This window comes from Phocoena phocoena, chromosome 21, assembly GCF_963924675.1.
Source record: "Phocoena phocoena chromosome 21, mPhoPho1.1, whole genome shotgun sequence".
NCBI classification, from domain to species: domain Eukaryota; kingdom Metazoa; phylum Chordata; class Mammalia; order Artiodactyla; family Phocoenidae; genus Phocoena; species Phocoena phocoena.
This window is the reverse complement of record NC_089239.1, coordinates 23,306,760-23,450,938: the sequence shown is the minus strand read 5'-3', so window position 1 is coordinate 23,450,938 and position 144,179 is coordinate 23,306,760. Positions and strand designations below refer to the sequence as shown.

The following is a 144,179-nucleotide window of genomic DNA, read 5'->3' as shown; positions in this document are numbered from 1 at the left end:
AAAAATGCTTATATCATAGTTATTTACACAAGTTTTAAACACATGATCATTATAATGGCATTATTGAAGGTATATTTTAACACCAAAGTTTTAAAACACAGATAATTCTGTTAATAAGCCGAAACATAGCAAAATGTTGCTGGGAATATGGTGTGCTGATATCATCATCATAAAGCACAAAATAAATTCTGGTAATATTATTAGAATTATTATAGCTCTGACTAACACATAAAAATAAAAATCATTCTATTAGAAATTAAATGATAGTAATACTATTGACATTCACTTTTACAGCTATCATTATAAACTTCAAAGATAAAAAATAAATCCGTCACCAGGAAACATATAATGATGATTGAACCTAATTGTTGAGAAGCCTGTAGTTGCATTTTGCTGAATAGCATGTCAGTTCTTGGAATAAAGTTTTAAACAGCAACTGGAAGAACAGCTTTAAGTTAAAAATGTTTTATTTTTAGAGTTGTCATGGTGTAGAAGTTATTCTCACATAGCTAAGTTGCTGGAAAGAGTCCAAGTTTTGTGAAAGTTTTTCATTAAGTGTTTCATGTTGTCCCTGCTTTACACCCAAACAATTGCAAACTCTTCATAAGCTGTTGTAATACTGGTTTAGCTGATAAATTAAGAAAATCCCCCTTCTTTGAAATCCTAAGCCACAAAACATGTGTTACATTGCTAATAAGGAGGAGTGGACAGAGATGGGCCACCCAAAGATTCTCCTATTCCTGCATCATCTGCAAGGAGAAAACAGCAATTTAATTGTAATTCTTGCTTATCCGGGTAAACAGTTACCACCAATACAAGGTACCCAACTGCACAGAGATGGAGCCTAGAGCAGCCGGAGGTGGTACATAAAAGCACAGGTACTCCAGGAAACTGGGGGAGGGGCAGGACAATAATTAATAGCTGTCAGGTGTGGTTTGCAGGATGTAGGATGTGGCTGGTGGGCTAGAGGAAGAGAATTAGAAGAAATGATGCTCATCCAAGGTTTTTTTTTTTTTTTTTTTTTTTGCGGTACGCGGGCCTCTCACTGTTGTGGCCTCTCCCGTTGCGGAGCACAGGCTCCGGACGCGCAGGCTCAGCGGCCATGGCTCACGGTAGTCGCTGCGCGGCATGTGGGATCTTCCCGGACCGGGGCACGGACCCGTGTCCCCTGCATTGGCAGGCGGGCTCTCAACCACTGCGCCACCAGGGAAGCCCTAGCTTTAATTTTTAAATAGTTTTAATTAATTTTGATTTTACTTTAATTAATTTTTAAAAGCTTTAATTTTAAAAAAAGCTTTTAGTTTCTTATTGTGGAGATATATATGTATATATATAACAAAATATACCATTTTAACCATTCTTAAGTGTAGAATTCAGTGGCATTAAGTACATTCACATTGTTGTACACTCATTACCATCATCCATCTCAAGAGTGTTTTCATCTTCCCAAACTGAAACTCTGCACCCATTAAACAACCCTCTGTTACCCTCTCCACTCCCACCCCAGCCCCTTGCAACCACCACTGTACTGTCTGCCTCTGTGAATTTGACTATTCTAAGTACCTCATGTAAGTGTAATTGTACAATATTTGTCCTTTTGTGTCAGACTTCTTCATTTAGCATAATGCCGAGGTTCACCCATATTATAGACATGTCAGAATTTCCTTACTTTCTAAGGCTAAATAATATTCCACTGCATGCATATATCACATTTTATTTGTCCATTCATCTGTCACTGGACGCTTGGGTGCTTCCACCTTTAGGTTATTGGGAATAACGCCGCTATGAACATGATTTACAAATATCTGTTTAAGTCCCTGCTTTCAGTTCCTTTGGGTAAATATCCAGAAGTGGAATTGTTGGCTCATATGGTAATTCTACGTTTCTTTTTTCTTTGTCTTTTCTTTTTTCTTTTTTTTTTCAGGAACTGCTGTATCATTTTCCACAATAGCTGCACCATTTTACATCTGTAACAGCAATGCATGTGTTCTAATTTCACCACATCCTTGCCAACACTTGTTATTTTCTGGGTTTTGTTTGTTTTAATAATAGCTATCCCAATGGGTATAAAGTGTTGTCTCATTATGATTTTGACTTGCGTTTCCCTAAGAGCTACTGATGCTAAGCATCTTTTCATGTGCTTCTTGGCCAGTTGCGTACCTTCTTTGGAGAAATAGCTATTCAAGTTCTTTACCTATTTTATTTAATTAATTTATTTATTTATGTTTGGCTGCGTTGGGTCTTCGTTGCTACGCACGGGACTTCTCTAGTTGCGGAGAGCAGGGGCTGCTCTTCATTTCGGTGCATGGGCTTCTCATTGTGGTGGCCTCTCCCGCTGCGGAGCACAGGCTGTAAGCACGTGGGCTTCAGTAGTTGTGACACGCAGGCTCAGTAGCTGTGGCTCACGGGCTTAGTTGCTCCGCGGCATGTGGGATCTTTCCGGACCAGGGCTCGAACCTGTGCCCCCTGCATTGGCAGGCGGATTCCCAACTACTGCACCACCAGGGAAGCCCCTTTACCCATTTTTAAATTGTTTTTGTTGTTGTTACAGTCATTGAGTTGTAGGAGTTCTTTAAGTATTCTGGATATTAATCTCTTATCAGATATATGATTCACAAATAATTTCTCCCATTCCATGGGTTCCCTTTTCACTGTTGATAGTGTCCTTTGATGCACAAAAGTTTTTGATTTTGATGAAATCCAATTTACCTATTTTTGTTTTGTTACCTGTGCTTTTGGTGTCAGAAAATTTTTAGTTTTTAATTTAAAAACATCATGTCTCCTGCCTCATAGTTACCACTGGACCAGGTCTTTTTTTGCTAGGATTCTGTCGGAGGTAAATGCATTTTGAAGTAGAGAACATAGATAATTGCATACTTGGAATGGAAAACTAAGGTAATTATGTTCCAGATGCAAACAGAGAGGGTTCACCAATCCATCCTGGAAGTCTTTTGTCAGAATTGCCTAAATAGTGCAGGGGTGGAGTTTAGGACACAAGGCCTCTGGGGACCAAGCAGACAAGGCGTGGAGATGAGCTGGAGATAAGACAGAATGAAATAAGAATATGAAGAAGCCCTTTGTTTAGAAGATTGGGAAGCGGGCAGCTTCACTTTGCTGAGGGATACAAGGTGTTAATCACACTCTGGTGGAAGACCCCTGCTTATTCTAACACAGAGAGAAGGGTTTGACCTCTTCCCGAAATTCAGTTGTATTAAGGTGTGAACCCCCAGTGATATTGTAGGCTCATTTTAGACTATAGGACAATGGATTGCCATTACTCATTTCAGCCTGCTCTCCTAAGAAATTCAAACTTACATTCAACTTGGTTTACCCTTTGCTTTCTAGAAGAAGTTGCTCTGGGTGTGAAAGTTCAAGGCAAAAGTTCATACCTTCCTACCAACTCAGGAGATCCGACAGAAGTCTTGCCCTCTGAGGGGCCCAGTCCAGAGCAAGGCCTAGTCCTTGGGCTGAATCAGCTGAATATCCTCCTGGATATATCCTTTCCCTTCCTCAAGACATTGACTCCGAATAGACACTCAAAGATAGATCTCCCCTCAGGGTCTGTCTGGTCCCTTCACTGCTTATCCTCCCGTCACTTCTGCTGAGACCAGACTACCCCATCCCTCTGCTGACTCTGGAGAATTGAAAGCTACTCCCATGGTACATAGACTTCTTGCTACTTCACAAACACACAACCTCACCTGGGACGGGATGCAGCAGGAAAGTTAACGGTGGTCATTGCTTGCCTCTTAGGGTCTCTAGACAGTTTGACCATTGCCTTCCAGGACTTTATTACCTTGCAGTCTCCTGGGCCAATCAGAAATATTTCCCCTGAGGACAGGGTAATCAGCCCTGCGTGACCTACTTACTAGTTAAGTCTCCAACCTGATCAAAGGGCCTTCTGCTCAGACACCTCCTGCTCATTATTTAGAGCACAGACCTGTGTCCACTCGAGAAAGCCTGGAACCAGGAGAAAGGTGACTTCACGATCAGAGGACGCCACACTCCGTGTGATCAGCAGGTAGCAGTGATCCTGCCACATGGGCTGAAGTAGTGGCAATGGGGACACTTTGGGGATGGGGGGAGGGCCTTGGTATGAGAAGCATTTATCAGGGTGTTTAAGTGATATCAGGGAAAACTTGTAATGGGAAACTACTAAAATCAATTTATTGTAGAGCATCTGTGACTATGATTTCTCTTGGAGAACTTGGTGCCAGCCTAGTGAAACATCTAGATTTCTGGTTGGAAGTTGCCACCAAATTTCCATAAATTATCCATGCACATCTTTTAGAAAGTGTTCAAAGCAAAATCTCTGACCTCCTGTCTTCTCCTGACCCCAATGTCCTGATACCATGTCTCTCCTGCCTGTGTCTCTCTGATAGTTTGCCCAGAAAAACTCAATTCGTGTCCCATTTCTATTTTAATCAGAGTCAAACCCTCTGGAGGGAAGGCAATAACTGAGCAGCTATTAGAAGTGGGGAATAGTATGAGGTTAGCCTGTTGGTGTAATGAAAAACAAACAACAAAAGATAATAATAACATTACCTGCAAGGGAGTTCACCAGGAACTTTTGCTGCTACTTACAGTATTTTTAGGAGGAAAAAAGAAATAAATATGGTGCTAGAAAACCTCAGATATTTAAGTGATTTTTGCCAAAGTCACACTGTCAAAAACAAATTAAGCAGTTTGATATTAGATATTTTTTGGAAGAACGTGGAGAATGAACAAACCAGCAAAGAAAGAAATTGTTCATGGAAATTAAGTCTCCTGACTTCCAGATCAGATTCAGCTAAAAATACTCTTACTTTTATATATGCCTCATCTTCATGTCACAATCTTGATGCACCTGGAGTTTGCACACACTAATTGCTGTACCATGCTGTATGCAGGTGTATGATTCATTCATCTTTGAAAATCTTATTTACTTTTTCAAGTCAATTAGTTTCTCTGAAACATGTTGCTGCCTAATAGTCAACAGTTCAGCATCATTTTTTTTTTTTTTTTTGCTTCAAGAAATAGCAGAGAAAATGACAGTAGCAGTTTAAGGTGGGTTTTATTTCTCCATATGTAAATATATATATTGTTTGATCAAAAAATGTATTAGTATTCAGGTGAAGATTATAGCGATCTTTTTGAACATCTGTTTTATCTTGACTAGTTTTAAATTCAGGAGCAGCAATTTCATCGCAATTCAACTTGTTTCTGTTTTATTATATCATACTACGCTAATCTTAAAGACCCCTAATAGCTTTCATTCAATTTAGACCAGAATATCACAAATCTCTAGACTGAGTAGTATAATGCCCACTATTCAAATAAAAGCAAGTTATTGTAATATAATGACACCTCCAAATGCTAAAAGCAGACCCATGGATATTAAGTTGAGGTAGAGAGACCAGTATTCCTACTTATTGTTTTAGGGCAGAAATATCCCAGTTACGCTGATTGCAAAGTAAAATGGAAACCATATGGTGGAGAGGGACTTGGGAACCACACAGACTGGATTATAATTCCAGCCCTTACACATAGAAACTGCACGACTTTGGGTAGATTATGAACTCCCCCAGAATTTGAATTTCCTCACCTGCAAAATGGTGATAAACATCTACACATTATGATTGATGTGGCATAAAAGAAAACTAACACAAATGCCATGGGCAGTGCCTGGTCCTTAGAGCAGGTGGCATTCAACAAAGATTAGTCCCCTTCCCACCGTTTCTTTGCCTGCACTACAACATTGGAAATATACAGCTATAAAAAGTTGTCTTGGAAGAGACTGAATTGGAAACTTGTGTTATGAAAAACAGGATTGCAAGGGTGTCAGTTCTGAGGCATGAGGATTTGTGAGCATATACTTGGAGCTTTATGCCTGCAAGATACTTGTAGAGCTTTTATAGCTTTAAGAGAACAGTCTGGATGCCATCTTCTTCCTCTACCATAGAACTTCCTATCCTTTTCTGAGATTTGTGGACAGTACCTTGTACACCTTTAAAATAATGCAATTCTTTCCCTATTATCTGGACTATTCTAATAGTTACAAAACAGTATTTCACCAGCAGAGGCTACTACAGTTTATATAAAGGTTACAAACTGAAACTTCCTCTAAGATTATGCAATGAATTTTGGGGGGAAAGGGAGGAAATACTTTAAAATTTTATAAAATAAAAAATGATGATTACTTGTTGCATATGTCTATCATACTATATTATATTTATATACATATTTGTTTCCTATTTTACTTATTTATTTTAAAATATTTATTTATTTGGGTGCACTGGGTCTTAGTTGTGGCATGCGGGATCTTCATTGCCTTGTGCAGAATCTTCATTGTGCCATCTTCGTTGTGGCACGTGGGATCTTTTAGTTGCGGCATGCAGGTTCTCAGTTGCAGTATGTGGGATCTAGTTCCCTGACCAGGTATCGAACCCGGACCCCCTACATTGGGAGCGTGGAGTCTTAGCCACAGGACCACCAGGGAAGTCCCCTGTTTCCTATTTTAGTGTGTAAGTTCCTTGAGGGCAGAGGCTGTCATAAGTGCATGTCATAAGTGTGTCATAAGTGTCATGGTGCCTTGCTAAGCACAGAGTACACAGTAGGTGCTCAATAAACACTTTAAAAAATGTACTTAAGAATAAATCTTGGTAGACATAAAAATACATGAGTACAATCTATTGACATGGCCAGGCTCACAAAATTCGATTTCCAGCTGTCAAAATCTTCCCCATCTTTCAAGGCCCAGCCCAGAAGCAAAGGAACTTCTTCCCAGACTCTTCCCTAATCCTTCCACAACACCGAGAGGTAATATTCCTCACTTTTGCATTCTCATAGCGCTTCATACCTCTTCTTTTTGAACACCTGCCACTTTATGCCTCGTGTTATAATCTGTTCAATGACTTAGGTATAAATTATTATTAACTCCTGACTATCCATTATTGCATCATCCTCAAATGCCTCAGAGTCCTCACCAAATGCATGTTGAATTCACCCCTTATTCAGCAGCTAACCTCTGAAATCCTAAAGTTAAAAAACAAAGTTTTAAAGTAGCTTCAGAACCCCTTTGGAAATACGTATATTCATAACAAGATGAATATAGGAAAATACTGAACTTCATGTAATAGAAGGATACTACCTGGATTTGCATCTGGGCTCCATCATTTATTTGCTGCTGGATCATGGTCAAGTTACGTAGCCTCTCTGTGCCTCAGTTCCTTCATCTGTAAAATGGGGATGATAATAATACCTAACACTTATGGTTGGAGACAGTATAGGCAGAGGTCTTTGAGGAGAGCTTGTCACATAGTGAGCGCTCAGTCATTGTCATCTACTATTTAATCATCACCATCATCGTCATCATCACCATCATCGACTCAGAGAAAGATTCCTACTTTATATTCAGCTTCTCAAAAGAATACCAGATATTGGTGATGTGAAAGGAAATGACATTGATATGATGTTTTAAAATTCTATTGTGGTAAGAAAACTTAACATGAGATGTACCCTCTTAACAGATGTTTAAGTTCACAGTACAGTATTGTCGTCTATAGCACAGTGATATACAGTAGATTTCTAGAACTTACATCATTTTGCATAACTGAAACAGTGCCTGTTGATTAGCTGTGGCTCATTTCCCCATCCCTGCAGCCCCTGGCAACTACCATTCTGCTCTCTGCTTGTGTGAGTCTGTTTAAAATACCTCAAATAAGTGGATCATGTAGTATTTGTCCTTCTGTAACTGGCTTATTTCCCTTAGCATAATGTCTTCAAGGTTCATCCATGTTGTCACATATTACAGGCTTTCCCTGTTTTTAAAGGCTAGAGGTATATCCATTATATGGATATAGCATATTTTTCTTTATCCATTCATCTGTTGATAGGTATAACAGGTATTTAGTTTGTTTCCAAATCTTGACCATTGTGGATAGTGCTGTAAGGAACATGGTAGGGTCAATATGTTGTCAAGATCCTGATTTAAATTCTTTTGGATAAATACTCAGAAGTGGGATTGCTGAATCACATGGGAGCTCTGTTTTTAATTTTTTGAGGAACTTCCATACTGTTTTCCATAGTGGCTGCACCATTTTGCATTCCCTCCAACTTTGTACAAGGGTTCCAGTTTCTCCACACCCTCACCAACACTTGCTATCTTTTCCTTTTTTAATAGTAGCCATCTTAACAGGCGTGAGGTGATGTCTCATTGTGGTTTTGACTTGCATTTCCCTGATGATTAGTGTGTTAAACATCTTTTCCTATACCTGTTGGCCATGTGTATGTCCTTTTTGGAGAAATGTCTATTCTGGTCTTTGCCCATTTTTGACCAGATTATTTGTTTTTTTGCTATTGCATTGTATGTGTTCCTTATATATTTTGGAAATTAACCACTCTCTGATATATGGATTGCAGATATTTTCTCTATGTTGTAGGGTGCCTTCTCACTCAGTTTTTATTTTCTGTGCTTGTCAGAACCTTTTAACCTGACGTAGTCCCATTTATTTATTTTTGCTTTTGTTGCCTATGCTTTTGGTGTGATATCCAAGAAATCACTGCCAAGACCAATGTTCTGAAGATTGTCCCCTATGTCTTCTTCTAGGAGTTTTACAGTTTCAGGTCTTACATTTAAGTCTTTTATCCACTTTGAGTTGATTTTTGAATATCGTGTAACACATGGGTCCGGCTTCTGATATGTATTTTTACATTGATAAATTGGTGCTTTACTTTGCCATTCAGTTTCTGCAGTCCCCACTTCAACCTCACAGTCCACCTTTCTTTTGTCTTCTAAAATTTCTTCTCTTCTTGTAAGGTTCATCTTTGCCTGGACAAGGCCCAGTTCCCTCTGCTTTGCTTCCCGCATTGCTTACTGACCCAGATCTGCACCGCTCCCGATGCCCTCCTGCCCCGCCTGCAGCCAGCACTGAGTCAACAAGCAAAATCTCACATGTAATATTCTGAGATTCAACCCTCAGGTAATAATTCTCCTGCATTTAGTCCTTCATATCCTTTGGTTCACAGAGACATTGAGTCTAGTGCCTTGAAATGGCTGACCTAAATAATATCCCTAGATTTTTGAAGATAATATAAAGTTTATTTTAGTAACAACCGTGAGTCATCACAGAAGCTAATGAACTTGGGAATTCTATATAAAATCATCCAAGCATATAAAGCCTATTTTCCAAGGTTCCTTTTTCTCAGTTCAAGGCCACAAAAATTGGAACGTGATAGAACTTGACTCCTACATTTGCCATATGTCTAAATAATATGAGGTATAAATGAAGCCAGCAAAGTGTTAAATAAAACATGCTCTGTTCTCCTACCTTGACAAATATACCACAGTAATGACCTATAAAGGCCAAGGTTGAAGTTAGAATTCTCAGACTCCTTGGTGGTCTGTACAGGAATGTGGTAGCAGAGGGAAAGCTGGCCCCAACCCTGGGCCAATCACCTTCCCCTTCACCCGAGCCCTGTTCTCACATGAGGGGCCTTGCATCCCCTGTGTGGACTTCCTAAGCCCCATTCAAGCTCCATCCACACATCCTCACCCCATTCAGACAGCAGCACTTTGGGTACCATTTGGCTAAGCAGCCTGCCTTTGAAGATAGAAGAAACATGCGGGCTCACAGCCATTTGAGGAGGGTCCTCAGTATGCAGTCTGTTCCAGAAGAGAGGGCACAAGCTCTGGGTGGGAAGCGGTGCAGTGCGGGGAAGGCCGGAGAGGCACGTTCTAAAGCACAAGGTCTAGGCAGGGGCCTTCTTGCCCAAATCAACTGCTCAGTCAACAGTGGTACATCATGGGCTCTCAGCCCTTTCATTTCAGTCTCAGCCACAGTGAACCGTTCCATGGAAGCACAGACTTTCCTTGTGCTGTCAGCATCTTACCTCAAGCTCAAGCTCAAGCCAGACTTTCTGCCCCAAGGTCATCTCCAACACACACAAATGCAGCCCGGAAATACCAGGAAGTTCACAGCCTAGGAGGAAACCTCAACTAGTCCAGGTCAGAAGCAGGTGGGCAAAGCTTTCCATTTTTTTCGGGCGGACAATTCTGAACAGCTTTCCCTGGGCTTCTTTTGAGATCCCAGTGGAAACAAGCCCACCGCTCACAGCAGCAACCTCAGCAGCCCACCCTGGTCTCAGCTTTTCCTCCTTCCCTGTCTCACTCTCTTGCTTCCTGGTATCACCACCCAAATAAACCACCCACACCCCTCAGGCTCTGCTTTGGGGGTACTCAGAGGAATAAAGGGACAAATCCAGAAAACAGAAGGACCAGCGCCTTCCAAGAACAATCACATCATCGACACAATCTCACTGGTGACCTTTACCAACGATCATGTGAGCACGTTTCCTAAGGAGAAAGTGTCCTCGACATTTATATTACAACCTAAACTCTTACTAAAGAGGTCTTTTGTTTGGTTTTATTTTTCTTGTGGGGGCGGCCCCTTTGCTCTTTCCTCTACCTCAGTGTCTAAATTCCTCATGTGACGCCTCACTTTCCGGGTTAAAATTTCCCTGAATTGACTGTGGCCCGTTGGGAGACAGGATGGAAGGAGTTGCTTATGGAAAATGAACAAGAAGGGGGAGCAGACCAAAGGCGAAAAGCTGCGACTAATTTTGACATCAAAGATGCCAATGAGGGGCTTCCCTGGTGGCGCAGTGGTTGAGAGTCTGCCTGCCGATGCAGGGGATGCGGGTTCGTGCCCCGGTCCGGGAGGATCCCACATGCCGCGGAGCGGCTTGGCCCGTGAGCCATGGCCGCTGAGCCTGCGTGTCCGGAGCCTGGACTCCGCAACGGGAGAGGCCACAACAGTGAGAGGCCCGCATACCGCAAAAAAAAAAAAAAAGATGCCAATGAACATGACAAAGTGCAAACAGCACTTTTTACAGCTGACCATCATGCTGAAGACTGTGGACTCCAGATTTTCCTGGACAGTCCCATTTCAAATTTTTGACATGAGATTTGGAAACACATTCCTCTTGTCAGACCATTGTCCAGATTTAAGCTTCAGAAAATAGGGTCCCAGACCATCCACGGCCGTGGCCAGGCGAGGGGCTGCTTGCTGTCGCCTGGGTACCTTGTGTAAATCCGGGGCCTCCTATGGGGCACATAGCATCCAGGTCCTGGGTGCCCATGAGAAGGGGCTCTTTGACAAGGCCAGTCAACACCTCTTCTTGCACAGCCTGGCCCGGTTAGGTGTGCGCCACTGCAGAAAGCCCCTCTGGGCCGGGTTATTACCAGCCTCTAGAACCACCTTATTCTGCACCAGCTTTTATTAATGGCTCTGAGTGGAGAACCCTTTGCCCAGACTTTGGCCCCCGTGGGAGGGAGCCTGCTACCTGGGGCTGGCTTGCCTTGACTCTTTGACAGCTTACTTCTGTTTAATTTCCGGCAATTTTTTGAGTTGGAGCAGGCAGAGGATTAAAAGAGAAAAGCAAATTAAAAAAAAGAAAAAGAAAAAGAAAATAGGGTCACCATGCAATAGGAGGCTTAGTTAGGGTCATGGGGTTCTTCTTCCTCACAGCCTGATTCTGCCCTGAGGCCTTCAGCCACTCCTGACCTGAAGGTGAACCTGATCACCTCCTATTTCCATCCACATTTCAAAACCAAAAATGGGGTGGGTGGCAGAGAGAAGATCAACCTGGGAAACCAGTCGTCTTAGAGCTGGAAGCAACCTTTGACTAATCCCTCACTTAAAACATGAGATTCTGTCATCGGATTATAGTCTAAGATAATGTATTGGAGTTTTCTATAGATTTGGAAAAAAGAATCCTAAAACCTGAAATGGTTGCACATTGCTATTTAATAACGTTTTCTACAAGCAAGGGGCTATTTTGTACAGACTGGTGTGGAGGGATCCTGCAAGGTGTAACCGGAGGGAATTGATTTCATTACCTGTGCTGCCCCCTAGTGGTGAAGGTAAAAAGGCACACCCAAGGACAGGACACAGGCATTAGGGCCTCCAGGAAACAGACATTTACAGACATGAGAATAGACAATTACCCATCATTAGAAACAATGCCACAATAACCTAGGTTTTGTCCTCCTCTTCAGAAATTAGAATAGCATCCATATGATTATGAATAAACACCTTTTATGTACAAGCACTGGAAAATCACATTTTAACCTTCAACCCAAGACCATGGAAAGATGTTTTAAATATTCCAAGTATTATTCAGCAAACATTTATCGAAATGAGCCATGAGCCTGGCACTGTTCTAGGCTCTTGGGATAAAAAGGTGAATAATACAGAGCCTTTGACAAAAAGAACTCACAGTTCTTGCCCCGGAATGAACAATCAACAAATCATTACACAGTGTGATGTGCGTGATAATAGACAGTATAATGATATTTTTCATATTTTCCATCTAAACAATAGCAATTCAACAAAATGAAAATGGAGGAGTACAGGGATACTCTCTTCCCTCTCCTAATATCTGAAATAAACCTTCCATATCTGCCGCTCCAGGCTCCTCTTTTAAGATGCAAACACCCAAGAAGGCTGATGTCCTTGTCAAAGCCTGAAGTCAGCCTGAGGTCACAAGATGCAACTTTCAACAGATAATTTTCCTCATATTCCATAAACTTTTAAATGTAGTCTTTGAAGACAAAACAAAACAAGAAACCACCACCAAAAAAAAAAAAAACCCACTTGCCTACTAGTCACATTTTAAAAAACACCTATTAACTTTACCACTTTATTATTTTTCCAGTATCAGTGTAGAAGCAACAAATTGTATTTTTACAATAATATTATTAAAAGCATCAAACACGAGAGATATCAGAGAAGAAAAACTAACTTGCTAGATATAGGATTGCCAGAACAAAACAATGGAAAGGGAAAACTTTTAAAACAGGCCAAATTACAAATTAAATAGAAAATAGTTGGAAGTGTGGTAATGAAGCAAACAGAAAAAACTTAGCAAGCAGTATTGGGAAAAGAAAATAGTGTCCAGAGCTCTGGGTGTCTTTGTCATCAAAATGGAAGATGGAAAAGAGGCAATATGCATTGATCCAACTGTGTTAACAAATTTCAGTAAAAAGCAAATTGAGGGACTTCCCTGGTGGCGCAGCTGTTAAGAAACCGCCAGCCAATTCAGGGGACATGGGTTCGAGCCCTGGTCTGGGAGGATCCCACATGCCCAGGAACAAATAAGCCTGTGCGCCACAACTACTGAGCCTGCGTCTAGAGCCCACGTGCCTAGAGCCCAAGCTCTGCAACAGGAGAAGCCACCGCAATGAGAAGCCCGCGCACCTCAACGAAGAGTAGCCCCACTCGCCACAACTAGAGAAAGCCCATGTGCAGCAACGAAGACCCAACGCAGCCATAAATAAATAAATAATTTTTTTTAAGTAAAAAAAAAAAAAAAAAGTAAATTGAAATATATTCATCCTCAGTAGGTAAACAAAAGGAATAATGCTTTAGATTTGGGCAAATTTGGTTAAAAAGATGGAAGCAATTTTGAACCATTTAAAAAGAAAGAATCAGGCCAAAATTTAGGATTAATTTAATTGGGATTTTTTTTTTTTTTTTTTTTTTTTTGCGGTACGCGGGCCTCTCACTGTTGTGGCCTCTCCCGTTGTGGAGCACAGGTTCCGGATGAGCAGGCTCAGCGGCCACGGTTCACGGGCCCAGCCGCTCCGCGGCATGTGGGATCTTCCCGGACCGGGGCACGAACCCGTGTCCCCTGCATCGGCAGGCGGACTCTCAACCACTGCGCCACCAGGGAAGCCCCTTTAATTGGGATTTAATTAGTAATTTAGGGGGAAATGTTACCTAAACAAGTGATAACCAAGGAATGACAGACACATTCTAAAATATCAAAAGCTAACAATGTCTTCATGTCGGTGTCTCTGAGAAAGGACTAAAAATGATAGTTTTCACTTTTAAAGAAGGTTGAATGAAGTTGGATCACAGAATCTACCTCCCTCAATACCTAATGATATAAATCACCCCAAAAGAAACAGCATAATTGCCTTGGAGTAACCAACATGGAAAAGGGTATAATGCCAGGCTATAAACTTCAGAAGGAGATGTTGGTTAATGATAGAGAAAAAAATTTTTGACAAGGCTCTGCCAGGTGTCAAACCTACTCTCATCAACAAAATGAGTCCAGAGCCATTGGACAGCACAGGTGCAGAGTCTAGGACCACAAAACCATAAGGACTTCCAAGAATGTTCACTGTTGTCTCAAAATGAAAAAAAAAAAAAAGAAATGAAAATTAATAAAAATTTCATTGCTGTATTATTAAAATCCCTTCAAATATTTTTATAGGAAAATTATATGTAATGTGAAATATGTGATCCTTTTAACATGTTTGATACAGTAAAGAACAAGAGTGTCTCCAAAATTGAAGACCTGCCATAATTTCTAAGAGGCCCTGCTACTATTTTCTGTATTGAGAAGAAGGGAACTGAGGGAATAGCTTTTTCTAGTCATGGAGTGAAAAAAAATTGTTCTAAAGGTCAGCATTGACTTCACTTTTGCTTCAGTTATTTTTTTCTGTTAAATTCAAACAAAATATGACAACTCAAAAAGAATTTTTTAAATCTTGCTGGATAGGCTCCACAGGAGAGTGGAAATGACAGAAAATTAAAAACTTAAGAACAGTGACTAGAAATTACCCAACCTGAAAAACAGAGAGAAAATATTTTGGGGAAAAAAAAAAAATGAACAGAGCCTCAGGGACCTGTGGAACAATAGCAAAAGTTATACTACTTGTGTCATTGGAGTCCCAGAAGGAGAGAGAAAGAATGGGGAACTGAAAAAAACATTTGAAGAAATAATGACTGAAAGATGTAAACCTGTTGATTCACAGAACTGAATGAAATCCAAATCAAAGAAATCCATGCTAAGACACATTGTAATCAAACATCTGAAAACTAAAGACAAAGAAAAAAATCTAAATGCAATCAGAGAAAAATGACACATTTCCTATAGGGGAACGGCAATTCAAATAACAGCAGATTACTCATCTGAAACCATGAACCATGGAGGTTGGCAGGAAGTGGCACAACATTTTTCAAGTAATAAAAGAAAGGAGGAGGTGATGTGAATTCTGTGTGCAGAGAAACCGTCCTCAGGAAGGAAAAAGAAATAGACATCCTTAGATGAAAGAAAACTAAGACAATGTGTCACCAGCAGATGTACCCTTAAAGAATGGTGAAATGCAGTTCTCCAGATAGAAAATGATAACAGAAGAAGGCCTGGGATTTCAGAAAGAATGAAAAAAAAAAACAGCAAGGGAATGGGTAAAAATATGGGTAAATATAGTCAGCTATCCTTCTCATGAGTTTCTGAGATCATATTTGATGGTTGAAGCAAAAATTAAAACAGCATCTATTTGGTGCTCAATATATGTAAAAGAAACACTTAAAAGAATTATGTTCTAAAAGTAGGGGGTTAAAAGGACCTAAATGGAAGTAAGTTTTCAATACTTCACTTGCAGTTAAACATCAAAATCAATAGATTGTGATGTCATGTATGTAATACCTAGAGCAACCACAAAGAAAGGTATACAAAGCAATATGCTCAAAAAAAGTGCAAATTAAACAAGATGGAATCCTAAAAAAAAGAGGCCAGGCACCCCACAAAAAAAACAAGAAAAGAGAAATAGGAAACAAACAGAAAACAAATAATAAAGTAGCAGACTTCAGCTCCAACATTTCAATAATTGCTTTAAAGGGAAACGGTCTACACATACTAATTAAAGGGCAGAGGTTAGTAGATGTTTTAAAAATTAATTAATTAATTAATTAAGTTTTGGCTGTGCTGGGTCTTCGTTGATGTGCGAGGGCTTTCTCCAGTTGTGGTGAGCGGGGGCCGTTCCTCATCACGGTGTGCAGGCCTCTCACTGTCGCGGCCTCTCCCGTTGCGGAGCACAAGCTCCGGACGCACAGGCTCAGTAGTTGTGGCTCACAGGCCCAGTTGCTCCACGGCATGTGGGATCCTCCCAGACCAGGGCACGAATCCGTGTCCCCCGCATTGGCAGGCAGATTCCCAACCACTGCGCCACCAGGGAAGCCCCAGAATAGATTTTTAAAAAGAAAAGAAAGTGTAATCCAACTACGTGCTGTCTACAAGAAACTCACTTCAAACACAATGACATAGGTAATTTGAAAGTAAAAGGATAAAAATAGATTTGTCAAGCTAACATGAAAAATAGTGAAAGCAAGAGTAGTGGTATATTGATAACAGAAAAAAATTAAATAGACTTCCCTGGTGGTGCAGTGGTTAAGAATCCGCCTGCCAATGCTGGGGACACGGGTTTGAGCCCTGGTCTGGGAAGATCCCACATGCCACGGAGCAACTAAGCCCGTGTACCACAACCACTGAGCCTGTGCTCTAGAGCCCGCAGGCCACAACTACTGAGCCCACGAGCCACAACTACTGAAGCCCGCGTGCCTAGAGCCTGTGCTCCGCAACAAGAGAAGCCACCACAATGAGAAGCCTGCACACCGCAACAAAGACTAGCCCCCACTTGCCGCAACGAGAGAAAAGCCCGCGCACAGCAATAAGGACCCAACGCAGCCAAAAATAAATAAATAAAATAAATTTATTTAAAAAAAAATTTAAAGAGGGTTATTATATAATGATTTTAAAAAATCCACCAAGAAGACATAGAGACACTAAATGTGTATGTACCAAACAATAGAGCTTTAAAATTCAATTAAGTGTAAAACTTTTAATCAAAATTAGCATTATAGTGTTACCATTTATTCAGAATTACTTTAGTCTATCCACCCTTCCATCATCTATCTTTCAGTCTTCCTGTTTATCCGTCTATGAGCCCAGAGGGTGAACGGCATGTATTTTCCTCTATTAACGATGGTGGTTTGTAGGCTGTGGGGTTGGGAATGGCTCTTTACCATCTTCTTCGTCCTTGCTATGATCATTGATTTTTTATTAGATGAGCACTTTTTAGAAAAGTAAAGTCATAGAAATAAGCAACTAAATTAAAGTAAAATAATATATAAATTAATTTGTTCAGTGTTTAAACTTTTTATTGGCACTCTGTTAGATTCAAATTAGATTTTGGAATAGTATCTCACAGAAGGCAGATGTGCTCAACTTATGTTAACTCTGCCTTTGCCTGTGGTTTAATTTAAGCAATTTGCTTTTGTAAAGGGACACAGATCCAACCTATTTTAAATATATGTAAATGCTTATTTATTTAATTAAAATGAGATAGTGTCAAGCACTCATTTGAATAACGCAGAGCATCTTGATCTGTGTTCTGGGGGACCGTGTGTTATATGTGTGTGGAGATTACTGATGCTCTCAGCCATCAGGGAGGCCTCAGTTTGGCCTGGGGCCCTGAGCATTTATCTTAGGCCACAAGCATTGTTGTCCGTTAACCCCTATCTGCTATAGGAATGTTATTTTCTGTGCATGCTATGATTTTAAAAAAAGGAGCTGGGCGATTTATCACACCCTAATGCATAAGTCATGTTGGTCAATGAAGGTGAAGCTTCTTCTGAATTAACAAGAAACCTCACTAATATTTATGCCAATTTAAATATAATTAAACAGAGCAACTGATTATTAAGTAAAACAACCCATTTGAATTGCAGAATTGTAAGGTTGTAGGTTACATTTCACAGATCATAGCAATAATCTAAGTCTATCATTAAGACAAGAGCCAAGAACATCCAAGACATTATTAAACAGGAAAGAGAAGAAATTTACCCTGCCCAACATCCGAACTTTTATGAAGCTACAGCAATTAAGACAGTGTGGTATTTCTACAAAGATAAACAAACTGACCAGTGAAACTGGCCCATGAAGGAGAATACAGAACTCCCAGTCCTCACATATTTAATCTTTGATATATTATATAGATGGCATGGCAGATCAGCAAGGAAAGGAGGGATTTTTCAATAAGCACAACTAGAAAAAAATTGTTATTGGTATAGGGAAAAAATAAAATTATAGCCCTAACTCCCTCTATATACAAAAACTAATTCCAGAGGATCATTCTTTTTTTTTTTTAACATCTTCATTGGAGTATAACTGCTTACGATGTTGTGTTAGTTGCTGCTGTATAACAAAGTGAATCAGCCATATGTATACATATATTCCCATATCTCCTCCCTCTTGTGTCTCCCTCCCAATCCTACCCCTTTAGGTGGACACAAAGCACCGAGCTGACTCCCTGTGCTATGCGGCTGCTTCCCACTAGCTATCTATTTTACATTTGATAGTGTATATATGTCCATGCCACTCTTTCACTTCATCCCAGCTTGCCCTTCCCCCTCCCCGTGTCCTCAAGTCCATTCTCTACGTCTGTGTCTTTATTCCTGTCCTGCTCCTAGCTTCTTCAGAACCTTTTTTTTTTTTTTTTAGATTCCATATATATGTGTTAGCATACGGTATTCGTTTTTCTCTTTCTGACTTACTTCACTCTGTGTGACAGTCTCTAGGTCCATCCACAGAGGATCATTCTTAAATGTCAGAAGCAAAATGTTAAAATGTTTAGTAGAAAGTAGAAGCAAGTGAGATGCAAAAACGTGTTTAACTATTAAAGGAGATTAAAATTTTGGACTATAGCAAAATTAAGAAATTCTTTCATCAAACGGTGAAAAGAGAAACTATAAAATGGAAAAAGATATTTGCAGCACATAAAACCTACAAAGCATTAACATATCAGCACAGTTTAAGGAGCTCTTACAAATTAATGAAAAACAACAATAGAAAATTGGCAAAAGACCTTAATAGGAGTTTCACAGAGAGGAAACATCCAGCCAATAAACACATAAAAAATGGCTCAATCTCAGTAATTAGGAAAATGAACAATGAGACGTTTTGCGTCTATTCTATTGGCAAATATTAAGAAGTTTGACAATACCAAATATGGAGAGATTGTGGATCAAATATGAAGAGAAAGCTATTTATTATTTGGTCAGAGTTTAAATTAGAACCACCACTTTGGAAAACAATTTGGATTATCTCATGAAGTTGAGCATTCTCATACTTTATGACAGAAAAATTCCTCTAAGTATAAGCTGTAGGGAAACTTGCCCATGTGTACTGGAAGACAAAAAAAAAAACAAAAAAAACCCTCACATAGTGCCATTCATAATAGCAAAAAGCTGGAAATAAACCAAATGTTCATTCATAAGAGAATGGGTAAATTAACAGGAGAATGGATATAAGTTATACATTTAAAAAAGAAAAACAACCAAGCAATACGTTGCTTAAGCAATCATATATATGCGATAAAACATTTTTTTGAAAGCCCAGGAATCATAAGCGTAAATTCAGGGCAGTGGTTACCCCTGGGCTGGAGGGTATGAAGCAAGGAGAAGAACAGGGGTAGAGCAGATGTTAGGCCAGAGTTCTTGTTCTTGGGTTGCGTGGTGGGTTCACAGGTGATCACTGGTTTATTCAAATGCACTCAAATATATTTACATAGAGGCCCAGGAACAGTCAAGGATGACATAGGAACCAAGATGTGCCATGAACCAAGGATTATGATTAATCCATTTTGTGTACTTTAAGTCATTTTAAAAACAGAGAAAAGTAAACCAACAGAAAAGAATTTTTAACAAATGGAATATTGGGCTTCTTGTCATTTTCTTATTCTACAATTCTTCATTACCTCTTTAGCAATGTTTTATTTTAAATTTGATTCCTTGTAAGATTTCTTACCTTTGGTTCTTCAGATTTCTTTTCCAACTCTATTCTTAAATATATAGTGTTCACTATTTGTTAGTATCCAGGTGAGAAAATTCAGAATATGTACTTTTATTTTTAAAAATATTTATTTATTTACTTGGCTGTGCTGGGTCTTAGTTGCAGCATGCGGGATCTTTTAGTTGTGGCATGCGGGATCTTTAGCTGCAGCGTGTGAACTGCAGCTTGTGGGATCTAGTTCCCTGACCAGGGATCAAACCCGCTGCATTGGGAGTGCAGAGTCTTAGCCACTGGGCCACCAGGGAAGTCCCCAGAATATGTGCTTTTAAAGGTTCAGTTCCTGCAACATGTTCTAAGTCTTCATGTTTCATGAAAACTATTATTCCTTTCCAATTATAACTGTCATCTAGAACTCAGTGGCACTATACCTACTCTACAAGTGTCTGGGTGGATTTTTAAAGTAGCCTAAGGTAGGATTAAATGCTAGTTTCTAACAGTACAGATCCATCAATGGCCTAGCACGCCAATCTTCAGTTGCTAATTATCTCTGTTTTTTTCCACTGAGTTGGAAAGGGAAAGTACAAACTCTGTGAAGTTAGACTAGTTGTGTTACCCGTAACATTTGGAGGGCTTTGTTCTTTCAGCCTTTTGCTGTTCAACTGTCACACGCAGCATCTTAGGTGAAAAGGTCCTCTTGTATGGGGATTTTCCCATAGTGCCTTGTGATGCATGAGTGCAGACCCTGCATTTAGAAGCATTTAAGTATGTTGTATATCAGTGTGACAATTAAAGGAACAAATTGTTATTGTATGTTTAGTTCCTGAAGATAAGACCACAGTGACAGTAATGAGGTCAAGACATGGTATCCAGAGAGGGTGAGACTTGGTCTTTAAGAGTGAATTCCCTTTACCTCTCTGCCATGATTCATTGACCAGAAAGTTTAGATGGAGCAATGCAGCAAATAACAAATATCCTGGTGTGTCCTCACTATCGTGCTGATACACTGCTGATACATGTGATGGTCACTAGACCTGTCTTCCTGTTGACAACAGGTAGGTTGAAGAAAATGTCTCCTTGGGGATTTTCTTGAGTCTTTAAATTGTATCAGAATGAACTTACTTAGAGCTCAGGAAGCTTGGAACACAGGTTGAATTTTAGTCTTTGGCAGATCTAGGTGAGAGTAACGGGCCTGTCCTTTGTCCTTGTAGCCTCAGGTCACCCTTGGGAAAACACCATGATGCCATTACTGATTTTGAACTTGATGGAGAGTGGGTTGCTAACCCCTGTGTCTAGGGAGAAAAAGAGACATTAATGCCAAGAGTTATGAAATGAGTGGGGCTGACATCTGCTTATTATGGGAGGTAGGGGTTTAAGATATAAGAACTTAGGATTTGACAGCCATATTCGTTCGTGGGGCTTGATAAAACCCTGTCCAGTGACCTTTAGGCAATGTGAAAACTGATTAACCCAAATGTGAAACCAGTGTTATTTCACGATCATCCAGAACAACTGGTAGAGCTCTCTTACTTGTGAATGAAATATCACACCTCAGAGGTATTGTTATAATCCAACACAGCACCATTCAGCTCACGTCTATTCTTCCAGAAGTGCCTGAAATACCCAAAATCCTACAAATTAACATTTCATGTGGTGAGAGTGCCTGTCTTTTTTAAGCTATAGATTTCATGTTTATAAGAGCTACGAGCAGGGCCAGTTTTTGGAGGTTTTTAAAATTTATTTACTTTTGGTTGCGTTGGGTCTTCATTGTTGCACAGGGGCTTTCTCTAGTTGCGACGAGTGGGGGCTACTCTTCGTTGTGGTGCATGGGCTACTCTTCGTTGTGGTGTGCGGGCTTCTCATTGCTGTGGCTTCTCTTGTTTTGGAGCCCGGGCTCTAGGTGCACGGGCTTCATTAGTTGTGACATGCGGGCTCAGTAGTTGTGGCTCACGGGCTCTAGAGTGCAGGCTCAGTAGTTGCGGCGCACAGGCTTAGTTGCTCCGTGGCATGTGGGATCTTCCCGGACCAGTGCTCAAACCTGTGTCCTCTGCCTTGGCAGGCAGATTCTTAACCACTGCACCACCAGGGAAGTCCAGGGCCAGTTTTTTTGTTTTTTGGTTTTTTTTTGGCGGTACGCGGGCCTGTCACTGCTGTGGCCTCTCCCGTTGCAGAGGCCAGGCTCCGGACGCGCAGGCTCAGCGGCCATGGGTCACGGGCCCAGCCGCTCCGCGGCATGTGGGATCTTCCCGGACCGGGGCACGAACCCGTGTTCCCTGCATCGGCAGGCGGACTCTCAACCACTGTGCCACCAGGGAAGCCCCAGGGCCAGTTTTAACACAGATTATGGCAAGTTTATTTTTCAAAATGCAATTTTGATATTTTACTATTCCTGTTGGGTAGAGGAGGCATTGTTGATGTGTAGGGCTTTACAAAATGTTTACACCATCCCATAAAAAGCCCACTCACTCTTAATGGACAAGGTGTTTCAAATGTTGGAATACAGTCTTTTAAAACTTGCTGAATAAGTATTTGAATGTGAGCTGCTTCTACCCATCCTGAAAAGATACTAGAGCATATATCTATAAGGATAACATTTTATTTACTGGAGCATATATCTATAAGTATAACATTTTATTTGAATAGATCATCTGAATAATTACAAATATCCTTCCAGGAGAAGGATGAGCTACCTCCTTTGTCTTTAAGGTTTTTCTCTTGCTGTAAGCTTGAAAAATAGGGCAGTTCTGACAGTCCTGGTGAGCTCCACTGGCAAAACTGTAGAGCATGTTACTCACATCTAATTATTCACAGAACCCCTTCTTTGTTCCTGTGTGCCAAGCTGTGAGTTAAATTAGTGGGAGATGGAAGTAATTTTTTGGCAGTACCAAGTGGCCATCGAGGGAGTGCCAAAGATAATTTGGGTACAAAGTCACCCTAACAGATTCCTAAGTATTTTCCCCCACTGAATTTAGTGTTGTCAGAGAAGACTGGTCATTTTTTTAAATCCAGGGTCCAATCTGGGGACAAGGAAGAGCAATGACTTGTGTTAGCGACCTAGCAATTTAATCGTCACAGAGGTGGTCATAGAAGGGCCATTTGGACATCTCACCTCCTGCGTAACTGAGACACCCTTGTGGTTTTATAACCATCATTACCTCGAAGCATAGCCAGTGCCATTGAAAATGTTAACACTTTTTTTTTTAAGAGGAAACAGTACTCACTTGAGGAAGAAGAGGTTCTGCTGCCTGGGTGCCCTTGGTGTTCAGCTGGGTGTGGAGCGAGGTCGTTTCCTGTCGTGTTGGCTTGAGCGGGCTGGTTATTGTCTAAAAGTTTTCTGTCTTCCTAGGCTGCCCCTTTCTTTGGAAGCTTTTTTTTTTTTTTTTTTTTGGTTTGCACCCACTGCCCTTTCTGTGTTGCCAGCTTCTCTGTTATTCAATCCAGGATGCATGAGACAATAAGAAAACTCAGGGAACTCACTGCCACATCACTCCCTGGGTTCTAAGGTCATTTCCCCATCTCCCTCCTCCTCTCCCCTTTCAGAGTTTTCTATATTTGCTTTATAACATCCAGGCTTTCTAGCAGAACGAATAAGAAGAGTGAATTGACTCCACCTTGGTCTCTCCAGTATCTTTATATCAGTTAAATAGGAATTCCATTGGAATTGAGACACAGCATAAATTTCGGAGGCCTCTAGGGATGCACAGAGTACACTTCATCAGAGTTTTCTCCAGTAGAAACCCTGCACCTGGGTCATTTTTAAAAAATCAACTTTTGGGAATTCCCTGGTGGTCCAGTGGTTAGGATTCCTTGCTTTCACTGCTGAAGGAGCAGGTTTGATCCCTGGTCGGGGAACTAAGATCCCACAAGCCGCATGGCGCAGCCAAAAGAAAAAAAAAATCAACTTTTGGTTGGTTTAATATTTAATAATGAATATTTTATATACAATTGAATGCACTTAAGACTGCACTTTGATGTGTTTTGACAAATATATACACCCATGTAGGCATCACCACCATCAAGATATCGAATATTCTCATTACCTCCTAAAATCTTCCTTCTGCCCCTTTGCAGTTTCTAGAGTCCTAATCTCTTCCCCAGGCAAGTACTAATATGATTTTTCTCACTGAGAGCTTGGTTTTTTGCCTGTTCTCATCCCTTATTTAAGTGGAATCTTATAGTATGTACTCTTGTCTGGCTTCTTTCACTCAGCCAAGATGCCTCTAAGATTCAACCACGTTGTGTATATTGGTAGTTTGTTACTTTTTACTGGTGATGACTATTCCATGGTACAACTATACCTCAGTTTGTGTATCCATTCACCTCTTGATGGACATTTGTGTTGTTTCCATTTTGGGCCCTTATGAATAAAGGTGCTATGAACATTCACGTACAAGTCTTTTGGTGGACATGCATCTCTATTTCTCTTGAATAAACACCTAGAAGTGGAACGAGCGGCTCATATAATAAGTGGATACTTAACTTTTAAGAAAGTGCCAAGCTGATTTCACAAGTGGCTGTCCAAGTTTGCATTACCAACAGTGGGGTATGAGAATCTGATGACTTCACATCACATCCTTGGGCTCTGGCCGGGGTCCCTGCCTCCAACATTAATGAGGATCCCTCCAAGCCAGTATGGTTTCGGTGCAACGCTCAGCCGATGGCACTTCTTAGTAAAGCTAGTCCGTGCCCACTCCCCACGGCCCCCCATCTTAGCTCTTTAAATTCCCTGCACTGGAGTGCTGGGTTAGGACAGACTCTGGGATCTTCTCTTGCACAGACCCAGAACCACTCTTCCCATTTGACTTTTGACCCCGACAGGTCTTTCTCAAATCTAACCCCACATTTTTTTCAGCACAGGGGAATGCTTTCTTTTTTTTTTTAAACATCTTTATTGGAGTATAATTGCTTTACAGTGGTGTGTTAGTTTCTGCTTTATAACAAAGTGAATCAGCTATACGTATACATATGTCTATGTCCCCATTATCTCCTCCCTCTTGTGTCTCCCTCCCACCCTCCCCATCCTACCCGGGGATCCTTCTTTAAGGGAAAACTAATACTGCCAGGTGTTGTTAAGAAGCTCAGCCTGAAAGAGATGTAAAAATCTTCTGGAGGGGTACTAGAGACTGGTAAACCAATCAGGTTTCAGTGATCTGGATAGGAGGTAATGAACAAGATAACTTTGTAGCTGTTTTAATCCCAATAGACCTGGAGCCTATTAATATTAATACAAAATTCTTTTCATTGAAAATGAGGGAAAAAAGACTTTATGCAAAAGAAATATTCCTCAATTAATTCCAATAATTCAGTTTCAATTAATTTGAAAATAACTTTTACCATCTCTTTCTCTTTATAGTGGTAGTCATCAGGACATTAAATTTTATTTGGAAAATCCCTCAACCCACCCCACACTGGCTAGTATTTTTTCCATTTTCTGGTGGTCACCTACTCATTAGACCACCTACTAGGAATCCTACTCAATTGATACGTCTCTCCTTAAACAGCAGGGACATTTTGGTCATGACATCACTGCAAGAGGCCCAGAGAAGGGGGCCAGGTGCATTTAGTCCTGTATGGGCCTTAGTTTCCCCATATTTAGATTGAGAGTATTTTAAAAAGTAGATCTCAGGCCACGTGACCTGAATTCTTGTGAATGTACATTACAGCCTCAAGAAGTCTGCAGAACAGGATGGAAGGTGTCTGAGATGGTAAGAGATGCTTCCTCCAGGGCAAAACATTTCCTAAAAGGACAATTTTCTTTCAGGGTGTGGTATCCGGAATTTTTTTGCTGTAATTCTGTAGAATACGTTAATCTAGCAAGAAGAAAAATCACCTGGTGAACTTCCAGCTGAATCAAAGCTGATTCATAAAGTGTCTACCAAGTGTTACTCACCTCCGTGCGCAGCCCTCAGCCCTCACTTGGAGCTGGGCATGACCAGGCAGGCACAGTGGGTAGAATTCTCAGATGCCCCCCCAATTCCTGCCTGCTGGTGTCCATGCCCTGTATGATTCTCACCCCTTGAGTGCAGGCGAGACCTGGGAATATGGTGGGATTTCACTCCTGTCATAGGTTAGGTTACGTGGCAGAAGTGAAGGGATTTTGCAGATGTAACTGTCTCCAACTGGTTGCCTGTGAATAATCAAAAGGGAGATGATCCTGGCTGAGCCTGACCTGAGCAAGTGAACACCTCAGAAGGGGGCCTGGGCCTTCTCTGGAGGGAGGAGATATTTGAAGTGAGAGATCCTCCTGCTGGCCTAAAAGCAAACAACATGTCATGAACCGCCTGTAAAGGGGCCCTCGAGGCAAGGACCCGAGGGAGGCTCGTAGTTGCTGAGGGTGATGTCCGGCTGACAGTCAGCCAGAAAACAGCCATAAGGAACTGAGTTCTACCAATAACTTTAATGAGCCTGGAAATGGTTTCTTCCTGAGTCAAACCTCCAGATGAGAACACAGCCCACGGGCACCTTGATTTCAGCTTGGTTGGCCCCTGACCTGAGGGCTCCACTGTGCCTGGACTCCAGACCACAAAACCTGTGCGAGAATAAACGTGTTGTTTTAAGATGCTGAGTGTGTGGTAAATGGTTTTGCATCAGTAGAAAATGAAAGCAGCAGGGACCAATCCATATTCACATTCTTGCAGCTTTCTGCAGAAGCTGCTTGCACCTTGAATTCACAGCACTAGCACAGCCGCCTTGCACGTACATACGTGCTGTGAATCCAACCTATTATGAGCTCTAGGAATCTGAGGGAAGCCATGGACGATCCCTTAGGAAATACATGAGCCTTGATGTAGGACAGAACCGATTGCTTGTGAAGTCCTAAGCCGTGTGTTATATATGCATCCTCTCTAATCTTCCCAACCACACTGCAAGGATGATGTTATGGTTTTAATTATTTTATGAATAAGAAAACTGAGGTTCACGGAGGTGAACGAAAATGCCAAGGTCATGTAGTAAACGAGCAGAGACATCAGGCTTCGTGACTGGACCTTGCTGATCCCAAAGCCAGGGAACTTTCAATTTCACAATGGCTCCTTCCTGTTTCTCACCTCCACTTTGTTTTTGAGTTCCTAAAAGCCACATCATCATTCGGCTTCCCAGTTGCCCAACTCTGTGGCATGCTCACACAGTCACTCCTTGCTTGGAGCGATGCCTGGAGCCCAGACTCTCCTTGTGGGTCTTCTTGCTCATGTATGTTTGCTGCTACCCACACACAACACCATGGACAGGTGCTCCCGACTTCATTCCGCCAGCTATAGGAGCTGCTGCTGTTTTGCTTTCTGGATCCTAAGGTGACAGATGGGTGAAAGAAGAATGGAGTTGGATAGAAAATCGAAAAGGAAAGCAAAAAAGAAAATTATGGTGTGTTAAAAGCATTGCCAAGAGACTTCAAAATGTTTTAGTTAAGAAAACCAGTGTATACATCACAGGATAGGGGCCTGCCCATTTTCAACCAAATTTGACTCCAACTCTGTAGTGTGCCAGCTCTATCCTGAGGCTTGTTTACCCTCCTTTAAGGTGGCTTCTTTAAGTGATGCACTAAAGTATAGTTGTGGGTCATCTTGAGGGCAGGTTCTGGAAAAGTGAGTCTCTGCCATGTGTTCACATTGTTCATAACGATCTGTTCTTCTGCTCTCTCCTCCAGCTACTCCCCCCCACCCCCACCAAGAAAAGATCCTTTCTGATCGTCTGTCACTTTGACCAACTCTCCATACACATGCTGATGCAGTATCTCACAAGGACAAAGCTCTGAGGATCAGGTGTAAGGTGTTTTCCCAATCTGTTTTACAGACACACGCTCCCTTCTAGATTCCAGGTGCATGCTTTGGCTTGTGTTTTCATTCAGTGTCCTTTAAAGAAGTGAGTAATCGGGGGATTGTAGAAAGAACAACGACTTGGGAAGCAGAAATGCCTAGATTCATGTTCAGGCACTACCAACCACAGGCTGTGTGACCTTAGGCCAGTTGTTTAACCTCTGAGCTTTCAATTACAAATTTTCAACTTCAGTTAGCAAATTGAGATGATAATGCTACTTCCTAAGATTCTTGTGAGAATTAAGGGAGATACTGTTTGTGAAGAGCTTGGCATAGAGAAATTGCATAAGGGTAGCTACTATCATAAGCACATGTGGCAAAATCTGCATCCTCACTTCCTTTCACCCTGTCACAACTTCCTGTTCCCGCACTGTCGATTTGGCTGTGAGACGCAAGGCCTTCATGGCCCCAAGGAGACTTGTTGCATTAAGTTCTTGTGTTTTGATGTTTACCAGCTGAAGGCCAGGTGTGACGGACAGAGAAGGCTGATCTGCCTCTTCCCTCTCCGTCCTCCCCGCCACCAGGTGAAAATCCTCCAAGCTGGGGAAGGGAGGAGACCTGGTTAGGAGAGAGCCGGGGTGAGTCCATGCTGAGGGCCTCACAGAAGGAGCCCTGCTGTGCAGCCCCTTAGATTTGGGGTTCTGCAACTTAGAACAGACTGGCACCCCATTTCCTTCTTGGATCCCTGAAGGAGAAGCTCCCGCCGCGCCCGCTGCATCATGGTAGCTGTAGAATAAGGCATAAGCGGTAGAAAGGGCTTAAGTAGGTGGGCTGGGGGCAGCCTCCCAGACACCCTGCTTGTCCCACCAGGGCTCAGGAAACAGCTCAATAACCTTCCTCTGTGCTCTGAGATGCAGCTGACTTTGATGGGTGAAGGGCAGCAGGAGAATATGCCGGCCTGGAAATACCTCTTCGGCATAGGATTCATTTGAGAAACTACAGACACAGGAGAAGCTCTGGAAACAAAGGAGAAGTTACTCTTTTGCAAGAGAAATGTACATTTACAAAGGAAATTTCCACTTGTAGGGTTATCTCCCTCTCCGTACCAGGAAGGGAAGGAAAACCCTTAATCACAAGGGACCTAACAACGGAGGAGGTACAGACTGAAATCTGTGTGACAAACCTTGCCCTTGTTTACCTTGCTCTTCCTGGCAACCGTCCCCATAACTGAGCTCCCCTCTCTTTTCTTTCTTTTGTCTTTAGTGAAGAGGTTATTCAAGCCAGTGGTTTAGGTCATGTTGGGGAGTTACTCAGTTTTGCTGGGTGTCTCCCATGTACACACAGGTTCACAAACTTCTGTTCGTTTATTGTCTTGTGAATCTGTCTTTTATTACAGGGACCTCAGCCAAGAACTCAGAAGGGTAGAGGGAAAATTATTTTTCCTCCCCAACAAGGGCCTCGTGACTGGGGATGAGAGGACGCAGAGTGGCCGCAGAGTACATTGTGAGAGCAGAAACCCCACGGGAACGCTGGTGTCCTGATGGATGCCGGGGGGGGGGGGGGGGGGGGGGGGGGAGGGGAGGAGGACAGCCACACAGAACGACATTCATCTCAGCAGGACCCACGGGGCACCTGTGACACTGGAAGACCAGATACCTCCAACCTCCTCCTCCCTGCGTGTCATGATGCTTCACAAACTCGCAGGCAGGGCGTGAGCCCCAAGTTGGATGGTTTAACTCTGAGTGGATTGGGTTTGCTCTAAACCGATGAGTTCTCCACTACCAAGCAGAACTGAGGTTCAAGTAACTTGACATATTAACAGAGTGATAAAGACAGTTCGCGTATCCAGTGACCCCACCCATGTCACAGATCTAAGCCTAAATCAGCCTGCTTTTACCAGAAACTCCTGCCAAGGAAACCTGACATACACAACTCACAATCCTCCAACTCAGCTTTAGCTAGTTTACCTTACCCTAGAAAACAGGACCTGCCAGTTTTGTAAGGAAATCCCCACCCTCCTACCCAGTCGTGCTGTTTCCACGTGGCCTCTTCTCTCTGTAAACTCCTTCTTGGCCAAAATCCCTCCGGAAGTGGGTTCCACTGCTTGTGAGACGCTGTGCTCCCCAAATCCTTGAATAAGGGACTTCAAACTCATTACTAACTCGTTTTCGTTTTGTCATTAAATGAGAAAGTTGTGAGGGGAAGCAGAATATGCCACCCCAAAGTAGCCACTTTGACGTGGATGTTTTGGCCTGAAGGCAATGAAGACCCAGCAGTCTCTGGAAAAGCTTTTTGCCTCTCCCTTAACTGCCTAAAGGAATTTAGATAAAGGGCTTGTTGCAGGAAAAGAGCTATTACTAGAGAGAACTTTTAAATCAGAAAGACTTATCTGCAAGGCAAGGCAAACATTTGTTTACCAGACATTTTTTTCTTCTCCTCTTCCTGTGATTTGTCTTCCTGCCCTTTGAAGCCCAGACCCCTACCCCTTCTTCTTGGCTCAAGAAGGATGGTATGTAAGCCTCACTTAGAATAGAAGGGGCGCAAAGTTGAGAGCTCTAAGTACAGCTAAGTCAAGAAAGTAGTTTCCCTAGTTCTACTGGCATTTCCAACAACAGCAAACTGATGGATACGTAGAATAACCTGCCATGGTTCTCTAGAGCTTTAATCTGTCAAGACAACTTTTCCATCGTTATCTTTTTAAAAATTCTCATGTCACTACTACTGGAAGGAAGATATTATTGCCCTCATTTTAGAGAAAGAGAAACTGGAGTTCAGACTGGGGAAGAGGCAGCTAGCGAGCGGATTCCAGAGCTGGTACTACCCAAACTACACGAAACCAACCCAGTGGAGGAAGTGGGCACGTGGGAGGTGAAGCAGGGCGGGGGGGGGGGGGGGGGGGGGGGGGGGAATTCTGAACTGAAATGAACTGTGACTGTATTTAGTGAAAAACATTTCTTAGTCATAGTTTACCTGTAAGTTTCACATGCTGAAAAAAATGAGTTGCCCCACAAACTTAAGACCTTCAAAGACAGTGCAGGTGTCAACTAGGAATTTCCCAGAATTGATGTGATTTAAAATTATGCTCCTGTCCATCTAAGCAAGTTGATATCAGTGCAGTGGTTTGAAGGGACTTTTACATCAGGGCTTGAACACAGAGTAGATGCCCTTAAGGCTCACAGATAAACTTTCCCAATAAGCTTCCATCAGTGACTTGATGACTTTCAAGAAGAAAACTGTAAAGAGAATCCCTAACACTTTTAGTGGTTAACTTTAAGGATGTGAATGTATTATAGTGGCTCTGAGTCTAGCTTATCTTTTTTATGTTTTCCTTGGATAAACCAAACCACTGTTTTGGTTCAACTATTTCAACCTATTAATTCTGCTCTATGCTTGAGGGCATGTGAGGAGATGAGAGAACCCAGCGGGTAAATCAGGTTCTAATTTTGTCCCATTTTGTACTTACATGAGAAATTCAAATGAAATATAAAGGATATTTGATTGCTTTGAATATCAGAGAGATATACCCAAAAAGTTCATATTAAATTTCTCACATTAAAGGTTTTTTGAAAAAAATTTGTTTAGAAGGTACCAAGGGTACCTTCAACAGGGATTAACTGAAACGAAAATAGGCAAATGGAATCTGTCCTTAATGGACAGACTTTTAATATTTAGATCATTTAATTTTGTATCAGCCTGGGTTGGGTCAAGGGTGTGATGATAAATCAGACCAGAGCTGATACACACAAGCCAGACAAATCTGATTTGTTCGCAGTGCAAGGTCCCAAGCTGACTCCCCTCCACCCACAGTGGCCTCCTCAATGCTCCTTAAACCTGCCAGGAAGAAATGAGCCTTTGGAAATATTTCAGTAAAATCAGTGAATTAGCTTTCAATACATTGGCCAAACATGCTTCCCTCTTGGGAAACTGTATATGAGGCTGTTAGGTCCCTGAGCTGACATTTAAGTCACCTAAAACCAAAGCGTAAGGTGTAGATCAGACATTGGCCTCTTAGCTCAAACATGCTACTTAATAGCTTTTGCACCAACTTTAAATCTGGAAAAACATTTTCTTGAAAGGGAGATGCTTGCTTTTTCTGAACATCCCTAAGCATGTCAGTTCCTCAGTTCTTTCAATTATCAACGTAGCAGACGGTAGAGATTCTGTGCACAAAAATTCTTTGATGGATATTTCTTGGTCTGCCTCATCATGTGATAATTTATTACAATCATATTGCAAAGGATAAGGATGGAACAACTAGAGAGTGAACTAAGAAACGAATGTGAATAGTCGTTTGCTCCTTGAGCTATAAAAAGCTGATGCTGAGTATTACTTTAGGCTCAAGTTCTAATATCAAGAGTGTTACGATTTCTCAGCTAATACCTACAGAGGTTGAAGCAAAGAAGAAAATAAACAAGCTAAACAAAATCCTGCAACATGGCTATGGACAGCCATGGCATCCCTCCCAGCCCTACCCCCGTATGGAACCACGTTCTCATTCCTAAAAGTTTTGTGCCATCCCCATCCCCCCTTGATTTGATTCCATTTTTGAAGCCAGGTAATTAATAATACATTGACACGGTTCCAAAAAGTCAAAACGATATAGAAAAGTCAACACAAAAGAAATTTCACTTCCATCCCTGTTCCCATCCACCATTTACATTTATATTAGTGCCCTTTATCCTCCTGGTGTTGCTTTATGCATATTCTTATGCTCTCCCCGCCCCCTAGACCTTTTTTACACAAATTACAGCATACTGTCTATGGCATTCTGTGTTTCGTCCTTTCCCACCTGATCATACATGCTGGAGACCTTTATCAGTTCAAGAGGGTCCTCCTCGTTCTGTTTTACAGCAAGTCGTGTTCCACTGTGTGGATGTATCAGTGTATCTAACCTATCGTTTTTACAGCTGGGTTGCTGTATTAAAACAATGCTGAGGTGAATCATTGCGTATATACTTTTGTACATGTACGGGTGTATGGGCAGTTTGAGCTCCAAGACCTGAGATTGCTACTTCAAGAGTAAATAATTGGATAGGTATTGCCGGATTCTCCTCCACACGTGGTTGTGCGGTCCCACCAACGGGGGATTCATTTCCCCACAGCTCAGCCAACAGAATGTTGTCAAATGAGGTCTTTTGTCCGTCTGCTAGATGACAGATGATACCTTAGTTTAATCTGAATTTCTCTTGTGATGATTAAGATTTTCATCTGAGGTGTAAGGGACATTTGGTGTTTTTCTATGAACTGTCTGTTCATGGCTCTTAGTCCACTTTTCTATTGGGTTCTTGGCCTTGGTATTTTTCTTTTTAATATTTAAGACTTCTTTATTTAGCAGAGATTAGAATGGGCTCTACTATCAACGTACTACAGAACTATAGCTTTAAAAGTCTTAAGGGAGTTATTCATGTCACCCTCTACTCCTTGGAAACAGCAATCCCCTAGTCCCAATTAGAGAATTTTATTAGTTTTCTGACTTAAAAGTAATGTACATTCACTATAAAATACTGGAAGAAATGTAAACCACTCATGTTTGCACTTTCTCATATTTCTTTTCTAAGTACATAAAACACAAAGGGGACTTCTTCCCCTGTCACAGCTCCTCTCCCAGAGCTGACCATCTGGGGACATCACAGGTGTTTTTCCAACCCTCCCCCACCCCCAGTTCTTCCCCCCACCCTCTATTCGCCCTACTAAAAATTTATGGGTTGAAATGATTCATTTCAGCAATACCCTTTATACTCTGCTACTCCCCATTCCTCCAAGCAAGGAAACAAACAAAAATATGGTCATATTTAGGGGCTGTGATCTCTGCAAACTTCGTATCCTTCCTGGCATCATGGTAACTTTAGAAATGGTCTTCTGAGAGGGACCTGGGAGAAAAGGAAGGCTGCTTATCCTATTCGGTAATTTGCCACCATCTCAAAGTATTTGATTAAAGGGTCCTGTTGCATCTTCTCTGGCCCTTCCAAATCAAGCACTTGGTTAAAAATATTTTAATTTCAGTGAGTAGCACATCAGAAATAACAACAAACACTTGAATGTGATGGTAATTTTAAGTTAAAATTTATATTTGGAAATAAAAATTCATAATAACAAATTTTTAATAAAATTGTCACATAGGGGTTTCCCTGGTGGCACAGTGGTTGAGAGTCCGCCTGCCGATGCAGGGGACGCAGGTTCGTGCCCTGGTCCGGGAGGATCCCACATGCCGTGGAGCGGCTGGGCCTGTAAGCCATGGCCGCTGAGCCTGCGTGTCCGGAGCCTGTGCCCCACAACGGAAGAGGCCACAACACTGAGAGGCCCGCGTACCGCAAAAAAAAAAAAAAAAAAAAAAAAAAAATTGTCACACAGGAACACACTTTAAGATACTTCATTGACTTCGAAAAAATTACAGACATAGCCAAAACAAAAAGCTTTCATTTATAAACGTGAGTTCCTTTCTTTCAGCAAAAGAAGGCTCACAGGAAATGTCAGACTGAAAAGCAGCAGGATACAGCAATGCAGGGACAGCTCAACATCTCCTGAGCTAGGAGGCTCCTAGCCTGCTGTCCACGGCTCAGGGCTGTGCTGCTTCTCCTCTCTGGCCTTCAGTTTCCCTGGGCACCAAAGGAGGGAAGACTGAATGACTGCTAACGTCCTGCATGCCATGGTCCTTTCATTTCAGAGAACCGTATATGATCACAACAGTATCATTCTCCTTTGATTATAAATGTCAACAAAATACAACTTAACATGCTCAAAAATTTTACTACAAAGAGTGCTATGATTTTTCCCATCCTTGGCAAAGGATGGTTGAGGGCCCAGATTATTGGGCCACACTCACCGCTTATTTTGGAAAATGAGGAAATGCTAATGAAATTGCTTTTATGGGCTGACATTCATGGATGGCAGAAAGGGACATTCCAGAAGGAGTCCAGGATTTGCTCTTCGGGAGTACTTCAGCTCCCAAAGCTTGGTGGCCAAGTGCACACGTGGCCACACCCATGTCTGCGTGCCGTCTGTCAAGGTCACTAAGCACTTGTTATCGTTGAAGGGGAATGAGAGACCTCAGGATTTTCCCCCAACAACACTCCGAGCGTCTTGTAAATCATATTCATATTCATACACTTAAGCATTAATTTACATACTTAATTTCTGACAGGCTGACAACTGCAGCCCTTCTCCCCCTCGGTGTAAAGTGAGAAGTGAATTGTTATTCAGTGTATCCAGTACAGTGGTAATGGTGCTAGCTGTATTTTATATAATGTGCTATCTGCAGAAAGGCAGATAAGAATTTAATATCCAATTAAAAGCTGTCATTGAAAAAATTGAAAAAAAAAAAGTGCTACAACTTTTATTATGACTCTCACCATCTTTTGAAAATTTCCATTTCAGAAGTTTGATTTGGTTCACTTTCTTGGAGCTTCTTGCCTTGGGAGCATCCTCCATGTACACCTCCATGTACATGAAGAAACTAGCCAGCATTCCTTTTCCTGAAGCCGTAGTCTATGGCTCTGCCTTCATGACATAGGATGCGCTGTGTCCCTGTTCAGGCTCAAGCCATCTTCTAATTACAAGTGCCCGGCTGATTGATTTACTGTTTCTTCCTCACACCTCACTGTGTATTCTGTAAGTTGTATTTTAGTATGTTCCTATAGAATTTCTTCAGTTCATGCTGCTATCAGTGTGATCAAGGTTTGAGGTTTTGCATAAGAGCCCTTCAGATACTCTGTGGGAATGCGAGGCCCAGCAGCTGGTGGGAAGAGTTGCATTTCAGCACCTTATAGTCCTAACTCTGTCTCCCTCTATTAATGTTGCATTTAACCTGAGAGAGTCAACTTAGTTTTCTTGCATATTCTCAAGTAAAACATTTAGTTCCTTTTTCAATACTAAACATGATTTTTTCTTTTTTTTTAAACAACAAGGACATGCTCGGGACAGACATCACAACACCATGTGCTCAGATGGGTGATGTAAAAATACTATTGTCTTGTCTCCAAATACTAATTCTAAGATCAAGGTCTTCAAGCATTTGACCATGCACATGGACCACCAAGTTCGAGGATACATTATTCCACATCATCATGTCTATAGTTTGACAAAAACCAGAACATGTTCTCTGAAACAAGAGCATTGTCAATATCACTGAAACACATTACAGCAATGTTTAAATTCTTCCATAATTCCTTGAAAATCTGTAGCATAGCATAATCACTAAAACTTGCTAATTATGAGAGCTGTTAATTTACAATCATTTCCTCTCATAATGACTGTACCATTATCCATTTTTATTTATTCTTAATTAAATTCAATTTCAACTACCTGATTGTGTTTGAGGTAGCTTCATAGTAGTTTTATTGCTATGAAAGTGACATGTTTCCATGTATCACCTGGGGGATTAGATTAGATTTAAATGAGAGAGGAAAATATAGTTTATCAGTCACACCGTTTCCTCACTTGGCATACAGATTAAAAAAAAAAAATCATCCGTTTCTTCAGTGATTAAAAATACAGTTCTTTTGTGAGCATAGACACAATACAAGGAATCTGTTTCTTTGCATGAAAAGTAGAATCATTGGAAAAGGACTCGAATTCTATTGCTACCTTTCGGTTAACCCGAGTGAGAATATGCATAAGCTCAAGCTTGTGAGCGTACTGTTTCAGCATTGCACAAAGTGACTGGATGAACCAGGATCCGTCCTTTGAATTTCGCCAGGAATAGTAACCTACAAGGCAAAATGTAACCAAAGTATCATGGATAGCCAATGTTAGCTGCTTTAATAAATTACGACATAATCATGAAGGTAAAAACAAGCATAAGCATCCATAGGTATTATTAGCCATAAAAATAAACAAACAAATAATAAATAAATGACACCTTTGATTCCGGGGGAAAACAAAACAAAAACCAAATGGGTGCTTTATGTATACCTCTGCTTCGACAAGGAAAAGAGTTGTGGACTAACTTCACCACTGAGTTACTGAGAATTTTACTTCCTGGGCTTCCCTTCCAATAGGGAAGAAAAGGGTAACGTGCAGAAGATGCAAAAGCAAAGAAATGAAAAGGATCATTATAAGTAGCATCGTGTTGCAATCAGATTATTGGCTTATCCAAGAAATAACCTGCTTACGTACGCACACACATTTGAGTGGCCTAAATTTTGTCTACAGGGCATCTGAATAGAGTATAATAAACACATTATAGTATATTCAAAAGTCCAAAAAGGGGAAATAGTGTATTTGTTGTTCTTTTCCCAGATCAGCTATTGGATCCATTCCTTTTTTTCAGCTGTGCCGCACGGCTTGTGAGACCTTAGTTCCCCGACCAGGGATCGAACCCAGGCCCGTGGCAGTGAAAGCACTGAGTCCTAACCACTGGACTGCTGGGGAATTCCCTGGATCCATTGCTTTTAATTTGAAAGTACTTTATCTGGAAAGATGCCTGGGGGTTAAAAGAAGTCACATTGACTATATTTTAAAAGGTAATACTGTTTAAAAATACATTTGCCCTATATTTCCAAACTTTGTGACACCCTTAGTTGTATAAGTAAACAGTTGTATGATCAATAAATATTTATTTATATGATGACACGTATAATACAACCACAAAAAAGTGGAGGTTGATAACCTATTCATAAATCATTTTTAACTCTATTTTCCCTCATTCCATTTCTACCTGCGGATATGCTATTCAGGCTTATCCTTTCAATTTCCTATCTTCCAAAGAATTCCTGGAAAACACAGTTCTCCCCTATTCCAGGAAGTGGGCAAAGCTCTGACTTGTCCTATGTTTTAATACAGTTTCCATGTGGTATCAAGTTCATGAATGACACTATGTAAGTATGCTTTCCTATAGATGCATATTTTCTAGCCCAACTTTGCTAAAGACAACTTTTTGAGACTTGTCTGTGGTTAAGGTACCCTAAAATACAGACAAGTTGGCTTTTTAAAAAAAAATTTATTTATTTACTTATTTTGGCTGAGTTGGGTCTTCGTTGCTACGTGCAGGCTTTCTCTAGTTGCAGCGAGCGGGGGCTACTCTTTGCCGTGGTGCGCAGGCTTCTCACTGCGGTGGCCTCTCCTGCCGCGGAGCACGGGCTCTAGGCGTGCAGGCTTCAATAGTTGTGGCACGTGGGCTCAGTAGTTATGGCTCACGGGCTCTAGAGCACAGGCTCAGCAGTTGTTGCGCACGGGCCTAGCTGCTCTGCGGCATGTGGGATCTTCCCGGACCAGGGCTCGAACCCGTGTCCCCTGCATTGGCAGGCGGACTCCCAACCACTGCACCACCAGGGGAGCCCCAAGTTGGCTTTTTATGAATATCAAAATCATGACAGCCTTTGGAACACACTCTTCATTGTTTAAAATCTACATATAACATTCAGTATTAGTACGTTTCTTACCAGGTGCTGTAGAATATGCATACAAGAAGTCCGCCTCAACTGGTATTTTCTGACAGGCCATGTCATCCTCAGCACCACTGTCTGTCTCAATACCACAGTCCAGTTCTGTGCCTCGGCAAGCCTAGAGGTTAGAAAATAAACATTTATTTAAAGAGTTAAAAAAAAGAAACTAAACATTTATTTAAAAAAATATGTGTGTACATGTACAACTGTTATTTCTAAGAAATGCAAAGGCTCTGTAAAAATTGATGTTAATTATGCAGAATCCTTTTGCTAGAAGTCTAAAATTAAAATTTATCCTCTATCTCCTAAGTGGTAGTTTAAATAAACAAAATACTAACAATAGTTCAGTAGCTTCAGGGAAAAAAATAAATTTTTTTGATAATCCGCAATTGAGTAAATTAATCCCTAATGAATCCTCAATAACCAGGTTGCTCAGTTATATATTACCTGAATAACAAAAAGTTTAGGTTTGCCAGTTAGGCTTATACAACAGTCCCCTCTGAAGAAACCTGTTAATTTTTTCAGATCGACAGGTCCATTTGTTCCAAAAATTTTTCCTTCCTCGCCATGGCTTAGAAGCACGCAAATAAAACTGCTCCTTTTGCTATGATCTTCTTTAGAAACTGGGAAAACGTTCACAAACAAGAAAAACCATCAGAAAACCAATGCAATTTTATTCAACCATTTCATATGCACTGTATGGGAATAAGATGAAGAAACCTGAGAACAGAACTAAGAGATCATGTAAACCCAACTTAGGGCAGAGCAACACACCTCAAACCACTCTAGTGAGTTGGTATGAATAACTTGTTTTACTGACATAAAATATATAGAGTAAAAAAAAAAAAAAAAAAAAAAATATATATATATATATATATATATATATATAGAGAGAGAGAGAGAGAGAGAGAGAGAGAGAGAGAGAGAGTAGGATTGTGTAGTTTAGTTCCACAGTTCTCATGCTTTACTTTTATATGTGTATAATTACAGCTACATTGTAACATAAATTGGACAACGAAGATCATTCTTTTCATTATTTCTTACCACTGTACATTAATTCCAAAATTTCTTCACATGTAAGATCATTTTTATTCCTAACTTCATATTTCAAGTTCGTGAAGGTTTCCCAGAGGTTTGCTGCATCTACGTCTGTACCAGACCGACATGCCATCCCTTGAACAGAAAAAGTTACTTTTAGTTGCATTAAAAAAAAAAAATTTGACTTAACCTGGTGGTGCAGTGGTTAAGAATCCGCCTGCTAATGCAGGGGATACGGGTTTGAGCCCTGGTCTGGGAAGATCCCACATGTCACGGAGCAACTAAGTCTGTGCACCACAACTACTGAGCCTGCACTCTAGAGCCCGCGAGCCGCAACTACTGAGCCCACATGCTGCAACTACTGAAGCCCGCGTGCCTAGAGCCCGTGCTCCTCAACATGAGAAGCCACAGCAATGAGAAGCCCGTGCACCACAACTAGAGTAAGCTCGTGTGCAGCGATGAAGACCCAGTGCAGCCAAAAATAAAAAATATATAAAAATAAATTTTAAAAAGACCCATAAATTGCTTTGAAATGAACTATTCAGTGATTCACACAATCTACAGTAAACTCTTCCTTGCAAATGCTAAGAAAATTCAATATTCTGATCGTGGTGACACAAAGTCTCTTTCATTTCTTAGCATATAAGACACTTCATAACATAAACTGTTATAGTGTTACAGTCACAAAGACGTCTTTCACAGCTGCTTAGATAGTGAAAAACAAACTTAAATGCCTAACAAGAGAGGTTTGGTTAAATAAATTAAAAGTCATTTCTATAATGGGATACTATACTGCCACTGAAATTTTGTAGACAAAATTTTGCCATGGGAAAATGGTCACTTAAAAAAAAAAGCATAGGATCCTACTTTAAAGAAAAAATTATAAGTATATACACACACACACACATACATATTGTATATACACAAACACACATATACCACCACACACACATATGTATCAATACACACCTCACAAACTCAGAGGAACTATTTCTTTGATTTCAAGTTCCCAACAATTCTAAGATACATTAGTACTTTTCATAACACCTTTTCAGGAAAAACCCCACAAACCACTAGCCACTTTAGCACTGTTCATCAGCTATTCTGCTCTGCGTGGTCTCCATTAAGCCTTCTAACCACCATGAGACCGTTATCATGACTGGCTTCATTTGCACAGATGTGGGAGCACAGAGGAGTCCAGGAACTTGAACAAAGTACTGAAGCTGGTGAGCGGACTGTACCCAGGAGTCCTGGGCTTTCCTCATGCCTTTACAGCGCCTTCCACATACACGTACGGATTGACTGAACAGTGAATTCAGATTTAAAAATCCTAAAGTGCTGCAGGGGGAGGGCACACACTGAGTAAACTTAACACATATGCATAGAAAAAAGACTAGATGTTTCTAGCTCCAAATTATTGTTGATTATCTGAGTAGTGTGATTAGGTGTGATTTCAATTTTTCTTTTGCTAATCTGTAATTTCTGAAATGTATATTATGGCCATATATTATTTTTATAAAATTAAAGTAAGCTCATCAAGGTTTTGACATTGGAAAGGCTGGGGACACCATGCAGCTGTGTGACAAGGTGACTGAACTCTGGTCCTGGTTTGTGAGCCACTTAGTAGTTGAACAAAAAATACCAGGCTGTCAGAGGTGGCTGTGAGAACCTGATCTTCAAATTTCAAAGCAGAAAAGGGGCTCACTCTAAGGCTAAAGCCAGACTACAGGCCTAAGTATTTTTGGGGGGAGAGTAGAACAATTTTCCCCCTCCCCCTTTAAAGATAAGTAAGTACTCGGGATGTACTAGAGATACAACATACAATGTGATAAACATAATTAACACTGTTGTATGTTATATATGAAAGTTGTTAAGAGAGGAAATCCTAAGAGTTCTCATCACAAGGAAAAAAGCTTTTTTCTAGTTCTTTAATGTTGTATCTATTGGAGTTGATGGACGTTCACTAAACTTATTGTGATAATCATTTCATGATCTATGGAAATCGAATCATTATGCTGTACACCTTAAACTTATCAGTGCTGTGTGTAAATTATATCTCAATAAAACTGGACAGAAAAAAAACTCCAATAAGTTCAACAATGTAAAATTCTATGGGACAAGGGCATTATAACTAGCAACGTGAGGCAGAATACCCAACGGTTGAAGGTTGTATCTCAACTTAGAGCCGAAAGCAATATAAATGGTGCCATTCAGGTTTAGACACTCATTTTCAACTACTTTTTCCTCACTCCTTATAATGAATCTAACATCAAATCCAGCTTATCTTTCCAGTGTAATCTGGCTTCTTTCCCTTTTCACCAGCACTCTGGTAGATAGCCTCCTAAACTGAATCAGCAGATTCTAGTTTCTTTAACTAAAATTAATTCTAATACAATTAATATGCAAATTCAAAGAATTATCAGAGCACCAATTTAAAAATGAAAAATGAAGAAACAGCCAAAGTGTTCATTCATATGGTAAATTATGCAAGTCAAGTGAACATTATATTTAGGGAATGGGATATTATATAATCATTAAAATAACGGATATGAAAATTATACAGCAACACAAAAAACGCTTATATTACATTAAATGGAACAAGCAAAATACAATATTGCTTACTATTATGGATAAAATTAAGCTTTGAAAGAAACTGTCAAGGAAAAAATATCAAGTAATACAGTAAGATGTTAAATAGCTTTTTAGGATCGTGAGGGATTTTATTTTTTACATTCTCTTAAAAACAACCTCTGAAAGTATTATTAGATTCAAGCCATACATAGTATAGAGACTGAGAACGGGATCTGGTGATCAGGCTATGGTGAACCTAACAGCAACTTCTACAGAGCTGCTGAGGTAGAAACAGAGAAAACAGAATCAAAGGAATGGAAAGAAGTGAAGATGGCAAGTTTAAAGTACGTGTTTTTAAGATTTAGGGAAGGAGACAAAAATCAGATCAAAGCTTAAGAGGCAGCAGGGTAAAAGAAAGGTCTCTTTAAGGTTGGGGAGTCTGTTTTCTTTTCAGGGGAAGAAGAGAAAGTCAACAGAATGAATGAAGGCACAGGTGAAGTGGCACAGAAAGTGGATTCAGAGCACCAACGCTGAGTCCCAGTTCTGCTACTAAATCATCTGTGGGACTCTGTGCAAGGATTTTTAACCTTTCGGCATCTAATGGTGGTTAGTTTTCAGGAGTGCTCTAAGAATTAAACAAGACAATTTCTGTGAGTGCCTTGCACAGTTCCTGGAATGGAAAAATACTTCTACTTACTATTTGTTGAGATCCTTCCATTAACATGAAAGAGGGAGCAGGAAGATAAAGAAGCAAGGGTTACACAGAAGTCAGGGCAGAAGAGATAAACATACAGATAGAAGAGGGAGAGATATCGATGATGGGTAGAAGATTAAGAGTTCATGTTGAATTGTAGGACCCATAGGGTCCTGCTCTATCTCTACTTCATGGCTATTCTGTGTCATTAGTTTACTAAATAATAACATCAATTCTGTTTTTTATACTACACCAAATATAAATGGTACAAATACTTGTAAAGGATTAAAAACTATCTTATGATACATACCAGTACTTTCATGAAAGTTCTTATTATTAATTATTATACATAAACCCCTTTCAGGATAATCCATTTTGTAACTATAGTCCAAGGATATTCCAGAGTCCATTGATTTGCTTCCATGTAAGATCTTTCTGTTTGGAAATCAAACAACAGTTTACAAAGAGAGAAGTGACCAATGCTGCTGTTCACATTGACACAACTTCTCTAACACATAGGAACAGTTAACATTTGTTGAATATAATATGCCAGGTTGTGTGCAACAGGCTTTCCCTCACTAAAATTTCACAAAAACCCATTTCACAGATGAGGAAGTGACCACTATGAGGCTGATGGTTATGCAGATACAGTGTCAGACCCAAGGCTGAAAGCATCTGTTGAACTTCAGAGTTCAGACTTTTAATCTCTGTATTTTGCTTTCCTCTAAATTTTATTAAAATTTCATCAAATTCATTTTATACTTAAATTTTTTTAAACTTTCTAAAATATTTTATCCTTCAAGGTAAGAGTGAAATCATAAAAATTACCCTGAAATGATAGGGAAACCAACAAAAGGCAACTATGACTCAAAACACAATATTTATCACAATTCCTAAATTGTTCCTTAAACCCTGTGCACTGAACAAACTAATAATTTATTGCTACATAGAATCACTGTTGTAAATAACTGAAAATACTTGTCTAAAGGTCACTTATCCAAAAACCTGTTATCTAGACCAGGGTCAATAAACTTTTTCTCAAAGCGCCAAATATTAAGTATTTTAGGCTGGCTGGCTGCCTGTACAGACTCTGTTGCAGCCCACTCCATCCAGCTGGTGGAAGTCGTCCAGGACAATATGTAAACGAATGGGTGTGGCTATGCTTCAATAAAACTGGACCGAAACAGTCTGCAAACCTGATCCTTGACCTGGACCAGGAATCAGGAAACAACAGCAAAAAACTGATACCTAACGTCCATGTACCCACACACTCAACCTGGGAGTATTTCACATTATATGCAATTCTAAAAATACTGTTGGAAAAGGATAGTAAATTACTACATTTTAAAATAGTAAATTATGTTCTGTATGATAGGAAAAGGTAGGAAAATGTGTAAATCAGTTTAAAAGGGTTTAAAAAAAGGCAAGAAACCTCTAAAATGAGACTGCCTTTCAAAAGGTTAATTTCTAGGCAAATTCCTTTGCTAAACAAATATTGCAAAAATCTTTATTGGTAACCTGTTAATAGCTCTGCTATAACAGTATTGTTTAGTACTAAAATTAGTTTATAATTCCCTGGGTGGTTCAGAATAATAATACTGGACCCCAGAAATAAACTTTTAGAATTAAATATACCACAAGAGATCCCAAATGGATAATAACAGACATGAATTAAGAGTGTTTGAGTTCTATCTTTTCCCTTTCTCCATCTGCTGGTTATTGGAAGCATTAATGAGCAGAATATTCCAAAAAGGAAGATGGAGACAAAGGGTAAAAGATCATCTATAACCAGGCAATTCTTCCCCAGACTGAGAACTGGCATTTTATTTTAGCCTTAAAACTCACAAATAAACAGGAGGCCAAAAAACTCCCCCAAACACGAACCTCTCATCCTGCACAGAGATTCGGAGGGTGCCTCTGCCTCTCCTGGGTCATCCTTCTGCTACTAAGGCAGGGTTTCTGACAACACGTCAGGCACCCTCCCACCTCCCCACAGTTCCGTGAAAGTTTTATTTTAAGGAGGAGATTCAGAGAGGATAAGTTAACATGTGTATAGCCATGCAGCTGTCACAGGAGGTAGGAAGTCATCTGGGCCTCTCTGGCTTGAAAGCCCATATTCTTTCTGCTTCCTCAAACTTTGCTGTACTACATACACCCATCTTTCTCTGCTTGTATGAGATTCCATTTAAATACTCACGTCCCTGAAGTTTTAATGGATTTTGAATCCACTGAATTTTCATTGTTCTCCATGGATACTTTTATTAACTAGAATATAAAGAAAATGATGTTAATCAGAATCAGTCATTATAAGATCACTGCATTAATTATTCCAATGATTATGTCTCTAAATAAACACTATACGAATATTTTCATATTAGCAGTACCATCACTCTTCCAGCTTCACCTCTACTGTTCAAGGCTTCTGTGAGTCAAACCTGAGAACAATCCTTTGTAAAGGTATGTATAAGGTCGCCCATTTCTCTCTCTCGTTTTTAATTGAGCTATGAAGTACACATAGTGCACAGATAGGAAGTGTGCAGCCTGATACATTTTCACATTTGGATACCCCACCAGATCAAGATACACACGGCAACTTGTTTCTATTACAACAGATCTGGTCATTGGTAAGAACTCTGCCTTCCAACTCAATGCAGTTAAAACAAAAACCAAAAACGGTATACCTCACATAACACTATTCTACGATGCTTAGATTCCCAAGAGATTCAGCACCAGGAAGTTCCAAACCTCCACATAATCTTTACTCTTAAACTAGACATGAAAATCCCACTTTCTCATTTAAGGTGGTGGACTGGCTTTAGGAAACCTGGAAGTAAAAACTAAAGTTCCTGCTTTATTCTTCTGTCAGACAATTCTGTTTACCTCCCACAGTGAGTGAGTCCTAATCAAGGCAGCTCTCACTTATGGCGCATTTATTATACAGCAGGTACTGTGCTAGGCATCTTATCTTTTATTTTCCCAACAATCTGAAAAGTCAGGAAACCCAACTCCTAGTGATTAGGTAGCTTTGTCCACAGACGCAAAGCTTAGTGATGGAGGCCCCCTTCTTCCCACTCTTCCCTACTGCCTCTGAAGAAGCCAGTTCCTTACTACCTGTCTGGAGTTCTACCATGTCTTCTCTAGCTTCCCCAAAGCAAAGGTACTTCTATGGCAATCTGCCTCCCTAAATAAAGAATACAGAAAAACAAGGACAAAAAATTTTTCTCCAGCCTCTAGAAGTCCTGCCTATCTCAAAAATTCCAATCAAAATAGAACTTTTAACCTAACTCCCACGCTAAAATCAGAAATCTTAAAAGAATACACACCCCGTCAACAGGACTCACTCAACCACAAAAGCATTTACAGAAAGTCCTAGGCTCCCTCCCCCTTTTTAAATTTAAATTTTTAAAACTGTGATAAAATATACATAAAATCTATCATTTTAACCATTTTTAAGTGTACAGTTCAGTGACATTAAGGACAGTCACGGTGTTGTATAAACATCACCACCATCCATTTCCAGAACTTTTTTATCTTCCCACACCTCCCCATTACCAAAGTCCCCCCTTTTAAGGTCTCTTGAAAATTAAGGAGACATCTCTTCTCTTCTCCAAAGCTCAGTTCCTTCCTCCTCTGTCCCTAAGTACGGTGTGCACCTATCGTGGGGGAAGATGGAGAAAAAAATATGGAGAGGAAGTGTCACCATTTTGGAACCACCGAAGCGGGTAGCGTTTCACCTTCTCTCAAAGTCAGTCTTTGCTGTGCATTTCTACAAAAGCTCTTTGCTTTTCTATCATCTTACTTCCTGCAGTTTTTCTAGAAAACTAAGGCAGGATGCTGTGTACAACTGGGATGAACCATCTTGCAGTCAATAAGCAAATACTTCGTGAGCACGTTCTTTGTGCCAGGTGCCATTCTAGGCTCTAGGACAGAGTGGAAGACAAAACAAAATTCCTACCTTCAAGAAACTTTCATTCTAGAGAGGAAGAATAATTACAGATAATAAGATTTCAGATACTGATAGGGGCTATGAAGAAAACAAAATAGGGTAGAGTAATAGAGAGACTGGTAGTGTGAGCTACTTTAGCTGAGGAGGCTGGGAAAGCCATCTCTGAGGTGACATTGACAGAAAGAGCTAAATGACATAGAGGCCACCTAGAGAGGCTGCCTTGCTGGGGAAACGTCCAGCAAGTACAAAGGCCCTGAAAGAGTTTCGTGTATTCAAGGTGCAGAAAAGAAAACCAGTTCGATTAGTGCATGGAAAAGGAAGGGAAGGAGTGAAGGGAATTGAAGTGGGAAAGGCAAGATCATATAGGGCCTCAGGAGCCAAGAGGAGCTTTGATTCTATCCTTGTTGCAAGAAGGAGAAACCATTGGAGTGCTTGAAGCAGAGGAGGGACAGCATGCTTTAAAAAGATCACTCTGGGGCTTCCCTGGTGGCGCAGTGGTTGAGAGTCCGCCTGCCGGATCCCACATGCCGCGGAGCGGCTGGGCCCGTGAGCCATGGCCGCTGAGCCTGCGCGTCCGGAGCCTGTGCTCCGCGACGGGAGAAGCCGCAACAGTGAGAGGCCCGCATACCGAAAAAAAAAAAAAAAAAAATCACTCTGTCTGCTGAGTGGAGAATCCACTGCGGAAGCACAGAGGCCAGTGAGAAGCCCTCTGGAATAGTCCCGGAAAGAGATGATAAAGTGTGGACTATAGTTAAATAGTGGATATAGGTAATTAAGAGTCTGCAACTTGGGGAGAGAGCAGGGCTGGAGATATACTGGGGCACTCTGATGATTGATTAGAGGGTTACTGGAGGAAGTGGAGCCAGCAGGAGACTAAAAAGAAGTGAGTGAAACGGGAAATCAGGTAGCTGGGGTGTACCAAAATATGCAGAAGCCTTCCAAAGAGTGTTTGATCATTTCAGATCTTGCTAAGAGGTCATTTCAGATGAGGACAGAGACCATTAGCTTTGGCAAGGAAGTAATGGGCATAGTGGGGATTGTCAGGAAAAACTGTCCCAGACTTGGAAATGGGTGAAGAAATTACTGGATGTTATTTCAGGGTGGTACTAGGCATTGGCTAGAGAAAGCTTGGGGATTATCCGATTTTACAGGGTGTCTTTTTTTTCCATTTTAAGACTTTATTATTTTTAAAAAAAATTTTTTTGGAGTATAGTTGATTTACAATATTATGTTAGTTTCAAGTGTACAGCAAAGTGAATCAGTTATACATATACATATATCCATTCTTTTTTAGATTCTTTTCCCATATAGGCCATTACAGAGTATTGAATAGAGTTCCCTGTGCTATACAGTAGGTCCTTACTAGTTGTCTCTATATAGTAGTATATATATGTCAATCCCAATCTCCTATTTATCCCTCCCCTAACCCATAACCATAAGTTTGTTTTCTATACCTGTGACTCTATTTCTGATTTGTAGATAAGTTCATTTGTATAGGGTGTCCTCTTTTCACTGACCTTCTCCTGACTAGACTATTTTACAACTTTGTAGGAAGTTAAGCCACAAAAAAAGGAAGCCATGCAGATGATTCTTATTGATAGCAATGAAAACAAGTTTTGTCTTGTAATGATGTAATGGATTTGCAACTTGTAGAAAAGATGACCCTCCCAAATTACACTTTATTGCCTTATAGGGTATTAACTAGTTTTGCTTCTATTAGCAAATTCATTTCATTATACCCAACCATTTACATCTATGTTTATTGTTCAAAGTCTCCTTTGAACTGGTCTTAACAACGGACTGGTTCTATTATCAATTAATTGAATAAAATGTTTGACATATTTTATATTCACACAACTGTCAAGTTTCATACTTTTTGAAAAGTATACTTTAAAAGGATCAATGTTGCTGCAATGGGTTGAGGAGAAAATGGGAAAAGAAAAATGAGTAAAGACAACAAAAGTGAGTCAACATAGTTTTACCGTGAAGGGGCAAGGAGAGGGGATGGTAGCTGAAAGGGGACCAGGGGTAGAGGACATTTCTTGTTTGGCTTGGTTTTAAAGATGAGCCTTTTAAAGCATGATTTTATGCAGATGAGAATGATCCATAGAAAGTGAGAAATTAATAAGGCAAGAGGAGAAAAAGAGTGAAGTTCTTGGAGGGATGAGGGGGGTCTGTGAATCTAGCTCACATATGGGGAAGTATTAGCCTCAGATAAGAACAAGTGAGGGCTCATCCACTATAATAACGCAAGGAAGACAAATTATTTGGGCACAACGTATGAAGACTGGTGAACTGGATGCAAGGAGGATGAGGCACTTCTCACGTGATGGCACCCATTTTCTCTCTGTTTAGAAGAGACAACTTTGAGACAAAAATCCCCAAATGTCTTAACTATACCTTCATGAGTACTTATGCGTGCATTTTACCAAGTAATACAAAAACTCATCATGCATACGTCTAGCAAAGCTGTGTGAGACAGGCATTCCCAGACATGAATAGAAGGGACATAAATTGGTATCACCTCCCGAAACATGTCCCTCCCACACTCCTCAATAAAAGGCTTGACATCTGTTCTAGGAAACTTACACTTCTAAGAATGCAGCCTAAGGAAATAACTCTAGGGATAAGGGAGAGGAGGGAAGGGGAAGGATATGTATTACTCATCAAAATATTGAAAATCTGTGCAGAGAAATAGTGAAGTCATGGTGTATCCAATACACTGGTTCTACAGTATCTTTACATTTTAACTAACTGTTTATTAACAGTGGCTATCTCTGCGTGATGGGACCACTGGCAACTTAATTACTCCTTAATATTTTTCATATTTTCTATTTTTCTATAATGTCTACTTTTTTTAAGTTAGGAAACTGTAGTAAACATTATTTTATAAAATAATATCCTCCAACAATGGTAGACTATACCAACCAGTATTGTGTTAGCCAGTTTCAACTCTCAGCCCTGTTTCAAGAGCGATAAAAATAGTGGTACTTTACTACTATGAAAGCAGCAACCCTTCCTTGACTGCTGTGTACCACGTCCCAGTCTCTCTCTCTTTCTCTTCTTCTTTTGTATGTATAATAAACACATAATAGGCACATAGAAATCTCAAACTTCCTTCAACCATAAATACGGAGGCCAACTTGCCCCAACACAAGTCAAAATAATTATCCATCCATGGTTGAAAAACAAAGTTGTTAATTTGACTAATTGAGAGAACAATATAGGTTGGCTAACAATTCTGGAAATGCAGGCAGATACATAATAAATGGTTTATTGGCATTATATTATAATCCATGAGAAAATAGTGTTATTTATGTTTCAAGACTTTCTGGCCAGCCTGTGGAAAATCTGGAGTGAAAACACAGTGGGATGGGAAAAAAGACAATAAAATTTCTGAAGGTGAACCCAGAGCTCCTGCCAGTGTCTTTCTGGTCCCAGAGTTTTGCCTCAAATTGGCGCTTTGAATGAGTCTGCCAAATGCAGGGTGCACGGTAGCTGTTCAGGAACCCCGAAAGGCTGCTATGTTCCCACCAATGATCAAGGGCATAAGACGTCTTACCAAACACTTCTGCAACAGCGCAGTGATTCTTGGACTGAAATATTAACTTCTAACAATCTTTTATTTCTTGCCAACAATAAAGCTGTGGGACAAAGCGATTCTATCCTTATGACCGGTAATAGAAAGTTTAGATTTACATAGTGGCAAGCTTTCCAGAATTTTAAAATACAGTTCACTCTTGAACAACTCAGGTTTGAACTGTACAGGTCCACTTACACATGGATTTTTTTTTTTTTTAAACGTGGATTTTTAAAAGTAGCAAATACTATATCACTACACCATCTGAGGTTAGCTGAATCCATGGATACAGAACCATGGCTATGGAGTGCCAACTAAAAATTATACACTCGGATTTTCGACTATAGGGAGGGTCCCCTAACCCCTCCTTGCTCAAGAGTCAACTGCATTTGGCTTCTTGGTTCATACCAAGGTTAAGATGTAACCTAGGGCTTCCCTGGTGGCACAGTGGTTAAGAATCCGCCTGCCAAGGCAGGGGACACGGGTTCGCGCCCTGGTCCGGGAAGATCCCACATGCCGCCGAGCAACGAAGCCCGTGTGCCACAACTACTGAGCCGGCGCTCTAGAGCCCGCGAGCCACAACTACTGAAGCCTGCGTACCTAGAGCCCGTGCTCTGCAAGAAGAGAAGCCACCGCAATGAGAAGCCCCCGCTCGCCACAACTAGAGAAAGCCCGTGCGCAGCAACAAAGACCCAACACAGCCAAAAAAAAAAAAAAAAAAGATGTAACCTAAATATAAGGTGACTTTCTTTTTTTTTTTTTTTTTTTTTTTTTAAATTTATTTATTTATTTAGGCTGTGTTGGGTCTTCATTTCTGTGTGAGGGCTTTCTCTAGTTGCGGCGAGTGGGGGCCACTCTTCATCGCGGTGCGTGGGCCTCTCATTGTCGTGGCCTCTCGTGTTGCAGAACACAAGCTCCAGACGCGCAGGCTCAGTAGCTGTGGCTCACGGGTCCAGTTGCTCCGCGGCATGTGGGATCCTCCCAGACCAGGGCTTGAACCCATGTCCCCTACATTGGTAGGCAGATTCTCAACCACTGCGCCACCAGGGAAGCCCCTAAGGTGACTTTCAAGTAGTCATTTCCTTTTCATACATTTAATCAACGTTCTTTAACCAAATCATTCTTTTTTTTTTTTTTTTTTGCGGTACATGGGCCTCTCACTGGTGTGGCCTCTCGTGTTGTGGAACACAGGCTCCGGACGCGCAGGCTAAGCGGCCATGGCTCACGGGCCCAGCCGCTCCGCGGCATGTGGGATCTTCCCAGACCGGGGCACGAACCCGTGTCCCCTGCATCGGCAGGCGGACTCTCAACCACTGCGCCACCAGGGAGGCCCTAAGCAAATCATTCTTAAAAGTTAAAAACGATTCAGCTTGATTAGCCTTAATACAAGTAATTGTAATTAATAATTTCCAATATTAGACATCAAATAGACAGTTTTGTTTCAGTAAGGTACTTGATGGCTGAAAGAAAAAAAAAATCTGAATTTTTTAAGACTAGTATTTAAAACAGTTTCTATCTGATAAGGATTTCTCAGGAACAAATACTATGACGTATTTTGTTCCCTTTTTTTTTATATTTTTTTAACCAATGATGACGACTTTATGAAGTCATGTGGCAGGGTCAACAAACAAACTCACACTTTTACATAAACAAGAAATAAGCCCCTTCCTTTAAAGTCTTTCACAGAATTGCACCTGATCCACCATGCCAGAATTAATCTCTTCCACCTATATATTTACTTAGCATGTAATTAGAACCCTTCTTGTATTTTCATTTTATCCTGTTTTGGATTTTTTTTTTAATTAATTAATTTATTTATTTTTGGCTGCACTGGGTCTTCGTTGCTGTGCACGGGCTTTCTCTAGTTGCAGTGAGCAGGGGCTACTCTTCATTGCAGTGCATGGGCTTCTCATTGCGGTGGCTTCTCTTCTTGCGGAGCACGGGCTCTAGGCCCTTGGACTTCAGTAGTTGTGGTGCACGGGCCTAGCTGCTCCGTGACATGTGGGATCTTCCCGGACCAGGGCTCGAACCCGTGTCCCTTGCACTGGCAGACGGATTCTTAACTACTGTGCCACCAGGGAAGTCCTGGATTGCTTTTTATGTGTATTTGTTACTCTCATAACACCATGACATAGTGATGGTTTTTCGTCTCTCAATTCCACCAGTAAGCAAGTAGCATGCTATATTCTGGTCCCACTGGATTTTTTGAACGGTTTAAAAATAATTTTCTCTCAGGGTCTTCACACTTGCTATTCCCACTACCTGGAATACTAGTCTCACCGATATATTATGTTATATAATATTATATAAGATAATATGATTTATTTCACTCGGGTCTCTATTGAAAGGTCACCTCTCCCAGATGTCTTCCCTCATCCTATTTCACTTTCTTTACTCTGCTGATATGCAATCAACAAGGATCCTGGAGCAGAAATCTTGAGGAATTGCTGAGACAGAAAGTAGGAAATATCAGGGAAAGATTCCTGAGGTGACGGGAATGATTTTGGGAAATTGAGCTGAGAGAACATTAGAAGTGGAATAGAAGTGGGTAGAAGTGGAAGGAAGGAGAATTTTAGGGTCATCTCTTGGTGAGCTGCATTTGGAGCAGTTGAGGGATTGTCCCTTTCTTTTCTTATGGTTGGCTGAATAGTGAGTAGTCAGAGTATTTCCCCGCAGGTTTTAAGGAATAAAAGTGTACTTGAAACCTGGTAAACAGAGTACCCACATTAGCAAATAACACAAACTGGAGTTTGGCATCCAACTTGTTTGCCAAACCCAACCGATTTGGCACCTAAACTCCGAAGATAAGTCCAGCCATCCCAGTGCCCCATCACAAGCAACACAGGCAGACAGAAAAAGGGAATAACCAAGAAATCATTAACTGTTCAAGCAAAACTGACACCATGAAAGAGACACCAAACTCAACAAAAATATTAAAACAAACAGAAAAAGAAGTAATTATGAGTTTTTCTGAGCCTACTGTGTGTAATTTATAAACTAGAAACACTGGAAATCAGCGAGAAGGCAGATAATGACTAGAACAAAAAAGTCATTGCTCAGTTTTGGGTTTCAAGAGAGATTTAAATTCCAAACTGAGACAATGGTTTGAAAGCCAAACACATTTGACTTTAGTTGAAAGAAAAGGTTGTCTGCTGCCAGTGTCCCTGTCCTCACGGTGAGACACAGCCACCCCCCGCCCCTGCAGGAGACCCTCCACCACTAGCAGGTAGGTCTGGCTCAGTCTCCTATGGGGTCACTGCTCCTTCCCCTGGGTCCCGATGCGCACACTACTTTGTGTCTGCCCTTCAAGAGCGGAGTCTCTGTTTCACCCAGTCCTGTCAGTTGACCTTCATTTACTACGGAAAATTTATATAATGATAAAATCCTCACTGCATCAGACTTGCTCACATTTGCTTTCTGCTTGTCACCATCTGCTTTTCCCACGTGAAAGCACCAAATCCACACGCTTGGGAGCAGAGCTTTGGTTCCTGCAGAACTTACTTAAGAGTGACACTCAGCATTACCTCACCTCCATGAGCTAATGCCTGGCTGAATATAAGTTATTCTGGACATGGTGATCTCATCTCAGAAGGATAAAAAAAATTGTCCCCCAAGGGAAAAAAATGCCCTATATGATGACGAGAGTTTAAGTTCTTAGAACACTTTCATTTGACAAGCCACAAATAGGAAAATATACAATAGGGCTTAAAAAATATATTGTGTGTGTGTGTGTGTGTGTGTGTGTGTGTGTGTGTGTGTATATGATGAATTACTACTCGGCCAGAAAAAAGAATGAAATTTTGAATAAATCCATAGAAACAGAAAGTAAATTAGTGGTTGCCTAAGTTTAGGGGTTTGGATAGAAATTGGGGATGATTGCTGATGGTTATGAGGTTTCTTGGGGTGATAAAAATGTTCTAAAATTGATTGTGGTGATGGATACATTACTCTGTGAATACACTAAAAACCACTGAATTCTATAGTTTAAATTGATAAACTGTATAGTATGTAAACTATGTCTTAATAAAGCTATTTAAAAAGTAAAAAAAAAAAATAATAAAAATAACAAATATATTGTAGCACCGCAATGGACTTAACGCTAATTGTTTCTTACTGTACTGAGTATGTAATTCTTTCCATCAATTCAGGATGCTGATGATAATAAATTTCTAGACATATATTGGGTCCCAGAGAAGTTCTAAGTAGATCAATTGACATTAGATGGCAACCTGGAACCTGGGTCTTAGAATCAGGTCTCTGAGTTCCTAGATCTCTTTAATACTCGCCACTGAAGCTACAACAGTCAGATTTTTCAAAAGTTAAAAAATGTTGTCAGTAGAAATTTACTGTCACTCTAAAATACATAAGCATTTCAGGCTGTGTTTTCCTAAAGTGAAAAGTTGCAATGATTTCCCAGTTTTTTATTGTGGTTAGCCAACTAAAGGGACCGTTGCATAATGCGACAATGAAGTTAAGCAGAATAAATTATCCACAGAGTTCAAAGAGAGGAATAAAAATTAATTTTTAAAATTGAAATTTCTATATGAAGTTACAAAGTATCAACATTTTAGGAAAAATAACCAACAACAACCTGTTATTAAAAATGGCTTGAGGGACGGAGGGAGACGCAAGAGGGAAGAGATATGGGAACATATGTGTACGTATAGCTGATTCACTTTGTTATAAAGCAGAAACTTAACACACCATTGTAAAGCAATTATACTCCAATAAAGATGTTAAAAAAAAAAAATGGCTTGAGGACTTCCCTGGTGGTGCGGTGGTTAAGAATCTGCCTGCCAGTGCAGGGGACAGAGAGAGGTTCGAGCCCTGGTCTGGGAAGATCCCACATGCCGAGGAGCAACTAAGCCCACGAGCCACAACTACTGAAGCCCGCGCACCTACAGCCTGTGCTCTGCAACAAGAGAAGCCACTGCAATGAGAAGCCCGCGCACCACAACAAAGAGTAGCCCCACTCGCCGCAACTAGGGAAAGCCTGCGCGCAGCAACAAAGACCCAACGCAGCCACAAATAATACATAAATTTATTTTTTTTAAAAAATGGCTTGAAAGTTGTGCCTATGGTAGAAATTTCAAAATGAGATATTAAATTAGGATAACCAGTTTAAGTTATTCCTACTTAGTTAACCTGTCACCCATCAGTGGGTTGTCCTTGGTGCCTGTCCTATAAGGAAACTGAGGTAAGGTCTAAAACCTGGTCTTTGCCCTACCAAACGGGTTTTAAATCTCAAAATGAGACATAGGAACCAACATCACTCACTTCTGAATCATCTCCACAAATACGAGTATCTTCAAAAAAATTATAAGTAAAAATTTACCAAAACAGGTAGCCAAAGAAAAGCCCCAAAATCATAACACGATATGTGATTTGAGCGTTGTGTAATAACAGGTCCTCTTACTGTTGGCTAATAGGGGCTAGACTCTGAGCTAAAAGGTCCATTTATCTATGCATGTATTCATTATTTACGTGTTTCTAGTTAGTTCTTCCAACGATGTTTCGAGGCATAATGAGATTTCCATTTTATAGTTCAGTTGACTGAGGCTGAAAGCAGTTAAGTAACTTTTTTTTTGTTTGTTTTTTTTTCCTGGTTCGCGGGCCTCTCACTGTTGCGGCCTCTCCCGTTGCGGAGCACAGGCTCCGGACGCGCAGGCTCAGCGGCCATGGCTCACGGGCCCAGCCGCTTCGCGGCATGTGGGATGTTCCCGGACCCGGGCACGAACCCGTGTCCCTTGCATCGGCAGACGGACTCTCAACCACTGCGCCACCAGGGAAGCCCCAGTTAAGTAACTTTTAAATGGCAGAGCCTGGATTCAAACTCAGATCTGTCAGCTTCCCACACCTCTACATGGCTTAGTTCTACATAGGAGGGGTAATGCTATCAATAATTTCAAGAAAGGAAACAAAAATCCACAACCTAGAAACACTAAGATGAGAGAGGAAGCATACATAAACATGATAGAAACTGACTGCAAGGACAGTGAAATAGTATAAAGTGCACTCATTCCAACTCATGAAGAAACCAGGAATGATGTTTATGGTGTTTTGGGTGCCACTGGGTAATTTACTTCTAAAAGTAAAATTACTCACAAAATATGAATAATTTTCATATTAAGCATTTAGGATGTCATTCAGACACTTTTTTCCTATGTCTCTATTTGCCTCTAAAGGAGAGGTGAAGACTTTTCACTACGACTTGTGGGGAGATTATTCAGCCCTCCCTCAGTATCTATGGAAGATTGGTTCTAGGACACCCGCCTCCCTCCTCCTTCCAGGGATACCAAAATCTGCAGATGCTCAAGTCCTTTATGTACAACGGTGTAGGAGAATCGGCCCTCCATATCTGGTTAAGAACCTACAGACAAGGAGGGTGGCCCATACTTTGGCCAAAGAACTTGATAAACATCAGGATTATATTTATTACCAATTAGAGAGGACGAAGTCTCAAAAGCAGTCATGTTTCCAGATTTGGTAAGTGAAACAGAAAGAAGAAAATACTTTTTTCACAACAGTTTGGATAAGAGGAGATTTCTGCTGTGACGTACTAGAGGTTTTATTGAAATAATTTCCCATCTGGTCCCTGCAATTGCTTTGGGAAGAGTCACCAAACTGGATATTGTCATTGGGCCTGGTAAAAGTCAGACTTTTAATATTTATTTTGTAATAAAGGAGGAATCTCACACATGGCAAGTAAAATTAAATACAGAAGAAACTTAAGTAAGTTCAGTTGTGCCACACAAACAAAACCATTCTTTCTTTTTCTCTGGCAAGGACCACACCACCAGGAAGACACAGACAGGAGGGCTTCCCCACTACTCAAAAGCCACAAGCCAGAAAGGACACAATGCTTACTAAGTGCAAGGGGCCTGTTTCCCTCACCTACCTGAAGTCTTGTCCTAAGATGGTATCTCTGGAGGGGCAGAAGGAGAAATGCGAAAGTCCTTGCAGACTTAAATATTGTGTTATGAAATAAATGTAGAATGAAGGATCTTGGAGGCCTTTTATAAAAATTACAGATAACCTGTAAGGCCTCCTCCCTCCCACTGAGAATCACTCCTCTAGAAGTGATTCAGTTTTACAACCACCTGCCAGAGAAGGTCTGAAACTGCGAAAAGCCAGGGTCAGTGGTATTTATTTGTTATTTGTACCATAACAATTGACTGAACACCGACTGTGTGCAGAGTCGTAAACCCTGAGTGTTTGAAGTAGTGGAGACCAAGATCCTACCCCAATGTGTGACTCGCACCAGAGCTCACTGTATTCAAAAGTGGCTCAACAAGACAGATGGCCAGTGTTCAGTACAAAATAGATAACTTTATTTTACTCTACCCTAATGCAGAAACTCTGTAAGCAACTTGAAGATCAAAATAGGCAGAGAATTAACATTACTTAAGAGATTTACAAGGCACTGTCACAGACATTATCTCATTTTATCCCTATAATAACCCTGCGAGGTATGTATATTACTCCTGCCTAATTTATGGATGAAATAGGAAGTATTGCCCTTGGGATGTGGCCTCGGGTCCTATGACAGCAGAGTACCTATCCCCCTCCATTACATTTGTATTTGTTAAATGTGTACACCAGTATCTAACAGTCTAAGAATTCCACATCTTTTTTTAGATCCAACACCAGTGCTTCCCATCTTTGAGGCAGAGCCTAAAGAACTATCTGATACTGGGCACCAGAACTGACCTAATGCCATTCATGAAACTAAAGACTGCTTTCCAGCATCAGAAAGGGGATGAACCAATAGGAGATTGTGTTAAATTGGATTTGAAAGCAAAACAGAAAAGAAGCATTATAATTGCCTCTCTCAGATGTCAGTCTCTTAAAATCGCAGGAGGGGGCTTCCCCAGTGGCGCAGTGGTTGGGAGTCCGCCTGCCGATGCAGGGGACACGGGTTCGTGCCCCGGTCCGGGAAGATCCCACATGCTGCGGAGCGGCTGGGCCCGTGAGCCATGGCCGCTTAGCCTGCGCGTCCGGAGCCTGTGCTCCGCAACGGGAGAGGCCACAACAGTGAGAGGCCCGCGTACCGCAAAAAAAATAAATAAATAAAAAATAAAAGAAATAATAATTTAAAAAAATCGCAGGAGGTAAGACTTCTTTTTCAGGATAGCAAATCAAATCTGATGTAATTGGATACAATGTTTCACTTCTTTCTTACTGGGAACAGGTTTTATTGCTACACTCCAATAAACTGTTCATTCCTTCATTCATTAAAACACATTCTGGGCTTCCCTGGTGGCGCAGTGGTTGGGAGTCCGCCTGCCGGTGCAGGGGACACGGGTTCGTGCCCCGGTCCGGGAGGGTCCCGCATGCCGCGGAGCGGCTGGGCCCGTGGGCCATGGCCGCTGGGCCTGCGCGTCCGGAGCCTGTGCTCCGCGGTGGGAGGGGCCGCGGCAGTGGGAGGCCCGCGTACCGCAAAAAAAAAAAAAAAAAAAAAAAACACATTCTAACTTTCAAAAGCCTTCACTGCAAAAGAGCAAAGCAAAACCATCAGGTTGGGATAGGGATGATTTAAGCTTTGTATTTCATTCTTAGGCATCACGTACCCACAATACATTCAAAGCGGCTGAGCGCATTTTGCCACAGGCTGGTCTATGCAGCTTGCTTAGCACCTCCTAATAAGATCCTGCATAAACACATTGTTGCAGCAACTCTGCATTTCAACTCTACCATTCCTTTCTAGTCCGCATCATTTAATTATAATTTGCTAAGCAACCTTAAAATAGGATTTTTTTTCTACATAGGGCGTAATTATTAAAAAGCATAATACTGTAGTATTGGCATTCATTTGTGCCAGGCCCCAAATATGGGGAAAGACAATACGGAACAAGATAACGAGAAAAACACAGTTCCTTGTGGAATTTGCTTAGGAGCTAATAGGGGAGAGTGTAAAAATAAGCAACTGCAAAGGATATGACACTTTCCTCTTAGGATGAGACGGATGCCAAAGGAACACATAATAGCTAGACTTAACCTTGAAATGTTTAATGAGAACAGAAACATAAATAGGAGTTCCTCAAGCAAGTGTGCGGTGTTGGGAAGAGAGAGGGAACGCAAGAGTGTTCCAGGCAGAGAACAGTTAGTATTAAGCTCAGCATGGCTCTGCAGAAAGTGAAACGGTGCCATAATGAAAGATTAGGCAGGGGAAGGGGACCAAGGAGCCAGCCTATGCTTGGCTTTGTTAACCGTGTTAAGGGACTGGGTTATCCTATGACCACAGGAACAGCTTTCTGGATTTTTATTCTGTAAAGATCCCTCAGCCTGTGCTATAAAGAATGGACTGGAGAGGGGCCAGAGGGGTCTCCTGTAGCCAGGTGAGAGCTTAGGGTGGCTTAAATCTGAGATGGAGAGAAGGGGGCCAGATCCAGTGGATATTTAGGAGGGCCAGGAGGCTTGGCTGCTAACTGGAGGAGCCAGGAGAGGAAGCTGATAAGGTTGGTTCCCAGTTTCTTGGCTTGGGAGCCACTTATTGAGAACTGGGAAAGAGACAGCTGCCTTGGGAAGTAAGGCTTGAGAGCACACCCACTGAAAACAGGAGTGACTAAGGCACTCTTATTCAACCTGGGCTGAGGGGATTTCAAAGCCTAAGGGATTTGGGCCATGGATACATAGTCACCCGCAGGAGCTAGAAGGATGTATGGAGGCCTTCAGGTCTGAAAGTGAATAGGAGTTTAATACTTGAAACTACCTCTTTGGAAAGCGGAGTCACCCGTCAACCTCATAATATCTAGACAAAGAAGGCAGCAGAGACCAAATCCTCACCAGCAATGGGAGGATAAGCCCTGAGGGCCAGAGCCCTTAGGAAAGCACCAGCCCGCCTCCTGCCCTCAGGTCATCTTTTCTCCGCGCCCAGCCTCCTCACCACCTTCCCGATTAAAATTTCAGCCTTCGATCCCCGCTGCCTCCCGCTCCCGGGTCCGACCTCCTACCCCCCGGCCTCAGCGCCTCCGCCTGGGCCTCCCGCGCCTCTCCTACCCCGGCTCAGCGACCCGTGTCAAGCCTCCTGCTACCAGGCTTCAGCGACCCGACCCGGGTCTCCCGACAACCCCCATTCTCGGCCCGGCCACCTGTCCCCCGGGCTCGGCGTCTCCGGCTGGGTCTCCGCTCCCCAGCCTCCCGCTGTCCGCCCTCCACATCCCACGCGGGTCTCCCACCACCCCCGGCCCAGCCTCTCGATCCTCGGTCCGGCCTCCCGTCCCCCAGGCTCGGCGTCTCCAGCCGGATCTCTGCTCCGCGGCCCGGCCTCCCGTCCCCAGGCCAGGTCTCTCGATCTCCGGGCTTCAGGGCTCGTCCCCGCCCCCGTTGTCGCGCCAAAACAAAGGATCCGCCGCCCGGACCAGGTCAGTCTCCTCCGTCTCCCCGGGGCAGCTGCAGGCCGATGCAGGCCCCCGGGTCAGGCGCTGAGCTTGGGAGAGTGGAGGGAACCAGCCCAGGACCTATGGCGCCAAAGCGAGAAGCGTCGAGGGCATATCTCACCTCTCAGTCCCCACGCCGCTGCCACCGACTCGCTCTGCTGGGATCGGTTCCTGCTCTGCTTCCGCCGCAGCCGCGCTCAGAGGTAGGCGCCCGAACAGGCCCCGCCCACTCTGGCCCCACTCCGGCCCCTCCCCTCAGCTCTGCGAGCTCCGCGCCGCGCCGACACGTCAGTCAGGCCCCGGCTCCCTCTGCCCGAGAACACCGCCCCCTCACAGGCCCCGCCCCGCCCGAGAACACCGCTCCGCCCGAGAACACCACCCCTTCACGGGTCCCGCCGCGCCTGAGAACGCCGCTCAGCCCGAGAGCACCGCCCACTCACGGGTCCCGGGAGCTCCTGGCTTCCAGGCACGCTTCCGGGCCATTCTAGGCCCTTCCTGGTCTCCGCTCCCTTTCAGTCCCCGTCCTGCCCCAGAACGCTGTCGTCTCACTGGCCCGCGCTCTCCCCACTTCCCGCCCCGGCCCCGCCTCCGCGCCAGGTTTGAAGACTCGGTCCCGCCACAGTGGGCGGCTTGTGTGTCCTGCCAGCCGCAGAGGACCCACGGCTTCCCGCCCACGACGAGCGTCTCTGGAGGTAAATGGAGGGAAACCCGAAGGCCTCGCCGGGCCCCGGGGGCAGGGAGAAGGGAGTCACGGGCAGGCCCTGCGGGAGGAAGGAGAGCGGGTCGCGGCCTGCCGGTAGTCCCCGCTTCCCCTCGGGCGACCGGAGGCCTTCCCTTAGGTCACCTCGAATTCCCTGTCCCGAAACCAAAAGCTTTAACCGCCCAGCTGGGCCTCCGCCTGTCTTGGGTCACGAACTCTTTTCAGACTCTGAGGCGTTTTCGCAGAAGAATGTACCAACCCAATTGAGCACGAAATTCTCCATCAAATTTCAAGAGGTTCAGGACATTCTGACAAGTCAGGGGCCCCAGGTGAGGAACTCGCCCACTTCCAGCACTTTTGTTTACTTGGATATAAATGAGGGCGCCGTTTTGTTCACAGATATACATCGTTCTGAGTATGGCTACCGTTCCTTGAGTGCTTATCTGTGTTCTCACATTGTGGCAATGCATTTTTTTTCTTTCAGCAGCCCCTGCAGGTAGGAATTCCTGTTTCCACCTGGGCTTAATTAAAAAGGCTAAGTAGTTTGCTCTTGTTAAGGGTTACAGGAGTTAAACTCAGATCCTAGGAATAAAACCTAGGCCTTTATCCCTGCCAAGTTGAGAGAGGACCAGTGTTTGGCAGTCCTTTTTCTGCTGCAGTAAAACTGAAGAATAGGACCCACTCCCAGCCTGCACGGTGGTTGGCATGCAGTTATTTGTAAGGCAGGCACTAGTGTACTAGTTTTTTTTAACCAGTCCTGTTACCCCGTAGTGATGCACAAACCCCTTCCTGTGCTAAACTTTCTTACCAAAATTATGCTCTAGTTAAAGCAGTGGCAGCAGCAGCGGTTTTCTGTTTTTTTTGTGTGTAAATGACACTTATTAGTTTGGAGAAACTTTAATTATAGTAAAATAGCTGGCTAGAAGCAATGTTGGAAGTTTCTTTCTACAGAGGTGTCTCAGGTGGCAGAACCTGATCTGGGCCTGGGAGGGGAAGACTTCAGGAAGGGTGAGTGGGGCATTCCAGGGGAGGGAAACTTGCAGGAGGGCTCCGGGAGTGGGCCAGGTGCAGGCAGTGGTCATCATCATTCATTTGGTGAGAAGGCTGAACAAGAAGAAGTCGAATGGGTAAGTGGTTGAGGGCCAGATTCTGGAGAGTTTGGACTTCTCGAGGTAAACTTTAGCGTGCATTAAGTGATGCTCTGAATCATTAATGAGTGTCCCTAGGAAAAGCTATGAAAATGGTCTTTTTAAAAATTTATTGGCGTATAGTTGATTTACAGTGCTAATGAGTTCGTTTCAGGTGTAGAGCAGAGTGATTCAGTTACGCATATATTCATTCTTTTTCAGATTCTCATATAGGTTATCACAGAGTATTGAGTAGAGGTCCCTGTGCTGTACAGTAGGCCCTTGTTGGTTATCCGTCTCGTAGATAGTAGTGTGTGTGTGTTCATCCCAAGCTCTTGATTTACAACCCCCCCCCGCCCCTGTTTCCTCTTTGGTAACCATCAGTTTGTTTTCAATATCTGGAAGTCTGTTTTTGTTTTGTAAACAAGTTCATTTGTATCATTTTTTAAAAAAATTAGATTCCACATATGAATGATATCATATGATATGTCTTTCTCTGTCTGACTTCACGTAGTATGATAATCTCTAGGTCCATCCATGTTGCTGCAAATGGCATTTTGTTCTTTTTTTACGGCTGAGTAATATTCCATTGTATATGTGTACCACATGTCTTCATCCGTTCCTCTGTCGATGGACATTTAGGTTGCTTCCGTGTCTTGGCTGTTGAAAATGGTCTTAAGGGTGATTAGTCTGGCAGAATTAGGCTCTTTGGATGGGAGATTCTGTGGGGATGGTAGAAAGGTGGAACTGGAAAAAACAGTGTTCCACTGGATGTTTTCTTCCTTATAGGAGACTTTTGGGAAATTTAAATATGAGTTACTCTGTTCAAGCATAGACAGGCAAGGTGACTGAAGTAGGAAAAGAAGAAAAAGTCAATTAGTATATTTAATAATTTTGTAAGGTGTTATTCATCTGGGAAGTAAACTATTATTACTGTAAATGAAGTTTAATCACATACTTTATTATGAATACTTTAGCAGTGGGAGAAATAGTATAAATGTATTACAAGAGGCCATAAAGGGAATTATATTAAGAAAACATTGCCAAATACCAGAACATTACTAAATATTAGAACTGGAACATATATGCAGAAAATACAAGATACTGTTGAATCTATTCTCAGGGCAGAGGGAGAAGTTAGAGTTGGGGAATAGGAATTGACTTGTGATTAGACAAGAAAAGAAACTAGGAGAACTGGGCTAGAGAGAGCCATGCGAGGCAGGCTTCATCTGTCCCTAGAAACCAGTACTCGTGAACCATGGGCCGCATGGTCCAGCTGCTCCTGGGGACCAGGCCGTCAAGTGTCACCGATGAACAAGTGTAGGCATAAACCTCTGGAAACCAGGACTGCTTAGGTCGGCTGAGTCATCTCTTCACCCTCACTCTCCCTTCTCCCACTATAGTTACTCTGAAAAGACTAAGCCAACCTTTTTTCTTTTTTCTAGCCTGACTACCTTTAGTTTTGAAACTGGTATCAAAAATGGTTAAACAATCATTCCCGTGCGATGCTAAGAAATAAGTAATAGAGCTCTTAAGCCTGCTATTTTAAAATACAATAAATACTTTTCTTTAGGTCTTAGAAACTGTTACAAAAGTAGTTATGGTCCCTGTGTGAAAAGGGGTTTTCATGTGTAATTATATGTATATAAAAAAAGACAGCACTGTTTCCCCACCAGCATTTCTGAAATGGTGATATGTTCTCCCGGGGGGTAGGCATGAGGAATATGATAGTCCAAAACGAGAATGCCAGATGCCTTCCTGTTCTCCATTTCCTTTGCTTTTAATATTCAACCCTGCTGCTTGAAGAGTCTAAGCCCCAGTTGTCTTTCAGCCCAGCTGTTAAAATTTTAAAACTGTGTAAATAACAAGGGGGCATAACATATTTTGAGCTTCTCTTTTTTTCTGTTGACATGCGTGGTTTCCTCAGTCCAGTAAGTGTTAAACTGGTTTTCCATTGTGACTCTGACTTTCATATATGATATACTCCTATGGTCATACCAATATTTTTACAAAACCAGAAAAAATTTTCCCGATGTCATTGTAACTAAGTGTGAACATCCACATGGTTACTTCTAGTCAGTTATTTGCTAGATACTAGGGTCATAATTCACCTCTGATCGCATTATGTGTTTATTTTCTTCGTTAAGTAATTGGTGGGCTTTATTAAAAGTCAGTTTCTTAGAAGAAAGTTTCTCAGTTAGGTTTCTAAATGGAGGGGATTTTTATCTGTGTGTGAAGCAGATTAAATAAACTAATACTCAGAATCTATTTAGCAATAAGGAGCCCTGTCACATATATTGAAAAATTAACACAGTTGTATTAAAAATTGCCCCATCTCTTCAATCCAAAGAAATTGTATTCCTTTCCTAGGCAAATCTGTTATGAAATTTATGTTGATAGCTTTAGAATTTTATTTCTGTTTCTTGGCTTGTAATTTATAATATCCATGTGGATTAAGTGTAATTCTGAGAGTATAATCTTAAGTCTGTTATGGTTGAAGTCAGATTTGAAATCTGGATAATATGCCTTTTTTTCTAACAATGCATTAGGATATTCCTACTCTCTCTTAATCTTTTTGGGTGATTCTGTTTTTCTTTCCAGGGAATATTTCATTTGCCAGTGAGTTTATGTTGCAAAGTTTTCTGCTAAAATTCAAGAGCATATTTATCAATGCAAGTACTAGATAGGCATTGACAAAGGTAAATAGGGATTTTACCTTCAAATGCTTTAGTGTATGATATTATGTCACTTAAAACCTAATATATCTGTTTTCTACACACATAAATTACAACATAGATGATTTTAGTGAAGAAGGAAACTATTAGTTATTTCTGTGTAAAACCCAGGCCAAAACTTGCTGCTTTAAAAACAACAAATTAATTTTTTCTTAGAGTTCTGTGGGTTGCCTGGGTAGTTTGCTGGATCTCTCACCTGAACTCACTCAGGCTTACTCAAGCATTGAATTCAGATGATGGCTGGATGATCCAAAGTGGCTTAACTCATGTATCTGGTAATTGGTGCTTGCTATCAGCTGGGGTACCTTGGTTCTCCAGATGACCTTTTATCCTCTGTGAGGCTAGAGTTATAGCATGATGATCTCAGAGCAGGACTCCATGATAGGCAAATCTAATGCAAAAGCACTGATTAAACCTCTGCTTGCTTCACATTTGTCGATGTGACATTGGCAAGTCACATGGCCAAGAGTCTGTATGGGAGTGGGCTTAGATGGCATCTCTTTTTTTTTTTTTTTTTTCAGTATGTGGGCCTCTCACTGTTGTGGCCTCTCCCGTTGCGGAGCACAGGCTCCAGACGCGCAGACTCAGCGGCCATGGCTCACGGGCCCAGCCACTCCTCGGCATGTGGGATCTTCTCGGACCGGGGCACGAACCCGCGTCCCCTGCATCGGCAGGCGGACTCTCAACCACTGTGCCACCAGGGAAACCCCCCCTTTTTTTTTTTTTTAGATGGCATCTCTTGATGGCAGGAATGCCAGAGAATTTGTCCCCTTTTTTTCTCTATACTGGAAGCTTCTCCCCCCTCTTCTAAAAACTTATCCTTTTTCCTTTGTAAGTAAACCGTAATCCCAAATTGGAAAGGTATTGCCTGGTCCCCTTACTTTGGCATGGCTAACATGGAAGCATTGTTTGCATGTATCATTAGGAAACAGGGGTTAAAATGTAAACATTTCAATTGACTAATCACAAAAGTAGTCATTAAGTTAACAGATTAACGTTTATTCTTTTTTTTTAAGTCATGCTTATGATTACCACACATCCCAAACCAAAACTAGCCAGTATTGTAATTCCCACTCCTACACTGGTTATCCTCCCAACTAATAGTTGTTTGAGTAGAAAAGAAGAGCAATGGGAAGGAAAAAGAGGAAAAGGGAGCTAACAACTGGACAGTGGTGCCTAGAAATGAATTCTACACTAAGAAATAATAGCACTGGAATGATGCCCACCATCTGGGTGAGGTACATGGCACTTGATGCAACAAAATGATTATAATAAAAACCATAGTGATGCAAAAAACTCATATTTACATGAGGCATTGGAATTTGCAAAACATTTTCATGTCTTATGACATGTATCCTCAAGATAACTACATAAAAATGTTGATTCCCACTTTGCAGCTGATTACAATTTAGGGAGCTTCATTAACCTGTTCAAAACTGTAGCACTATTAGATGGAGGAGCCGGGATCTAAAGATTTCTGATAACCAGCCCTGTCCTTGTTTAACAACAAAACTTCATGCAAAACATAAACTATAAAGCAAAGAAATAAGCAGAAATGAGCTTTGAAGTTTTACCGAACAAAATATATTTTAAACAAAGAAACTGGCATTCATGTTTGTTTGTTTTAGTAGTAATTCACAGAGATCCTACCTGGGATAGGATTTAGTCTCCCCATACTTCTACCAATGAAGAGAAAATGGGAAGCAAGGCTGAAGCAAATTGAAGAACGAGCATCCCATTATGAGAGGGAACCATTGTCCTTGGTATACAGACCAAGATTGTCTAAGCCAGAAGAACCACCATCCATTTGGAAACTATTTCATCGGCAAACTCAAGCTTTTAATTTTGTTAAAAGTTGTAAAGAGGTAATTTTTCTCATCTTTTTTTTAGGGCTACTATACCTTAAGATTTCCAAAAAAAATCTGTTGTTTGTCTTCATTTCAGTCCACGTATTTTACCAGAAGAATTTAATTGCGATCTTTTTGTACTATTTAGGAAAGATATCCATGAATCATTAATCATTTACTTTATATTAATAATGAAAAAAATGACATATCTAGTGCCAAATAGTTTAAAAAATTTGTAATGACATAGAAATGAAGCTATGCTTAGAGGAGAAGTGACTGTATTCATGGACTGAAAAATAATAGAATGAGTGTAAGAGTTAAACTAAAATAATACCCACAGAAATATCAGGAAATGAGTAAGTAGAGTGAGATTTTTTTTTTTTTTGGTCTGCGTTGGGTCTTTGTTGCTGCGCGCGGGCTTTCTCTAGTTGTGGTGAGCGGGGGCTCCTCTTCATTGCGGAGCACAGGCTCTAGGCGTGCGGGCTTCAGTAGTTGTGGCTTTCGGGTCCTAGAGCACAGGCTCAGTAGTTGTGGTGCACGGGCTTAGTTGCTCCGCGGCATGTGGGATCTTCCTGGACCAGGGCTTGAACCAGTGTCCCCTGCATTGGCAGGCAGATTCCTAACCACTGCGCCACCAGGGAAGCCCGGAGTGTGAGATTTTAAGGATGAAATTAGGGATTGGAAATTTGAATTTAAACAATCGCAAATGAAAATGTCTCAAATGTCATTTGAGTTAATGAGCCCTAAAACTTAAATCATAGTACCAAGGCACACATGTTTTTATCTTTCTACTGTCCCTTTTGTGCTTTGGAGTAGTAGAGTGGATTTATCATAATTTCCAACACATTAGGAAAGTGGGAGGAAGAAGTGCTTGCTATATGCTAGCCTCACAAAGGGAATGGTTCTCAAAAATAAACAAGCAGGTGTGTATTGCACATCTTTTTTTGTTGGGCACTGTGGGGAATATAAAGAAATATAACGAAAAGATGCATCTATCCAACATAAATCCAGCATAAATACATTGTGATTCTGAAAATTGATATGTATAGAAACTCAAAATGCTATAAGTTTTTAAGGAGGAGGACCTTCTTTCCCTGGTAAACAGAAGCTCACTCATATCTCATCAGAATAGTTTAGGAAATAGAAGAAAAGCCTTTTGTGTGCATTTTGTGTAACCCTAATTCAGGTATCAGAAATTAAAATACAGATTCGCTTAATCTTGACTTTAAAAAAAATATAGCTGTATGATTGCTGGATTTACCAGTCATCAGTTTATAAAATTTATCTCGAGAAGATTTTTAATAGGATCGGATAACTTAGTCTTTTTATGATTTCTCTCATGAAAATGGAAGTTTAGTTCCTTTATAGGCTCAACAGCTACCTCTAGCTAAGTGGAAACAAAAGAACTTGTGTATTCCTTTTCTATGAAACAATAATTTATAGTTACTTGTTCTGCATTTTAAAACTTTCCTTAAGCTTTTAAGATTTACATACAAATATATTTTTTAAAATGGTTCTCATGTATTTTTATATACTCTAGGAAATTTATTAACTTTAGTCCAAATTATTTACAATAATGTTCAGGTAGTTTTAAAAAAATAAGTTCTTTTTCATAAACTGGCAGATAAAACTATAATAGGAAGTAAAACGACTGACTGAAAAATGATTTTTCTTTCTTTGTTTTAGTCTGGATGTTCTAATTGTTTCTGCCTTGAACATTTATTACCTGAGTGACTAAATATAAATAAATACAAATAACTAGATTTTGATTGGCATAGATTTGGTGATTAATTTTCTTGTTTTCAATAATACAAATGTTCCAGTTTTTGAAAATTTGAATGATAAAATCTTTATGAACATTTAATAGCTACAGTTGATTTTAAATTTGCATTTTACTAATTTTTTGAATATTATTTTTGGTTTTGTAAAGGACGTTCATGTATTTGCTTTGGAATACAAAGTGGGCGATGGACAACGTATTTACCTCGTAACAACGTATACTCAACTTTGGTTTTACTATAAATCCCGGTAAGTAGCTTTTAAAGCACAACACATTAACTTACATTTCCTTCATCTGGAAATGCTTGTGAAATTAAATCAGGCTGCCTTGGCTTTCATAGTTCTCAGTCACGCAGTTAGTTACTACTTTACTATTAGAATTGAATTCTGGAGTTTCCTTGTGATAGCAACACTGAATTATCTCACCAGGTGCTAGGAGAGAGAAATTGTGTGTGTTTTGAATTTCTGTACCACGTGATGACACAATTCCCACCATCACTTTTCTTTGTTCAAATTACTGTAAACCTTTTATTTGTATATGATGGCACTAAGCAGTTTATCATTTACTAATCAAGTCAGCATTTCTTCTTAATAACCCATCTTAAAGTCATACCTCTTGATACCAGTGAGAATGAAACTGCACGTGTGAGCACTGAAAGCTCATTGAAGTCAGGTGATTCAGAGTGTATGTAACCAGTTTTTAAAATATTCCTAATGAAAATATGGAACTTAAAAATTCTCATTAAAAAATTCATGGAATCCCAAGAATATGTGATTGTGGGATCACAGTTTGAGAAAGTTCTTAAACAAAATTTGCTTCATGGTGATACCAAAAACAAATTTAGAAGTGTTACCTGATATCAAAAGTATCTGTGAATAAATAGCAGTATGAAGTTGGCTATATTTTCCAGTTAAATAATGTTACAGAAAATGATTGTTAGATCTTGCTTGATGGAAACTCTTGAGACTGTGTTCTGTAAACCTGTGGTAAGCAGTTGTTCACTTTATCTTGTCTTCATTATGTCATAGTTATCTGTCATTACGTCACAGTTAATATACTATCTTGAGATACAAGAGCAACTTCTGTGATTTAAAAGGTATGAGATAAAAACCTAACAATCTTGAATTATTCAATTCAGAAGAAATCTCTTACACTGCTATGAAGTCATTCCTGAAAATGCTGTGTGCAAGCTTTATTTTGATTTGGAATTTAACAGACTTGCCAATCCAGGAGCTGATGGGAAAAAGATGGTTGCCTTACTCATTGAGGTAAATTACAGACTCAGGTTTTTCTCCTTATATCTACCTGTATGTCTTTTCATTCACTCATTCAGTCATTAAATGAATCCAACCTATGTAATATATAGGTTCTGTGTTTCTCCTCCTTTTTCTTGTTACTCTTCCTTTTGACTTCATTTCTTAATGCCACTTCTCTGAGTAAACTTCTGGAAAGGAGGAAGGTTCAGTTTATGTCCATATATTTTGTAATATTGCTGTATCAAAAAAAACTGAGAGGACTTCCTGGTGGCGAAGTGGTTAAGAATCCGCCTGCTAATGCAGGGGACACAGGTTCAATCCCTGGTCCGGGAAGATCCCACATGCCGCGGAGCAACTAAGCCTGTGCGCCACAGCTACTGAGCCTGCGCTCTAGAGCCCATGCGCTGCAAATACTGAAGCCCGTGTGCCTAGAGCCCGTGCTCCACAACAAGAGAAGCCACTGCAATGAGAAGCCCGTGCACCGCAACAAAGAGTAGCCCTGCTCGCCACAACTAGAGAAAGCCCGCACACAGCAACGTAGACCCAATGCAGCCAAAAATAAATACATTAAAAAAACCCAAAAAAACTGAGAAAGGTGGCAGTTTGGGAATTTTCTGTTTCTTAATTATATATTCTTTTGCATTACAAATAGTTGACTCTGGTGAAGGTTAGGTGAAGTAATTTTTACTGAAAAATTGAGTACTAAGATAATCTTCAAGAAAATTTTGATAAAAATAGTATCAGAAGTTTCGAGCTGGCAGAAATTTTGGAAACTCTTCTGTCTTACATTATCATAAATGAGGAAGCTAAAGCCTAGAGAGACTTAATTCCAACTCCAGGTCCAACAACTAGTTACTGGCAAATCCTGGTCTAGAACTACAATTATCATTTCTCTTTGTTTTTCACAAAGAGAAAAAGCGTAGTTCTAGTATATATTTTTGATTTAGCAGTGTCAACCCATATTCCTTTTATTATTTAGTAATAAAAGGAATATGGACTTGTGCAACTAAGCTCTATTAGGTTTGTTTATAAAATCTTTTAAGATTGTATTAAGGTGTACTAAAATTATATTGACTATTATTTGGACTCAAAGTAGGTATTAACATTAACTATTTTTTGTTTTAGATGTTAGCTGTAGATGACTCATTTTGTAATGTTAAAAATACATCCAAATTAGAATGTTTTTGATTAAAAATATCTGCTGATTTTGTCGGATCTCTACATGTTTTATTTTAAATTTGAAAAATGTATGCAAATACTGGTTTTTAAAAAAATCATGTCAGCTTTCTCCTGACTTTGAAGCAAAAGAAATATACATAAGTTCCCCCCAGCCCTCCCAAAAAACAGCAGAAAAGTTATGTTTTTCTTAAGATAGCCATTGGACCCTTAAAAATAAATTTAAATGTTTTATTTCATTATAGTTGGTAAGTTGTATTTAATTTTTAACCTTAATTACATTTTTAATAATCCATAGATATTGACTCTTTTCTAGTGTATGATCTACAGTCTAAGGTAGGATTTGTTATGTGGGCTCTGTGTGGCCACCAAGGAATTAAGGTTCAGAGATTTTCACTGGCACTTTAGTATGGTGATACTGTTAAAAAAGAAGTATTAGTACTTCATTGTATTAGAAACTAGAAACTTATCCCTAATGGAATCAACACTAGTGCAAATCCCATTTGTAACAAGAATAAACACTGGTATGGCAAAGATCATGTAGGTGTTTAAATTTTTTTCCTCCTAATTCTTTATACAATCTTATCCAAATTAGTCTTGAACAACTCATCTTTAACATCAACAAAAGTTGGAAAAAGTTGTGGAAATCTGAGTTTAAAATTATACAGCATTTTAATTTAACACACTCATGTTGGTAGAAAAGTTATTAGGATTATTTTACTTAATATAACCTTTACAAATGATTATATTGAAATTAATTTCATTTACTGGTTACTGTGTATGTAACAAGTGTATAATACAATAAGTACTTTTCCTTTAGTGTCTCTGTGTGAGGAGGCATAGGTTAGCTGTTATCATAACAGATGGTTAATAAATAACTGGCTAATAATAACTAGTGATAATATGTAATGCCCTTTGATACTGACACTTTTTAACTGACAATTTCAGTAAGCCACTTCTGCCAGATGGAATGACTTCTGGTGCTAAAGCATTTTATAAAACTATGTTGACAGGTAACATTGCTCAAATAATCATATATTTTTAACTTCTGGATTTTACAACTTAAATATTTAAATAAATTAAAAACTTTTAAAGTTGAGGTATAATTGATTTACAATAATATATTAGTTTCAGGTGTACAATAGTGATTCAAAATTTTTACAGACTATACTCCATTTATAGTTATTATAAAATATTGACTATATTCCCTGTAACTTAAAATTTTATTTAAAATTTAACTTGGGAAAAAGAACTTAATGGGACTATGATTACTTTTATTATCTACAGTTATTACATTTATTCTGTATAGCTCCAAAGTACATAACTAGACTTTATTCATTTATCAAAATTTTTTCAGCCTCTTAGTGTCAGTGTGCCCAGGCATTAACAATACAATGGCTAGCCCAAAAAGACATGATTTCTGCCTTCACAGAATTTATCATGTAATGGAGGATAATAAGTTAGGATAGATTTAGCTGCCATAATAAAGACCTAAAATTAAAGGGGCATAAACAAGATAGAAAGTTATTTCTCTCTCATGTAACACCTGGATGTGACTCCATTGTATTAGGGGTCTAGGCCTGTTGCTTTGCTCTTCCTAAGATGCCATTATTTACATTGTCCAAGATGGCTCAGCATTGCTGTGTCTACATTTTAGACAGTAGAAAATGGGGAAGGGGTGAGCATGCCCCTTTCCTTTAAGATTATAATGTAGAAGTGGAATATTTTCCTTCTGCTCATATCCTGTTTGGCCAGAACTTAATCACATGGCCACACCTTACTGCAACGGAGTCTGGGGAACATGGTCTTTATTCTCGATAACCTCATATCTAGCTAATAATCAGGGTTCTATTTACAGAAGCAGGAGAGAACAGATCCTGAGGGATATTCTCTATGATATAGAGGAAACCTATCAAAATAATCACAAAAATTGCAGCTGTGTAAGTACTACAAATAGAGGTAGAATATATATGGGGCAATTTGATGTAGATAAGGAAATTGAGGAAGACTTCTCCGAGAAAGAATTTACTGAAGAAGAGTAGGATCAGAGAGCATGATGGGAGGTGGTATGCTATAATACCAAAATAACATTAATAAACACAATTTACTGCATGACTCTTCGGTATCTAAGTGTTTGGCAGTGTACAGACATTTTTGCTAATTCCAAGATAACCCTGTGTGGTGTTTCTTTTTTTTTTTTTTTTAAATCTTTATTGGAGTATAATAGCTTTACAATGGTGTGTTAGTTTCTGCTTTATAACAGAGTGAATCAGTTACACATATACATATGTTCCCATATCTCTTCCCTCTTCCGTCTATGTATAAATATATCCCCATATCCCCTCACTCTTGCGTCTCCCTCCCATCCTCCGTATCCCACCCCTGTAGGTGGTCACAAAGCACCGAGCTGATCTCCCTGTGCTATGTGGCTGCTTCCCACTAGTTATCTGTTTTACATTTGGTAGTGTATATATGTCCATGCCACTCTCTCACTTCGTCCCAGCTTACCTATCCCCCTCCCTGTATCCTCAAGTCCATTCTCTAGTAGGTCTGCATCTTTATTCCCGTCTTGCCCCTAGGTTCTTCATGACCTTTTTTTTTTTTAATATTCCATATAAATGTGTTAGCATACTGTATTTGTTTTTCTCTTTCTGACTTACTTCACTCTGTATGACAGACTCTAGGTCCACCCACCTCACTGCAAATAACTCAATTTCGTTTCTTTTTATGGCTGAGTAATATTCCGTTGTATGTATGTGCCACATCTTCTTTATCCATTCATCTGTTGATGGACACTTAGGTTGCTTCCATGTTCTGGCTATTGTAAATAGAGCTGCAGTGAACATTTTGGTACATGACTCTTTTTGAATTATGGTTTTCTCAGGGTATATGCCCAGTAGTGGGATTGCTGGGTCGTATGGTAGTTCTATTTGTAGTTTTTTAAGGAACCTCCATACTGTTCTCCATAGTGGCTGTATCAATTTACATTCCCACCAACAGTGTAAGAGGGTTCCCTTTTCTCCACACCCTCTCCAGCATTTATTGTTTGTAGATTTTTTGATGATGGCCATTCTGACTCGTGTGAGATGATATCTCATTGTAGTTTTGATTTGCATTTCTCTAATGATTAGTGATGTTGAGCATCCTTTCATGTTTGTTGGCCATCTGTATATCTTCTTTGGAGAAATGTCTATTTAGGTCTTCTGCCCACTTTTGGATTGGGTTGTTTGTTTTTTTGATATTGAGCTGCATGAGCTGCTTGTAAATTTTGGAGATTAATCCTTTGTCAGTTGCTTCATTTGCAAATATTTTCTCCCATTCTGAGGGTTGTCTTTTCGTCTTGTTTATGGTTTCCTTTGCTGTGCAAGAGCTTTTAAGTTTCATTAGGTCCCATTTGTTTATTTTTGTTTTTATTTCCATTTCTCTAGGAGGTGGGTCAAAAGGGATCTTGCTGTGATTTATGTCATAGAGTGTTCTGCCTATGTTTTCTTCTACGAGTTCGATAGTGGCTGGCCTTACATTTAGGTCTTGAATCCATTTTGAGTTTATTTTTGTGTATGGTGTTAGGGAGTGTTCTAGTTTCATTCTTTTACATGTACCTGTGCAGTTTTCCCAGCACCACTTACTGAAGAGGCTGTCTTTTCTCCACTGTATATTCTTGCCTCCTTTATCAAAGATAAGGTGACCATATGTGTGTGGGTTTATCTCTGGGCTTTCTGTCCTGTTCCATTGATCTATATTTCTGTTTTTGTGGCAGTACCATACCTGTGTGGTGTTTCTTAAAAGTACCTTCATTTTGCAAAAGAGAAGACTAAGGCTTCAGAAGTGACTTGTTCTGTGGCTGCACAGCTGATGCTTTTAAGCAGTTACGTGTGCCAGCATTGGGCCAACTCTTTACTCCCATTTTCTCTTTGCTCCCTACAACAACCTGAAATGTTAGGTTCTATTATTGTCCCATTTGCAGTTGAGGAATGTTAGGTTTGGACTTGACTAAAGCGACAGAGCTGGTAAGTGGCAAAGCCAGAACTCAAACCTTTCTGACTCCTAATCGTGTGCTCCTAACCCTGCGCTCGCTACCTTCCTATGATGCGTAACTGCTTTCATTACTAGCATCACCTAGCCCTGGAGGCCACATTCTTGGACGTAGATTTGGGCTCAGTGTGCATGAGCAACTTTCTGAAAACTGAAACTAGAAACAATGGAATTGTGACTTTTTAACTCATAGATAATATTTAAAGAGAAGCTTAGGACTTCCCTGGTGGCACAGTGGATAAAGACTCTGTTGCTCCCAATGCAGGGGGCCTGGATTCGATCCCTGGTCAGGGAACTAGATGCCACATGCATGCCGCGGCTAAGGAGCCCACCTGCCACAACTAAGACCTGGTGCAACCAAAAAACAAATAAATACATAAATAAAATTTATAAAAAGAGGTGCTTAAAAAGAAATATTTTGATTTTGATTTTAGAGATTAATGTATAAGATAAATTGAATTCTGAGAGGCCTTTAACCCTGAGAGCCTATGCATTTTTAACATAAACATATATAATAATTTAAATATGTATATTTCAGTACATAAGTAATTCAGTAAAATTGTTATGTAATAATCTGATATCAAAATAAGAAACAGATTAGACTTGTACCAAGATATTTGAATTTTGCTCATGGAAAAATTTTAAAACAAAAAACACTAATTATTGATGTTTTACTTGTGTTTTCAGCATGTTTGTAAGGCACTTCAACAGTTTTACAGGGTTCGTTGTTCAGCTGAAGATGTTCTCAACTTGGATTCTAGCACCAATGAAAAATTTAGCCGCCATTTAATATTTCAACTCCATGATGTGGCATTTAAAGATAATATTCATGTTGGTAAGTACTATTTTTTTTTAAAAAGTCACAATTATATTAAAAACTTATGCTTTCCTTTCCTCTTAAAGTTTTGTATTTGTCAGGTTTTATGGTCATTAACCTGCCCTATAAAAATGAATCATGATTTTTCATGTTTTCAGGATTGGCCTTTAGTTCTAGATCTATCTTCCTATTCTAGATACATTTTAGACACATTAATGTACTCAGGATATCCTTGGCATTAGTGCCTCTTGCTGTAGATACTGGGATGGCCATGCATGCCCTGGTCCTGGTTTCTGTTCCAACAGGAGTCCTTTCAGAAGTTTTCTGGGTAATGCAGGAGAGGCCTAATTCAAGTCTTATCTGTGATGCCTCAGATCTGGATTTCTGACCTTCGCTTTAGCCTTGCCTCAGCTTTTAGTACATGAGAACTGAGCTTGGGTTCCAGGCCACACTCACGAAGCCTTATTTATTGTTCCAGGCCAAACCTTAGGGTTGGAGAGAAGTGTAGATGTGTAAGCCTGAAGGTGTAACCAGAGGATTAATTCCAGGACTGGACATTTAGAGATATAGGCCCAGGTATAAAATGAAGTCAGTCCAAAGGGGAACAGATAGGCAGAAAGGGAACACTGAAAACCAAGGTCTGAATAAAAGCAAAAATCCTGAGTGTATATCAGAGCAGGGGTAGAGCAAGCAGATGATTGACTGAAGTTCAGGTAACAGGTAATCCATTTCAGAAAAGTGTCTGACAGTTTCCAGAGTACCAAAGGCAAAAGGCATGAACATAGTCACTAAAAGACTGGCATAAAAGTCAACGTCTAATTGCTAGATTAGGGTAACACTAGGTCACAGTGGCCTAGTGTGCTGTATACCTAGGACTCCTTATTATCTCCCCATTTTCTGTTAGCTTAGTTGGACATTTCTTCTCTGTCTCTTTCTTTCATCCCTTGGATATTAGTAATTGTTGAATCTGTCCTTGTCCCTTTGTTCACTCCGTCTGTAACCTTAATGATCATTCACTGTCATGGCTTCAGTTCCCATCTGTGTGTTGATGACTCAAGTCTTTATCTGCAGCCAAGACAGTTCTCCCATTAAACATCCTCATACAGACACTTGAAGCTCAGAGCTTCAGTGTGTCCTAGACCAGTCTCCTCATCTTTTCTCCCAAACTTGCTCCTTCTCCTGTGAGGTGTATATCCGAGTGGTATGACCATTCACCCAGTTACCCAAGTGGAAATGCTGTGTCTTGCTTACTTCTTTAGTCAGCTAGCTAGAGTGGTCTGATCATACTACTGTGTGCCTCAAACCCTTCCAGGATTATTCCTTGCCTTCAGGGAAAAGTCCAGGTGTCTTAGTTTGCATGATGAGGCCCGTTGTGTACTGGCCTCATCTCTCACCACTTGGCACTTCTAACTCTGTCCTTCACTTAGCTCCCACGGGGGCCACATTTTCTCTAGTCCTTAGGCCTCTGCACTTTTTGACGCTGCTGTCTGACCAGTTCACCTGGTCTGTTAAGACTCGGTGTAGGTATTGTCATCTGAGAAGCCTTTTCTGTCACATCTCAAAACCCTAAGACTTAGGTTCGTGTTCCCTCTGGGCTGCAGAGCGTGCCCAGTGCCTATCATGCCAAAGGGTTCACCACTTCCTCGGGTAATTTCTTGTCTTGTCTTCTCTATTCTACTTAATGTTTCTTTAGGGCATGGATTGTTTCTTATTCACTATTGTATTTCCAGAGCTTATCAGATAGTAATGTCTTTATCAGTAATAATAATATAACAGTAGCAGCAGCAGCAGCAGCTACCATAAATACAAGAAGTCATTTAATATTTGCTGAATGGATGACTGAATGTTAGGTGGCTCTGCTGTCTGGTGCGGGGGGTAGAGTCCTAAGCAGGTATTTCTTTGATTCCTATTTACTCCTCGTGGTCTGCTCTGGCTCCTAGCCACGAGGCTAAGCACGGAGATTTGCTGCTAGGCGGAAGAGGAGAGTGGAGATTTGACCGGTAATGAGCAGTGTCTCCTACTGACGTTGAAGCTGGGCTTTAAATCACATTCCATCAGGCAAAGATAAGAAAGGCTTTACTGTCAGAACAGCACAAGCAAAGTATAGAGGTAGGAGTTCGTGACTAATTTGGGGAGCAGCTAGTGTGGCTGGAGTGGGAGACACAGTCAGACCTGGTAAACGGGATACCATCTGCGGCTTCGGTCCTCCAGAATTATGAACTGTCAGAACCAGAGATGCAGAGATTTTGAAATAGTCCACATTCACCACTTTGGCTCCCCTCCCTCAATGTATCTCTTGGTGACATTTCCACTTCCTTTTGTCAACCTTTCAGAAAGAGGAATTAGGAAGTGTAAGATCATAGAATGTTAGCAAGATGTACAAATTTGATCTCCTTGAAATACTTTCCTACCAGCTTGCCATAGAACCTGAAATTTCTATGATCGATATGTTCTTTTGAGTTATTCCCAGCCAATAAAATTGTCCCTGTATTAATGATGAGGTGAGGGTGATACTATTGGGAAGGGCAGCAGAAAGCAGAGTAGTTTGCTGGAGCCGGTGTTAGTATTAAGGTGGTTACACCGTCCATCGTCCTAGCCCGGCCTCCTAAGCACAGTCTTGGCAACTGGTTCTGCAGCCACGCCTTCCTGGTGTCAAGTAGGTGTAGTTTTACATTTCCAGGAAAATTTACTTTATCAATTTATGTTTGGACTGCTTTATTGTCCTTTGATATATCATGATTTCTTTTTACTATTTACCTTATTTTCCTCATTCCAGAGATAATCATGTCTATATACGATTGCAAGGATCAAATTCTTTTGCTTTCATTTTGATTTTTAGTTTTAGAAGATAGTGGATTTGTTTCTTTGAGGAGGAAAGTAATTAAGTCTAATTTGGAGAAAGAGAATTTTGAACTTAGAGCATGTGTATCTTATGATTTAAGGGTTCAAGCTGTCTGGTAAATAAAGTGACAAACCCAGACTATACCAATTTTTAAAGACTAAAATTAAGTTTTTCTTATAGTAGTGCATTTCTCCAGTATTGTTATGTGTGAAGCAACTTAACCAGATTATTTGATTTTATGATACAAATTATGAGAGTTGAAAGAAGCTCTGGATTGTCATACCATCTTTTCTGTGTAAAGATAGCGCCACTCATATTTAGAGCTCTTAGAATAAATGTTGAAATACAATAGATGTATTTAATTGCTTTAGTTCTGGACTTTAGTTATTGGGCCACAACCCCGCTCATGACCAGTTATCGGGAGAGGCAGGAGGAGCAAGAACCTTAAACTGATGGCTGTGAATGTCCAGGTTCTTGGGGCGTGTCATTCGAGTGAAGGAGAAAAGATAAGTCCTGAGAAATTTGCTGACGTCCTGACATAGGGAGAGTGTGGCAGCACTGTTTACTTGTGTAAACCTTGCATTCTTTAATCATTGATTGTGAATGTAAATTCTACTCAATTTGTATTCATTAAAATGGTGCTTTTTTGGTGACAGAGCATTCGGCCCAGGCCCATACTAGCAACATTGACAAATCGTCTCACATTAACCTTCCCTTCTAAGATGATTTGTTTACAAGTTACACCAAACTCCCCTGTCTAAAGGAATTTAAAAAGTAAAAGATTACACAAGAGGAAGTATAGGAGAGGTGTGTTGCAGTTTATAATAACAACTCAGTTGTTTTTTTTTGGTTTTTTTGGTTTTTTTGTGGTATGCGGGCCTCTCACTGTTGTGGCCTCTCCTGTTGCAGAGCACAGGCTCCGGACGTGCAGGCTCAGGGGCCATGGCTCACGGGCCCAGCTGCTCCGCGGCACGTGGGATCTTCCCAGACCGGGGCATGAACCCGTGTCCCCTGCATCGGCAGGCAGACTCTCAACCACTGCGCCACCAGGGAAGACCAACAACTCAGTTTTAAAACCAGAAATCGAAAGTAGAAGCCTTACTGTGTAAAATTGTCCTGTGTAGATTTGTGTCTAGATCTTGTTATAGTTTGCAGAAAAGAATTAGATTAACCTTTTTATTTTTCCTTTAGGTAATTTTGTGAGAAAAATGTTAGAGCCTGCTTTTCACTTAATTGCTAGTGAAGATGATGATATGACTCCAGAGACAATGGGCCATGAATTTTCCCATTTTTCTGAAACACCAGTTAAACAAGGAATTTCCTTTAGCAAAAAGTCCACAGATAAGGATATGGAAGAGAGCTGGACAACGAATTCAAAGAAACTGGAGAGGCTGGGGTCAGCTAAGCAAAGCAGTCCTGATCTTTCATTTTTAATTGTGAAGAATAACGTAGGAGAAAAGCATCTTTTTGTAGATCTAGGTAAGTAGAATTGACAGCTATCTGTTGGACTGTCCTTGTGTACTTCTGTGAGAGACCAGTCAGTGCCCACCTGTCACTTTGCTTAGGATTCTTACTACCACCACTGCTCCACAACAACTGGGGTCACTAGCAGAATGTGATCAGTGAGCTCAGGTGCAGGAAATCTAGTAGGTTTCTGTTAGGAGATCTTAAAGGGGTGCTGTGGGACCTAAGCAGCAGGCTGGCCTGAGCTCCAGAAGGGAATGGTTGTGGCTGGCTCCTGCTCTGAAATGTTCACAGGATTCATGACAGGGGACAGTTGGATAGCAGTCTCCAGTGCTGCTGACAGGTTTAATTAGATGAAATAAATTGTAAAAATAGGTACAAAGTAAAAATGGAGCTATTAGGTGGCAAAGTAAGCCTGGTGTTTTCTGCACTGAAGAGCTTTGCAGGGTTATTTCATCAACTTCCTCCTATGATAAAACTGGTGGCTTCTTCAGCTGTGCTCTCTTCTGCCCTGCTTGCTTCTGGTGTCTGAATCTGAGGATATATGAAGTACTGGCACAGGATCTCAGCCTGTTTAGGTAACACACAGGCCAGTCAGGACCCCTAATTCAGCTGAGATCCAATTTGGTGAACTAAACCTCATTTTTATGTTGAGTTCTAGCTTGTGATTTGAAAAGCCATAAGAGCAGCATTTTTGCCATTGATGGTTAGAGCAACTCAGAGAGCTTCAGTGTCTACAAGTTGAAGAAAAGTAGGTTTAAGCTATAAGCAAGATTACCAGGCCAATCAGGCTGAGAATAGGAAGTGTTCCTGCTGTATTGCATATCTTTCTAGCACCCCTGACAACCAAGTATAAGAATTTGGAAATAAAACAGGCATTCCTTGTTTTATGACACTTCACAGATATTGTGTTTTTTACAAATTAAAGGTTTGTGACAGCCCTGAGTCAACCACTGATACCGCAGTTTTTCCAACAGCATTTGCTCACTTTGTGTCTCTGTTTCACATTTGGTAATTCTTGCAATGTTTTATACTTTTTCATCATTATTTGTTTTGATGATCTATGATAAGTGATCTTTGATGTTACTACGATGACTCGCCGAAGCCTCAGATGGTGGTTAGCACTTTTTTAGTTACAAAGTATTTCTTAAGGTATGTATATTTTTAAAGACTGCTGTTATACCCTTAATAGACTATAATGTAATATAAACATAACTTTTATAAGCACTGGGAAGCGAAAAGATTCATGTGACTTTATTCTGATATTTGCTTTTATTGTGGTGTTCTGGAACTGAACCCACAGTAGCTCTGAAGTATGCCTGTAGCTTTGTGTGCAGGTCTTTCACCTCTTTGGTTAAATTTATTCCTAGATACTTTATTCTTTTTGATGCAATTGTAAGTGGGATTGTTTTCTTATTTTCTCTTTCGATAGTTTGTTATTAGTGTATAGAAACACCACAGATTTCTGTATATTGATTTTGTATCCTGCAGCTTTACTGAATTCATTTATTCAAACATTTTTTTGGTAGAGTCTTTAGGGTTTTCTACATATAGATGATCCCTGACTTAATGATGGTTTGACCTACCACTTTTTCTTCCCCACTTAAAATTGTTTGACTTTACAGTGGTGTAAAAGTAATGTATTCAGTGGAAACCATACTTTGAATTTTCAGTTTTGATGTCTTCCTGGTCTAGTGATATGTGGTATAATACCCTCTTGTGATGCTGGGCAGTGACAGTGAGCTGCAGCTCACGGTCAGCCATGCAGTCAGGTGATAAGATCAGTCACAATCATTTTGTATCCAGACAGCCATTCTGTTCTTTTTACTTTCAATATACTATTCAATAAATTACATGAGGTATTCAGTGCTTTATTACAGAATAGGCTTTGTGTTAGATGATTTTGCCCAACTAATGTAAGTGTTCTGAGCACATTTAATATAGGCTAGGCTAAGCTATGATATTCAGTAGGTTAGGTGTATTAAATGCGTTTTCAGCTTATTTGTTGGGATGTAACCAGTTGTTAGTTGAGGCAGACCTGTATAATATCAAGTATACAATATATCTGCAAACAATGATCGTTTTACTTCTTCCTTTACAATTTGGATGCCTTTTTTCTTTCTTTTCCTGCCCAAGTGCTGTGGCTAGGACTTCCAATACTACATTGAATAAAAATGGCGAGAGTGTGCGTCCTTGTCTTTTTCCTGATCTTAGAGGAAAAGCTTTCAGTTTTTCACTGCTGAGTATTTCTAATTGTGGACTTGTCATATGTGGCCTTTATGTTGAGGTATGTTTCCTCTGTATCCGCTTTATTGAAAGTTTTTATTGTAAGCGGATGTCGAATTTTGTCAAATGCTTTTTCTGCATCTGTTGAGATCATATGATTTTTATCCTTCATTTGTTAATGTGTTGTTACATCACATTGATTGACTTGTGGTTGTTGGACTGTCCTTGCATCCCTGGAATAAATCCCACTTGATCATGGTATGTGATCCTTTTAATGTAGTGTTCAAGTTGGTTTGCTAATATTTTGTTGAGGATTTTTTGATCTATGTTCATCAGTGATATTGGCCTGTAGTTTTCTTATGGTATCCTTGTCTAGTTTTGCTCTCGGGGAATTTTGGTCTTGTAAAGTAAGTTTGGACATGTTCCCTCTTCTATTTTTTGTAAGAGTTTGAGAAGGATTAGTATTCTTTGAATCTTTGATAGAATTCACATTTGAAGCCATCTGATCCTAGACTTTGCTTTGTTGGGAGGTTTTTGTTTACTGATTCAGTGTCCTTACTAGTACTTGGTCCATTCAGATTTTCGATTTCTTCATGATTCAGTCTTGGCAGGTTGTATGCTTCTAGGAATTTATTCATTTACTCTAGGTTGTCCTATTTGTTGTCATATAATTATTCATGGTAGTCTCTTATGATCCTTTGTGTCAGTTGTAACGTCTCCTCTTTCATTTCTGATTTTATTTATATGAGTCCTCTCTTTTTCTTGGTGAATCTACCTAAGGTTTATCAATTTTGTTTATCTTTTCAAAGAACCAGCTCTTGGTTTCATTGATCTTTTTTTTTTTTTTTTTTTTTTTTAGTCTCTATTTGTTTCTGCTCTGATCTTTTATTTCTTTCTGTCTACTAACTTTGGGCTTCATTTGGTTTTATTTTTCTAGTTCCTTGATGTATAATTTTAGATTGTTTATTTGAGATTTTTCTTGTTTCTTGAGGTAGGCCTATATCACTGTTAACTTCCCTCTTAGAACTGCTTTTGTTGCATCCTGTACATTTTGGTATGTTGTGTTTCCATTTTCTTTTATCTCAAGGTATTTTTTTATTTCTCCTTTTTGTTGACCCATTGTTTACTCATTAGCATGTTATTTAATCTCCACATACAAGTGAATTTTCCAGTTTTCTTCTTGTAATTAATTTTTAGTTTCACACCGCTGTGGTCAGAAAAGATGCTTGATGTGATTTCAGTCTTCTTAAATTTGTTAAGACTTGCTGTGGCCTAACATATGATCTGTCCTGGAGACGGTTCCATGTGCATTTCAGAAGAATGTGTATTCTGTTGCTTTTGAATGGAATGTTCTGTAAAGTCCATCTGATCTAATGTGTCCTTTAAGGCTAATATTTCGTTACTGATTTTCTTTCTGGATGCTCTATCCACTGATGTAAGTGGGGTATTAAATTTTTCTACTATTATTGTATTGCTGTCTATTTCTCCCTTTAGGTTTGTTAATATTTGCTTTATATATTTAGATGGTCCTATGTTGGGTGTATATAAGTATTTACAAATGTCCTTTTCTTAAAAAAAAAAAAAATGTCCTTTTCTTGTATTGACCCCTTTATCAGTTATCATTATGTAATGCTCTTCTTTGTCTCATTACAGTCTTTGTTTTAAGTCTGTTTTGTCTGATACAAGTATAGCTATTCCAGCTTTCTTTTTGCTTCTCTTTGTTCGGAATATCTTTTTTTACCCCTTCACTTTCAGCCTGTGTGTATCCTTATGTCTGAAGTGCATCTCTTGTAGGCAGCATATAGATAGGTCTTGTTTTGCTTTTTTGTTTGTTTTTTAAAGGAAAGCCAACGTTGGGCGAAGATGTGGAATCTTTTTTTTTTTTAATTTATTTTTATTTTTGGTTGTGTTGGGTCTTCGTTTCTGTGCGAGCGCTTTCTCTAGTTGCGGCAGGCAGGGGCCACTCTTCATCGCGGTGCAGGGGCCTCTCACTATCACGGCCTCTCGTTGCGGAGCACAGGCTCCAGACGCGCAGGCTCAGTAGTTGTGGCTCATGGGCTTGGTTGCTCCGCGGCATGTGGGATCTTCCCAGACCAGGGCTCGAACCCGTGTTGCCTGCATTGGCAGGCAGATTCTCAACCACTGTGCCACCAGGGAAGCCCAGTCTTGTTTTTTTATTCATTTAGCCACTCTGTATCTTTTGATTGGAGAATTTAGTCCATTTACACTTAATTATTGATAGGTATGTACTTATTGCCATATTGTTAATAGTTTTCTGCTGTTTTGTAGTTCCTCTGTTCCCTTCTACTTCTCTTGCTCTCTCCCTTTGTGGTTTGATGACTTTTCTAGTGGTGTACTTAGTTTCCTTTTGTCATTTTGTGTATTATCTACTATAGGTTTTTACTTTGTGGTTACCATGAGGCTTGCATATAACTTATAACAGTCTATTTTAAGTTGATAACAATTATTTAATTTTTTTGGCTGCGTTGGGTCTTCGTTGCTGTGCGCGGGCTTCCTCTAGTTGCGGTGAGTGGGGGCTACTCTTTGTTGTGGTGCGTGGGCTTCTCATTGCGGTGGCTTCTCTTGTTGTGGAGCATGGACTCTAGGCGTGTGGGCTTCAGTAGCTGTGGCATGTGGGCTCAGTAGTTGTGGCTGATAGGCTCTAGAGTGCAGGCTCAGTAGTTGTGGCGCATGGGCTTAGTTGCTCTGTGGCATGTGGGATCTTCCCAGACCAGGGCTTGAACCCATGTCCCTGCATTGGCAGGGGGATTCTTAACCACTGTGCCACCAGGGAAGTCCCTAGTTTTATAAGTCTTAATCCACCACCTTTACTATATATTTATCTTTACCAGTGAGATTTATACTTTCATTTTAAAAAAAAAAAGATTTATTTATTTATTTTTGGCGTGTCAGGTCTTAGTTATGGCATGCAGGATCTTTGTTGAGGCATGTGGGATCTTTGATTGTGGTGTGCGGGCTTCTCTCTAGTTGTGGCATGTGGGTTTTCTCTCTCTAGTTGTGGCGTGCAGGCTCCAGGGCACGTGGGCTCTGTAGTTCTGGTGCTCAGGTTCCAGAGTGTGTAGGCTCTATAGTTTGCAGTACGCAGGCTCTCTGTTTGGGTGCGTGAGCTCAGAAGTTGCAGCACACGTGGGCTTAGTTGCCCTGCAGCATGTGGGTCTTAGTTCCCTGACCAGAGAACCTGCATCCCCGGCATTGGAAGGTGAATTCTTTACCACTGGACTACCAGGGAAGTCCCCATATGTTTTCTTGTTACTAATTAACACCCCTTTTATTTTTTCAGTTTAAGGAAGTCCCTTTAATATTTTTACAAGGCTGGTTTAGTGGTGTGGTGGTGAACTCCTTTAGCCTTTATCTGGGAAACTTTCTCTCTCCTTCAATTATAAATGATAACTTCAGGTAGAGTATTCTTGGTTGGAAATTTTTTTTTATGTTGGCCAGATTGAATATATCATACCACTCCCTTCTGGGGTAATAGTCTTATGGGGGTTCCCTTGTATGTAACAAGTTTTTTCTCTTGCTACTTTAAGATTCTCTCCCTTTAACTTTTGGCATTTTAATTATAATGTGTCTTGGTATGGGTCTCTTTGGATTGATCTTATTTGGAACTCTCTGGGCTTCCTGTATCTGTATGTCCGTTTCCTTCCCCAGGTTAGGGGTGTTTTCAGCCATTATTTCTTCAAATAAGTCTTCTTTTCCTTTCTGTCTCTGTCTCTTTTTTTTCCTCTAGGACTCCTTTAATGTGAATGTTAGTCTGCTTGATGTTGTCCCATAAATCCCTTAAGCAGTCTTCACTTTTTTTTCCATTCTTTTCTTTTTTTGCTGCTCTGATTGGGTGAGTTCCTCTGCCCTGTGTTCGAGTTCACTGATCCTCTCTTTTCCTTCATCTAGTCTGCCGTAGAACCCCTTTAGTGTATTTTTCAGTTCACTTACGGTATTCTTCAGTTCTTTGATTTATGTTTGGTACTTTCTTATATTTTCTCTTTGTTGAAGTTCTCATCGTGTTCCTCCATTCTTTCCTGAGTTCAGCAAGCATCTTTATGACCATTATTTTGAACTCTTTATCAGGTGAGTTACTTTTCTCTGTTTCATTAAGATTTTTCCCCTGAGGTTTTATCTTGTTCTTTCATTTGGAATATATTCCTCTGTTTCTTCATTTTGCTTGACTCTCCGTGTTGGTTTCTACCCATTAGATGCAACAGCCACTTCTCCCAGTCTTGAAGGGTTGGCCTTGTGTAGAAGATGAACTTTATCATTCAGTCGTGTCTCAGCTCATGTTGTCACAAACCTCTGTGCTTGTCCAAGCAGCCTATTTTATATATATATATATATATACATATACATATATATATACACTTTTTTTTTTTTTTTGCGGTATGCGGACCTCTCACTGTTGTGGCCTCTCCCGTTGTGAAGCACAGGCTCTGGACGCACAGGCCCAGCGGCCATGGCTCATGGGCCTAGCTGCTCCGCGGCATGTGGGATCTTCCCGGACCGGGGCACGAACCCGTGTCCCCTGCATCGGCAGGCAGACTCCCAACCACTGCGCCACCAGGGAAGCCCCCATTATATTTTTAATATTTCCTGGTAACTGAGTGTGTGCCAAGAGCAGTCAGTGCCCCAAGGGGAGGATCTCAGTCAGCACCTAGATTCAAGCTGATTGGAAACCAGACCTTCAGGCAGCAGCTTTTAAAAAATGCAAATATGTACACTCCTGTGGGACCACAAACCTAAGCCCTGCTGGTCACCAGAGCCAGGCAGTCTGGCTGGGCAGGAGTCACAAAATTTGGGGCTCCAAATGAGTGTATAAGCTCCTTTCTGAGATACTGGTGAGCTGTAGTGAGGTGGAGGGAGAGTGCCAAGATGGTGTCCACTGGCCTCCATTCCCTAAGAGCCCCTAAGCTCCAGGACAAGCAAATAGGCCTCTTTGTTAGAAAGACTGGAGGTGTGTTTAAGTCTGCTGTCTGTGCAGTACTCTGGGAGTGGTAGTCTACAAAGAGCTGTCTCTTGATTGTTACAGCTCCATGGGACCCAGGATCACAAGCTTCCCTAACCTCTAGAGCCAGGAGATCAGGGGGTATCTGGATGGTAGCCACAGAAAGTGTGTCACCAGCTGTGAAAACCAGGGCAGCAGATGTGTGTAGAAGCTCCCCTCTGGGAGCTACTGGCACTCTGGATCATGGCAGAGGGAGAGCACAAAGATGGCACCCACTGCTGGAGCAAGGCAGAGGGGTGGTATGAAGACGGTACCTGCTGATAAAGTAAAAAAGAAAGATGGCTCCCTCCAGCTTTAGCAAGGCAGAAGGAGAGCAGGAAGGAGGCACCCACCAGCCTCCATCCTTAGAGAATATCCCAACAGGACCTTGCCCCTCAGACCAGTGCTTTAAAATTAGTAAATGAGTCTCTTTCACATAACGAATGGGTGCTTTTCAATGGGCTGCTTCTGCACTTGACCCTGGGGCAGGTGAGTCTGCATGTGAGCCCTTTAAGAGCCGTTTTCAGTTTTCATGGTCCTGTGGGTCTCATGGGTGTGAGCCAAGTTGGTCTTCAAATCCAGGTGTTTGAAGGGCTCATCTCTCAGGTGCTGGTATTAAAAGTTGGGGTGCCTGATGTGGGGTATGAACCTGTACGCCTTGGGGAGAAGTTCCGGGTTTGCGTTCCCTTCTGACTGTGCTGCCGTGCCTGGGGTGGGGTTTATGGTGAGAGTGCCTCTCAGCCTTTCCTGTCTGCTTCCGTGTGAGTTCTCTCTCGTTTGTCTGATGTGAAGGGGCCATTCGGTTTTCAGATTTTTTTCCACAGGAAATTGTTCCATGTATAGCTGTAGATTCAGTGTGTCCCTGGGAGAAGGTGAGTTCAGGATCTTCCTACGTCACTATCTTGAACAATAACCAGGTGTTTTTTCTAATAATACTATACAGAATTAACTTAATATTTGCTGACTATAAAAACAAATCACTGAAAACATGCATTCATATTGTTTTATTAATTTTTGATATAGGAGTTTATACAAGAAATAGAAACTTTCGACTGTATAAATCATCAAAAATAGGAAAGTATGTGCCTTTGGAGGTTGCTGAAGATAACAAATTTTATCCTGTACAATCGGAGAATATTTCCAAAGAAAATCAATATTTCCTCTCTTCTTTGGTCAGCAATGTCAGGTATACAGGACCAGAATTAAATCATTGTGTGTTCATGAATATTTATTAAGCAGTGAACGGTACTGTATATTACTAAAATGTGAATTGTATAAATTTTTTATATCTTGAGTAAAAGAAAGTCATTTCTTAAAATTCTACGTTAACTGTTCTTTTTTGTCCAGTAAATAATAATAGTAAAAGTTCTTTTTAACCATTTTTCTCTTTATATCCTTTTATGATTATATTTGATATATTTTCCAGTTTTTAAAAATGATTCTATAAAAATGAAAAATGACTTGTATTGCATTTGGAAATGTAATTACTGTTAACATTTAATTTTCTTTTTATATATGCACATACAGAAATAAAATTTACATAGCTCCTTCATTTAAAACATATTTCTTGAGATCATTATTTATATTGTTATGTCACCTGTTTTATCCACTCAACATTATGTCATGAATATTTGTCAAGTTAATAATTACCAACAGTAAATTGTAAATAAAATTGTTGATGTCTGTATAATTTTCCATTATACTGATATACTCTATTGTCAGTTCTGTTACTGAACATTTAAATTCCCATGTTTTGGTCATTTTTAAAAAGTGTGAAAGACATCTTTCAACAGAAGTATATGCCTTTATTCCCCTTCACTCTGGGCTGGCAATTTTTGTTAGTGTAGGACATGTGGTTAAAGGTCAGGCTGAATTGCCTCGCTGAATTAACTTGTTCTGATTCTTCTCCTTTTTGCCTTTCTTACATATAAGTTTAAAGAGAAATTCCATAGAGACAAATTTTAATAAAAATACTTAAAATACACTGCCATAGGGCAAGTTGTGTCCAAATGTTGATTTGATAGCAGTTAGGAGGGTGGGAAGATGTGTTGTTTTTCTCTATATATTTATGGACTATTTGAGTTTTCATAACAAATCTTAGAAGTAACATCAAAGTCTTAGTTTCCTTACCTTTAAAATGGAAATAATATTAACATCTATTTCATGGAGTCGTGAGGATTAAATAAGAGCTGTATGTATGTGCTTACAACAGTGCCTGGCACATGGTCTCTGCTCAATAAATGTTAATTATTCGTCATATCTGAGATTCTAGAGGTAGCATGGTCCTAAAAATTACATGATTCTTGCTCCCCACTGTTGCTGGCACCAGAATAAGGTCATATTCTGTCATGTATGGGAAAAGCAACACAGTTAGTCTCTAATAACAGCCTGAAGTACAGGTAATCTCCTGATTACCAAATCTCATTTCTTTTGTAGTTTCAATGTTAAGTTTACAGAAGTGGAGAGTTCTTCTACTGAGTAGAGTTATCTTAATTGTCATTTGTGTATCCAACTAAATATCAGGTATTTTTCTTCCTGAAATAAAGGCTAAATTCTTTATGAATGTATTTTTGCTTTCAGTTAATTTTAATCTATTTTCCCTTTGATTTCATCCCTCTCTTTTTCTTCTTATTATCCAGACTTTGTTAACATAAATTTCAAAGGCTCTGTATGTTTGGGGAATAGTTCATTCTGCAGCTTCAGCAGTCCTAGTGTCTTCTGATTTACTCTGTAGTAGAGGAAAGCATCAGTTTCAAATGATCGCCAAACTATTTTTTTGTATGGGTTGGATTGGTGCTTTTGTAGGCAAATGTGGCATAAATATCCTAGAACAGTTATCTCTTGAACAAAGGATTTTATTATGAAACTATTTGAAATTGTGTCCTTTTGGTAGTCACGTCTCTTTAATTCTAATATATATTGTTACTTTTTGTTGTACATATTTTCTTCTTCAGATTCTCAGATACTTTACGAATTCTGACATGTGATATATCTCAAAATAAACAACGAGTTGAGAATTTTAACCATACCAGTACTTCAGGTAATTTTAAGAAAACAATTTCCTATGAAAATTTAAGGATGCAAAATTTATTTTGCTTATAAATCTTAAATCTTAAGTATTCATATGTACTGATCCTTCAGAACAACTGGGTTTCTATCCAAAATGGAAAAAGTATAAAAATTGATGTATTTTAAAGCTTCTTTACTAATTTTCATTTTATGGTATTTTGGGGAAAAATATGAAAATGTAGATTGTTTATATAAAAAGCACATATTAAAATGAAAAAACAAAGTTATCTTCACCCCTCTGTCCACAATCAGAGATGGGTAACCACTGTTAATAACTGCCTATTTAACCCAGCAGAGCTTTTCCTATATTTCCTGTATATGGAGAGCTTCTGCATTCTTTTTTTTTTTTTCTGCGGTATGCGGGCCTCTCACTGTTGTGGCCTCTCCCGTTGTGGAGCACAGGCTCCGGACGCGCAGGCTCAGCGGCCATGGCTCACGGGCCCAGCCGCTCTGTGGCATGTGGGATCTTCCCGGACCAGGGCACGAACTCGTGTCCCCTGCATCGGCAGGTGGACTCTCAACCACTGCGCCACCAGGGAAGCCCTGCATTCTTTTAATGGCCATATAATTTTTCACAAAATCTATGTGTTCTTCATTCCTGTACTGAAGAAAATATAGATTTTTTTCTAAGATATATATAAACTCTCCAGTAAATATTTTTATACACATATTTTGGTCTATCATTATTTATAGTAGTGAAACTGAAAATTTAAATGTACAACAAAATGGGATTGGTTACATACTGTAAAATACTCTGTAGTCATTTGATTTAAATTTATAAAGCCTATATAATATGAAAAATGCCCATTTATGACGTTAAGACTCAAAATTATATGTGAGGTATGATCACAGGTTTATTTTAAAAATATGGATAACATTTTCTTATGTTTATTTTCCTCTGGTTGTTTAACAGTTATTTCTAGACATTCCTCTCATTTCTGCTGTAATATATTTTCTAAAATTTCTTAAATTATGTGTACTATTTTTGTAAGTGAAATTGGGCTTTATTTTAAGAAGAGTATTCTGTCTTTAAATTTAAGTAAGATTTTAAGTAAATTATTTTTAATTATTCCATTAGAGTCTTAGAAAATATAATGAATGTCAGTGCTCTACAGCTAAAGAGCACTGGAGAACACACCTGTGGTAAGCTGAGTTTATTACTGGTCAACACGGTGGAGAATGCACACCATAGGAAACTGAGGGCATCTCAGTAAAAGGGTGTTAGAAAGGACTTATAGGATTCAGGCTTGAGTTAGATGCTTTTGAAGTCTCCAAGGAAGTGTGTTTGTTTTGAATTGGGTGCTGTCGGTGACAATTTTATGATTAAATATCTTGATAAATCTTATCTAGAAGGAAGGCCGACTACAGAGAGACTAAAGCTACAATTGGCAAAGGAGGAGCAGCTACTTACATTAGACAAGATAGGTGGGCGCTTGGTCATTTTTGTGGTTTGGAAAATGTTCATGTTTTGTCTGTGTTCACACATGATTACAGAGTGGTGTTCATTTATGTCTTGAATCATCATGGCCACAGAGTGACCTTATCTGATGTTGAAGTTCTGTGAAATAGTTTATGATTAATAGGAGAACACCAGGGCTGAGCTGTGAGTCCCCAGCCAGCTTGTAGCAACACCAAGGCCTCAATGATAATACTAGGACAGCTCCTGGATGCAAGGGACTGCTTTTCTCTTTATCAGAATGAAGCAAGCAACTGAAGTGATACTAAATGCTTTTTATGCAGATTAGCTAAAATTTAATTGAGAGGTCTGAATTTTACCTGCTTCCTTGTAAGAATCCATGACTGACTAAAAGACAAATTGCAGAGAAGGCCAAAAAAACCCAAAACGAACTGGCAGGGGCAGGTTGCAAAACCCCTGGTTGTACTAAACAACTTAAAATTTAACTCCTCATGTTTTAGCCGTTATGATTTATAATTAATTTTTCTTTTTGTTGCAGTAGAAACCATTGAAGGTTTTCAGTGTTCACCTTACCCTGAAATTGATCAATTTGTTCTCTTGTTGGTGAATAAAAATGGCACTAAAGGAGGTAAACAGTCTTATTCTTAATTAACTGTTATAAGATACAATAATAATATCTTTAGAAACATTATTTGTGGTTCAGGAATTCGGCGCTGGAACTACTTTTTCCCAGAAGAATTATTGGTTTATGATATTTGTAAATACCGCTGGTGTGAAAACATTGGAAGAGCCCACAAGAGTAATAATATCATGTAAGTAATATTGTTTGAGTTCTGTGTGTTTAACCAGTATTATATTTTAAATGTTTATAATTTTTAAAGATGAGAATATAAAAGTGATTTTGTTATAATAGATTTAGTTGTAATTCAATGTATATTTGGTTTGTGTTTTTTTTTTTTAGGAGTTTATTTAATTTTGCTGTGTTGGGTCTTCGTCTCTGTGTGACGGCTTTCTCTAGTTGTGGCAAGCGGGGGCCACTCTTCATCGCGGTGTGCAGGCCTCTCACTATCGCAGCCTCTCGTTGCAGAGCACAGGCTCCAGATGTGCAGGCTCAGTAGTTGTGGCTCATGGCCTAGTTGCTCTGCAGCATATGGGATCCTCCCAGACCATGGCTCGAACCCGTGTCCCCTGCATTAGCAGGCAGATTCCCAACCACTGCGCCACCAGGGAAGCCCTGGTTTGTGTTTTTTAATATTTGAGTTTCTTATTACCTTGCCTCTAGCACATATCTTTATTTGTACTTTATTTGGTAAAATAATCCCTTAAATAGTAAAATTTTGAGGAAACTAAAGTAGAATTAAGTGTGGCTAGAAAGAAATGAGAGGTAGTAGCCATTGGCCCTTGACACCTATGGAGTCTAAATCAAAAGTGAGCAAATTTGGACCAGAAGGAAACTACTCCGTCAGTGTTTAAGAATTGGATTTAAGGTTATGTTAACATGTTCAAGACAAAGAATGGTATAGAAGGGAACTAGTATTTATTGGGTGCTTGCTGTATATGCCAGGCCCTGTTTTTAAGAGTTTTCTTTTAAATGCCCCTGGCAAAAGGAGAGGAAGTAAAGGAAGAAGTAAAACCATAAGAATTTTAAATCATATAAGGAAATATTTAGAATAGGGATAAAATAGAAACCCAGTAGTTATCATTTATTATGTGAGAAATTTTGTTGTTTTAATACATAATGTCAAAGCTCAGACTTTGATATATCAAGCTTTTATAGCACATGGGCTAGATGTGAGAAAATGATCATGAAGCTTTTGTTACAAAGCCGGAAAACATCTTAGATATTATTATTCAGTGCTATACTATATATGTAGATTAATTCAGTAAAGAAAAAAAACTTTAAAAACTATATGCTCAGTGCAGAAAGCTATAACAGAAAAACACAAAAGAAAAGACCACCCATAGTCCCAGAACCAGTAATATCTATGGTTAAGATTTTGGTGTATCTTTCTAGTCTTTTTTCTATGCATGAAAGTTTGCCAGAAAATCATTATCATACAATGATCATCTTTTAACTTCTTGAGATACTCAGGTTGCTATATGTTTCTTTCTGAAGAATTACCACGTTGTATTATGTATCCACAGAATATTCTTTCTCTTAACTGTGAGATACATCATGTATGTAAAAGTGTGTATATAATGTATTGATATATGTACATTTTAAGAACTAATACTAAAATGATAACTTGCCGTATCTGTCACTCACCATAAGAAACAAAATTTATCTAAACCTCAGAAGTACCTTGTGGGCCCAGCCCCAGTTTGTTTAGAGATTATAGCTATTATCCTGGATTTTGTGTTAATCTTTCCCTTGCTTCTCTTTATGGTTTTTCCATATATATTTGTATCTCCAAACAGTGTATTATTTCATTTTACATTTTTTTGAATCTTAGGTAAATTGCATCCTTTGACTTGCTTTTTTGGTCAACATTGTATTTGTGAGGTTCATTCATACTGTACTGCAGCATGTAGCTGTTGCTTATTCTTGTTTTCATCATTGTATATGATGTCATTATATAAATATACCAGGTCATCTATTGTCCTACTATGGACATTTGGCTTGCTGCTATAAACAGTGAAGCTACAAATAGTCTTGTATATATCACTTAGTGCACATATGCAAGTTTTTCAAAATATTTCTAAAACTAGAACTGCTGTGTCATAGAATATGCACATATTTAATTTTATTAGATAATAAATTATTTTTCCAAATGGTCACGCTACTTTACACTCACACCAGCAGTGTTTTCAGATTTTGTACTGATCCATATTCTTACCAAAACTTTATTATTGTTAGATTTAAAAAATTTGTTTTGCTAATCTGGTGAGTTTAAAATGGTATTGTGGTTTTCATCTGAATTTCCCTGATTACTAATAAATTTGAGGATTGGATTGTCAAACCTCACTCATACGAATCAGAGATCTTACCCAATGATAAGCTTTACTAGTAGCTTTAAAGATATAAGGAAGCAAAGGCACAGGTGAAGCAGAGTGAGGCCTGGGACATCTGGAACGGTGACCCGGCTCCTTCCTGCACTGGATGCTTTTCTCAAACTCAGGTTGAAAGCTGAGGCAGAAGTGAGCAGTCACTGTACATAGCAGGCAGCTTTGAGGTTATGAAACATCTGTGTTTTATATTCATAGTTACATAGCATGTGTGACATGTCCAGGGAGCCATGCCTCATAAATCCAGACTCTAGGTTTGTTTACCATATGCAGAAACATCCTGCGAAGAACATTCTACGTAGATAAGGACTCTCAACTTAGCAAATTGCCATTGGTCCCCAGACTTTCTCAGTTATGTTGCCCTTAGTATTGTAATAATTTTTTCACATTGCTCCAAGGACAAAAGAAATACCTAACAGTTTGTTTATTAATCAGTTTCAAGGAACTTAGTATTTGTCCTAATAATTTAGTAGCTCTTTGAAAAATAATGTTTATCAATTGAAAGAAAATATTTGTATTTCATTTTTTAAAATTGAGGTATAATTGACATTAGCTTCAGGTGTACAACATGATTGCAAAATGATCTCCACAGTAAGTCTAGTTAAATAGTTAACATCCATCACCATGGATAGATGCAGTTACAATTTTGGTTTTTTTGTGATGAGAACTTAAGATTTACTCTTAACAGTTTCCAAATATGTAATACAGTAGTATTAACTATAGTCACCATGTGTACATTATATCCCAATGACTGACTGATTTATACCTGGAAGTTGGACCTTCTGAACCTCCTTAAATGTAATTATTAATGGGATGTGTGTCCTTTTGAGCATTGCATGAACTCTTAAACCTTGGAATTAGGCTGGATACTGCCACCCGCACTGTCACATCTCATTCCACATTTATGGTACTTTTCGTCACAGCCACCACCAAAAAACCCAGCTCTACAAAGATAGGACATCACTGAAAGGAATGAAGAAAGGTGATATATTGAAGCTATGAATTACAAGCAGGTAGTCTGCGGGGTGCTTGACAGATGTAGTATCACCGTTTCCCTAGAAAGATAAATATCCTACGTCACTCTGGGGCACTTTGGTGTAGTTTGGGAACTGTAGCTTTAGTCTGTTTATTAGGAAGTCTATTGGAATGTTTATGGGGCCATTAGACTGGGTTGCCAGCATTTTTCTCTCCTTGGTAAATGTCCCAACACCACATAGACTGTTAACAATTCTGTTTCCTTACTAGTTAAATTAAAAAAAATTTTTAGTGGTTATAGGATTGTTCAGGTTTTCTGTAACTTTAAGTTTGCTTGGTTTGGTTTATTCTTATCTAGTACTTTGTCTCTTCTACCAAAATTTTCAGCATTACTGGAAAAAGTTCACAATAGTACATTTTTAGTATATTTTGCATTTGTAGTTATATCTCAGTTTCTAATAACATTTATGTCTTTACCTCTTTTTGTTTAATCTTGAAAGAATTTTATTAGTCTTCACATTTTGTCCTTGTTGATTTTTCTAAATTTTTGCTCTTTATTACTTCCTGCCTTTTACTTTATTAAGGTTTATTCTGTTACTTCTGTAAGTTGTGTTTAGCCATTTTTTTGTAAATAAGCTTTTAGAATTCTAAATTTCTTTCTAAAGATCACTTTGGCTCTGTTTCACATATTTTATTTTTTATTTATTTTGGGGGGGGGTTGCCCACCACGCATCTTGTGGGATCGTAGTTCCCTGACCAGGGATTGAACCTGGGCCCTCGGCAGTGACAGCCTGGAATCCTAACCACTGGACTGCCAGGGAATTCCCCTCACATATTTTAATATGTAATTTCAGTTCCATTCAGTTCTAAGCATATTCTAATTTCCATCATGGTTTTTCCTTGAGTCATTTGGTTATTAAGAAAAATGTTTTAGGGCTTCCCTGGTGGCGCAGTGGTTGAGAGTCTGCCTGCCGATGCAGGGGACAAGGGTTCGTGACCCAGTCCTGGAGGATCCCACATGCTGCGGAGCGGCTAGGCCCGTGAGCCATGGCTGCTGAGCCTGTGCGTCCCGTCTGTGCTCCGCAACAGGAGAGGCCACAACAGTGAGAGGCCTGCATACTGAAAAAAAAAAAACTTTAAATTTCTGAGTTTTAGTTAGCTATCTTTTTGTTGCTTATTTCTAAATAATTTGCTTTGTGGTCAGAGAATGTGTTGTGTGAATGAATACTTTTAAATTTGATGATTCATGTTGTACCTAGCATAGTCAATTTTTATAATTGTTTTAAATTCTCAAATTTTTGATATCCTGAGTTTTGGGGAGTTGTATCAATTACCAAAAGAACAGTTTTTAAAAAATCTTTATTTATGGTTGAAGATTTGTTTACCCTTGAAATGGTCAGTTTTGCTCACATATTTCGAGACTCTCATTTGGTGGATAGAAGTTGGGAATGGTATATTCCTCGGAGGAACTTTTGTCAGTATGTAATTTTTGCCCTGAAGTTCATTTTGTGTGATACTTTTGGCAACCATGGTTTGCCAAGTTAATGTCTATTTTCATCCTTTTACTTTTTAACTTTTCTCCATCTCTAAGTCTTAGGCATATCTCTTGTAAATGGCATGTAGCTGAATTTTGTTTTCTATCAAGTCTAGATAGTAAATAATTTTTTCTTCTTTTTTTAATGTAAAGGATTTTGGTTGACCTGAAAAATGAAGTTTGGTATCAAAAATGTCATGACCCTATATGTAAAGCAGAAAACTTCAAATCTGACTGTGAGTTACTAATTTTTACATTTACCACAAAGTAAAAATTAGATATTTATATAATAGTTCTACTGTTTTTCTGATTCAGGTTTCCCATTACCTGCTGAAGTGCGTCTCCTGTTTCTTCTCAAAGAGGTAAGTGCAGTTTTTAGTTTCCTTCTCATTACTAACTAGTTCTTGGTATAATGGTAAATGAGCTAATGGTGTCCAGGTGTGTCCAGATACTGTTTAAACACCCTGTTCTGTACCTTGTTTTCACTTAGGAATATGTTGTAGTGATTGTCTCATCTCAGCACGAACCTCATTTTTTCCTACTGCTACATAAGAAATTAATGTAGCTAGCTAGCTATTTAAACAGTTTCAGACATTTAATAAATTTCTCATTTTTTGCTTTACAAAGTATAACAAAATATATTGTTTCTTTAAACTCTAAGAAGAATTTCTAGAAGTAGAACTGTGTCAAAGGATATAGATTGCCAAACCAATATTTCTTTTTAAAACTTTTATTTACCCAAGTAATTCACATTCATTATACACAAACATTAGAAAATACATAAAGCACAAAAGGAAAAAAGTATCGTCACTTATAATTTGACCATGCAGATAACTGATGTAAATGTTGTGGTCTGTATCTTCCAGAATTTGTTATCTGTGTACCCTCATGTTTTTTTAGTCATAGTATACATACTATATAGTATACGTACTATATTGTAGGCTTTTTTTCCTACTTAAACTATCACAGATATTTTCCATACATATTACCAATTGCTCTCCAAAAACGACAGGAAATTAGATTTCAGTTTATGGGAGTACCTATTACCCTACACTTGCCAACATTGCTTGTTTTTGCCTTTTGATCTTTACCAACCTGGTAGGCATAAAGTGGTATTTCAGGTGTTTTAATTTACACTTACTAATGCAGTTTAACTTTCATCAGATTTACTATGTGTTTCTATTATGGACTGCCTGTAACTGCCCTCTACTTTTATATGGGGTCTTATTAATATTTTACAAGAACTTTTCATTAAGTATTCTTTTGTCATGTTATTTTCTAGACTTTTTTAGTGTTTTTTTCCCCACATCAATCAGCCTTTTTGTTTATAGTGTTATGGTTAGAATGAAAGTTACCTGCTACAAGCTGAATTAGTGCTTGAGTTTACAGTCTAGATAATTGACTGGTACCTATTAAATTTGATTTTAAAAAGTCTCCTGAAATTCATACTGAAATGGTAGAAATCTCATTCTTGATCTGTAGGAGCTGGATATAAAATAGCTGATAGCCAGATTCTCTGGTGAACTAAAGAGATAACCAAAAAGATTTTTTAAATTGTGCCTCTAAGAAGAATCTTTTATCCTTGTTCATTTTGAGTGTTATTTTGATGCATGTTTGTGGTTTCTGATTTTTTTTCCTGCCTATCCAGTAATACCTCAGAAATGCCAAGTTGAAAGTATTTTTGGTGTACAGTATTACCACTGCTTGGATTTATCTCTTTATTTAAAATAAGAAACCTGTCACTTAGTTTTAACAGTTAATACTTTGTCATTTCTGCTTGTCATTTCTTGCTTCATCTGGTTTTAAAAGAAGTTCCAACCTACAAAAATGTTGCAGCAGAACAAGGAACCCTCCTGTATGCCCTTCCTCTAGACTTGTTAAACATTTGGCCACACGCATTTCAGGCTGCGATAACAGAGTACCTTAGACTGAGTGACTTAAAAACAAATTTCTCAGTCAGTCCAAGATCAAGGTGCTGGCAGACTCAAGTCAGCTTCCTGGGTCATTGAGAGCTGTCTTCTCACTGTGTCCTTCCCTGGTAGAAGGGATCACAGAGCACTCTGTGGTCTTTTATAAGGGGGCACTAATCCCATTCATGAGGGTTCTGCCCTCATGATCTAATTACCTGCCAAAGACCTCACCTCCTAATACCATCATATTGTACCTCCTAATACCATCACATTGAGGGTTAGGATTTTAACCTCATGAATTTGGGGATGGGGGTACATAAACATTCAGTTCATAACAAATCTCTTCAGAATAAGTTGCAGACATCAAAATCCTTCTTATTCTCCAGCTACATACTTAAAGAACATTCTTACATACCTATAGTGAAATTATTAAATTCAGGAAATTTCATGTTGATACATTATTTAATATACAAATCCATACTCGTACTTCGACAGTTGTCTCAAAACTGTTCTTCATAACTTTTTTCAATCCATGTTAATTTTTAAAATACTTTAAAGATAGAGAAATATGTTAAGATAGCAGATACATTTTAAAAACCAGTTTGCCTTCAGCTAGACTATCCACTTTTTAAAAAAATCAGTCTTACCTTTGCTGTAGCCCCATCTGTGTACACTGAAAAGAATGTACCACAGGAACTGCAGGCATTTCTAAATTTGGAGTTTCAAGAGTGTGCCACAAAGGCAGCAACAGTGAGCCCATCCCCATGGTGACTGTATTGGAGACAATATCATCCAGTGTTTTCAATTTAATATCTGTTGAACTGAATACTTTAATTCAGTAGAGACCGACTATATGGTGAAATCATACATTCTGTCTGAATAAGCAGTATTTTCTTCCTACTCTATTCTCCCTCCACTTTGGAACTAAAGGAAGAGGAGTTTACAACAGATGAAACAAGGGACAATGAAACCAAGAATCCTCATGAACCATCCTCTAGTGCATCGTCAAAAGGTACATTTTCTGATGCTGACTGGGATAATGGCATTGATGATGCTTATATTTTGGAGGCTACAGAAGATGCTGAATTGGCAGAAGCTGCAGAGAACAGTCTTCTTGGTTATAATGGAATCGATGAAATTCCTGATGAACTAATTATAGAAGTATTATAAGAGTAGCTAATTATGGACACTTAAATAACTAGGCGGTAATCTGCTTGAAAACATTTAGTAACAAACTAGTAACTTACAAAGCCTGTTGTATCAGCTAAGTTTTATTACTTTGCTTCCAAATCTTATTTATTGAAGTAAACCAGTTTTATTGAAAATTAGCTCCAGTGTGCTTCAATTCAGTATGAGTCTCCTTATTTGATTAACCAGTTATTAGTCTTTGTTCGTATCAGCTTAATTTTGCATGTTTATTTTTACAGTAAAACTTTTTTATGTCTAGGGCTGATTAGGTGTCAACATTTTAAAACATTTTGAAACTCATTACTGGACATTAACCAGAAAAATTAACTATGGCCTCTAAAACTCTATACCTAACCATTTAATTTTAATGACAAAGTAATATTAAATTCTGGTGACAAGACCATACAACCAGCCTGAACAAATAGACAAGTTTACTTTTTTAAAATGTACCTGGGAATGTTGCTATAACATAACAATAGAAATATTCAATTCAAATTAATAGTAATAAAGTTTGGGTTTTTTCCCCCATCTCCTTTGTGGAAAAATACATACAGTTTCAGGAGGTAACAGGCAGTAGCATGAGACTTATCTTTTACATGTGCACACTTTAGTAGACTGGTCTCATTTCTGGTCGAGGAGCTTCTCTAATTGATAGTTGATATTTTGCAGATGGTTTTCAGCTCCCAAAAGGGGTCTTGCTTTGAATAGCAGAGCTGGAAGGCTGGATGAGTCATACTGTTGAGGGAAAATATTCAGAATAACAAGTATCAAAAACTTTTAGAACCCTATCCGTTTTACGTAACTCAATGTTATGACCAAATGCCAATATTAATAGAGGTTTCTCTGAATCACTTTTCCTCTCATTTTTTGGATAAAATTGGTTTTAATTCATTGCCTTAGGACAATTGATAAGTAAGGTTGCAAGGGAACTGCTCTGCAAAGCTTGAGCTAATCATCCCGGGAGAGAAATTGGCTCAAAGAACTGTGGCATCTGAATTATTTAAAACAAAGTCATCCCTGGGACAGGGTATGACCTGGTTTGGGCAAGTCAGCTAGAGCTCTGTGGGGTCGGCTTGATCTCATGCTATTTTAAACACAGGAGACCATATGGAAGATTTACTTTTACTATAAGAACTATAAGAACTGATGGAACAGCAGGTCCCTAAAATTCATCATCTGGAAAAATTACTTACTGGGAAGATCAGTAAAGTGTCTTAAAAGTTGCCAATCCAAACTGTCCTTAATGATTAAAGACAAAATTAAATACAAACCCAATGTAAAATAGAAAACAAAGCTCAACTCATGATTTTGAAATAATTAACAAAGCCAAATATCACGGTGCAACTTGTACCTAAGGGTGAGTGACTAAAATCACCCGACAGCTGTATCATACTTACGATAGTTTGTTGCTTATGTTTTCAAGGTGATTTTCTTGGAAGTGAAATTAAGCAGAAAAGCTGTCAGACTAGACTACCACCCAATAATAATGGAGTTTTTTCTAGAATATCACTTACCATATTACTAGGCAATTCAGTTTAACAAGTATTTGAGAGCCTAATGTGTTCAAGCTACCATGGGGCACCTCCTCTCAGGGAGGGTGGGCAAGGGGAAGAACTAACATTTGGTGCTAGAGTCTTAGTTTAGGAGAAGAGGTAAGACATATACCCCAGTATCTACACTCTGAAAGCATAACGCACAGCAGCTGCTACAACGGAAGTCCAGAACGCCTGAAGGCTTGCATAGAACAAGATGTTAGTAAGATGTATTCCAAACAAGGCAGTCACTAAGTCTCAGTTCTCATCAAAGTTATAATGTTCAAATTCAACCAATGTCATTGTTAATTTCTTCTACTAACCAAAATCCCCAACTCCAAATAAGCTTTAGACCAACCAGTTGGTACTGTCAAAAAAAATTAAAAACATTCTATTTCCAGATCTCTAATATCCTGAATATAAACAAATCTTTATTCTCCTGAGCCTAACTTTTAGATCAGTATCAAAACTTTGAAGTTGAATTTGGAAGTGAAAAATAAGATGTATGTATACATTATATTTGTATATCATAATTTTATATAAAATATACAAAATTTTCCTATAATTTAAATATTTCTATTAATCTGAGTTGGTTATCATAACAGTAGCAAAGTCTGCAGCAAAAATCAGAACCAATTACAAAGTTTACTAAAACTGAACCAAGCAAGAAACAGGAAATACGAACAGACCAATTACTAGTTACCGAAATTGAATCAGTAATTTAAAATGCCCCAACAACCAAAAGTCCAGGACCAGATGGCTTCACAGGTGAATTTTACCAAACATTTAGAGATGAGTTAATACCTATCCTTCTGAAACTATTTGCAGAGGAAGGAATACTTCCGAACTCATTCTGTGAGGCCACCATCACCCTGATACCAAAACCAGAGATATCTCAAAAAAGTACATGCCAGTATCACTGATGGACACAGATGCAAAAATCCTCAATAAAATCTAGCAAACCAAATCCAACAATACATTATTCAAAGAATCACACACCAAGATCAAGTGGGGCTCATTTCAGGGATATAAGGATTTTTCAATATCTACAAATTAATGTGATATACCTCACTAACAAACTGAAGAATAAAAATATCATCTCAGTAGATGCAGAAGAGCTTTTGATAAAATTCAACATCCATTTATGATAAAAACTCTCCAGAAAGTGGACACAGAGGGAACTTGCCTCAACATAATAGAGGCCATATATGACAAACCCAAATCTAACGCCATACTCAATGGTGAAAAGCTGAAAGCATTCTCTCTAAGATCAAGAACAAGACAAGGATGCCCACTCTTGCCACTTCTATTTAGAAGTCCTAGTTACAGCAATCAGAGAAGAAAAAAGAAAAGGAATCCAAACTGGAACAGAAGTAAAACGGTCACTGTTTGCAAATGACACACTATACATAGAAAATCCTAAAGATGCTACCAGGAAACTACTAGAGCTCATCAATGAATTTGGTAAAGTTGCAGGATACAAAATTAATATACAGAAATCTGTTGTATTTCTATACACTATGAAATATAAAGAGAAATTAAGGAAAAAATCCCATTTATCATCACATCAAGAATAAAATACCTAGGAATAAACTTACCTAAGGAGACAAAAGACCTGTACTCTGAAAACTCTGAAAACTAAGATGCTGATAAAAGAAACTGAAGAGGACACAGATGGAAAGATATACCCGGTTCTATACCGCATACTATAAAACTCTTTATTAGTGTAGTATTTATAGAGGAAAACGTAGGCAGAACACTCTTCGACATAAATTGCAGTGACATCTTTTTGAATCCACCTCCTAGAATAATGAAAACTTAAAAAATAAACAAATGGGATGTAATTAAACTGAAAAGGTTTTACACAACAAAGGAAATCATGAACAAAACGAAAAGACAACCCACAGAATGGGAGAAAATATTTGCAAACAAAGCAACCAACAAGGTATTAATTTCCAAAATATACAAACAGCTCATGCAGCTCAATATCAAAAAAACAACCCAATCAAAAAATGGGCCGAAGATCTAAATAGACATTTCTCCAAAGAAGACATACAGATATGGTCAAAAAGCACATGCAAAGATACTCAACATTGCTAATTACAGAAATGCAAATTAAAACTACAATGAGGTGTCCCCTCACACCGGTCAGAATGCATCATCAAATAGTCTACAAACAACAAATGCTGGAGAGAGTGTGGACAAAAGGGAACCTTCCTACATGGTTGGTGGGAATGTAAATTGGTACAGCCACTATGGAGAACAGTACGGAGGTTCCTTCAAAAACTAAAAATAGAACTACCAAGTTATCCAGCAATTTCACTCCTGGGCATGTATCTGAAGAAAACCATAGGGCTTCCCTGGTCGCACAGTGGTTAAGAATCGCCTGCCAATGCAGGGGATACAGGTTCAAGCCCTGGGATCCCACATGCTGCAGAGCAACTAAGCCCGTGCGCCACAACTACTGAGCCTGTGTGCCACAACTACTGAAGCCCGCACGCCTAGAGCCAGTGCTCCGCAGCAAGAGAAGCCACAGCAGTGAGAAGCCGGCTCACCGCAACTAGAGAAAGCCCGCGTGCAGCAGTGAAGACCCAGTGCAGCCAAAAATTAATTAATTTTTAAAAAACACCATAATTTGAAAAGGTACCCCAGTGTTCACTGCAGCACTATTTACAATAGCCAAGACATGGAAGCAACCTAAATGTCCATCCACAGAGGAATGGATAAAGATGGGGTATATATATACAAAGGAATATTACTCAGCCATAAAAAAGAATGAAATAATGCCATTTGCAGCAACGTGGATGGACCCAGAGATTATCATACTAAGCGAAGTAAGTCAGACAGAGAAGGACAAATGTCATATAAATATATCACTTACATGTGGAATCTAGAAAAGTTATACAAATGAACTTATTAACAAAACAGACTCACAGACTTCAAAAACAAACTTACGGTTACGAAAGGGGAAAGATGCGGTGGGAAGGGATAAATTAGGAGTTTGGGATTAACATACACATACTACTATATATAAAATAAACAACAAGGACCTACTATATAGCACAGGGAACTATATTCAATATTTTGTAATAACAGAAAAGAATATGAAAAAGATTCTTATATACATATATGTATATAACTGAATCACTTTGCTGTACACCTGAATCACTGTAAATCAACTATACTTCAATAAAAAAATTTACATTTTTCCCTACTACATGCCTTTTTAATATTTCTCAACTTGTAAAATTACACCTACTGTTTATAATGGGATAATGCCTAGTTTTTCAGATACAAAAGATACTAAAGTATGGGGTGAACAAAGAACAAGAGGTTGGTCTTTATAACATGTATGAGTGGTCTTACGTTGATGACAATTACAGTAATAAAGCATAGCTGTTCACTTGAGATTTGTACACAGAGGATACACTTCCCTTAAAGAAATTCAGTTCTCTGAAGCTTAAGTATAACATCTTAGTAAAATCAACGTTTCTGGATTTTTCTTTACTCCTCTGGCCTTGATTAATTAGCTAAAGAAGGTGGTGATAACAAATTTTCACCAGTTTATAGTGATGCTTTTTGGGTAGACACCAACACCAACGCTGCCTCTTCATAGCTCTTGTACTGTAGCATGCAAATGCCCTGTATCTTCTGAAGCATAGTGAAAAGTGAAAACTGAAGTTACCGTTTCCTTTACATTTGGTTCTTCCTCTTGAATATCTGAGTAATCTTGATGAAGCTGTTTTAAATTAGACAAGAAATACGCTGCACTCCTAAGGGAAGCTTTTCTCTCCTTAAGTTCATCATACTTTATTTGTAGTTGGTTCAGCTCTGGTTCCAACCTAAAACAAAAAAAATTTTTCCTGAAAATAAATGACATAAAGTGCAACAACAGCCTAATAGGTAGATGAGATGGAGTATGTCAGGGTGCTGAGTGAAGCTTTTTAAGCAGGGAAGAAGGTGGCCTAGGTGGTCCAAGGTATCTTTGGCTCTGAAATTACAAACGTGAACGACTCTGGACTCAACACACAAAAAAGACTCTTGAGACATGATGCACAACGAGTGCTCAGCACTGAAGCCCACAGACGAGTATGCCTGTTATGTCCTAAAATTCATCGAGTCATTTTTAAAGTCTTGGGAACTACTGAATTAAAACATATACTTGGGTAAAGATTTTAGTGCCCCAGGCGGAAGTAGACAGGCATTGCAATTTAACAGTAAAAGTATGGACAAAAAGCCTTCCCTCTGCCCCTTCCTCTTGCTGAAATTTTGTCCATTTCCAAGGTCTAATAAAACCAGTGGAAAAACTCTCAGTGCCTGGATGAAATGTGTGACCTTGGGCAACCCGCTTTCTCTCTCTCAGTAGATTATTAGTTTCTTAAACTATAAAATAAAAAGGTATAATTTGGATTTTGTGGACCAATTTATAAAAGGATGGGGAGAGGCTACCATCTTTTATTCTCACAAATGAAGATATAAAAACAAAATATGCTCTGATATCATTTTACAAAAGAAAAGTCTTCATAACAGTTCCGTACACTGAACAGGTGCTGCATTCTGGAAAACTCACTGTGCCATCTGGGTCGTGGGCAGGAGTGCTCGATTTGGAGCCACTCGGCAGACACCAGACTGTGGCTCCCTCACTTCCTAGGCGGGTGGCTGAGGGTCAGTTACTGCCTTGTGCCTTAGGTCTTTCACATGTAAAGTTACAATAATGACATACATTTTTCTCTTTCTGCGCCTTTTCAAAATACTATACTTCTCAACTTTTAAAATTCTATCTAGAAAAGGAACAGCAGATCTCAAAGACAGATGAGTCTTCTGTAGTTGTCTTATATGGCCAAATAACCTACCGCACAGGGTTACAGCGATGAGTTAGTATGTAAAGCATTTGAAGGACAGTGCCCAACACACACAGCTAACACCTTAAAAAGCTTCCTCTCATTATCTTTCTTATTTTGGCCTGGGCCAATGAAAGCTTTAGCATGGGCCAGCAGCACCTGTCCATACACTAGATTTGGAAACCAAAGGCCTAGACAACCAATTTTTCCCACTTCTAAACATCTGTGGCCATCTCATCTTTAAAACTTAGTACTTAATTATAGGTTGTGTTTTCTGATAAGACCACTTTTTCAAGCTATTTTAAACTCCTTAAGAGCAGAGAGCATATCTGATATGCTTATTCTTCTACTGCTTTACTACCAACCCTCCAGCTCACACAGCAGCCCTGTCTGTATGGAAGACCACCAAAAAATACTAGTTGGTTGACCAGCTGATGGATTGTGCTCCAGTCTTCCTAACCAGACCATGGAGACAGCCCTGGTGGAAACTGTCCTGGCCCATCACTTGGGAATGGACTCACATGAGTGCCATGCCAAGCTATACCTTTCAACAAGATTGACAAAAACTGTTAACACTTAATACAAAACTTACTGTATCCCAGTCTCTGTGAGGCACTTTCTGTATATTTATTCATTTAAACCTCACAACACCCTGTGAGGTATAGTTATCATTGTGCTCATCTACAAATGAGGGAACTGAGGCATTGAGAGGTTAAGTAACCTGCCCAAGGTTGCACAGCCAGTAAGTGGCAGAGCCTAGATTCAAAGCCAGGCAGTCTGGTTCTAGATAGAGTCTGCACATGCACTAACTCTCTAATTCGGCTGCCTCTCGGGCCAGAACTGAGAGCTCTCATGGGGGGACGGGCCTCTGCTGAATTCCCCTCCGCTCACAGCTTCTCCACTTGGCAGCAAAGCCTGCCTTCACTGAGCTTCCAAGCTCAGAGAAGCCTGGGGTTTAAACGCAGCACAGCAGCAAGTTTTACAACAAAGCCTCGCATGGCATATCGTGATTCAATCCTTCTTGTAGGTTCTCAAAGAGGATTTTGATATTATCTTACCGAAGCAGTTCATCCTGGACTTCAATCAAGCGTTGCCTTTTCTTTTCGATATCTGAGATCATCTAAGTAACACAACAGTTAAATTAATTTTGTAAATATTGAGCACTGCCTTGTACACTGTATTGGAAATATAGTGGGAAACAAGACAAACCCCATTCTTATCATCATGGAACTTTGGTCTAATAGGGAAGCTAGATATTACATACAAACAGGATGTAATTACAACTTGTGATACATACTATGAAGGGAAAGAACAGGGGTATCCACTTGAGGACAACTTTAGAGAGGAACTGGGGTCAGATCTTTACCACCCTGTGAGCTATAAAGGAAGGAGTCTCCATTTTATCTAGGACACTAGAAAAATATTGAAGCAGGGGAGTGTCATGACAGTTTGTATTTTAAAAAGGACATTTCAATATAATACGCTGTATTATCTCAACTATCACTTTTAGTGACTACCTCATATTCCACTGCTGGACATTCAGACTACTCCTGCTTGCTTATAAGAAATGCAGAATTGACCAACAGGAGACTAAAACTGAAAAACAACAAAGGCTTATAATCACCAGAAGGAAAATGTATACATTTCAAATCCATTTCTGTTATAAGTATAGAGGGGGAGCTGTGCTTCTACACGTAGGTTCATGCAAGTTTGGAGCTAGAACATGGGATGTCAAGTGGTCCAACTATAAACAGACGGGCAAGGAGGGCCTCGTGTTTCCTTGCAAACCTAGTGGCACACAGTGCATTGAAGGGGCAGAACCAGGACAAGAAAGGAGGTCTCCTGACCCTTAACCCAGGATTCTTCCCAGGCTGCCCTTTTACCTGAGACGTAAGACAGTTCTTTAGTCTAAACGGTTTTTGACATACACAGCAGTGATAAATGTACATTATGTACTACTTATCCACGTAAGTGGCCATTTTGGGCTTGAGAGCCATTTTTAGGCTAATGAGGATCCCCAGTCCCTCAGCTTGCAGGATACTCATCTGATCAGTCACCAGATCAACCAAAGAAGAGCCTGACTAAAAAGATAAAAGATCTTATACAAACCCTCAAGGTCGTAAAACCCAGAGTCAGGTCTTGTCTTAACTCTACATATGTGCACGTTCTACAGGACTGTGTTTCTAATCACATAAGTGAGTTACCTTAGTGTTCTTCCTTTTCAGAGTTTTCAACATCTGGACTTCTTTAAGCTACACAAAACAAAAAATAAATACTCGCCTGCATTTTCCACAGTTAACTGTTTATCAGTTTACGATATAACCACATCTAGTTTAAAAACAGCATGTGAAATGCGTATAGTTCCAATGAGTTCTTTACCACGTTGCCAGCAAATGCAAGCTTTTCTAAGATAACAGTATGCTGCTCAGGATTAGTAAAAAATATCTAGACCAACAGATTTATGTCAGTGAACTTACCATTTTGATGAGTTCTTCTTTCAAATTAGAATGAAATTTGTTGATGGCTTCCTTACAAATTCTAGAGTCTGTTTTTTGTCTATAGCAGAATAAAGAAAGTTAAACTTAGGTATTACATAAAGGATTTTGAAAGGTGTGTTGCATTTGTTTAGCACACTCATAGACACACACACAGTTTGGTATGTGCCTTTTTGAATATCTAAGATGGCATGGTCAGCTTGCAGCCCTTTCTCAGATTTAAAAAAATACTGGAAACATCTCAACAAACAGAAGAAAAAGAACAGGAAATATTTCCCCCAAACCCTCATGTATGTAGTCAGCACTCCCTGACACTGGCCACATCCGCAGGTGACACTAAGCCATGTAGAAAGCAATGTTTTCAGCCAATCCCTGTCTTTTTCTGCTGCCTGATCCAGTGACCAGCAGACTTTAGCCCCTTCCTTCCTCCCTCCCTGCTATAACTGGAGAAATAATTGTATAACACATCTGGACTAACCAATGAGTAAGTAGCCAGAAGCCAGCCATTCAGTTCTGCAGAAACTATAAAGCTGACCCAAAACTGGCTCAGGTCCCTGTCATCAGGGACAAAAGAGCCCAGTCTCCCATCTGGCTCACTCTGGCTGGACACAGACCCACAGTGACTGTGCAGGAGCAGTGCACACACTGCCAGGGCGGCAGCCAGCCCTACTCTGCCTCGGCACAGTGCGCCACTATGAACTGTGCTTTTAATCGAAAATAAATCTCTTGTGTGACAGTTTATCTTATAGTTATTTTTTTCTTGGGGCAAATCCATGAGGAAAAGTCACGCAGCATAAGGGGGCTAAACCCATGGCCTAATTCTTCAGAAGCTAAGCATAACATTAGAGAAGGCCTACACATCTGAATACAGATTTTTGAAGAAGTTTTCATTAAAAAAAATGGAGTATTTCTAGTGATATCAGAAGACGGTGGAATAGGAAACCCCACAGGGAAACCAAACCTACGGCCCGAAAAGCCTCTGTGGGAACTCCAGAAACCAGCTGAGAAGTTGCAGTACCCTGGCAAGTTCAAAGTCAAGAACCCATGTTGAAACAGGTAAGAGAAGCCATTTCACATCAACTGTGATAGCCCTTCTCCCAGAATTAAAGTCTCTAAGTATTATAAACATGATGGGTTTTGGGGTGGGGTAAGGGTGAGAAGACTAAGACATGAGAGCTTGCCAAAATTCTAACCTTATTGGTGGGGAGTTGTAAATTCTATTTTTTTAAAAAAAAGTTATACAGGATTTAAAAACATCAAAAAAAATTTTTTTTAAAAACAGTGGATCAGTACATTCTTCTAAATATATGGATAATTAAAATAAATGTAAATGGACTAAAGTCAACAGGTGGAATTCAAAGGTGGACACTGGATTTAAAAAAGATTTTATAAGAAGTAATAGTTTAAGGTGAGACAAAGGTTGGAAATAAAAGTTAAAAGAATATAAAATCTGGCAAATATTAGCAAAAGAAATCTAGTGACATATCAGTATCAGATAAAATAGATTTTAAGACAAAAAGCATTTTTAGGAATGGAAGGGGTCACTACATAAGGATAAAATGTTCAATCTAAAAGAGCAATTTTAGGGCTTCCCTGGTGGCGCAGTGGTTAAGAATCTGCCTGCCAATGCAGGGGACACGGGTTTGAGCCCTGGTCCAGGAAGATCCCACATGCCACAGAGCAACTAAGCCCGTGCACCACAACTACTGAGCCTGCGCTCTATAGCCCGCGAGCCACAACTACTGAGCCCATGTGCCACAACTACTGAAGCCCGCGTGCCTAGAGCCCACGCACCGCAACGAAGAGTAGCCCCCACTCGCCGCAACCAGAGGAAGCCCACACGCAGCAACAAAGACCCAATACAGCCAAAAATAATAAATAAAAGAGCAATTTTAAACATGATGTCTTAATAAAATAATCTCTCTATATAAATAGCATAAATTGATAGAAGTACCAGGAAAAACTGAGTAATACTGATTCTACATAGATACAATAATCAGAGATTCTACATAGAACCACTAATTAGAGCTTTCCCACAGATTAGGTGCCAGGCCATAAAGGAAGCCTCAATATTTCAAAAATAGGTATCACCAGCCCATGAAATTTGACTGTAACTATTTAAGATGGAAGGTTAATACAAAAATATAAATTAAAAAGTCACATATTTGGACATACAAAAACATACTACTTAATAACTCACAGGCTTAAAGAAAAAAATCATAATGGAAGTTTAAAAATATGCAAAACAGTGATAATGAAAATTCTACATACCAGAAGCTGTGGAGTGAGTAGAAGTGCTATTTCCAGGGAAATTTATTAGGTACATATATCACAATATCAAAAGACTTACTTATACTCTAGGAGGATGTTCTCAAATGCAGACAAAACGACATCTAACTCCATGATGTCACTGGTTTTCTTTTCTTTTAAACACCAAATAGGTACACAGTCGGAAGTATCTACAACATTAGGATAAGTCAAGTTAATATACTAATTATCAACAGTTTAGCTCTAGGTCCAGGGTTCTAAAAGCCTACAACAAAAGTAGTTCCACCAAATGGCTAAAAATAGCGAGAACTTTTGAAGCAGCACATGGGAGGAGACATGCTCACTTCTTCCTCTCCCGGTCAGTCTCACAAACCCCTGTCTGTACCTCACCCTCTAACTGCCATCTGCTCGGTTCTTCCATTTCTGCTGAAGCAGCCTAAAGCACTGCTGCCTTTTCATTACCTTGCTGCGTCTTTACTTAACAGTCTGCTCTTATCTAACACTACTGGTGATTGAGATCTTTGCTAACTGTATTTTCATAGTTTTAATCTACCCGATAGGCCACTTCTAGGACACATAAAGGTTACTGAGTGTATTGATTCAGATAGCTGTAGGAATATAATAAGAGATTAACTAAACTATGGTACATTTGTGAACAAAATATTATACATTCATTAAAATGGTATTGTTGAATATTTAATGACAAGGACTTGAGCCCACTTAGTGTGAGAAAAGCTCAGTAAAAGAATTGAAGAGTAAAGACCAAAACACATGGTAGTTATTTTGTGGTGATGGAATTGTAGGCGATTTTATCTTCCTTTCCATACCTTTGAAATTTTCTAAAAGAAGCATTTTTATAATAAGAAAAATATAAAACTTATCTTTTAAAAGAATTGAAGAGAGAAAATGCTTTATTTTCCTCCCATTTTTCAATAAACTGTGTCAATAAAAAATGATGTAAAATAACATGGATGAATCTCAAAGTTATGCTGAGTGAAAGAAGCTTTCTATAAGAGTACATACTATGTTGTATGAAAAGAGTATACACTATGCTATGAAAAATTAAAATAGATTAATGAATAGGTGCTAAAGCAAGTATAATAAATTTTGACAGTAAAATCTAGGTAGTGGGTTTATGAATATATATTGTAAAATTCTTTGTCCTTTGTTGTATGTTGAAAATTTTCATGATGTTGGGAAAATCAGTTATTCCAAAGTCACATATTTTTAACTTTTTAAAATAACAATTTTATATACTTAAATTTACTACTTTATCAAATTAAGAAATATATTTTAAAAAAACTCTTGAATGATTGACTATGTATAAAACACTATTGTATACCCAAGTCTGTGGCTTCACTTCTTGGTTTCTTCCTTTTGCCAAGAAACATCTTCTTTTTCTGAGTTTTCTTAAAAAAACAAAAAAAACCACAGCAAAGATTTTTATTTTAAGAGGAGTTTCTCTTAAAACCAGAATTAAGACAGTATTATCAGACATTGTCAATATTTTAGCTACAATTCTCATTTTGTTCTAAGTTAATAGTTAATTATATAAATTATCTAAATTAATATAAGGAAATGCTGAAAAAAATTAAACCACCTCAAGATAAAAAGTAATTAAAACTTTCAGTTGGCTTGTAACAGTGGGTGCCTTGGAGGAAACTGAACTTTTATTATTTAAGATAATAATGTGTGGAATGAGCTCAGTTTCTACTCCAAGCTAAGAGGAAGTAACAGCTTCTGAACTAGCCCTCTTGCCATAAACAGCCATAAAGTGGGGAGAGGGGTGGCACCTTCATTCAGGCATTGGACAACAGGCAAAACAAGCCTGAGAGACTCAGAAGGTGGACTCTGGCTGCCGGCCTTCCCGCACGCCTGGGGACAGCTGAGACAGCAGCACAGCAGGCCCAGTCCCAGCAGAGAGTGGTAACCCTTGTCCGCGGGAGGCAGAGACCTGCAGTAAGCTGCTCAGGGAGAAGGGCACAGGTCTGGGTGCGGGTCCCCAACAGCCCCTGACCGCCTACTCCACATGCGCGTGAGGCTACAGAGAGTATACTGGGACGTGGCTATCGTGGGATTAAGAACATAACAGGTAGTAACAGACAAGAAATTCTGGGGGAGATCAGATGGAGAAAATGCAGAGACCTCATTAACAACTAGTTAACAAGTTAACAGCTGTCTATCCAGCTGAGCTTGGGGAGAGACCACAACTTAGGGGTAAGAACGGTACCCTAGATCATGCAATATCAAACGGTGAAACTGTTCTCAAGGGGGCAGGCCAGAAACTCTCAGATAGTACAATGGTTTGTGACCCTCCGAAGTACCTAGTATATACACAGATACACAGTATATTTATGATATTAAAATTTAACTGTGGGGGATGGTTAGGAAAAATGTCTAAAAAGGCTTCTTAGGGAGGACAATGGAAGAGGGTTGAGAAGCACTGCTCTAGAGTAAGGCCTACCCTAGACTCACCCTAACAAAGCCTAAAACCAGTCTCTGGCCAGGTTCACCAGGGAGACAGATGGGAGGTGTGGTAAGTAAGATCCCCAATGACTTGGACAAGTCCCTCCCCTTGAGTGTGGGTGGCTCCTGTGAATATGATGGGATGGTCACTCCCTCCATTAGGTTCCGTTTCATAAAAGGCCACTGCAGCAGACTGGAAAGATTCTCTGGCTAGCTCTGAAGATGTCAGCTGCCATGTTGTGAGAGGGCCACGTGACCAGGACCTAAGGGCAGAGAGTGACCCTGCTTAACCAGAGAGAAAACAAGAACCTCAGGCCTACAACGGCAAGGATCAGAATTCTACCAATAGCTTGCATGATCTTAGATGGGGACCCTGGGCCTCAGATGAGATTTCAGTCCTGGCTGGCACCTTGACTCCAGCCTCTGAGACCCCGAACAGGGAATCCAGCTAAGGTGAGCCTGGACTTCTGACCTATAGAAACTGTGAGGTATAAATGTATGTTGTTTGAAGTCACAAAATTTGTGGTATTTTGTTATGCAGCTACTGAGAACTATTACAGAGGTTGAGTCCCACTGAGTTAGAGAGGCTTGGAAGACACCTTAGGCTTTCCACAGATTGGCCCTAATGAAGGATAAACCACACTACAGCAGTTCAAGATGATCAGCCAATAATTAAGATACCTATTAGAATGAAAGTCAGCATTCAGAAGACACAACTCAAAACCTCAACAACCTACCAACAATGTGCAATACACAAAAAGTGTCAGATTAAAAATGACACAAAAGATGTAACCTATAGTCAAGATAGGAAAAGTACTCAAAAGAAGCTGACCCTGAGACAGCCCAGATACAGTCATCCCTCAATATCCAAGGAAGATGGTTCCCGGATCCCCCATGGGGATCCGCCGATGTTCAAAGTCCCTTTTCTAAAATGGTGTAGTATTTGCATGTAACCTATATACATCCTCCTATAAACTTTACAGCATCTCTAGATTACTTATAATACCTAATATGATGGAAATACTATGAAAAGAGTTGCTGGTGCCTGGCAAATCCAACTTTTGCTTTTCTGGAACTTGATGGAGTTTTTTGTCAAATATTTCCAATCAGCGGTTGGTTGCATCTATGGATGTGGAACCTGCAGATACAGAGGACTGACTCTACCTGACTTAGAAAACAAAGACCTTAAAGCAGCTGTTATAAACATGTCCAAAGAAGGAAATGATGGTCTTAATGATTATGCAGATAGGGAATCTCAGCCAAGAAGTAGAAACTATGGGGGAAAAAAAAAGGAAATTCTGGAAATTCTAGAACTCAAAAGCATGCTACTGAAAAGGGAAAGTCACTGGGTGATGTTTTATTTCCTGTGGCTGCTATAATAAACGACCACAGCTTTGTGGCTTAAAACAACAGAAATTTCTTCTCCCACAGTTCTGGAGTTCAGAAGCCTGAAATCCATTTCAATGGGCCAAAATGAAGGTGCCGGCATATTATGACATATTAAAAGCTTGAATAAAAGATATTATATATTGATATGTCAAGAATCTTAAAATAGGGGCTTCCCTGGTGGCGCAGCGGTTAAGGGTCCGCCTGCCAGTGCAGGGGACACAGATTCGAGCCCTGGTCTGGGAGGGTCCCACGTGCCGCGGAGCAGCTGAGCCCGTGCACCACGACTGCTGGGCCTGCACTCTGGAGCCCACGAGCCACAGCTGCTGTGCCTGCGCTCCATAACTATTGAGGCCCGCGTGCCTGGAGCCCGTGCTCTGCAACGGGAGAGGCCACCACAGTGAGAAGCCTGAGTACTGCAATGAAGAGTAGCCCCCGCTCACCACAACTGGAGAAAGCCCACGCGCAGCAACGAAGACCCAATGCAGCCAGTAAATAAATAAATAAAATTTTAAAAAAAAAGAAAAAAAAAAGAATCTTAAAGTAGAATACATATGACCCAGAAATCTTATCATAGCAATTTCTTCTAAGGAAATGATCAAGGATGTACACGAAGATTTAGCTAGAAAAGAAAATCATCAAAGCACTTACATTTTAAAAATTACAATTGCTCATTAGTAAGAGATTAAGCTATGGCACGTTCATGAATGAAATGTCATGCATTTATTAATATGGTATGTAGAATACTTAATGACAAGGATATGGTTCCACTTAGGGTGAGAAAAGCTCAATAAAGAATTGAAGAGTATAGACCAAAAAATGTGGTGGTTATTTTATTTTTGGGGTGATGGAATTATAGGTGATTTTATCTGCCTGTCCATACCTTCCAAATTTTCTAAAATAAACTTATTTTTATAATAAGAAAAGTGTAAAACTTATCTTTTAAAAGAAGTGAAGGAAAAAGAGAAAATGCTTTGTTTTCCTCCTAGACATTTTCTATCAACTTTTTTTCTTTCCAAGGGGATAGCAGACACTCTCCTACCAGGTGACTTTTGGTTTCCAGGGTCTCTTTTTCAACAGAGGGCTTGGCACCAAGGGGTCCCACCTTTTTAAGCGTGACCGATTCAGCTGGTTTCTCTGAAGGTTCTGAAGATGCTGTAGCTGAAACAGCTTCACGTTGTGTACTTAAGTTCTCTGCTGGTTTAACTCTTCTTCTTACATCACTTTCTTCAGTGCTTTCAGATTCATCACTAATGGGCTTGAGTTTTCTTCTTGGCTATGTCAAGAAAACAGCATTACTGTTTTGAAAGTACAGATGCTTATCATTCCTATTGTATTAGATAACCATAAAGTCCACATTTCTTATCTCTAAACTTCAAGACTGAATGCAACAGGAAGATGGCAACACGATGAGCGGATAGGACGAGAAACCTTGACTAAAGGGCTCCAAGCAGACGCTCCCAACAAATCACTCTGCCTTTGTAAACCACCATCTAAACACATTACACGAACACTATGAAAACTGACAAGGTACACAGAGATTTGAGATCTCTGTAATGAAAAACACTTCAGATATAAAAATATTTCATTTTTATTAAAAAATCTTCTAAAACATTATATACTCTTTATGAAATATGTTGCTACAGAACATTTTCTCTATTTGCATCCAACTTAACTGGATATGAAATATCTTACAATTTAAGATAGGAGAACACGCCTACATACCTTTTTTGCACTAATTTTTACAGACTCATTTTCACTTGCTTCAACGTCAGACGTGTCCGAACTGTACCAAAGAACAAACCATCAATATCTTGCACACATTTCATTTTTATTGACATATGTCTTCTAAAAGCTGCTCCTCCAACACAAAAACAAGCTCAATTTATAAGGAGATTTCCCACCTGTCACGGGTGGGCCTGCCACCTTCCCAGATTTACTGGTCATCTCCCACACCTTCCCACACCCAGGCCACATCAGTTTAGTGCTGGCAGGCAAGTAAGTGTCCCGTAACTGCAGTACCTCATGGTCCTGTCTGAGAACCGCTCTTTTCTCCCCGTCACCACTCCCAGGTGCACGGGCCATCATCTGTACTAATCCACAGACACTAGGCCCGTGCTCAGGGGATAGAAAAGGGAATACCTTCTTTCATCCTTTGAAAAGGAAAAAATAACCCTCAACTTCTGGTGAGAGTTCATTTTTTTCATTCAATTCAACAAACATTTATTTAACACCAACCTCAAAATGCAAGTACAAGGAATAAAATTACTTGAAAAGTGAGAAGCCTTCCTTTAATGGGTTCACTGACCAGTAGGAAGGCCAAAGGCAGTGAGTGCAGAGGAGATGTGGAGAAATGGCTGGGGAATCAGGAAACCCATCACGGTTATGAGACTTGAGATGACTTTTGAGAACACTTTTCCAGGCCAAGAAACAAAGGGAAGGGGATTTAAGGAAGAAGGAAAAGTAAACATAAAAGCACAGGGGTGTAAAACAGCCTGGCCCCGTTCGACGTATGGGAAGCAGAGTACAGAGCGTCTTGCTAAAGAGAAGCTAACACTATGGAAGAAGCCCAAGGCCAGGGCCGGGGAGGCTCCGAGGTGGCCAGAGGCATCCTGCTCAGACTTGCCTGTGCTCGGCTGCCGCGCCAGGGCGACCCTCGCGTGGCGGCCACTGCTGCCCGGCCTTCCCTTCAGAGCTGCCCACCACCTGGGGTCGGCCAGAGCTGTGAGAGCTGTGCTGCAGTCTGGGGCCATCTCTGCTCAATCCGGATTCTTCCACCTGTAACTTTCCCTGATGTTGCTAATAAATCTCTTCAATTCTCACTCTGCCTCAGGGTCTACTTACACTAGGAGCCAGACAGACACAGGGGGCCCCCGTACCACGCCTACAGGTTGGGGGTGAGGGAGCTAAGGCCTCCATGCTAGACACACGCACTGGAAGCGGAGGCGGGGGTGGTGGTGGTCGCACAGACGAAGGGACCAGCTGCAGGTGCCTGAGCCGTGGCCACAGGGAGGCGGAGGGTGTACAGAGAGAAGAAAAGCAGATTCTCAGGGAGTCACAGGCCAGAACAAAGGAGGCCGGTCAGAGAACAGAAGGTACCAGGAACGGTTCCCAGACAGCTTTGTGGGGTGACTGGGTGACAGCAGGACCATCAGGCTAGAGAACACCAAAGGAGCTTGTCGACACCAGATGAGGGAGGAACAATGGAGCTTGGTTTTGGCTTTGTTGAGCCCGAGGTGCCTATAGGCATCTAGGGAAACGTGGCCACGGTGCAGGACAGCTGGGGCCTCGGGAGAGGCTGGGCAAGAGGGAGACCTGGGGTCAGCGGCTTATGGGTCGTTAAAGCCACGAGAGGAATAAGGGGGGAGGGTGGAGAGGAGAGGGTGAGAGCAGACTCGCGGACACAGAAAGAGGAGAGGAGATCTGGGAACAAAGAACCCGACGGCCCTGGACAGGCCCGGGGGCCTGGCTGCTGATGCCGCGTGAGTCCTGGGGAACGCTGACGTGCGCTCCCTCTCTCCCCACCCGCGCCCCTCCCCGTGTACCCCTTCTGCCCAGACTTCCTTCTGTATCCATATATAAGCCCGGTCTAACCTACCCAAATAAAGTTTTTTTGTCTGGACGTATCACACCACCAAAACCAAGATTACCAAGGACATCCACACTGTTAAACCGACCCATGTGTTCAGCCTTTCCCTGACTGGCGTTTGGTCCTCCTGAGGACACACACTTACTCACCACCCGCCCTGCCTCTCCCGAGCACAAACCCTCTCCTGGCTTCCTCCTTCCCCCTCTGGCCACTGGTCCTCTCTCTGCTTTGCAAGCTCCTTCTCCACCTGGACAGATGCCAGGCTTTCTTGCAGGGTGGTCCCAGGTCCCCGCCTCCTCTCGGCCCACCGTCTCTCCCTGGGAGCGCTCACCTGTGCCTACACCTCCTGTACCAAACCACTTCAGTCTGAACTCCAGCTCAGCCCCTCCTGGGAACACCAGACCCAAGTACACAGCAGTCTCTCTAACATCTCCACACCAAGTTCATGGCCGCCTCACGATGACAGGAGTACTCAAGCTCCTAGGTAGCCCTATCCTACTCGATGGCACAATCTCAATCCACTTACACGACAGGAAGCCAGTTGTTGTCCATGACAAATAGGACTAATTTCACCCGTGTTCAGATGAAGTCACAGAAGTCAAGAAGAAAATGACCAACACTAGGAAAATGGAAAAAGGATAAAAAGAGCGTGCAGAAATTCAAGGACCTGTGAAACGTAAAAGATGCTATTTAACTCAGTCATGAGAAAAACACAAACTAGAACTAGACTGAGACAGCATATCACACTGGCAAAACTCCAAGTCTGATACCACGCTGGTGGGAACGTGGCAGTGACTATGAAAACGCTAACATATTTCATTTGACTGAGGATTTCCCTTATGAACACATCCCACAGAAATATAGGCACATATGTGAAAAATACAGGCACGTGTGTGAAACGGCATATGTGCCAGGTTACTGACTACAGCACTGCTGGTGACAGCAGAAGACTGGAAACAACCCAACTGCCTGTCGATCCAGGACTGGGGAAACAAACTATGCAAGATCCAGACTGTGGAAAACCTGCGACTGTGAGCAGAAGAATGAGGAAGCTCCATATGCACTGATACGGAAAGATCTCCAAGATACAGAGAGCGGAAAAAGCCAGGTAGCAAGGTATCTTGCCTTTTCGAAAAAGGTTAAAACTCTGTATTCTTACTTTGATGTGCACAAAGAAACTGTGAAAAGACATATAAGAAATTAATAGTGGCGGAGAAGGAAGAAGTGGATGCAGGAGCTGGGTGATTGTGGAAAGGACGTAAAGACTATTATTAACCTTTTAATATTTTTAAACCATGTGAATGTGTCACCTATTCAAAAATTCTTGAAAAATTACATTCACCACCATTTAAAATGAACTGTGCGGTTTTCCAAATATTTGGCTTTTGTTACCAATTCCCAATAACAGCTCATAGAAAAACTGGAGTCTCCCAAATAACCAAGTACCATAAGGTTTCCCCCGTGCAGAGAACCTCAGAAAGATGTCCTCATCTAGATTTCTGCCCAAGTGGGATATTTGTCTTAAAAATACAGTTTTGTTACTTTCAAAATATAGTAACTAGAACTGACCTATTACCTAACAGAGGTCCTTAAGTCAAGGATTTGCTCTAGCTAATAATTTTTAGTTAGTACTGCAGCTACTGAAGACTTCTTCATTGTATGTGCTCTCGAGTTGCCTCTGTGGTGTCATTTTTACAGATTTTCCTGACTCAGGCCTCCACATAAATCTGAAAACTCAAATCAATGCAGCTTAGGGACCACGCAGCTGAAATTTACAACAGACTGCGTGTCCTTTGGGATTATCAGCTTCTCTTCCCTATTCCCACCCTGAACTAGAAAACATATCTTTTGTGACAATTAAGCATATTTGTAAATTAAAGGGACCTCTCAAAATCATCTAAAATTCTATGCTCCTGAAACCTTTCCCCTCCTTCTTTGTTTTACCTCAAAGCTAAACCACCTTCACTGGTATGTTTTCTAGGATAATCAGGTGTCAGTTACAGTTATTGTAAGTAATGTCAATTACTGAAAAACTGCCCTTTCATGTCCCAGTCTTCTTGAGGGAAAACATAAGTTGGCTCAAAAGATCTTTAAACAGTTTTGGTTTTATAAGCTTCTGTCTTAAAGAACCGTCTCAGAAATCCCATTAACCATGAGTAAACAGTTGCTTGAGATCCACCCGTACCTTCTTTTTGCTTCTTTTCCTTGAGGAGTTGAGGGGAGAGATGACCCGCAGTGCTTGGAGAATTCTTCCTCATCAGCATATATAGCAGTGCTGTGTAAAGGAGGGTCTACAAAAGATTTTTTTAAAAAGGGTATTCAGAAGTCTGGCTGTCTGAGCAGTATTCAAGTTTGTTCCTTTACACTGGAGTATAAAGCAAGCTGTGTTTAAATGGCTAACAAAATCAAAACCAATTACATATGCTACTTATGATCTCACACCTCAACAAGAAAAAATGTAAACCACTTCACCAATAAATACATGGATAGTTAAGCTATAACCTTACTGTCCTTATATATTATATGGAAACTTTTAAATGAGCTAAAAGATAAACAGGAGGTCTGACATTCTTTCCTCACCTGATGGAGCATCACACATCTACCTGGGAGACACAGCATGAACAATAAACTCAGGTCTGGCGTGCTTGCCCCACTCCTGCAACTCCATTACCCCACCGAGTGCCTGGCACAGGGTGGGCACTCGACATCTGTGGACGACTAGCCCTTTGGGGAGGGACCCCAGTCCGTCCGCACTTCCCCTCCTCTCTCCTTTACTCTAGAGCCTTGAGCTAAGCGTAAAAAGTTAACTGGAATGGGGACTTGCCTGGTGGCACAGTGGTTAAGAATCCGCCTGCTGATGCAGGGGACACGGGTTCGAGCCCTGGTCCTGGAAGATCTCACATGCCGTGGAGCAACTAAGCCCGTGTGCCACAACCACTGAGCCTGCACTCTAGAGCCCGCGAGCCACAACTACTGAAGCCCGTGCACCTAGAGCCCGTGCTCCGCAACGAGAAGCCACCGCAGTGAGAAGCCCGCGCACCGCAACAAAGCGTAGCCCCAACTAGAGAAAGTCTGTGCAGCAACGAAGACCCAACGCAGCCAAAACTAAAAAAAAAAAGTTAACTGGAATGAAGATAAAGGAGATAATGAGATAATGAAGATAATGGAGAAACGGAGATAAAGGAGAGGAGACCACATGGCCTTGGTGGGAGGATGCTCCTACCTGCTGAGGAAGAGGGGGGTCACAGGAGAGGCCTCGGCACCCTGGCCTGGGCTTGTGGCGGGGGAAGGAGGAGGCCACCAGCGTGAAGTGAATGGCTGCAGGGGCGCCTGGTAACGGCCAAGCACCCGTCTCTCCACGCTCCGGCTTTAGCATGCTGCACACATTTAAACGTTCTCAGATTTAGACGTTTCAGCTGCTTATATAATGAACACAGCAACTGCACAATTTTTTTTTTTTTTTTTTTTTTTTTTTTTTTTTATGCGTTACGCGGGCCTCTCACTGTTGTGGCCTCTCCCGTTGCGGAGGACAGGCTCCGGACGCGCAGGCTCAGCGGCCATGGCTCACGGGCCCAGCCGCTCCGCGGCATGTGGGATCTTCCCAGACCGGGGCACGAACCCGTGTCCCCTGCATCGGCAGGCGGACTCTCAACCACTGCGCCACCAGGGAAGCCCGCAACTGCACAATTTTAAAGTTAGTAATATACTTTGTATTGGCCTCAACTAGGCAAAGGGCTTTATTTACTTTACCACTGGGAATAACAAGGGAAAAAAAGAAAACCAGACCAATTTTTAATCTCCATATGTAACCAGTCACACAAGCTGTACTCTTACTACTCAACAATAAAAAGATAAATAACCTGATTTCAACCCAAGTAAAGGATGTGAACAGACACTTCTTCGAAGAAGATACAGGCGTACCTCGTTTTACTGCGCTTTGCAGACACTGTGTTTTTTACAAATTGAAGGCTTGTGGCAACCCTGCATTCAGATGATGATTAGCAATAAAGTACTTTTTAATTAAGGAATGTGTATTGTTTTTTTACACATAATGCTATTGCACACCTAACAGATTACAGTGTAGTGTAAACATAAGTTTTCTACACACTGGAAACCAAAGAATTCGTGACTCACTTTATTGCAATATTTGCTTTATTGCAGTGGTCTGGAACCGAACCCGCAGTATCTCCCAAGGTGTGCCTGCATACAAATGGCCAATAAGCGCACTGAAAAGATGCTCAACATTAGTCATTAGGGGAATCCAACTCAAGACCACATTGAGATACTACTGCACATCCATGTGAATAGGTATTATTGAAAAAAACAGAGAGGGCTTCCCTGGTGGCGCAGTGGTTGAGAGTCCGCCTGCCGATGCAGGGGACACGGGTTCGTGACCCGGTCCGGGAAGATCCCACATGCCGCGGAGCGGCTGGGCCCGTGAGCCATGGCCGCTGAGCCTGCGCTCCGCAACGGGAGAGGCCACAGCACTGAGAGGCCCGTGTACCGCAAAAAAAAAAAAAAAAAAAAAAGGAACTTCTGACACATGCTACAACATGGATGAACTTTAAAGACATAATGCTACATGAGAAAAAGGATACAAAAGTACAAATATTGTATGATTCCTCTCACGAGTGGTCAAATTCATAGAAACAGAAAGCTAGAAGAGGGGGAGGGGAGCGCGGTGCCGTCGGCTATTGGGCAGAGAGTTTCCTTCAGGGGAAGGAAAGGACAAAGTTCTGAGGACGGATGGGGTGATGGCTGCACGACGACGTACACACTTAACGCCACAGAGCCAGACACCAAAATGATTAAAATGGTTAATTTTGTTATGTATATTTTACCACACAAACACAATGAGATACCATTTCATACCCATTATTAGGATGGCTAGAATCAAAAAGTCAGATAATAACAAGAGTTGATGAGGATGTGGAGAAACTGGAACCCTCATACATAGCTGGGGGGAATGCAAAGTGGTACAGCTGCCGTGTAAACATTTCCTCAAAACGCGGAAGCAGGACCACATGACTGAGGTGTACAGTTGGCCCTCCATATCCATGGGCTCTGCATCCACAGATTCAACCAAGCAGGGATTGAAAATATTTGGGGAAAAAAACTCCAGAGAGCTCCAAAAGGCAAAACTTGCATTTGCAGCACACAGGCACCCCTTACACAGCAGTTCTATCGCATTAGGTATTACAAGTAACCCAGCGATGACTGATAGTGAACAGGAGGATGTGCATAGGTTATATGCAAACACTATGCCATCTTCCGTTTGCTTTTTGTTTTTTTTCCTGGGCACACCACGCACCATGTGGGATCTTAGTTCCCTGAAGAGGGATTAAACCCGCACCTCCTGCATCGGCAGTGTGGAGTCTTAACCACTGGACCACCAGCAAGTCCCCACTATGCCATTTTATATAAGGAACTTTAGCATCCTTGGACTATGGTATCCATGGGGGGTCCTGGAACCAATCTCACACGGATACTGAGGGATGACTACATTCTCAAGAGAAATAGAAACACATGTCCATACAAAAAACTGGTACATGAATGTTCACAGCAGGATAATTCATAATGGCCACAAAGTGAAAACAGTGCAAATGTACATCAACTGATGAATGGATAAAAAGATGAGGTCTATCCACACAATGGATTATTGAACTATAAAAACGTTTAGGAATGAAGTACTGATACTACCACATAGATGAACCTTGCAAATACTACACTAAATGAAAGAAGCAAGTCACATATGACCACATACGTAGTGTATGATTCTATTTAAATGAAATGTCCAGGATAGGCAGATCCATACAGACAGGAAGTAGATTTACGGTTGCCAAGGTCTGAGAAGAAGAATAGGGAGTGATTACTCCTGGGCATGGAGTTTCTTTCTGGGGTGATTAAAACGTTCTGGAATAGAAAATGGTGATGGTTGTACAATTTTGTGACTATACTAAAAGTGAATTGAATTGTACACTTTAAAAGGGTGAATTTTATGGCAAGTGAATTACATCTCAATTTTTTAAATTATGATTTCTTTTAGATGAGTAGTTAAAACATTTTTATCAAGTCATAATAAAAGGGGTATTCTGGTAATGATTACTTTTCACCCTACAAAATGTACAATATTTTCTTTTATTAACAAAAATTAGACTAGAAATATTAGATGCCAAATTAAAAATACGTGAGAAGTTGTATGTTTTGAAAATTCCCTTAAAACTTATTCTGGCAAAAAATGTCTGATTACTGCTGTTTTAGATGTGGGCGCACATGGCACATCCTGTATCATTTCTGGCCTCTAGAGTGGCCAGTGACACACTGACAGAAGCTGTCCTGTCTGGACAACTCACACACCCCTGGTCAGCAGGTACCAGTCCTGTCTTCCTAACACTCCAAGGAACACAGGTGAAGCTCTCCTGAAGCATCCTCTGCTCCTTCCTAAATTAAAGCCCCTTACCGAATGACTGCTGGAGGTATGAAGTGAGAAATATATTTTATATTCCTCTTGTTATAAAGGTCTACAACAGGTGTCCTAATGTGGCTGACTTGTTGACAAATGCTACTAGGAGAGCTCCACTTTGACAACACTTAACAGAGTTCTTAGTTCCAATGTACCTAGAAGTGAGAAAAATTAATTCAAATTACCAAATACTCCCCAGAACATTGTATTCATGTGCAGACAACCTCGCTTTTGTATTTGAAGGCATTTGTATACTTTTATTAGTAACTAGCCTAAACGCTGTTGCTTGAACCACTTTAAAGATTTTAGGATAAAGATTTAAAATACTAACCAAAGGTTTCATAGGGTTCTTCATCTTTCTCATTTTCTCCCAGCCTGCCGATGCTTGAGATCCCAGAATTATCAGGAAAATCAAATACATCGGTAGGCTTGTGCTTTTGGCCAGCTTCCTAAAAGTGAATAAAGTTCAAAGTCATTGAATTGGCCCTCCCAAAATGAACACTACAAAGCTGATTTACGTGGCAAGGATCCTCCCGCTATCACCGCTGCCTAAGAAGTGAGCCTTCACGCTCTTGCGGGGCAGAGGCTCTTCTGATCATCTGAGGCAGGGGTTGGGAAGCTTTTCTATGAAGGACCAGGGGGTAAGCACAGCTGACCACTGAACAACGCAGGGCGCAGCGGCGCCCACCCTCCGCGCAGCCGAAAACCCCCGTGTGACTTTGCAGTCGGCCCTCCCGATACGGGTTCCACACCTGCCGTTTCAACTGCAGATGGTGTAGCACCTACTACTGAAAATAATCCGGGTAGAAGTGGACCCTCCCAGTTCAAGGGTCACCTGTATATTAGACTTTGCGGGCCGTGGGGACTGGTGCCACTACACAGCGCAGCCGTCGCACTGTGAAAGCAGACAGTGGCAACGCAGAAAGCAGCAGCATGGCTGGGCTGCAATCCAGCTTTGTGTGTGGATACTGAAATTTGACTTTCATATTTTCACATGGCATGAGACACTCTTGACTTTGCTTCAGTCATTTAAAAAATATAAAAACCACCCTTAGCTCGCAGGGCTTTACAAAACCAGTAGGCAGGCTAGATCCGGCCCACAGGCCACAGCCTGCCAACTCCTGAGCCCGTGTGGGCCTCGCCCCAGACACATGCCCATGAAAGTTCCTAAACACAGAGGTTAAAAACTCCTGATTGCAGGAGAGAGACGAGGGCTTACAGGGCAATATACTAATAAGCCCCAGAAAGACTGCCCCTCAAATCCCAATGAAAGACAACATACAGAAAATGGAGAAACATCCACAGTAGCTCTGGAAAATGTGGAGGGCTGCGATTAACAGACAGGGAAATACTCACAGAAATCCTGGAAGATATACAGGAGATGGAATAAAACAGACACTACCACTCACAGACCCTCAGGGAAAAATGTTTCCCGGAGTGTGTGTGGGTAGAACGAAGGCCAAAGAGGAGGTGACACCCTCCATCCTCCCCAAGCAGATGGGCCCGTGTAAGGCAGCTGCCTTCCCGAGGAGGGAAGAGGACTGGAAAGCTGAAGAAACCCTTCCAGAGAGGAAAAGGGCCCCCTCCAAACGGGGAGAGAGTTAGGGGAGCAGAGGGGAGAGACTGTGCAAAAGAGAAAACCAGGGGAAGTGCACAGAGCAGGGAGAGCTCCCGACGCCCGGGCAGCCCCAAGCAGGCACTATCAGAGGTCATTCATGTGAATTTCCAAGGCCAGTTGGACAAGCCACTGGAAAATACTCTGAAGTGAGCTAGCCAGAGGGTTAAACAAATGCACCTGCCTTCCACAGACATTTACTCTTAGACTCCACCCTGAAGTAAAAATACCATGCGAATGTGAAACTAAATGGAATATTATGAAATCAAACTGTGGAAAACTGTAACAACATGGAGAAATGGCTACAAGTGACAAAAGCAAAACACAGAACATTGTACAATTGTTCAACGATGTCCATTATCCAAATGAAAATGAAACCAGCCTAGGCCCAGAAAAAGATTCAAAATGTTAGCAATGGCCATTTTCTCCATTATACTGGAAAGAGTAGGAGGAAAAGGAATATGCTTTTTCACAAGAAAACACTGAGCTTACCAAGTCTACGAAACTCTGAGTCTCCTATAAAACGTTATTTTGTATTGTCAATTACGAGAAAAATTATATTAAAATATAAAAAAGATAACTTACATCTTTCGTGGAATGTGTTCTTCCTACAGTGTTCTTTGAATATCTCGTACTAGGAAACAGCAAACACACACACAAGAGTTAGGAAATACTTAAAAATAACTTGGGGAAACACCAGAATTACACCTCATCCAAGCATTTTCTTTCCAAATCACATTCCTCGTTAGCTGCACTAACGACGTGCGCATGATGAAATTCAGGTAATGGCAACAAAATCCTTTTAGAAAGTAGAACCCGTGTCTCACACTGAGTTAAACTTTTTATAGGGCGACTCATAACACCTACGTATAAATAGCATAGCTCTGCCCTCAGGGACACAGAAAACTAACGCTGTCGTCATCCTTGTCCCTCAAGTCGCAGTCAACAGCAATGGCTGGTGTTCTGCAGCAACGAGCAAGAGAGCTCTCTCTCTCAGGCACCGGACCCCCGTTCCATCCGTGCCTGGCTCTCTTACACACATTTTCTCATTTAGCTCTGAAACAGTCCTCAAGGTAGAAGTGAATCCCACGTTCCAGATGTGTATTTGCCCAAAGCCACACGCCGCCAGGAAGGAGGGAAGCCTGCGTTAGCATCTGCATCAGTTCAAACCCAGAGCTGCCCTCTTTCCGCCCTTCAGGCTCCCTCCAGTGGGCATTGGGATGAAAGGATAAAGTTGCGTACCTTCAACGGAGCTTAAAGTAAACAAGATATGACAATAGTGACCAGAAGAAAAAGTGGAAATATGAAAGGCAGGAAATAATCCCGCCAGGAACTATGCTTTGAGTATCCTCTGTGGTCCAGGCATGGTGCCAGGGCTGGGGGGATGCCCTACACCATCACGCACAGGCCCTGACTTTCAAAAGTGCTCTGCAGACACCCGTTAGCGGAGAGCAAAGTCCGTTTAGTGTCTGAACGAGTATTTCTTTGTGGAACAAGTATTTATTTGATATAATTCCAAACTTAGAGAAAAACTGAGACTACTCTAAGAAACTTCTGTATACCCTTTACCTGCTTCACCAACTGTTTACATTTTGTCTCACCTGCTTCCTGTGTGTCTGTGTATGGTAAACTGGGGACACTGCAGTGTGTCTTTCCTAAGAGGGTGTTACCTTGTGTAGTCACAGTACAACTTCCGAATCAGGAAATTTAATACTGACATCATTATCTAATCTACAGTCCATATCCAAGTTTCATCAACTGCCCCATCATGTCCTTTAAGGTTTTCCCCAGCATTTAAAAAAAATAAATACAATATAAAACATACAATTTCTTAAACCTTTGGTTTTATTATGTGTGTGCGTACATGCATGTCTGTGTACCTATTGTGATGTAAAACATCATTACTGTGAATTACAGTAAAAAAAAAAAAAAAGTTGGAAAACTGTTAGAGCAGTGGTTCTCAATCCTCAGGTATAGAATCACCTGGAGGGCTGGTAAAAACAAGACTACTTGGCCCCACCTCCAGAGCTGCTGATTCAGAAAACCTGGGGTGGCCACTGGGAGTCTGCATGTCCAACAAGTTCCCAGTGGAACCACATTTGAAAACCACGGCTCTATTTGATTCTCAGACCCAAAAAACAAGGTAGAGCAGATACTAGTTTTACGGCCTTTACGATTCTGGGGTTCAGAAAAGTTAAGTGACATCAGTGGTCACACAGCCAAGTGATAGGACGAGAAACCAGATCATACAACTTCTTAACCCACTCTTTCCACCCTTTCTTGCCTTGTCTGTGCTCAAAAAAGCGGTCAAGTTCCCTCCTCACCTTAGGCTAGGAGCAAGATGAGGCTCCCAAAAGATGGAAACCTCGGTGATAACACACGTAAAATATTTTGGTGTATGCGCATTAGTGCGTTTCAGGGGGAGGGATAAACAGATTTCAGGAGTCTCAAAGGCAAAAATGTTAATATGTACGTGTATACGTGTGTGGGGGGAGGAGGGAGGGAGGGAGGGAGAGAGAAAGAGAAAAAACCCCACTGGCCTATCAGATAAAGTTTCACTCGTCTGCTGAGTTTCAGGCCCCTTATTCTTTCCCAACCCTCCTCCCCACTGGCCACGGGAGCCTAGTCTCGTTTACTTAACTGCCCTGCTTCGTCCTGCTCCAGCCTGGCCCCTACGCTGTTTGGCTGCCTACACCCTCACCCGCATCTACAAATGCACCTTCTCCAGACCGCCTTCCCACGGCCCAGGTGGAACTCCTAAGGCCTTGAGTACCAGCCGGAGCGCGAAGCACGCCGAGGCCTCTCCAACCAGGACAACACAGGGCCTTGGATGCACACCAGACGCCGCCAGCGAGACACGTGCCCATGAGTCCATAAAGAATAACATTTTAGAGAGCAGTTTTGTAACCTATTTTAAAATGCAAGCCCTTTTTGATTAAAAAAAAAAAAAAGCTTGACTCATCCCGGCTGGACGCCCTCTTTAAGAAAAACAAGCGGCAGCTGGGGCCCCCGCGGCGGGAGATTTAGTTCAGCTTTACAGTCTGTGGTTTGTGTTACAAAAACAAGCAGGGTCTTGAAAATAAGAATACTGACTACCAGCCAGAGTGTAAGCGTCACTAGAACGTAATGTCTGGCAAGTAGTAGACACTCATTATTTGTTAGTTTCAAAATATTTGGAGTCTACTTTAGGCTACACTCACCCACACAAAGTAATGCTGACACTAGCCAACGTTCTCTCCTCCCCGCCGGCCACGATTTTAAACTGACTCCTTTAAACCTCACCGTAATCCTTCCAAGGTGGGAATATTATTATTCCCATTTTACCGACGGGGAAACCAAGGCCCTGAGAGGTTAGTCACTAGGACAAGTTGCACAGTGGCAGAGCCAGGGAGCACGAACAGCTCCGAGAGGCCTAACCCCCAGCCCGGCGCCCCGAGACGCCACAGCACTTACCGCGAGCGCCGCACTTGCCGCGGCGGGGCCATCTCAGCCTACCGTTCACTGCGGCGGCGCAGCTCCCGAAGTTCCCGCCAAACCCCGCGCTGCTTCCAGCGACCAATCCGGGCAGAGCACGCGGGCACGCCCCCTCCCGAGCTTGCTTCCTACAGGGCCAGGGCTCCTCCCCGTCCTAGAGCGCGAGAGAAAACTCGGCCTGGCACAGCGCGAAAGCGGAGCTGGAGTTTACGCCTTACAAGCAGTTCCTGACGGGTCCACGAGACGCCAAAGGTTTCCCGGGTTTTCCCTCACCCCACGTCCGCCGCGCACGTTTTCCGCGCTCCCGAGCCGCCAGAACGCCCCAGGGGGCGAGGAAGGGGAGGAGCGAGTGCCGGAAAGTCGGAGGGCGCTCTCCCGCGAGGGGTAGATCCAAAGCCAGGGCGGGGCGCGCTGGGTGCTTAGGAGCCTGCGCAGTTGTCTAGTGTAATGCATTGGAAATAGGCTTTGACTTTTACCCTGCTGCTGCCCTGAAGCAGTGGTGTGAGCTTGGCTTATTATTTCTACCCCAGTTTCTTCATTCGTAAATGGGGAGGGCCCCTTTTAATATTCTCTGATTCTTTGCTTTGTGTTTAAAAATGTACTATCCTGCAAAAGAATGATGTTGGACCTTTATCACACCATAAATAAAAATGAACTTAAAATGGATCAAAGACCTAATTGTAAGAGCTAAAACTCTTAGAAGAAAACATAGGGCAAAAGCTTCACGACATTGGACTTGGCAATGATTTCTTGGATGTGACAGCCAAAAGCACAGTTTGGGATGATGAAAAAGTTCTAGGTGGTTAATGGTGGATGGTTGCAAAGCAGTGTGAATTACATAAGTAACTACACTAAGTTGTACAGTTAAAAATGGTTAAAATGCTGAACTTTATGTCATGTACAGTTACCACAATAAAAATTATTATATTTCATGCGTACTAAAGAATATAACATATATAACGTAAAGATAAAAAGGAGCACCTATGTGCTCACCACTGGGTTAGGAAAGTAATAACGGTCATTCCTTCCACGGATAACCACTCTTCTGATTTTGTGTTTCTCATAACCATGTTTTTCTACCTTGATATATCCCTAAATGATGTATTAATTATTGTATGTTTTGTTTTGTTTTTTTGCGGTACATGGGCCTCTCACTGTTGTGGCCTCTCCCGTGGCAGAGCACAGGCTCCGGATGCGCAGGCCCCGCGGCATGTGGGATCTTCCCACACCGGGGCACGAACCTGTGTCCCCTGCATCGGCAGGCGGACTCTCAACCACTGCGCCACCAGGGAAGCCTTACTGTATGTTTTCAAACTTTATATAAATGATATTTGGTATGTATTTTGGAAGTGCTGTTTCTTCCTCATGATTTTTAGGTTTTATCCACATTGATGCATGTAGCTGTCATTTATTCATTTTCACTGTCTTTGGAAGGCATTAAGTAAATACACCACATTTTATTAATCCATTCTCCCGTGTATGGAAACATCAGTTGTTTTCAGTCATTTTGCTGTTTGTCACCAGCAATGCCATGCTAAACATTCCTGTAAGTGTCTTGCAGGGCACATATCTAAGAGACAAGGATAGACTCAGTAGTACTGTTCCTGCCTCATGGGATAAAGACATTTTCAGCTTTATGTGAGAATGCCAAGTTCTACGCACCGTTTTACAGACTGTACAATTTACAGCCCCATCAGCAGTGTATAAAAGCCCTATTGGCTCCACACACTTGTCAATACTTAGAATTTTCAAGACTTAAATATTTTCCCCTGACTAGCAAGTTGAAATGGTATCCTATTGTGTTTTTGATTTGCATTTCCCTTAAGTTGATCATCTCTTCCTTGTTTATAGGTCCTTCCTGATTCCTCTTCAGTGAAATACCTGTTCACCCCATCCAGGAATCATTTGGGCAATTGCCACGGAAGAGTAAATCACCTGTGAGGATTTGAAGGTAGTTCCCCTCTGATGCATAGAAATAGGGTTCCTGGAATCACTGAAAGTTGTCACCGGTAAGAGTGTGGAAATATAGCTCCATTTCCCAGGAAAGGGGTTACAGTCAAACCTTTTGTGCTTGTACTTCTTGTCTTTCTGTTAAGACAAGAAGAGGTTCAGCACCCTGGATGGAAGTAAAATCTCAGCCCAAGTAGGTTTAAATGATAAAGGAATTTATGAGCTCGTGTCCTTGAAAAGTCCAGCGGTAGGATGGCTGTCCAGCTCAATTGGATCTAGAGGCTGGAGAAGCCATCAGGGCTCTGAATCCATTTCCCTGCTCTTCTTGGACCTCAGCTTTTTCCTCAGCCTAGGTCCTGCCATCATCATCCCCATCCCCATCATCATTGCCTGGACTTACTGAGCATTTACCATGATCCAGGCATCGTTCCAAGTGTTTAGTATAATGAAGCCATTTAACCCTCTCAATAACCCTCTGTGGTAGGCGCCAGAATCCCACTGTGCATATGGGGAAACTAAGGAGCAGCCCCACAGGAGGTAAGTGACTGTGGCTGCACAAGATCTGAGGATTCTGGCCCAGAGCCTGCACCTGGCGCTCTTCCAAGTCTCCCATCGGAATTCCACCCTTCAGAGAAAGAGAGCAGCTATGTCCCAGCACTCCTTCTCCAGGAAAAGGCCTGAGATTTACTCTAACTGGACCAGCTTTCGTGACATGCCTACCTGTATTTGTCAGGGTCCCAGAGAGCTAGAACTAATAGGACGTGCCACTGGGGTTGTGAAGAAGTAGGGACAGTGCTCAGGACGGGGCGGATGGGGGCAGAAAACACAGGAGTGGAGCCAGCGGGTCTGGAGCCTCGGGGGAACCCGGAGCGGCACGGGGAAGCTCAGAGAGACTGCAGGACCTACGAGGCGGGTCGTTAAGTTATGGAACATACTTTCATGTTTGGGAAATGAAAAAAAAAAAAAAACTACTGCTTTTATAATACAAATATAGAAAATAAAGAACTACAAGACATCCTGGATCCTTGGGGTAAACTGAATGGTTAGGTATGGACACTTCCCTGCGGAAATATATCTTCCCTGTGGAGTAGGTTGATCTATATATTAGTTCTATATTTTGGAATTATTAGCTTGATGTTTAATGAAAATATAAATGAGAATATTATTATTTATCTTATAGGATTACCATGAAGATAAGAGATAAAGAATCTGGGGCTTCCCTGATGGCACAGTGGTTGAGAGTCCGCCTGCCGATGCAGGGGACACGGGTTCGTGCCCTGGTCCGGGAAGATCCCACGTGCCGCGGAGTGGCTGGGCCCGTGAGCCATGTCCACTGGGCCTGTGCATCTGGAGCCTGTGCTCCGCAACGGGAGAGGCCACAACAGTGAGAGGCCCGCGTACCGCAAAAAAAAAAAAAAAAAAAAAAAAGAGATAAAGAATCTGGAGGTTCCTAGACAGATAGAAGGGCTTATCATTTCTTTCTGTGCCTCTTTGCTTTTTTTTCTAGCGAGCTCTTTCTGTTACATGTTCTGTTCAGCGCTGTGTCCACTAGGGGGCAGAGGAAGAATGGGCTGGAGATTGGAAAACGTAACCAGAGACCAGAGCTACTTACCCATGTTCAGACATTGTCAATAATGTTTACCGTCAGTTCAAAGTGGGTTCAAGATTAATAGGACTAGACATCTTAACTGCCTTTGCTCAACTCATTTTCCCCTTCATGTGCAGAATCTTCTTCCATAATTTATCAAATCCATTCCTGTAAGTTTCCCTTAAGGCAAAGAGTGTAATTTTCTATCGTGGGAAAGAAAATCATTTATTTCTTCAATTTTCCGACTTTCTTTTGTAACTTCTTACAGCACCTGCGAATTACTGGGTACACAGTTATAACCCACTAAACTTCGCAGTTCTCATTGGGAAGAAACTAAAGTCGTTATCTGTTTCAAACAGACCAATGGCTTGACATCTACAACTACAACACTGCAAAACAAACTTGAAACATCCCAGGAGGGCGAGCCGGGGGGGCCAGGAGGAAAGAGACCTTCCCTTGGATGCCCCCTTTTAAGAAAAAGGGGAAATAAAAATTCAGAAAGGAAGTACTATTCGGTGTCTTTTAAGTTGGAGGGCAGAAAGATTTTTCCATCGGAGCAAACTGCAATGACATTAGCTCCCTCCCCAGGTCATGTGCTTTCCAACACTGCCCTGGCTCTGATACCCGGCTAGTAAACTTGTTTGCTCTGTAACTAATGTTCTACTTTTTCCAGCCCTAATTGGCACTTCTCCTACCCAAGTTGAGATCACATGGCTAAGTAGGTCGGATCACTACATCCTGACGATGCTGTGTCTCATGTTTCAGATTCCGTTCCCAGCTCCCTGCAGGACTCAGGGGGTCTGGTGCAGGAACCCTGGCAAGAACATTCTAGCAAAATCCAGGATTTCACTAGCTAAAAAAACCCGACTTCCAATCTGTGAAGGGAATAACTTTATAACTTGTACAAGGATCAAAGGAGCACATAAGCGGAGAAAGAGAAAAGAAAATGGAAGAACACCTCAAAGAAAAAGATTTTCTTAAGGAAAAAAGGGACATAAAATTTCTACAGTAGAAACTTGTCTCCATGATTCACTTTCAACCTCTGGTCAGAAAAGAACTTTCTGGAAAAAGTTTTCATCCCTGTGATGACCTTGCTCACTTGGACATGACTTTCGGGTGGCCTGAGGACACACACAGTTGTGAGGCTGACCTTGTTCAGAACGTTCCCGGCAAGCAGGGTCCTTTCCTCAGGGATCCTTTCTGCTCAGCGAGCAGGGAGGAGGGGGCAGTGGAAGAGCCAGGGACACTTCAGACAAGCTCAGGTCAGACAGGCTTCCCTCTAACCCCAGGTGACACAAAAATCTTCTTCCTAGAGCCTTCTGTAGGAGGAAACGGCTCCCCCCGCCCTCTGGCTGCCACCCTGTACCTCATGATCTAGCTCACTCACCCCGTTGACCTTGTGCCCTGGCATAAAAAGATCGTTATCACCCTACCCCTCCACCTCACACCACTGCCAGCCACAAACATGCTCGACAACTTGTTTCTTGGGCTTGGAGAATCGGAGAAGGCTTCCTAGAGGAAGTGACACCTATAATCTCACTGAAATAAAGGACAGGAGCCAGCCACGGGGGGGAGTAAGAGAGTGCTCGAGGCAGGGTACATGTGCAAAGGCCCAGGGGCGAGTGAGAGCATCATGCATTCTGGGAGCTAGAATGAGCCCCATATGGTTGAACGAGTCGAGGAGGTGGCCAGAGATGAGGCAGGGGCCCTCCAGTTCCTTGCCCCTCAAAGTGCAATGCACAGGCCAGCAGCGCTGGCTTCAGCCGGGAGCTTATTAGAAATGCAGAAGTTCAGGCCCGATTCCAGATTTACTCTCCCCCAGGGGATCTGATGCGCCATCACATTTGCCAAGCCTTCCTCTAAGTACATTCAGCAGTTCAGGCTTGAGAGCAATGGCAACGTCGACATGATTAAGCAGGTGAATCACATGATTAAGACACATGACTTAGAGAAATCATTCTTGCTGCGAAGTGGAGGGAAAGTGGAGGCCAAAATCGAAGGCAAGGAGGCGGAGTAAGAGGCTGGCGCCGTTGTCCTGGCAGGAGACGGCGGCCGCCCTGCTTGGGTGGGAGGACTAAGGGATGCAGGGAACTGGGTGGATCTGATGCACAGCTGGGGACGCAGCAGCAGGGGCAGTGGCCGAGCTGCCTGGGGCTGCCCTGGAGTTTCTCCCAAACGCAGGGCCTGGTGACAGCTCCGCCCAGGCAGGGCCGGGCAGCCGGCAGGAGCCCACGGGGTAGGGGCAGCAGTGTCGTGGGTGCGGGGAAGCAATAGACTCGAAAACAAGAGTCCCTCTGTGTCTGCGCACGTGGCCCGACGCAGCACGTGAGCTAACTGGTTCCGCACCCGTGCCAGGAATGTCACAGCCGAGCAGGGACTCCAGCGCCCCTGGGCAGCACTGCTGTTGCGCCCATGATTCACCCTCCAGCTCAGCAAGCCCCGTGCAAAGCAGGAAGCCTGCTCAGGGTTCTTGGGGGAAAATCCAGCAGCCTTCGTATTTAGCAAGGACGATTTGTGTTAGAGAAATGTGACAGCCCAAACAGTCCCCTCCCTAAAAATCTCAGCAAAAGAAAGTGGCTAAGAACTTACATGCAAAATACATTTGTGGAAAAAAACCCTGCTTCCAAGGCAAGAGCAGAATCTCTCTGTACCTGAAGAATGGTGCCAAGAAGCAGAATTCACCCAGCAAGACTGCGACCATTCGAGCAAATCAACAGCAAAGGAGTTAAAAGTCAAAAGGAAAATTCTAGATTTCTTTTTATGCCAAATGTATGGATAATAAGGAAGGTGGGTCAGTCTTCCAATTCCTCTTGCTGGGTGAAGGGGTGAGATCAAGATGAACACAGGTCTGAGCACCCACTGTGGGATACAGGAGTGAAAGGCGGCTGGGCAAGGGGGTGGGTGGAGGCGGGCTCGCTCTGCTCAGAGAGGACACAGAAGCTCATCCTCAGTGCTGTGAGCCACAGGAGAGTCCCCTTCAGTCACACACACAGCCGTGGCCACCATCCGAAATAACCGCGGAGGGGGTGGAGGCTGGAGGATGGGAGGGATGCTCGGGGCCTGACTGGCTAACAGATCCATCCCTCACCTGTCACGGTGCTGCCAGAGCCTTCTGCCCTCTGTCCACCTGCTCTGCCCAGCAGTTGGGGACAGACGGGCAGCTTCTCTTCTGCTGCCGTGAAAAGCAACAATCACTGGGAATATGGATGAAACACAAAAAGGAAGGTCCAGAGTCCCTGGCATTCACCCTGCCCCTCCTCATATTCGGACTCAAAGTGCACTGGAGACTGTAACTGCACCCGAGGCGCTAATTAAGAAAACTCATCCAACATGACGACTGGGCCCCTGAGACGCTCAGGGCAGTGGGCATCACGCCATGCAGGGGGAGGGTCAGGAGGGAGGTGGCCTAGACACAGAGAGGCCCTGGAGTCAGAAAATCCGGTTCAGCCACTTACTAGGACAAGTCAGCGGATCTCTCCAAGCCTCAGTTTTCTCACGCATAACAAGGAGGTGATACTTCAATGAAAAAAAAAAAAAGAAGAGGAAATATTCAGATAGGAGCTCCCTAATTGTTCTGCGTCAATCACCTTGGATCTACCTGTATCTACCCCCGCATTCCCTAGCCCCCTTCCTGTTGCAATGCAAGAATCATCCTATTGAAATATCCCACCGATCTCAGCACTTGACTGTGGGCTGTAACCCCTCCCGCTCTCGGGACAGCCTTGTTCTCCCCTAGTTTCTGCATCATTTTCTGGGATGATAGGTCATCATCATCACATCACATCATAACGCTCTGTATCTCTCATCTTCAAAACCACCACCACCAGCAAAGAAGAGCCAACCTCTCCACCTCCCCTTCTTCTCCAGTTACCATCCATCCACTCATCTGACTTCCTTCACGGCAAAACTTCCGGACAGAGCTGTCCATCCTTCTTCCTGGCTCCCTAGGAGTTCAGGCCTCAGCCCACTCCAGCAGGCTGCTGGCTTCCCCACTCTGCTGGACACTCATTGCCAAGGTGGATGCCATTCCCTGCTACAGCAGCACACCACGTAATTGGCCCGCCCCTCCCTCCCTTTCTGAAACACTTCGCTTCAGGGATGCCACGCGCTTGGTTCCTACCTTCCTCATGGCAGGTGACTCTCAACCCCCGTTGCTGGCTCTTTCATCAACGCCCCACTGTGGAGGTCCCCAGGGCTCCGTGTGGGGCCGCCTCGATTTCCTATCCAGGTTTCCCGGTCCCCAGGTTGCCTGATAAAGCCCCTCAGCCTGAAATACCTTTCCTGTGCTGCAGACTTTGCAATCTGTTGTCTCCTGACTCGTCTTCTGAGGCAGTGGCCCCCAACCTTTTTGGCACCAGGGACCGGTGTCCTGGAAGCCGATTTTTCCATGGACGGGGGGAGGGGAGGGGGATTGTTCAGGCTGTAACGCGAGCGATGGGGCGTGGCAGATGGAGCTCCGCCCTCCCCCCCACCCGCCGCTCACCTCCTGCTGTGCGGCCCCGCCCCTAACAGGCTGCGGACTGGTGCCGGGGCTTGGGGACCCCTATTCCGAGGTGCAGACTCGTATCTATCTTTACGTGGTTGTCCAGCAGGAACCTCAGATGGAAATTGCCCAAACCCAACCTCTTGATTCCCTTCCCAAAACCAACGCCCCGGGGTCTTCCCGTCTCGGTAGGTAGGGCTCCACCATCCACCCAACCGTGCTCACCCCCGAACCCTCCCTTTTCCTGATTCCCCACGTGACGGGTCCCACCTCCAGCTGCTTTCGACTGTCTTCTATCTCCACTGCCACCAACCTGGTTCAGGCTGCCTTACACTAAGCCTGTCCTGACTAGGTTTCCGTGCTTCTCCTCTGATCCCTCTGCAGCCACCAGGAGGGGTTCATTCAGGGAGTGAACTCCTTGTCTCAAAACCCTTCACTGGTTTCCTCCTGAGAAAAATCCAGGTTCCATTCTGGGCTGCAAGGCCTGGTAACCGGCCCTCCTTCTTCTCTAACTGCTTTCGGTTCCACTCTTTCCTGTGCTTGCGATGCCGCAGCAGCCACGCTGGCTTCCTTTCAGGGCCTGGACTAGCGTGAGCTCTTTCTCGCCTCAGGGCCTTTGCACTCACTGCTTCTGCTATTTGAAACCTTTCTCCAAAGCTTTGCAAGGCTGGTTCCTCCTCATTCTTCAGGTGATCACCTCAAGTGTCACCTCCTCAAAGAGACCTTCTCTGACCCCAACACTTAAAATAGGCCCTTGTGGCCCCTCGCCAAGACTCTACGCGTTGTTTTCAAGGCACCCATTGCAATCTGAAGTTGTTCATTTGCTTTCCTGTTTACTGTCCATCTCTCTCGGCTAGAGAGTCAGCTGCCCCAGGGCAAGGATCTTGTCTGCTGTGCTCATGGCTGCGTCCCCATAGCACAGAACTGTGTCTGGCACTTAGCTGATGTTAGACGCAGAAGTCTGGGTGGGTCACCCGCCTCACAGGGGTTTTGTGAGCATTAAATGAGAACATAAGTCAGAGTCCAGAATGCTAACCATCACACCATGTAACCCCTCTGAGAAGTTAAGAGCGGAGCATAGCTCACCACCCGGAGCGAGCCCACAGCCCCTTACAGCTGTTACTACCTCCGTAGCTGATGATTCCTAGGACGTCCAAGGGACCTCATGAACATGCCACAGGTCTGTGACCCAGCTCTACACTTACTTTCCTCCTGAAATAGAGCGGCAGGTTCTACCTAACTTTTGGTCCTTGATGGATTTGGGGTTTTCCAACATCACAGAGAGCAACCATATTTAATTTTTGATGACCCATGAACCAGAATAAAACTGGGAAGTGGTACTAGCCTCTGCTATGACAAAGAACAATCATTAGGTAGGAATCAAAACCGTTTGGACCAAAGCTTAGAGGCATAACTGCTGGCACCAAGAAACAATCCAATGACACGTTTTGTCAGGAGGTTACTGGCGCAGGCAGACAAGAAACCTCCACGGCGTGAAGTTGAAAGCTCAGGGTCCAGAGGCAGACTGCCCAGCTCCAACTCTGTTCAGTGTATGACCCTGACCCAAGTCGTGTGCTTCAGTTTCCTCACTGTATGATGGGGACACCAGGGGCATTTGGCTCAGAGGGTTGCAAACATGAAAAGGTCACCTGTGTAAGATGCTCAGAAGAGTGCCTGGTACGTGGCAACACTCAACACATTTTAGTTCTTCTTCTTTTTCTTCTTACTCCAAGTAATCTAAAAAGCAGAAGTGAGGCAAAAATACTTTAACTACCAAATGCCAGATATACTTAAAAACAAACTTTTGCTGAGTTTAGACACAGAGTGAGGGTGTGTCAGAGCTGGACCTGCGGGGAGGGCAAGGTGAACTCTCAGGGCAGCAGGGTCACTGCTGCCGGATTGAGACAGAGACCCCTGGGCTTGAGATGTGGTTTTGATTTGGGGGATGGAGTGCTACTGTATATAGTACACCATGAAAGTTAAGAATTGGAAACAGTGTTTAGGGGTTAATATCCAGAATATATAAAGAACTACTACTGCTCGATAGCAAAAACCAATTTTTAAAATGGGCAAAGGACACATCTCCAAGGAAGATACACAAGTGACCAATAAGCACACGAAAGGATGCTCGATCTCATCAGCATTAGGGAAATGCAAATCTAAACCACAAGGGATACCACTTCACACCCATTAGGATGGGCGTTATCAAAAAAAAAAAGAAAACAGGAAGTAAAGTGAGGATGTGGGGCAATAAAGATCCAATGCAGCCAAAAATAATTAATTAAAAAAAAATGACTTCACCTTCCAATGCAGGGGGTGCGGGTTCGATCCCTGGTTGGGGAGCTAAGATCCCACATGCCTTGTGGCCAAAACCAAAACATAAAAACAGAAGCACTATTGTAACAAATTCAATAAAGACTTTAAAAACGGTCCACATCAAAAAAAAATCTAAAAAAAACAAAACAGGGTCTTCCCTGGTGACGCAGTGGTTAAGAATCCACCTGCCAATGCAGGGGACACAGGTTCAAGCCCTGGTCCGGGAGGATCCCACATGCCGTGGAGCAACTAAGCCCGTGCGCCACAACTACTGAGCCTGCGCTCTAGAGCCCGTGAACCACAACTACTGAAGCCCACACGCCTAGAGCCCGTGCACTGCAACGAGAAGCCACCGCAATGAGAAGCCCGCGCACCGCAACGAAGAGTAGCACCCGCTCGCTGCAACTAGAGAAAGACCACGCGCAGCAACAAAGACCCAACACAGCCAAAAATAAAAAGATAAATTTATTAAAAAACCCACAAAACAAAACAAATGAATAAACAAAATGTGGTGTAATTGTTTGGTTTTTTTTTTTTCGGTACGTGGGCCTCTCACTGTTGTGGCCTCTCCCGTTGAAGAGCACAGGCTCCGGACACACGGGCCCAGCCGCTCCGCGGCATGTGGGATCTTCCCGGACCGGGGCACGAACCCGTGTCCCCTGCATCGGCAGGCGGACTCTCAACCACTGCGCCACCAGGGAAGCCCAATGTGGTGTAATTGTACAAATATTATTCAGCTATAAAAAGTGAGAGACAACTCGAATGGACCTCGAGGGCAGTATGCTAAGTGAAATAAGCCAGACACTGTATGATTCACTCCTATGCGGCACCTAAAGTAGTCAAATTCAGAGACAGCAGAACGGCGGTGGCCAGGGGCTGGGGCGAGGAGGGAATGGGAGTTATTTCTTAATGGGCAGAGTTTCGGTTTTGCAACATGAAAAGTCCTGGAGACGGACTGGATGGCGGCGACGGGTGTACAACAGTGTGAGCGCACTAAACGCCGCTGAACTGTGTGCTTGATGATGAAGATGATCAATCTCGTGTATTTTACCAGAAGTGTTTTTAAAAAGAAAACAAAACAGTGTTTCTGTCAACCTCATTACAGAAGCTTGGTTCAAAATTTCAAATATTTGTTCAAATGAGAGTAATTTAACAAACACCCACCAGTTGCTAAGTCCTGTGCTGGGAGCCCAGGGAGGAGACAGAAAGGTCATGGTTCCCGTGAGGGAATGAGAGCAAGAGGGCGCAGGGCAGAAAAAGACATGAGGAACTTGATAACCTTACTAAAGAGGCAGACTGGATGAGGAGGCTTTTTTTTTTTTAAAGATTATTTTGATGTGGACCATTGTTTTTTTAAAAGTCTTCATTGAATTTGTTACAATATTGCTTCCGTTTTTTAAAAATTTTTATTTTTGGCTGTGTTGGGTCTTCGTTGCTGCACGCGGGCTTTCTCTAGTTGTGGCAAGTGGGGGCTACTCTTCGTTGCGGTGCGCGGGCTTCTCACTGCGGTGGCTTCTCTTGTTGCGGAGCATGGGCTCTAGAGTGCAGGCTCAGTAGTTGTGGCAAGCGGGCTTCAGTCGTTATGGCTCAGGGGCTCTAGAGCACAGGCTCAGTAGTTGTGGCGCACGGGCTTAGTTGCTCCGCGGCATGTGGGATCTTCCCGGACCAGGGCTCGAACCCCTGTCCCCTGCGTTGGCAGGCGGATTCTTAACCACTGTGCCACCAGAGAAGCCCTGCTTCTGTTTTATGTTTTGGATTTTTGGCCCTGAGGCATGTAGGATCTCAGCTCCCCGACCGGGGCTTGAACCCAAACCCCCTGCACTGGAAGGTGGACTGCCAGGGAAGTCCCGTGTATGAGGAGTTTTACCAGAGAGGGGTGCACAGGGCTTGAGCTTTAGAGGAAGAAAGCAGACATCAGCACCCCAAACCCAAGACTGCAGGGAAAGAGGACTGAAAACAGGCTACAGAAAAACTTAGGGGGTGATTAACCAAGACCTCTGGAAAAGAAAATCTTTAAAATGACAGCATAGGGTAGCGACAGAAGAAACAGTCGGCTGCTGTCAATGGGACACCTTCTCCGACAGTTCCACGGGGAGAGAATGACTCCAGTGAGGCCGAATGAAATCCACCCCAGGACCACCAACTGCTGCGATGCCTCCTGCACTGCCGCTTTCCCCCCGAGATTTGCACTTTCAAGAATATCCATGTTATTCACACCAAGACTTTCTTCTCTGCAACATAGCAGGGCCGTTGCTGGGAGCTGGCCGGGGCCCCGGCGTCAGCAACTGGAAGTGTCGGGATGACTGCGTCCTAGGAAGCAGACCTGGGAGGGAGGAAAGAACTGGGAGGCTGAGGTCATTCTTGCTCTTCGCTTGTGCACATCAGAGGCCACGCCGAACGCGACACCTGACGCAAAAGGGAGGCTTCACTCACTTGAAATGCAGAAATATTTATTTTGGTTTCCTTCATTGTTTTTGGAAATTCTGTTTTGGTTTATAAAACATAGAAATAGCCAACACTTAAAGCAAACATTCAAAACCCCATTGTGACAAATTATTGACTTCTTGTGCAATTAAGAATGCACGTATGAAGCTAGGCTACCAAATAGCGTTATTACGACAACTCTTTAGGGCAAACCCTGTTGTGCTTGTATAATACAGGTAGTCACATATCCACAAACAACTGCTTTCAACATATAAATGACAACTAAATTCAGTCACATGTGGCAAAGACTTGCAGTAAAGTGAAATGCTGTTAATTACCCAAATTAACTTAAAAAAAAAATCCCTTGAGAAGTTAACCCCAGGAAATGAGTTTTCCAGATTCCTATGTCTTAGAATTTTGGCTTGTCAACTACATTTCATAGAAATCAGGTAGCATTATGATAGAAGAGCATTAATTACCATCCATTTCAATAAGTAGCCAAGTGTATCTAGTCCCTTAATTTTTTTTTTTTTTTTTTTTTTTTTTTTTTGTGGTACGCGGGCCTCTCACTGCTGTGGCTTCTCCCGTTGCAGAGCACAGGTTCCGGATGCGCAGGCTCAGCGGCCATGGCTCACGGGCCCAGCCGCTCCGTGGCATGTGGGATCCTCCCGGACCGGAGTACGAACCTGCATCCCCTGCATCGGCAGGCGGACTCTCAACCACTGTGCCACCAGGGAAGCCCCCTTAATATTTTTAAAGACATGCCTTGCCTGAGAGTTTATTCTGGGGAAAAAAAGCCACTTAATCACAACGTACTCTTCTGATATGAAAACCACATTAAAAACCATCACAGACAGAGCGACGGGTTCAGTGAAGATAAAGTGGACAGTTCTTCAGGCGTCACAGTTGAACATGGCTGATCCAGGTCATTGTTTCCTTGTTGAAATGCTTGTCTTCACTGCAGAGTCTAAGGCAGATTTTTTTAATAACCCCTGGGAAGGGATGGAGGGAGGGAATCGGGTCTCGAGAAGAGGGTCGGCGAATATTCTGCTCTGTGGACGCCAGAATCCACCTGCTCTGGTGAGCGGCCATCCATCCATACCTGCGTTGTTCTGAGTTAGGTCCATCCTCTGCTCCAACAGGAGCGACAGGGGTTAATCAGAAGGGTCACATGAGACGGGGAGGGGACGGTGGCAGGGATTAAAAAAAAACCTCTGGTCCACGTGCAACCTCCTGC

The 144,179-nt window shown here is 41.3% G+C and overlaps 3 protein-coding genes across 6 annotated transcripts; 1 reads left to right on the top strand and 2 right to left on the bottom strand.

The window, feature by feature from the left end:
* Positions 1–35,801: 35,801 nt before the first annotated feature.
* CASP3 (caspase 3) lies at positions 35,802–44,312 on the bottom strand. Of its 2 annotated transcripts, XM_065899823.1 has the most exons (6): positions 44,251–44,306; positions 42,364–42,488; positions 38,795–38,923; positions 38,198–38,373; positions 37,748–37,868; positions 35,802–36,073 (listed from the first exon to the last, which is right to left on the bottom strand). In XM_065899823.1, exons 1-6 carry the CDS (start codon positions 44,301–44,303, stop codon positions 35,850–35,852), a joined length of 828 nt encoding a protein of 275 aa, XP_065755895.1. In that variant the 5' UTR covers positions 44,304–44,306; the 3' UTR covers positions 35,802–35,849. The 2 variants fall into 2 exon arrangements, with proteins under 2 accessions (XP_065755895.1, XP_065755896.1); XM_065899824.1 differs by lacking the exon at positions 37,748–37,868 and having other exon boundaries at positions 36,008–36,073; positions 44,251–44,312.
* Positions 44,313–66,205: 21,893 nt separating this feature from the next.
* PRIMPOL (primase and DNA directed polymerase) lies at positions 66,206–100,034 on the top strand. 3 transcript variants are annotated; one of them, XM_065899952.1, is made up of 12 exons: positions 66,206–66,385; positions 68,298–68,395; positions 69,286–69,415; positions 75,299–75,446; positions 79,462–79,749; positions 87,977–88,139; positions 89,908–89,993; positions 91,981–92,067; positions 92,143–92,251; positions 97,108–97,190; positions 97,270–97,316; positions 99,795–100,034. In XM_065899952.1, the coding sequence occupies exons 1-12, from the start codon at positions 66,206–66,208 to the stop codon at positions 100,032–100,034; spliced, it is 1,659 nt and encodes a 552-aa protein (XP_065756024.1). The 3 variants fall into 3 exon arrangements, with proteins under 3 accessions (XP_065756024.1, XP_065756023.1, XP_065756025.1); XM_065899951.1 differs by having other exon boundaries at positions 91,978–92,067; XM_065899953.1 differs by lacking the exons at positions 87,977–88,139; positions 89,908–89,993 and having other exon boundaries at positions 91,978–92,067.
* A 639-nt stretch (positions 100,035–100,673) lies between these two features.
* Positions 100,674–128,427, bottom strand: CENPU (centromere protein U). Its single transcript, XM_065899857.1, has 13 exons — positions 128,378–128,427; positions 127,293–127,341; positions 125,424–125,541; positions 120,815–120,920; positions 116,766–116,826; positions 116,083–116,316; positions 112,531–112,597; positions 111,271–111,379; positions 108,903–108,981; positions 108,630–108,677; positions 107,484–107,545; positions 105,270–105,426; positions 100,674–100,787 (listed from the first exon to the last, which is right to left on the bottom strand). Exons 1-13 carry the CDS (start codon positions 128,425–128,427, stop codon positions 100,674–100,676), a joined length of 1,254 nt encoding a protein of 417 aa, XP_065755929.1.
* Between the last annotated feature and the right edge of the window lie 15,752 nt (positions 128,428–144,179).

Bases quoted from the DNA above. Each gene is read 5' to 3' on its own strand.
- CASP3 (XM_065899823.1), bottom strand. From the start codon at position 44,303: ATGGAGAACAATGAAAATTCAGTGGATTCAAAATCCATTAAAACTTCA. The intron at 42,489-44,250 runs GTGAGTATTTAA...ATTTCCAAACAG, and splicing joins TCCATTAAAACTTCAGGGAC to AAAGATCTTACATGGAAGCA. The intron at 38,924-42,363 runs GTATGTATCATA...TTTCTGTTCAAG, and splicing joins GAACTTTCATGAAAGTACTG to GGATGGCATGTCGGTCTGGT.
- PRIMPOL (XM_065899951.1), top strand. From the start codon at position 66,206: ATGAAGAGAAAATGGGAAGCAAGGCTGAAGCAAATTGAAGAACGAGCA. The intron at 66,386-68,297 runs GTAATTTTTCTC...GGTTTTGTAAAG, and splicing joins TTGTTAAAAGTTGTAAAGAG to GACGTTCATGTATTTGCTTT. The intron at 97,191-97,269 runs GTGAGTTACTAA...TTTCTGATTCAG, and splicing joins AGAAAACTTCAAATCTGACT to GTTTCCCATTACCTGCTGAA.
- CENPU (XM_065899857.1), bottom strand. From the start codon at position 128,427: ATGTCAGTATTAAATTTCCTGATTCGGAAGTTGTACTGTGACTACACA. The intron at 127,342-128,377 runs GTAACACCCTCT...GCTGTTTCCTAG, and splicing joins TTGTACTGTGACTACACAAG to TACGAGATATTCAAAGAACA. The intron at 120,921-125,423 runs GTTAGTATTTTA...AATCTTTTGTAG, and splicing joins AGAACCCTATGAAACCTTTG to ACCCTCCTTTACACAGCACT.